The sequence below is a fragment of the Phymastichus coffea genome, unplaced genomic scaffold (genome assembly GCF_024137745.1).
Source record: "Phymastichus coffea isolate CEN01 unplaced genomic scaffold, Cenicafe_Pcof_1.1 PCOF00068, whole genome shotgun sequence".
NCBI lineage: Eukaryota > Metazoa > Arthropoda > Insecta > Hymenoptera > Eulophidae > Phymastichus > Phymastichus coffea.
In genome coordinates, this window is record NW_026706879.1 from 861,886 (window position 1) to 980,813 (window position 118,928).

General features: G+C 35.5%; 1 protein-coding gene across 1 annotated transcript; it reads left to right on the forward strand.

Moving 5' to 3' along the window:
* Positions 1–267: 267 nt before the first annotated feature.
* Positions 268–95,310, forward strand: LOC131667559 (neural cell adhesion molecule 2-like). The gene is made up of 6 exons (XM_058941045.1): positions 268–611; positions 61,105–61,212; positions 71,795–71,958; positions 89,583–89,738; positions 90,326–90,659; positions 92,192–95,310. Exons 2-6 carry the CDS (start codon positions 61,155–61,157, stop codon positions 92,329–92,331), a joined length of 852 nt encoding a protein of 283 aa, XP_058797028.1. The 5' UTR covers positions 268–611; positions 61,105–61,154; the 3' UTR covers positions 92,332–95,310.
* The last annotated feature ends 23,618 nt before the right edge of the window (positions 95,311–118,928 follow it).

Sequence of the window (118,928 nt, forward strand, 5' to 3'; positions counted from 1 at the left end):
GAGGCCAACGTCACCGAAGCAATAGGCAGCGTACAGAGAAAAAAAAGAGCAACCGCCAGAACGACGGCAAAACAAAAAAAAAGGGGCAGAGACAGCAGCGACAGCACCAGCAACAGCAGCAGAGAGTAGCAGAGTAGCAGTAGGCAAGGGCTCGTGTGCTAAAGGGGGGTGTGCGGGAACGCATGCGCTTCATACTCTGGGCAACAGTAAGTTGAGTGAGGCCAGGAGGCTTTAGTTTCTTGGCAGCAGTACGCCGCAGAGCGCGCGCCCATCGATAGCGGTGTGTGTTCAGCGCGACTTTTCGAAAGCAACGCGCGAATCCGTCACGTGAATCTTATGTATGGTGTATCGTCAAGAGGTTCGCAGTCAAGTGACTAGTGCAACAGTCAAGAGTAAAGTGTACTGTGCGAACTCGAGACTTTAGCGAGATCTACACTCGTTATACTTTTGTGAGCGTTCAGCTGTACTTTGCTGATTTTGTCGTTACTTTGCGAATGCTCTTGGGAAGTTCGAGAGCTGAAGGTAAACGGAATCAGCCAGTGGTGCGATGGCAAGTTGGGCGGACTAACTAACGGGTCGACTCGCGGAATGCCGAGGATATGATTGTTCAGGTAAGGGCGCCCGAAGGCTGGCACACATTTCGTCGCCGGATCTCGTACGTGCTAGCTACTTGTATTTTTTTTCTCTGAGAGCGAGGAGCTCCTTCTCTTGCTTTTCAAAGCTTATCTCGCGCGGTTGCGAACGAACAAAGCATAACGTTCTGCAACTAACTTATGTTTGTCCAACATTTTCATTATTCATAAATCGGATAGAGGTGCAGTTTTGAAATTAAATATGTTTTGCATTTTACTGTCGATAACGGCTTTTTCATTTGTTCAGACTAGTGTTCAAATTTCACTGACGATTACCTTGAGTTATGGGGAAAATATTTGGCGTATGTTTTATTCATTTTTGGATAAATCGTCAAAAAGATTCTCATTGATTTGAGTGCACATAAAGAGAAAATGAAATCGTAAATTTTACTTTTTTTCGATCTCAAGTGTTGAAAGTAAATGCTACAGTTGCTGTAAAGAAGAGTCTCGAAATGTAGCTTACACAGCTATAGATTACAAATTTAAATGGTAAAAAAAATATGTGGTGGTAGCCGGAGATTGCCTCTACCTTTTCCGCGCACTTACATGTAAAACGACGACTGTGGGAAAAAAAAGACATATAAAATTTACGTGGGTCGATGAGGAATCTGCATAAGAGATCCGTGCACGAGCTCATGCGAATTTCATTGGCTATGAGTGTTTTTTTTTTATTCCAGTCCGTAAATAAAATAATATAAGCTAGGATTTGCGTACTACTAGCAACTTTTTGATACGCTTCAGAAATGTATAAATTGGATTCTGTTAACAAAATATGTTAGTTAATGTAACTGAAGGAAGTTTATTATTGTCATGAGAATCAATTGCTCTGAAAATACAAAGCACAGTTGACAATCGCAAGTAATTACTCCATAACCTATTTCGAATAATTTACAATTCACACAATAATCATTATTAGAGGGGTTTTCGAAAGGAAAAGCGTCAAGAGCTAGAAGACGAAGAGAGAGACTGACCTGATTTTGAGCAATTACTTCTTTCGCGCGAGAGCGCCACCTTCTTTCTCTCCTCAACCTCTGCCTCCTAAATCTTCAAGCTTTTTATCTTTCCCTTTTCGCCCGAAGGATCCACGTCGAGCTTTAAATTTCACATTTATCTATTGGCATTTTTACGTTTGCTAGAGAGCGTCAGCTATGGCTATAACTGAATGCAGAAGCACTTTTTGCGCTTATTTATTTTTTGTAGGCATTCGATTTTTCGAAAAAGTGATGTGTTGTGTGAGGAATTATATATCTCTTGTATTTTTGCTTCTTATTACATATATATTACATATATATATGTACTGTACGTGTTATTATTAAGCGCTAAAGTTTGACCGACGGTTGTGTGTTTTCATAAACTAACAAAATTCGTTTGTTATAAATGAATTTAATTACTTTTTCATTTAATAAATGCATTTCAATTCAATATTTATTTGCAATATTTCATGTTTACAGTACGATGGTAAATAGAGCATCAAGGCATGCGGGTAGACATTGCAGTAATAATTATTCACAATTTAAATTAAAAATGATTGAATTATATATAATTGGTTGTATATTTATTATAGAATAGATAACTACGTATAAATGTATTATTTTTGAATCTTCATCGGGGACAGGGATTGATAAATTAAGAAAGCACTCCTTTCGAAAATAGCAAGAAAAAAGCCTTTTCTTTTTAACATTGCATGGTGACGGTAACAATGGGCAGTAAAATGTATGTGTATGGCAAAAAAAAAAAAAGAAAAAACCACGAGAGGGAAAAGAGCACGATTCGTTTCCATTTGGCGGGTACAATTTCGAGTGATTGCTCGGTGGTATATAGTTATCGACCTGATGGTGTGTGTGTGTGTGTGTGTGTGTGTGTGTGTGTGTGTGTGTGTGTGTGTGTGGTGTCTGTACGTGTGTGTAATTCTCCTTTTTTTCTGGCGAGGAATGAAACGAAAGCCATCTCCGGAAATTACGCATGTCAGCAGCCGACTTATCTGTATTGTGGCTGTACGCTACGCTAATCACGCACGACCCCCCGTCGTGTCGTGCATAAGAGAGGAAGTTGCCACGTAATTAGAGGTTCCTTACGATCTTTTTATTGCAAAAGGAGAACAAGACAAAAAGCGCGCGGCTAATCTTTAATTTTGCCCTTTTCCTATATACGTAAGCATACCTTCAATTTTCAAACGAATACTTGATTGCCGCTTAACGCTTCGACTTCATCTATTTAAAAAAAGCACACGTATAGCAGCTTTGAATATTTAAATTACTCTGCAATTTTTTCTCATAAAGCTTCTTTTACTACTATAAATGAAACCATCCTCAATTAAACCAGGTGAATCGTTTCAGGGATATGCGCGAATATACATAACGAAAATTCAGGTTGAATACAGAATCACCCACTTTCGAAAATTGGCAAAAAATAATTTTCTACGAAATTGTACTAAATAATAATAGAAATACCTGTAAAATACACATATTTCATATAATATATATTTGTAATGTAAATGTTATATACATTATTTATCAATTATAATTTTTATTGTGACAATCAACTCTCATTTTTTTTTCTTTTCATTTTACAAAAAATAATTTTCGAAAAGACACTTTAAAAACGTTGAGTTTACTTTTTAATGATAAAATTGCGTTTTAATAAAGAATTGGATTCTTTGTTAATCGATAGAATTGTGGGCTTTTAAGAATTGATAAATGTTTTGTATGCAATAGATATAATATGATATACCATATGCATAAAATCAACAAATCTAATCCCCATATAAAGTGTTATAGTTCGATTTGAAATTAAACCTAACATTTATGCTACGTACGTAAAATTGTAATGTAATATAGGTATTATATCTTAAACACTGTTTATCATAGTTTTTTTCACTAACTTAGAATATATAGTGACGTTCGTAAACACACAGACTAATAATAATGATAGTTAAAGGTTTTTTTCAATTCGTACTGATAAACAGTGACAACATTTCTTTTATAATAACTATAATATACTTTACACTTTTTTAAAATAAGTGAAATTACTTTCCGTTGATCAGCCTCAATTTAAAGTCTTGCAAAGTATGTAAATTGATGTTCCGAGTACTGACTCTTAAATTACATCAGGATTAACGAGTATCATAAGAATATAGATTGCATGCGTTATTCAAGTTCAGTATTTTAAAGATACTGTGACAGCTATAGAGCCGTTCGCGAAAATTGTATTGCCTTTGATAGTAATTTTCTTGTGTCGAAAATTTCATTATCATAATTCAACATAATCTCAAAGTTCAAAACTAATCTACGCTCGTAGAAATTGCGCTGCTAATTTTCCCTGTAGTATCCCGTTTCCATATCTTTTAAGAGGATTTACGCATCAGCGAATGTTACCTCTAGCCATAGTTAATTTATTTTAAGGTGGTGTCATTTGTTCGATATGAAATTTTCTCGACCTTCCAACATCATTCTGAACATTCGTTGTAACTCAATGTCTATGAGAACATCGGTACATTACTATACTCATGTTTTAACAAAATTACGGTTTTAGTAGGCGCATTCTCACGATTAATACATAAAACCGATATGATAAACAGTACACAGTCATTTTTTTCAGATTGTAACCACTGATGGAATTGTTGGATAGATATTTGCGTAATCGATCGGCTTGCTAGGGTTATCGAAATTCGTTGAATGGGTGAAACGCGATAAATGTAGCTATGCCATATTTCTCTTGTGTGCGCATTTCGCGGAATAGAGTTGAGACATTTCTAAATGTTTAATGTTTAATTGAATGCGGATGAACAGAGAGATCATCGGCACCGCGTTAAACTGCCATCATTGCATGCCTCGATAACAATCAATCATATCTCTCTCTCTCTCTCTCTCTCTGTCGCACTGGCTCTCACTCAAAAACACCAAATTGGCTAGAATCGAGCAAATGAATATACCCAGCCTGCTTAATTCTAAAGCTGCAATGATTTCTCCTGACTTTAGATTGGAAATTATTGGAGGCTTATCGAATCGACAAATGCTATCGATAATTATTATTATTTGCAATCTAGCTAATGTTGCTGCTGTAGTTACTCTTTTTAGGCTTGTAGATTTTTATTTTCAATATGCCATAGTTACATTTGCTATATATATGAACTATTTATTACGTCACATTAGCATAGCAATGTTGATTCGACGTGGATTGGAAAGTTGCAGGCTTATGACTTTTCATCGACAATAAATCTCAATATTTTTCTTAATAGATTAGTAATGGTAACGATTGAAAGGTGTTTGATGTAGATTAAAAAGTTGCCGGCTTATGAGTTGTTATCGACGATAAATCTTTCCGTATGGCATAAGGCAAGCATGTAAGACCATACCTTTGTATTACTATCACCGAATGACTTCTCGATTTACTAAAAACCAATCGATATAGCAATAATAGTATCATTATGGAGATTGGATCAAACAGAATTATCGACGATTGACTTATTTTAACAATCTGAACGTTCGCTCTACAAAAAGTTTTTAAACTCGCTATATATTAGTAAAGTTTTTTTTTACTTCTCGTAGATTTATTTATTCATTTGCAGTGATCAGTTATTTGAACAAATCAAAACCATCGCTTTAAAAATATGTTAACAGTTCTTTATTTTAAGCTTCAACATTTGCCGTTCGTAAGAGATTTTTTCTGCAAGATTGTTTCTTCAAAATAGGCTGTAGTCGACTGTCAGCAATAAAAATAATAACACACTAAATTATTAAGGATTTAATGTCTGTAGGCTATTTGAAATGGACCTGAATAAGAGACAAGCTATTTAACGTAGAATGAAAATAATAACGGACTTGTATCGTCTGTTCCACTTTGGTCAGGTGTCGCGATCCAGATGGCTATTGTTCGCGATAAGAGTAGTGTGAATAAAAACAATTATTACAAAATTATATCTAATTTATTATTATAACAAAAAATTAGTAGTATTTATTAATTATAAATAAACAAATGAAATCAAATTGTAAAAACAAATAATTTCTTTAGATGATCGGAAATTATAAGTGCGCTTGAATCGAGTTAATAACGAAAGGACAACTTGCCTCGCTGATAGCCAAGAGCTTTCTGCTAATACTTGAATGATGCCTGCTGAACGAGCCGAAAAACCAAAGCATTATTCTCCTCCATTCTCTTTTCTTCCCCTCAAAGGGATCTAGAGGTGGAAGGCGTCAGTTTTCGTTTTCAGCTTATCATTTGGACTATACGCGTAGCTATGCGCACCTTACTGCTCGCTCTATCAATTGATCGTGTGCCTTTGCACGGCTTTTCAAACGTTCAAATAATGGTGTAATGTTACACGCTAAAAATGCTTAAATGAGGATGTGCTTTTGCACGATAAATATTCGAAGGTGGTGTGCCTTTGCACGATAAATGTTCGAGATTGCATATATGCATGGCTCCCATCCGATCTATGGATGTGCATGCGATTCAAGTTGCGAGCTTGAGTGCAGGTGGTAGTAGACTTTTGTATTTTTTTTGTTTAAACATGACATTTGGCAATTGTACGGTTCTTCTTCCGATCAAATTCTACTCTATGTTTGTTATAATTCAGCTCGCGTCGGGCGACATCATTCTGCATAGTTTTAATCGCTTGGTTCGCAATAATTTTCGCCAATAAAATTATGATTGCGCTCACTCGTTCAGCTTATGTCTAGGTGATTAATACTACGAAGGTTACAAGTTATAATCGCAGAGAAAACGTGAAACGGTTTAAAATTAAACAAAACTTAAATAAATGGCCGGCATAAAAAACCTCTCCGTCTGAGAGGAAAAAGCCTGCCATTTTACAAGCCAAACTTAATCTAAAAAAGGCGCAGAGACAATATTAAAAGATGGCATAATCGCGTACATTTCGTTGCAATTTTTTTTTCTTCTCCGAAGAATTTTTCGAATGTCGGCTCGGCGACACTTGATTGTACGGTCGTAGATTCGAGAGCGAAGGCTTTATCGGATTTTGTATGCGTATACAAGTTGTATCGTACATCGGCTATGAATCATGGGACAAAGAGAGAAATTTGAAATAGAAACACACTATGAAAATTAAGACTTTCAGGCACACGTCATCGTCGGCACGAGTTTCGATTTTGACACAAGCATCTTGATTTCTTTGCAAGCAAACCACGGTTAGATTATACTCGGTCGTACGGAACAGCTATAGCGTCATCGATAGAGTCAGTTCGATATTGCTAACGCCAGTGAAAAATCTTGGGAGCTCGTACCATATCTCAAAAGGAAGGCCGTAATCCTCATTGAGGAAAGCATTAACCCATAAGCCTAAGCCTCGCTAAAGCGTGCGGATTTTCCTATGCTGCTACCTCTTTAAACTTAAGCTGGCGCGCGCTTCTTGTCTTCCCCGTGAGAGCCGAGAGGGTATCGAAAACCTTACTAGTGCTATCGACGCATCCAACACCGTCCATCTAATAAAAAAAATTATCGACAAGAGGTCACTGAGAGTAAATTGTAGATCCGGAGATGAGTTGTAGAAAGTATTACAATCAAACTAAAGTTGGAAAGCATATTATTAGATAATTGTAACAGTGAGTTGAAATCGAACCTTGTTATTATATTAAGGTCAAAATTCAAAAGCCGATTTAGTTCTCTTTGTATAACAATATAATCTTCGTTCATTTATTTGGATCAAAGTTTACGCCGTTTGTGCTCCTTGACGGAGAGGAGCTCACTTTTGAATTTCCCTGTTCAACGCCGCATAACCTTGCGATCTATATGAGAAAAATAAACAGTAAAGAGAATTGTTCATCGTCAATTTCTCGTTTCCTAAGCTATATAAAATGCGCTCGCACAATTGTATCTACACGTTCCTGTGAAACGCCATTTGCGCGCGTGTGTGCGTGTTACTCTGTGACCAGTGATGGCTCGACAGGGCTACGCACCACTATCGGCCCACGACTGAGGATATGCATGGTATCCTTTGAAGTGTCTTCGACTCTGCGGCATTACTGTCCAAGCGGTGACGGATCGGCCCATTTGGATCCACAGTAGCAGCGTAGTACAATGATGTAATTGATACTGCGTTTGCTCGCGCATCTTCCTTCTCGCACGTGAATTGCCGGCGGCATTCTGGCAAGCGAGCAAATGTCTCTCTAGAATGCAAAGGCAAAACGAACCTTGAATTATGTGTTTTCCTTAATTTTTTTATTTATCTTTACGTGTTAGCTTATATTTTTATGTATCAAAATGTATTTTCCAGAGATGTATTTAATAATAACTTTTCCGCCACTTCTTGCGACTATAGCTTTTTTATGCTGGCTAGAGATTCATCTTCCCTTCTTTTTTAATTTTGTTAGATTGAAAGGTAATTTATCTTAATCACTGTGTTATTTGTTTGCACAAATCGCATACTCTACCTATCAATTGTAACGAATTCCATTCATGCAACTTTATGTTCTTATCATATCTTGACTATTCAAGATAAACAATGAATACGATAAAAAGGAAAGAAACGTAATTTTATTGAAAAGATTTTATTAAATCTATTTAGAGGTTGACATAAGGCTATAAGTCGATCAGTTGCCAAAGTTCAATCGATCAAAGTTATCTAATTGATGAAATCATCACACTAATATATACTTATGCTTATTTGATCGATATAACAATCAGTCGATATGAAGGTAATAACCGATAACTCATTAATTGACTAGCCCTCGAGCACATCATTAGTTTGAAATACAAGTGCGCAAAGGAAAAATGAGAGAGATCAAGAGAGATGCCGATAGGGGGGTTCATAATTAAGGCAAGAGGAAGCGAAAGAGTCGGGAAGAAATCTTGGATTTGTTCGATTTCCTGTCAATTTGATTCTGTGTGACACGATAAAGCTCGGGTCACAAATGCGGAGGGAGGAAAATGTCGCGACTCGAAAGGCGATGTCACGATATCTTTTCCTTCTTCCTTCAGTCGACAAATAACGGATACGGTATATATATATGCGTATAAGCAATAGACCGAGGCGAAAAAAAGATGAGGAAAGCTTGAGAGCAGCTCTATATGGCGCTTAAAGATTTTCATCGATATGTATTTATGCGAGGTATAAATCACTGCTCCACTTTGACTCTTTTCCTCCTTCACAGTGTCGATCGCAGATTTGCAATTATGATTGATTTAATTCGCGTATCCCCTATTGTGCGGTATCTCATTTCCAATCTGCCTGATATTTTCTTTCATGTGTACGTACACAGCTCTCATTGGGTTCTATGTGATTGCTAATTAATTATAGACAGTTTCTATACCGTATTTTGTTTGAAAATTATTAATTAACTCCATATTGGAACCAGATAAATGAATAAAAATCTTGATCCGTATTGCGTATGACTACACTGGTACGTTGATTATTTACATTGAATCTTGTAAAATCACGTATAATGAACCGTTGTATAACGGTTACATAAGCATCTCAAATAAATGTAAGAGATACTTAAATCTATTCGTGTAGCTTTTTGCAACGAATATTTTCAAAGAAATCAAATAGTTTTGTAATAATCCAATTATCCTTTCGTAAAATGTGTAAATAATCGTTCTAATGAGTTTAATGAGAAATAAAAATCAATCATGATGGTCGGCTAAGGGAATCAGGTTTCTATAAATACACTCTTACATTCAAAAAGGTATGATAATTTGAATTTTCTATTCATAGTATAAATACCAAAACTTAATGGAAAATGCAAAAGTGCTAAAATAATATGAAAATCTTCATTGCGATACGGATATTAAACAGATGAAGTGTCATTGAAGAACTTAATTGGAAGGTTTGGGGATGGACTCGATTTTGCAAGAAATTGGTTGAAAAGTCTAATATATTTATATATTTACTATACGATTTAAAAAGCTCTGAAACACAGTTATATTATTATATTTTTGATAAAAAATATCTCTCCAAATGTTTATAAGCATGATTCCGTGGCCTACTTGTCTGTCACCTTCGCTCAACCGCAAATGAAAAGTCCACAAATTGTCGTATGAATATTTGAGAAATAAATTGTCAAAAATTGATTCGATGAAGTCCTGCTAATTTAAAAAATATTGGTCCTTTGGAATATTAAGCACCTTCTTGGCGATTTATGGTATGAGTTTAAGCGCCAAGGACCGCCATCGTATAACGTAACCTAACTTTGTTGCGAGCGATCCGCAAGGATTAATCGTCCGATGTTTATTTCCCCGTAGACAAAAGTTTCGCTTTCCTCTCGCTCGCTCCCTTCCTATACAACACCACCTTTATTTATTTCTCTATTGGTACTGAGTTTCACGCTCCAGCAAGTGCTTCCCGGCTTGGGGCGCGCGCGCGCGTGATTCTTTTCAATGAAATATTAACTGCTTTGCACTTGGAACTTTCATTTGAGAGGCTGTGGAGTTTTTTCTCTCTCGACTTGTCGAAAGATAAATTAGTTGCGCTCAGTCATTATTATTCTATTTTTATTACCTTAGTTTCTGCAACGTACCTACGTTATGAACATCCAAATCTCTATTTATGGCTCGTGAAAATAATAAGTAACTAACGAACATGTACTAAGTTTTGATGCATTTATAGCATCATGAAAGTTTGACTATTAACTTAAAACGTGACGAAAGGAATAGATAAGGTAGTGAGTGCTATTCGAACGTAAAGTCAAAATATAAAGACAACTACTGTTTCGGTCCAAGAAACCTCGGTTGATTGTATCGTTGAAGGATAAGTCAACAAAAAATAATAAAACGTATGTTATATATATTATATATATTTATATCTGTGAAATGTAATAGCTGTGTGCCTAACTGAGAATTCTATAAAATAAGGAATTAAAAATTAAACCAAAGGAAGAGCATTGCAAAAATATAATCCGAGAATTCATTCGGCATACATAAAGTTATCGTGGGATTAATGATGTACGGATACTAGGATTGGCATACTAAGCAACAATTTTTAGAAGACGCGTAGTAATTATTCTTACTAAGGATATAGTTCAAGGTTCAATTGTTGAACGCTTGAACTCGAAATCAATAATCAAAGAAAACAATGTAAGGGACGTGCTGCGTCGTCACGTAGCAGGGTCTCCCTTAGGACTAACTCCGAGGACCGTGGCTGACTCGCTCTTCCATTTTTGATGAGTCCCACACTCTTTCTCTCTCTTCCACTCTTTCTCACTTTCCACTCGTATTCCAAGCTTTCCATCAGGCATGCAGATAAAACGACACTCTCACACTCTAACCCTCATTATTTTTTGCACTTGCATACACATGTACTCTCTCTCTCTCTCTCTCTCTCACTGGCGTACTATGCACTACTCATTCCCACATTATTAATCCACGCAAGTTGGTGAAAGCTCACGAAGAGAAGTAAAAGAAGGAATTCCGAACGAAATACGCACTGACCCATTTACGATGCTCAAGAAAAAAAAACAACGAGTAGTCTATATATATATACACTCGGCAGTTGCGCGCGCACGCCTAAGCAAAAGAACAAAAGTGCCGCGCACGATATGGAGGAGAAAGAGGAAGAGCGACGCTTTTCACGGGATAATGCAAAGAAAAACGAAAGAAAACAAGCACGAGAAATACCGCTTGCCGAGAACTGCCGTATAGTCCAGCCAATAGAGCAAAAGACGCGTACTTTTCTTAGGACAGCACGAAATATTTACCACGGATATTTGATATTCAATGTAATAATATATTTTCATTCAAAGTCTGAAATCGCTGCAGAACATTATTAACCAGCCGTATAAAAAAAAAAATTTCATTTATTTTCATATTTTTGCGTAATTTTTTTTTGCTAGCAGTTGAATCGAAAAATAGTCTCTTAGTTTTTTGTTTGTCTCAGCAAGACCTACAAAAATATATGTAACGCGCTAATACATGTTAATTAGATAAATACTTATTGACACAAAAATTTTTTTTACTTAGTTTGTTTACTAATTACCGTTAAATATTTAATTATAGAGATTTGCCATGTCTCTCAATGTATTCCTTATAGTCAAGAGTTTCAATTAAACAAAAAAACATCAAAATTCGTTAATTAATAAAAAAGTTACAAGTTGTTAAAGTTTTCGGCCTGTTGTTAATTAATAAATGTAGAGAAAAATTTTTTTAACGATCCGAAGTAGAATGCCAATTTTTTTTTGGCTGTTCAATGTCTAGTCTTTGTTTCAATTATATGTACATTAAATTCACGATCGAACGTAAACGGAATCGATGATTTTTTCAATCATTTAGCGCCGCGGAGTACTAAGGGAAGTCGAACGTCACTATAGTTTGAGTCGCTTAAAGATTCGTCAAGTGCCTTCAAAACGCATAACGTGAGTTTAACATTATTTTTCTCCCGATCTAAATAAGATAATTGATTCATTTTTTTTCTTTTGATACTATTCATCAAGACAGCGAACAATTTCATGATATGGGCTAAAACTAATGCCAAATATAACTCGTATTTTCGTTTATTCAATTTGAGCATGTTATATGAATATATACAGACCATATGTACAGATAGGACGTATGTACAGATAGACGATGTTAAGTTAAATGTTATTCTTGACAAGCGTCACGAAACGAAAATTTAGCAAAGGAGAGTGATTAATTAATTTAAGTTACAAATAGCGTCATATAACTAATCGAATTTGTATTCATTATCGAAGTTAATTAAGACCACATTTTCTAATTAAAACATTCCTATAAGTAACGTGCAGTAGCACCTGTTTAAATTGCTTGAAATGTTGTCATCCTTTTGTCTTTTAAATATTAAAAAATGTATCTACAATTGTCTGAGTCGTGTCTTAAAAAGCTTTAACTATAAGCATAGTTACACGGCGATCGCAGTTCCTTTGTTTAGCTCTCAGCATTTTCGTCGCTTTTCTTTTTTACATATGTCCTTCAGATTTGATTTCTACTTTATTGGAAAGGCAGTTTAGGAGTCATAAACTTACCTTTGTCTAATCAATGCGACATCGGAACGCTGCTGCACGGCGCAATTTTAATGAAGTTATACCTAACACTTCAGAATGATTATTATCTGGTTAAACGCATTTTTCAGATTCGGGGTGTGTTCGTAAAGACTCTTACTAAGAATTTCTACACCATACTACATATAGCGTAATAATTTCTTTATTTAAATTGATAATATTTAATTATGCATTCTACGACTAATTTAAAAAGCTAAGTGTTAAAGATGCGAAATAGACCAACGATCGAAGGGAAAATACGAGCATCTGCCCGATAAAAAATGGAAATTCCCGAACAAACCAGACGTGTGTGATCTCGGATTTCAGAAAATCTCAAATAGAGACAATTACCAGTGGCGTAGCTCATAATTGTTTGCAATATAACGAAGCGAGACGGTCGCACGTGCGACCTAGATGCAGAGAGGTGTCGCATGTTAGCATTTCACGCGCCTACCTGCGATGATTTATGGCATCTAATTTTTATTTTATGCCCAGCGTGGGCGTTCAACGTTGAACCTGCGAGTTTATATGACGCAACGTAAAAAAGAAAATATGAATCATAAAATATATTGCCAGCGTTCGATGGTACCCAGATGTAATGGGCGAATGTGTGAATAAGTCGCATTGTTTAATAAATTGTAAATGTGAGAGTGGTAACAAATGACTGTCATTGCTGCTCTTTAACCGCGAGTAGAAGTCATGATCTGGTCGCTCACGTTTGTGCATTAATGTGTTGGTGGTCTCTCACCCAGGCACTTCAGAGAGCGCTGCCCCGCTGTCAGAAATTGCAGTCGACCCCATGATGGAGAAGCTCGCGCCTCTGCTATGCGGGTCATAGCAGGCACGGCAATACCGCTAGGATAAGCTGGGGCTGATTGGTAAAAGGGTAGCCAGGGTTAAGAGAAAGAGAGGCGGAAAGTTCGAGTAAAGCCTGACCAACGACTCTCCCGGCAGAAGAAGGGAGAAAAAGTAGGGAGATGAGCATCAGGTCAAAGATGCAACGGCTGTAGTGACTGACTTTGCGAGTGCTCTGACAGGCAGATTTGACTGGTAACGACGACTTTGTCGTAGTTTGTACCGTAAACTTCTTCTGCGTAATTGTAAATTGTCATCCAACAACAATAAAACTTTTCATATTTATCCCTCAATACCACTTTCTTTCGTTGAATAAAATCGTCATCCAAACAAGATAAAAATTTGCAGAGTATTGAAAATGTAGGTACGTGATGATTAAAAATCAAATAACTATGTATATGTAGCGACTGTATTAGGAGCACGTATGTCTACGACGATAATGATGAAAGATTATGTAAGAATAATGGTGTTGATCTCTGCCTCTGGCTCTTTCGCCACTACAATGAGCTCAACCCATTTCGTTGACGTGAAAGACCGCGTATGCGTGTTGTTGCCATAATAACCACCTTGCAGCTTCGTGAGGCACATGAAAGCTGTTAGACCGCACGAGGAAGCACATGCTTTCCGTGCTTTGCAGTCTCAGTCGTCGTTTCTTACGAGGAGGATTATATTGACAAGCTATATAGCCCTAGACCGGTAGGTTGACGCGCGAACAGTGTAGACAGAGAGGGTAAGGGACAGAGATCGAAAGTATAGGCAATTATGTTGCACGCGCCACCAAAAACAGGGTGCTGTCCGTAGCACAGATGAGCTTAATGTGCGTTCGTACTCCGTAGACAATTGTCGTTTTTCAAATCTAATTTTTCTTTTTACAGCGTATGTCACTTGTTTACTTTGAGTTCTGCTGAAAATTCCACGATTTTAATACGAAAATTTTAAATCATAAAATACGCCACAGTATTACTTAAAAGAAATTTCTTGACAAAGGATCGTTTTTGACTAATAAAGTATCCCATTGATATATATATAAAAACTTTCCCAAACATAATACGCCTATTTTTATTTTGCTGTTGTCGTTTTAGTTGGGATAGTTAAAGTTTAATCGAAATATATTAGGTATCATTCGCAATTTAATTCCTATAAATCGAAACAATTCCGAGGAATTGATCAGCCAGAAATAGTGGTTTTAATTGTTTCTCAATGTGCACTTGACTCAGTTTTTCTCAAAGATAAAATAGATTTACTGAATAATATGAAATTAAGCATTTTGACAAAACTCTTTATAGTCCACTCTTTCTACTAGTGCTATTAGTTTTTGTTTTACCAACAGAGTTTTTGTGTACCAAGTAAAATTAGTGCTAGTTAAAGCGGGCATAAGCACTTTACATTACGATTCTCAAAAGTTTAGAGTTATTGCAAGCAATTTCCTTGAAAATCTGTTCAACAGTTATTTCCATTATAACACTATGAGAGAAAAAAATATTCATCCAGTTAAATACAATTGATTCCTTTGTTTTTGAGCACATTAAATATAAAAGATCAATCTAAGCAGGAAATGCCAAATTTTAAATATTCCGTATATTTTTATCGACTTGTTGTATATATCTTTTTTTCTAATATTGAGTAACTGTTGAGAGATTCAGAAAATAAGTAGAAACAAATTTTCCAGATAATGACAATGAAGTTTGAGTGTACAAGCCTTGAACGCGATACATCTGTGTAATATGTGGGAATGATAAAGGGAGCAAAGTGTGCTGCTATCTAAATGAAAGCCTTTGAAATTTGAGACCGACAAACAGGACTTATTTACATTTAGTCCAAAGATAAACGGGTTTGGCGGTGCATCTCGATACGGGTAGTGGTCAGCCAGGCAGGTCGTAGAGCCTATCGATGAGAATGTATATGCGGCAAAGCAGGCAAGCCTGTCTAGATAAATTGCGAAATTGCCGAGGGTATAGGAAGTGAAGATTCCGGGTGGCGCACGGATAAATCCAACAGATACAGTCAGCTTTCGTATCCGCAGGCTCTTATGATTGTATGTGTGTGTGTCTGTGTGTTTTACCGGCTGAAAAGTTGACTTTTTGGCGCTCTTGTAAATGGCCCGTTAAATGATGTAAACAGAGGGCTGGCGCATTGAAATTTAAGCTCAAATGTACTCTCTCTGCAGTCGTGTTTGCCCCTCGTTTACAATTCGTTAAGTAGCTCTTTGCATGCGTATTTGGTAGCCTCCTCTTCCTCTCTTTTTTTTCTTTCTTGTTCACTCTGCTACATTCATAACGAATGAATGCGCAAAATTATCAAACAGGTTCAATAACAAAATTGTACTCATTATGCTTGACATCTTTTTATCTACGGAACACACTGTAGTAAGTTTTGGATTGCATGAAAGGAGTTTCAAAATAATCCTGCAATGCGTTTAACTGAAATAAACTGCATTATTAAAGTAGTTTTTAACCACTCAACAACATCATTAAAAGCAGTCACATACATGCACTCCTGTGCGTTTTGCTAACGTTGGCAATATTATATACTCGATTAAAGTTGCATTATATATACAAGCGTTCCGTTATACGCTTTTAATTATAGAGATGTAATTATATGTATCCATATTGAAGAGACTGCCACTACACCATATCACGGCAAATCAATTACAAAATTGATAATCACTTTGAAATTTAATCACCAATGGCAATATCATAAACGTTGTTCAAAGAGCAGATATTAAATAAATTTCAATCTCATTAACAACTGAAAAATCTGCAATGCTTCGTGGACTTTATCAATAAATTTCCGTATAATAATTGACGATTATTTTGTAGACAAGTAGAAATGGAAACATCAGGTTGTAAATTACCCTTCTCTAATCGAATAATCATAGAATGAACGGTTTATTGATCAATAACATTTATTTTAATGGGGATACGATAATAACGTGCACTTATGGTTTTAACAACGGGGTGCTTTATTTTCACCCTTTAAGATATTTTAGAATATACCGTAAGTACAATTTAATGAAGTACTGCCATAAGTACAATTCAATGGAGATAAAATTTGTGTTATCGTTTTGCATATAATGATGTCGTGTGGACGATTATACTCGCGTTATTCTCGTGTCCGATTCAGAGCTGCTCAGTTACTCGACTCGTTTAATGTTAGCAAATAGCATTGCGTTAAGATTATAATTATGACGCTGGATGGCTTTTTCTCTTCACGATCCCCTGACGGGACGACGAAAGGCTCGAAGCTGTAGGATTTCTGCTGGTTTCGAATCATCGTAGTCATCGTAAATAAGCGTAGTCAAGAGTACGATCCAAAATGCAGCAGCGAGGCTCAAATCACTTTCTCGAACTAATATAGAAATGTACCATAATTAGTAAAGTAAATGCAGTGCCGCAAAGATAATTAATTGACGTTGCTTTGATCACGCGAGCGCTGCAACGCGCAAATTTCCCACACGGAACTTGCAATGAGAGGCCAAAAATCGAATACAAAGATATATGACAGGGGCGGTATCTGTACGCGTTGATCGCACGAGAGAAAGAGAGAGAGAGAGTGAGTGTGAGTAGGGAGGGGCGGAGGAAAGCTAGAGGAAGGAAGAGAACGAGTAAGTAGCATCCGGAGGCCGGAGCTCTGGTCGGCGCGTTACCCATTAACGGAGGCTGGTCTATGTATACACACATATATATTGGCACACACATACACTCACATACGCACAATATACATATACACCTTTGGCTGACCTCTGCTCCGCGTGCGGAAAACGTATTACTGCAATTTCGTATGCAAAAGTTATTACCTGAAATTGTCTGAAAATTGCGAGAGCTGTGGTTATACCCCTCCTCTCTCTCTCTCTCTCTCTCTCTCTCTCTCTCTCTCTCTCTCTCTCTCTCTCTCTTTCACTTACTGACTTGCATGTGTTGTATGATGTGCGTATATGAAAGTGGCTTCCGTTCCTTTCTCTTCTTTTAGCTTGACAACTAGTGAATCTCCCGCGCAGAGACGCGGAAAGCTTTCGCCTTTGACGCACGCTAAGTAACCAAGTTTCTTCGTTATGCTTTATATAAATGAAAAAACTCGTCTACTTATAATTGAGAGCGCGTCTGACAGTCACTTTTCCTTACTCCTATCTTTCTCTGCTTCTTATTTATTTTTTTTTTAATCAGATACGACAGCGAGGAGGCGACTTGTATTCTTTAAAAATAATAGCTTCCCTCTTTTTTAATCTCAAGCTTGTGATATTCATTCGGCTTTTTCTTATATGTTATTCAATTTTTTGAATTGTACAGTGAGCTAGTTGTATCTGCTTCGAGGTAGCGTGCAAAGAAGAGTCGTCACTTTGAATAAGGGGTAGACTGACAAATGTTTGCATTGATCAACTCGAGTAGCATTTTAATTGAAGCAGGCGCAGCTTTCAAGCAAAACGAAGTTACTGAAAAGTTTGACGAATCGAATGTTGCCCGTCGAGGCCGGTTCTTTTTCTTTTTACCCAGCTTAATGTGTATTGTGGTGGTTGCGGTGTCATAGAGCCACTCCAGTCGAGTGATCGCCGCGGGTGGCACACTATGGCCGCTTTGCGGTGGTTTCGCGATTTGTCGAAAAGCCAAAGCTATAGCCCCGGGAGCTCTAGTTCGAGCGCGTAGTTGCTTTTAAAATAATCGGACTGTTTCCGATATGCTGATTATTTGAACTCATTTGAAAGTGTCACAGTGATCAAAATTTGAATGTCAGTGTTAGTTGCTTTATTTACTTACCTTGTTATCGAACGTGTCATTATCAAGAGTTCGCAATACATAATTGTAATGAAAAGGTATATTACTCATATTTTGCAATGCTGGAAATTAAAATGAAAATAAATCAGTGTGACATTTTTAATCTTTTCGTTGTCTTAAAATATTGATTTAATTCAAGATAAGTGCTTATAAATAATCATTTTCTACCTCATGCTTCTCCAAGTTCGGAACAGATTTACCTTCAAGTTTTTTTAAATGCCCAAGCTCAATGTGTGCTGAATATTTGCATCGGCTATATAACGTGATAATAATACTGAATAATAATCAATTTAGTAAATTATTTCTTACTTGCTAAAATTTATCATTCCCTTTAAGTCGCATTTCAACAAAGTTTTATAGACACAAGTACTGTTGTAGCAACAAGCCAATCAAATTTCGAAATCTTCAACCTCAGCTGATGAATTATAATTAACAGTGACTTCACTTTTAAAAATTCTCTTTTTAAAATAATATAATATAAATATAAAAATAATAAATGATAATATAGGAGGATAAGCACCTATGGATTATCAGGATAAGGACAAGGTGGTTCACAATGTGACGTAACTCTCTCCTTTGCTCGTCTTAGAATAGATGAATAAACATTCATTTTGCTTTCTATGAGATCGATAAAGGTATATAAGAGGATGTTTGAGTGTAGTGAACGTTGGATTGAATTTTCCATGCGTACTGTAGCTTTTCCACTTGAATATTGAATATAACTAAAAATAATCTTCGACGAATAGCATTTATTTTTCAAAATAGCGTGCTGATACAAACATTTTATCATTTTAATTTTCATTTATTTTATTTTTAATGTTTTTCGCAAACTTGTTAATTCTTTACAGATAATTCCACTCTATCGACTGCTTTCAAGACGTAACAAAATATATCGATAAATCTAAACCACGCCAGCAGTTTTATTGCATCTAAATGCAAACTGATAGGAATGACAAAATGATAACTTCTACCCATTTTAAAATGTTAAAACAGATTAAGAGATTGCAGATAAAAGCATTTTTAAATATGAAAAATAAGCTTCGAATGGTTTGTCTAGAGGCTTTTAGTTTGAAAAGCGCGATTGGAATCGACAGTAAAAAATATATTAATAGTACTTATCGTGAATTCGTTCAATGCTAACTGACACCTCGTATAATTCACTGCCTGTGCTTCTAGTGTGTGTGTGTGTGTGTGTGTGTGTGTGTGTGTGTGTGTGTGTGTGTAAGCGCGTATGTGTGTGTATGTATATATATATATATATATATATATATATATATATATATATATATATATAAACGCGACACACGCGTTATAAATCTCTAAAGTTCCGTATAAATCCGCGGGAAAAAAGCGCCGTCTAGGCGGCACGTTATTCATTTTCAGCCAGGAAATTTAACTATCGATTTCTCATTCCTCGTCGTGGGGCTTTGTATTTTGGGACGGCGGCTGCGTGGATGAAAAAGAAAAAAGTCGGTCCGCGTGGGACGCGTCAATGCGACAGATGGCGTGACGAATATCGCCTTCGAGTTGCAATTAAGTCACCCCTCCCTTGGCAGCACCGCAATCATATACGCGACGCCCTTTCTCTCTCGCTACGCGTCGACTCTCGGTTCCGTACGTGTGTAATTTCTGCGTGCTGAGAGTAAGTAGCTCCCTACGTGGAATGAGTTTTCTCTCCAAATATTAATAATGCATGGAAATGTGGATTACACTTGATCGACATTTCATTGAGAATAACAGTTTAACGTATATCATTTTCTTTTCGAGCAAATAACACAGGAGAAGCTATATATAAATATTTGTTTTTTCTTTTTCGAGTTAATGAACTAGTACTAGAAGACAATTCGCTCAAAATATGGAGACAACAAATTACGCTTTATCTAAATGATGTTGCGCCAAAACAGTCTGACGATGCGTTTCTGAAATATAATACCTGAGGCTTTCTTGAAATAAAAATAATTCGAAAACAAGTGACACTGGAGAAACTCTTCATATCCTTTTCTCCTTTCGGCTCTATCTATGTTTAGATATACATTTTCCATTTGCGCGCGGCCACATCAAGCTATCCCTCGGTGGCGATCGGAGGATCAATGACCTGCGATAAATTCGATCGTTTCAATTTGTCGTGTACTACGCCCGCTCGCCCGGTGTAACTGTATGTAAACTAGCTCAAGTGCTACTCGTTCGCGGTACACATTTCATGCATCACTCACGTCCTATAGCCGGTCGCAGGCAATTGGCCTGCGTAATACACACAGCATCGATTGCCCTTTCAACCTACAACGACCGATATTAATTTTTTTACTATGCGCTCGTATAATTAGAGTCTCTCGAAGGAAGCAGCTCGTCACTCGATAACACAATTTCACCGTCCTCTTCGTCATCGTCATAACAATTACGAGGCAACGGCAACCTCCTGTGTTATTAAATATTAGCTCGCGCGCGTTTGCTTGCTAATGTAACGGGGACGGGGGGAGGGGGGTAACTGATTTTTTTATGCTTCCGTTCGCGAGCACGAGAGCATAAAAACTACTACCCACCTCGCACCACTCGAATTTGACTTCGGCGCGCTTAATTGTACGTAATAATTTGTCATTAGGACGCATATTTTGTCGACTAATGGCTGTTCGTCCGAATGAAGGCACGATCAAGGAATGATTTAATCGTGTTTTCATACTGCGACGTTAGCGTTTTTCCTCTAGTCATATTGTCAAATGCTTAGTGGGGCTAACCATGTTTGTACATGTATTCTTTTATCGATATTATTTACCAACGCTATTAATGCCGGTTGCGCAATCAACTAGTACTCCAGTCACATCGAGTTAACAGTTTCATATTACACATTTTTATCAATACAATTGTTCTTTGAATTTTAATGGAGCTACGTGTTTAATAATAATTGCGTGCTGCTAGTGAAAGCGTCAAATCGATTACATGTTTTTGACGGTGACAGTGCAACTAAGTGGATTGTCAGCTAAATAGAGGAATATATCTCTCATAATAAAAATGATAATAATAATCCACTGGGGAGAGAGAGAAGAAGACAAGATAACAGGAAAAAGACCAATTATTAAAGCGTCAGTCTCATTACGAAAAGTTGTGAGACGAGCAACAAGACACGTAGTATCACAATATACGATTACGTAAGCATAGTAAGGCAATAAATTGCACTCAGGGAGAGAAGTGACAGAGGCAGGATTGTAGCATCCGATAGCCAATATAAAGCCAAAGTGACACATGTGCAACAATCTCGGGGTCGCTTTCTCCTCCCCTCACTTTTCCTGCACCACGCATTCACGTCGATGACTCATCTCTTTTCATAATGCATTGCGCTCAAAGCGGCTATCTTCGGATTTCGCGCTGATATTGGCTTGCCATATGCGATGGCATTACGATAAACAGTGTTATATAGGGTGACAGGTCTTTCTTCCCTAGCCTTCATCGTCGTAAGGTTTTAAAATAGTTATTCATCGATTTGTTTGTTGAGCTTACGTAATTTGATCGTTTATATTTGACTTTGATATCTGGAAATTCTATTTCAAGTTGAATAACACAATTTTATTATATGTTACAGGTAAATACGCCATAGTCAAATTCATTGCTACGAATTTCGCGTGAGTACAAAAATTATAAGAGATTCGTTTTGAACTGTTTACAAACTACAAATATTTCTATTACAGAAGTGAATAAACTGAAGTATGTCGAACTTTAAATTCGTAACAACTATTATTCAACGCACGTAGAATGAAGTTAAGGAATAATTAATTACAACTTTAGCGAATAGAAAAGTAATTTTACCAAAAAAATTAGTCTTTTATCAAGAGAGTACACGAGCATTTGATACTCATTTAAGAGTTTTACGCTAGAATGAAATTCCATAATTCCGAAACTAATTCGCTAAGCGTCAGGAGGGAAAGACGTTTAAATTGCATTACTTTCAACTTTTCAAAAGTAATTAAAGCTATTTTCATTAAGTAATGTTTGCATAAGGAGCCAGCAAAAGAGCTTTCTCTTTCTCTCTTTCTCTCGGGATAAATTTACAAGAGAGCCGTAGCATCGTGTTCTCAGAGGAAGTAAGTACAAAATTAAAAATGCACAAACAACGCGGACACGGAGGGCGATGAAGAGACGGATTACGAAAAAGCGAAAGCTCGCTTGGAATGCAAGGCATGCGACGTGGCTACAATTGAATCGAGCGACAAATCGAATGCGCAGCAGCGGTGGCTTGGAGCGAATAAAAGAAGGGCGAGGCAGTTTAATCGGGGGAGAAGTCCAGCTCGAAGAACAAAGCTAGCGGATAAAGTATGCAGGTGGTGGTGGTGGCGGTAGTGGTGGCGGTGGGGTTTTCGTGCTATCTGCGTGTTTGGGGTGAGGTAGAAGACGCCCGAGATAATCCCAAGGCCCGAGGCGAGCATCTGGCCACCTCATGAAATATTCCCCGGTGAAAAGCAAGCTGTACATTTGCGCGCGCGTGCTCGTGTGTCTACGCGCGCGCGCGGTTAGTCGCGTGCATCAAATAGGAATCGGCTAAACTGATTACACGCTGATTGGCTTCCCCGTCGTCTCTTTCTCCCCATTTCATTAGATCCGCCAATGTCTGCGTCTTTTTTTCTCTTTCTCTCTCTCTCTCTCTCTCTCTCTCTCTCTCCCTCCTGCTGTTCGAATTTGCTTGTTCTCCCCACATGCGCCTCTTCGTTAACTCGATCGCTATTCTGTCTGCGGTTTGCAAAGCTTTTCATTGACAAGCCGCTGAAACAACAGTGCTTTTTTGTGAGAACCAGTCATTTGAAAACTGTCTTTCAAATATAACACGAGCTTGAAAACCGCGTTAAACTGTTAGCATCTGCGAATTTATTGATGAATCATCGGGTTTACGGCTGATATACACTGATTTCTGTATAATTGGCAAATGCAATTGCCGTTGAGCGATGTAATCGGATGGATCCAGTTTAGAACGCTAAAAAAAAAGTTTCTTTGCCGTGCGGCCTGCAAAATTTCTCGATTAACTGACGAACTAGGGCAGGGCAAAAGGAAAAAATTAATAAAATCCTTTCGGCATGGCGGCTCGCGCTAAACGAGAAAACTTTGCGCTGCAAAATACGTGAATTTTAATTTTTCGCACATTCCCTTTTGTTCGCTTGTGGCGCTTGCGTGCCTCTGTATTCTCGCTTGGCCAAGTGCGACAGATGTGCCAACTAATTTCCTTTTTCTCCTTCTTGCAGGCCCACCATGAACGAAAGCTTTAAAGCGAGAACGGTATGCGCTTAATGGCTGTCTCCGGGGAGCGTGGCGAATTCCGTGAGGGCAAGTCCAACCCCGCCATCCTACTCCCAATCTCGTACTACAACTGCGCACCCGCAACGCCCCACCGAATCGTTTTTCTCCCCCACTCTATCTCCTTATTTTATTCTTTTTTTTCGAGTATTGTAAGAAAGAAGCCCGAAGGTGTAAATGCCGGGAATCAATGCCAACCCTCCCCGACGCAATCTGTTCTGTCTTTTCTCTCTCTCTCTCTCTCTCTCTCTCTTTTTTCGCCTCATCAAACATGTATAAAATGCTTTGCCACAGATTGTTGAGTTTCAAGATTATAGAGTGATGTTACAATATGTATGAAGTGCGAGGTATTGGTAGCTAACATACCACATGGAACATGTAATATCGACTCTAGGTAGTTATTTTTATATATCCGAACTCGAACAGTCTTTATATGATTATTTTTCTTGCTCTAATTGAAACAAATTTACACGGTTTTTGGTATGATATGGTAGAAAAATTTGTAAATAAACGCACGAATGCAAAAATAAGACTGGCAGACGAACTCGATTACTGTAATCATTAAATAAACCAATTTAATAAACTTGACAGCATTTAAAACAAAAACAATAAGCGTTGGAACGAGAGAAATTTGAGCTATGGTTAGGTAAACATTCAATTTAATTAATTCTTTTCTATATATACCTAAAGATTTTTACTAGCTTAAGTCAAGGTGTTTGGTAAATTGATTCCAATTTACACTGATTTTATCATATATATTCATTTTATTCATAAATGAAATACACTAATCAATTCATGACTGATTTACGCACAAAATACAGAAAATAAAATAATTATATTATAGTGCTCGCATCAATTATTAAAGAGAAATATCGAGTTGTATACATGCTGCAAAGATTGATTTATCAGATGCAACGTTGGAAATAATAATCTGTCGATTACGCAGCGGACAAACAAGTGCGTTCGCAGAACCAAGGGCAATGCATCAGCTTTAGGCTATTAGTGCGAATTGGTAAATTAGCTCAAATAGAATCATGCCAGGGATGAAGAGTGGTGGGTGTTAATATATAATCTGCCCAAGAGAATGCGTATGAAAAAAGCGATAGAAGAAGTACGACAGTATAATGAGCGCACAGGAGCTATAAACGGTGCGTGGGGTTACAATGTCGAGCGGACGGATGAAAAAAATGGAAAACACGTGTCGCTGGCAGCAGAATGCGCTGATATACGTTGTCGCTGAAAAATAATCAGCAGCACTTTGTACTGGCACCTCCCGTCCTCCTACAACCTCCTATAACTCATTCATCAAACAGCTATTCGAGAACATAATGGTGCTATAAAGGGTCCTTCCATATATATTTTTTTGCGGTTTCAAATTCGTGAGCAATTTTGACAACTATTAAACACTCATATATACACTTTCTTTCGTATCCCCTCTCTCTTTTACTCGCTCACTCGCGGTCGTGTAGGGGCAATAAAACGACCAGATTAATTGCTTCATCTGGCAGGTATTAAAGCAAATCTATTATCACGATACGACGGCAATTATTAGTTTTTTCGTTCGTGCAACTGCACATTCAATTTGTTTGATAAATATAGGAAATTTTATCTTATATTGATTTAAGACAGTTGCTATTGATACAGGGTAGCACGTTGATCTTGATTTACGATAATTCACGTGATACAGGGTTGCTAAATGATTTAATTGACGTGTAGATTTTTATTTCACCTATTTAATTTAGATAGTCAAATATAATGATCCCGCTCTAACGTTTTGTGGAATTTAATTTCTTAACAACTCTAATTTTGAAATTTATAGTTTTCTGAGTAAAGTTGATTGTTCATTCACTCGCAACCTAACATATACTACTTTTACTCAAGAAACTATCCTATATCCGTATAATTTCTGTGAATGAATTTTACGTTCATTACCATTTCAATCTAATAACATATAAATAATTTATACTTTAATTTCTCATGATTACATCATTACATTTATAGTAATCTTAATTTATTAAAATCTTTATATTAATTACAAAAGTTGATGTTGAAAAGAAACTGTTGATTTTTGTAAGAGCTACGAGATTATTTATTCATTAGAATGTCAAATATCGAACCTTAGCTATATTTATAATTAGTTATTAACCAAAACTATTCGAGCACGTAAAAGCAATGTTGAAAAAAGATAAAAAAAACCTCAAATGAGAGGCTATTAGGCTGAAAAAGGGAAAAATCACACGCTCGTTCAAACAACGTATAGCCTCGTAAAATTATCTTTGTCGCTCTCTGTATCTTAGGAATCGTATCAAATTGTTCACGCGCGCGTGTACGCTAGCCCCGTATAATCTAATTAAATCTCTGATAGCAGGCTTAATGGCTAAGCTTTTTCTCCCAAGTCACTGATCTCAAGCATTCTCGATTCTACCAATTAACCCGTGCAAAAAAATAAATCAGTGCTGGCTCGTTCTTCGGTGAATCGGCGACGAAAAATCGCAAGTCGAGCGAGGGCAAGTGTGTATTACGAACGATACGTTTTGGCCTTGTCGCCTGAGAGGGGAAAAAGGGGTCTGCCTTTTTGGATGTTGAAAAGAGGGCGTTCGACGTGAAATTGCCCCGTACAAGGGTGCCGTTCTTTTTCCGCTCTCTTTCTGTTCGCCTCTCCCTTTTTTCGCGTTGGGGGCTCTCGACGACGCCTTGTTTTATTAAACGATATAATCTATGTTCTTAGGACGTGCGCGCGCGCGTGTTCTCCCACGGTTTTAGCTCACTCGCTCTTTTTTTCGGTTTAATTCTGATGTCAAGTCGACGATAAGCTACGCCGCCTGGTAAAAGCCGATTTTTTTTTGCTCCGCGTTAACCTTTTTTTTCTACCTGATTAGCCTGTTTACAAAACGAGCTTGTCGCTATAAAACACGAGATAAGAAATACTTGTAGTGTGACTTTTGCTTATATATGGATTATCCCGGAAGAGCTTGAATTAAATTTTAATTAAAAACCCGAAAGTCGTATTACAAGTCGTGAAACACTTTTAAGGGATATTGATGTAGCACCGTAAGACGCTGGCTGTGTCGGTCGTAATGATTGGAAAAACTTGTAAGAGAGCAGTTTCGAACTATTTGCGTTAGGTTTACCAAAGTAAACTTTTTAGAGACAAATACTTGCTTGCACACTTTCAAACTTATTCCACGTAGTTCAAAGATATCTTGCGCACGATAACTTTGTATAGCGCTGCAGAGCGATGTTCCGAATTTTGTAAAGATTTGCTTTCTCACTATTATTATTCCTCTTACTATTAACTTCTATATCCTGTTCAAACATTTCTGAAGCGCAAAGCTTTCTATTCTTCAAACGATGAACTTTGCTCTAAAGCCATAAATATCTATAAGAAGTTTATGAATCACGGCCGTTAAAGCAAAATCTGTAGAAGCGAAAACTTTTTAAGTTTTGGTTATAACCGAAATAAGTCTACATTTTCAAGGGATATTACAGTTTAAATTGTTTGTAAAAATTAGGTGCACATATGCGTATGAAATATTACTTAAATGTACGTTATAGTTCAATTTTCAATTCATACGGTACTCATATTTCTGCATAGCAGACATTGAGATGGGTGTCTACTAAATTTTCCAATTTTTTGTCTACCATGTGCTTTAAGATATAGAATTTCAAGTTCCTTATGTAAGGTTTTTAAATTATCATCAATTAGTTTACTTCAAAGGAAGAATATTTAGAGTTTTATTTGACTCTATAAGCATAATAATATTTTAATTTCTAAAGACTTCCGGTGATTATGTTTTTTAATGAAGAATTCTACGATCATACTAAAATCACCATAATAGCTATTCGAGGCGTCGTTCCCTTCGATTAAACAAAGCTTACGAATGTTACTTGAATTTTTATATAAGACCTATACTTCAAACGAAATTCAACATAAAATGTTATGAAATAGTGTGATTTTTCACTTATTATTTTTCAGATTACATTTAAATTTCATGGTTCATTTTAATTAGAGAATTTGATAAGGCTTGATTTATCAAAAGAAATAAACCCGGAATAACATTATTTATGTGAAATTCGTATGTGCGTGGAACTCCAAAATTAGGCTTGAAAACAGATTTATGTATTTATAAAATGAGTCTTTATGAATTAAAAGTTCATCAAGATCTTAAAATGTAACTTACACATGGAATTTATATATGAACATTTTCAAAATTCCAAGTCCAATATTGTTATATAAGTAATAGTTATATATAGAATAGATATGTTAAAGGATTAGGGTACAGAGCTGTAGCTTGCCACCCAGATTTACATTACGATATGTAGATGCTACACAGGGCTGCGCGCCTCAACTCATCTCAATCTGCTTGACTCGTTCTAAATGTTGGCACACCCTTCGGAAGTATTTGGACGTATCTATACAGAGAATATCGGCGGTGTCGGCGGTCGACCGCTCGGGTCCTCTTCCATTAAGAGGGAACAGAAAAGAGGAACCGACAAAATGTTTCCTCGGTAGGACCAATGCGCGACCAGCAGCACGTATAGAAGCGCGTCTCGAGGAGAAAGCGCTTGATGGATGAGGTGCTTTGGTCGGGCCGGATCAACGAAAAAACAAGCTCTTCATAAAGCGAAAATAGGAGGAAGGAAATAAGAAAAAAGGGGGCAGGAGGGGCGAAGAGGACAAAAAGAAATAACGGCCACACGTGCGCTCGCACGGCAGCGCCAACGCATCTGGTCTAAATCATCCTCGCGCATCAATTGACAAGTTTACTTGGGGTGGGGGAAAGTTGCTTCCTCCTCTCGCAAATTGCTTTTTACACGCAGCCTCTCTTTCACCTCCCTTTCACAGGGATAGTTTACTAATGTGCTTACCTTGGCGAGTCCATTATCGGGAAATGTGCTTTGAATGCGAATGAAGCGACCACTCGACTCGCGTGCACGCTACTATTTTTAGGCTCTGTTCGCCGGCCGTGCAGAACCCCCGTCTATCGGCCAGGGCCGCTGTTTCTTTTTTTATCCTCCTTAATGGTAGCCAAACAAATTTCACACTCTTAAGTCTTGCTCTTCCGTATTGACGGACAATGTAGTTTTTACCACGATGCCGTTCGTCTGCCGTTAATAAGCGATCGCGCGTTGTTTGTCGAAAGACCCCTTCCCCCATAACAGCGTAAAACAAGTAACTCATTTATCAAGTTGTGTATGTGTAGCTGCGGGTAAACACCTGCCTGAATGATTATGATTGATTCTCTTTTTTCACCGCCTCATGAGACTATCATGAAGCTTTCAATTACCTTTCAATATATACCAAAGCAAATTTTTTACCTCGAAAAATTACGTAGATACGAGATGGATTTTAATAACGTTTATTGGCTGATATATCTTTCGATGGTTTTTCGGATAAGGCTGTGTGTATGTTACGCATATGCACCGATTAATCAAAACTAAAACCAACGAGGTGACGTATTGTCAAATAAACTTTATTTACAATAGAAGCTTTTTCAATATTACGTTTTTGTTGAAAAAACCTGTCTACGCCGTGTTTTTGTAGCATGTCGATTTTGAATAAGTTTTATCACGCATATCACAATCATTTCATTTGTTGATAACTGATTTTGAAAGCCGAAAATTTTTCAGGGACTAGAAATTGTTAAAATTACGGATTTTTTTAATATTAATACTTTACCATTCATTTCCAATTTTTCTGGTCAATCTATGCGAATACCAGGTAATGGAAAGGGATTGATTAAAAATTTGTTAAAATTAATCAACATAATAGAATAGCATTGTTAACACTTATTGATATTTTAGATGGTACTTAGATCTTGATGCTCCTGTATAATTTTAATTATTTATCAATAATGTCATTGTTTATTTTAAATTCAAACAATAATTATAATAGTAGTCAATATAATGTGCAGTTGTTCCATAGGTTTCTAAATAACCACACGTTTAAAGTTATCAAAACATACTAAATTATTTGAAATAAAAGGAAAAAGACCCTAAGTGGTACGAAAAGTCGGCATAAAAATCCAATTAGAAGCACAGAGAAAACTTTAAAGTTTATTTTACTACAAGAAAAAGAATAACAAATGATGATATTAAGGTTAATGGGAAATACAAATATATTGTAAAAATGACTGATGGTTACAGATGAGTAACATTGCGACCAGTGACAGAGAGCAGATTCTTCACTAAACAAGCCGTCGCAAAGTCGTTCGCTTATTTCATTTCTTCGTCCTCTACGTGAAAACTAATCACAAAATGTTGAAATCATAAGCGTAATAAACTAAATATACCTGGAATAAAATGCTAGTTATGCAAAAGAATGTTAAATTACAAGCTGGAATTATGCTGTATAATCTAAAATGAATCTAATCAGTGCAGCATAGGCAGTCCAGAACTTTCTTTCCGGTTATTACGCAGCGACGAAAAAAGCCAGGTCATGGAAGTAGATATGCCATGCAATATGTTGATGTCTCGTCAACGTAAACAGTTCTTATCCTAAATGTCAATAAAAAACTACCAAAGTATAGCTGTCGTAGATAGGATATTCAGAAAGATTCAATCGTATATTTACCTTATCTGGTATTTCATGATAAATTATGGATAAAATCTAGAAAGAAAGGAATGGATTAAAAATGCATTATTCTCAGAAAATTTCAATATGAAAATATGGAATAGAAATAGAAGAAAATGTGGGATTCGGATAATAAATCAAACGAGTTTTCATACAGAATAAAGACAATTTACTGTTGAAAGTATCGTTTAATTCCCAAAGCATTGAATTTTTATGGCTCAGTTTTATAGCCGAATATGAGATGAAAATAAAACAAGTGTTTCTGTCAAAGCCACTAAGAAAAAGAATTTTTTTGAAAATAAAATTCAATCGCTAACATAGAAAGGTTTTATTTACCACCAGATCAAAGAGAATCTATTACAAAAGCTTTCAAAAACAAAGTATGGATTCCACGCATCGAGAGATAGAAATATAGATCACAATTTTGAAGCTTTAATGCTTTACCTGTAACAAAAAACTGCCTTTATTCTGTTCTTATTGCTTGTACTACAATGATAATATTTAACGAGATTCACTTACATATCGCTCAGGTTACATGAGATTCTTTTGAATAAATACGATAAAAAATATACCTTACATTTTTATACGCTTTTCAAGTTTTTTTTTTCAACTATCCATGAATTAATTTTTCTTGCAAGTAAACTATATAAATTTTTACTAACATGTTTGACATGAATTTTACATCATTTTAACTGTCATGACTCTTTCGGAATTCGCAGATGTTAATATATAGCTTATTTAAATGATTTATGATATAAAGAGTCATAATGCATTGCTTTAAAAAAATGTCTGCATGTATACTGAACAGATGTAATATTTCATAACTCGAGTTCTATACATTGGAAATTGTCTTGTAATAACTCATGTTATTTGTTTTCTGAATGAAGGATAGTTAAAAAGATTTATACGCCTCTAATGATCTTCTGAAATTTTGAGTTTATATAATTGTATCAATTGTTGATAGTTAGTTTTTATAATTTTTTTTATATTAAGTACGATAACCTTATAATTTTTTTATATAATTATGTACTTTTTCAATTCTCCTTTGATCTGAGAAAATAAGCTCTTGAAAGGAACATTACAGAAACGGTAATTTTAATGATGAATTGCAATTGTTATTAGAATTACTTATTTTAGTTACTTACATATTATTTAATTTGAACTTTGACTACATAATGATTAACCTTCCAATATTGCCGGGAATCATCTAGTTTATAAAAAAATTAGCCTGAAATGAATCTGAAAATTTTCAATTAAAAATTGATTAATTTTGTATATAATAAATCACCGTGTATGAATAAAATCACCCAGTAAAAACAAAAACACTTATCTTAAATCAATTAATATTTCAGAGGAAGCTATTTGTTAATAAGTTGGTAGCTTTTTTCTACATGACGATGAAAAAGTTTGTATTTTTTCAGTAGAATCATGTAAAGTGTCTGCAATGTATACACTGTTGAAGAAAATGGTCTTGTATATAAGATCAAAAGAGTAAAGCGAAGTGTCTAGAGGTGGCTCTTACAAAAAATTAAGTGAGGAGATGAAAAAAAATATGAAAAGGGAAGAAGTAACGAAAATAAAGTGCCGACTGCTTTTTCCATTTACTTGGTAGTTTTATGATATTTTGTGTGAGGTTGTACTGCCCTAATTATTCAGAATAAATTATAAAATGAAATAAGTACTCATAATGAATTAAAAAATCGTAGAAATTAAATAGCATTTCATACGGACAAATAGGATGATAAATGAATAATATACTGTAACGATCACCAACTCCCGTATAAGAAATAACACGAAATAATTATAAAAAAAGGATGTAACTTTATTTACTACATAACCCTAGCGAAACGATTTAAGGCTACCCGACAACTAACTAACTTTACAACAACAACAACTGCTTGGCAACCTTCTGATCTTCTTTTCTTGACGTTTGACGGTCCGACATATAACAATACTTTATTGACAAAAAGCAAATTTGTATTTGGTAAAAATGAAATTTTAGGTAATGGTTATTCGCGAGATTAAAGAGTCGCTTTTTTCACGGACTTTAATTCCCATAAAAGCATATAAGTGGATGTAATACCGATGGAAACAATGATATAAAATACATGAAATGGACGCGGAGAGAAGCACATGGAAACGCAAAATCAGTGTGTCATAAAAACCAAACCCACGGATAAATATTAACAAATAGACGAAATAAAACTCTCTGACTGGCGCATTTTGGCCAACGGCGGCAATATAAAAAGATAAGCGCTAAAAGCCACTTGTACACCGAAATCCCAAAGCCGCTGACCGAACGAGTGTTATTAATCAAGAGCTCGAGCCATAAAAGTAATACGTTTGGGTCAAATCGACCGACTGCGCGTGATAATTGTTGCGCTGCGGGGGCCAATCGGATTATATAGCAAGCATTTCTTTCCAAGTGCGTATATACTCGTATATGCATAGGCTATACTTCGATTGGACAAATCCTCGCAAGCTGTTGTCGCAGGCATGACGCCTCTAAAATTGATCATTCATAATTGGGATTCACTGTCATTGTCACAAATGTATATCCAAGTAGGCGATTGCCGCAAATTTAACAACGGAATTCTCTCTTTTATTGTTTCTATCCCTTGCAGCTGTTATACCTTATAATTTGTATATAATTCCATTGGAATGACAAAAACTTATTTTTCTAGAGACCGAGTGCATATATGACTATTAAAAGTTTCTTCTTATTGTTTGCGATCCAAAAAATCCGTAGGATAACTGTTTATCCAACTTTATAAGCGGATCCTCGGATTCAACGAAAATTTTTCTGCACGTTTGCACCTGCTGTTGTGAGGAAGTTCTTTTCCCTGTTGCGACAGTTTTCCAATTTTGTTTAGCTCACGTTCGCTTATTGCATTGTCTTCCCATATGCCATAACAAGAATCATCTCAGCGATTACTTTTGAAAAGGACAATACTTTATATTTGCCAATGGATTTATTTTGCTTAATCTAGATATACGTGCGTAAGCGGATTATTTGCATTTCATACAACATAAGTGCTATAACGGTTTGATTTTTTAAGAAAATTTCATATTAATAATGCATTTTTTGTGTATAAATATAATGTGTAAAAAACATAATTGTTTTCATAAAGTTTCTATTTTGTTTGTGCTTTCTAAGAATAGACTTTATAGTTTTTAGTTAGTTACAAAAATTAATAATTGTTGATAAAATAATAATGAAATGATAAAATAATAATGTGGCTTTCTTTTTTTTAATCAATTAGTTTTAAAAGATAAAAATATATAGATTTACCAATTAATTTTGACGTCGAAAAAGTGAAAATCAAATTCCATGTAATTTTGCTATTCTAATTTTATATTTTTTTTATAGATAAGTTGAACGACGGCATAATTAAGCAGATAGAGCAAGTAAATTGTTTAATAAAACGTGAAATCGCTTCATTACTAATTACAACTTTCAAATGTTCACAGAATATTCTCAGATCTGATTAGAACTTTTATTAAAAAAATTTTTTGTATCTATCCGAAAGCGTAATAAAATGTAATTGACAGCGATAACAACTGCTATGATAATTGAAGTGGTACGAGATTGGAATCTCAGGTGGCCTCGACGATATGAAATGTACATCGCGGTATATAAGAGCACAACGTAGACGCTTGGGCTTTGCAAAAGCTTCCAATTAATGAGAAACACAAATAGACGGGATGACTATTATTTTAACAATGTGCGAGCAAGCTCCTCTTTGGATTTGCCGCGTAGTAATTGTCAGTCGCCGCCGCCGTCGAGTTATTGAATCAAAGAGTTGCTGTCCGCGCGGGATCACATTGTTTTTCCTGGAGAAATGATAGCAAATTGATTATGAAGAAAGTTGAATAAAAAGTTATTTTGTCCGATTGCATCGGAGTTTCATAAAAATTCAAAATTAATATCGAGTAGTTTTTCGACAAACTACAACTGCACGCTTGCAGTTGTGATTTATACCAGCGAGTCAATACTGTACATTTTTTTATCAGTGCGCAAACGCGTATCGAAATATCGTATCGCGTATCGAAGTATACTAGAAGACAGTATGATCGAGTTGTTTAATTATGAAAATCTAATTGGCCAGAGTAAAACATTACTTGGCGCACAAAAAAGCAAACGAGCGAATCCCAGTCGGAAATTAATTAAACAGCCAGAGCGATGAATACAGAAGGGAGGATAGGGTAGGATTCTAAACATTACGAGTAGGTCCAGTGGGAACTGCAATGACAATCATCGCTGGATAGGTAGTAGTAGGGGAGGTCAGCTACAGCAGCAGCGTCGAGAAATCCGATAGGTCCATCGAGGTTGTTCCGTTAATTGAACGGTTAACGCGCGATAATACTGCAGAGCGCTCGGCAGAGAGAGGGCGAAGCTACACGAGTGGGCTTTACCCCCATGGATGACCCGAGAGCTTGCCTCGAACAAATGGAATTCCAGAATTGAGGTCGATCTCATATCGACCAATAGTTTCTCTCTCCCTTTAAACCTATACTCCTCCTACTATTCTCTATGTACGTCATCTTTGTGTCTCAGATCGTTTGCACATTGTTGTATGTAGAATTTGTCAGGTATGTATAACCTGACCGAAAGAGCAAGGTCATACGTAAGCCTCTCTCTCAACCACTCTAGGTGCGTAAGTCGCGTTGATCAGAAATTGGGATTAGACTAATCCTATTTGCTCTCTCGCGAAGCGTTCAAGCTCCTCTTTCGCCTCGATTGCGGCTCCTGCGGACAGAAAAAAAGATGTATTTCAACTCTGGAACATTCGATGATATGTGCTTTCGTCGTGAAAGTATCAGTGGGTATTTTAAAAGCCAGTTGGGAGACCTTGGCTAGGCCAGAGTAAAATTAGCAGCTAAGTTTCAAATAGATTACTTTTAATACTGCATATGTATTCAAGCATGCAACAACGTACTTATTACATAATTACATCTTTCACTAATTTTACTGTATTTTCTCCGTATATATATATATATATATATATATATATATATATATATATATATGTATACACAGTAAATACTGATTTCCCTGCTTACCCAAGTTTTATTCCATTATATTATAGTTAGAGCTTTTAATGCCATATCTCATTCACATTCCGTCATAAAAACGTAAATAATTAGCTTCTTATTTGCTATGCCATGAAACTCAAAGTTAAGAGCATTAAAAAGTTGGTTAAAGCGTATACTGGAAAAATTTGAAGAGCTTGCGAATTCGAAGTCAGTGACTTCAAAAATATCAAGCAGCTGCAGTTAGAAAATGCATGAAATGCGGCTAGTTTGTGGCAGGTCACGAAGAAAACGATAAATACATTTTCGTAGCCAAGAAACATTCAATTAGGAAACTTGGAACTTGTGTATCGCGCGGGTAATTGTCGCGTGCACGAGCATGCCTACTTGAAAAGTAATAAAGGGGGAGGTTGTTTACTAAACGCCGAATGATGTGGGATTTATAGAGCATAAATCCTCAAAACTCGTAACTCGGTCGACATAAAGCAGTTGGCACGTACGAAGTCTCTTTTTTTTCTTGCTCTTATCAGAGTTGTCCCAAGGAAATAAAATTACTTTCATTATAGAGCGAATCCGACGAGCGGATTAGTCTCGAGGGTGATCAAGTTCAGGTGCTTTGATGGGCAAGCCGCTTAATTGGTAGTCGCGTAAGCGCTCATTAAAACTGACATCGTGTCCTGGAAAGAAGAAAGTTGACGACGGCAGAGGGGCAGCGAAAAAAGCTGCTCCCGACGAGAGAGCAAACTTGTCGAAATGAGACATAGTAAAGAAACGACGAGCGAGTAGACGAGTCGCAAAATCTGAGTAGAGCGAGCGTTAATTCGGCACAGTAGCGGTACGGCGGCAGGCACTTGATTAAACGGACGTACTCGCGACCCGACACGCTGCTGAAATTTAATCATGCCGCTAAAACTGCTCAAAGCCTATAAATAAGTCCGTGTCTCTTTTGGCTGCGCTTGGCTGACTCAATTTGCCGAGGATTCTCGTTAGTACTATCCGCGAGGGGCCAGTTTTCTCTCTATCTCTCTCTCTTTTTGCACTCTCTAACTAATGGGCTCAGATTTGCCGTCAGGTGCAATGAGCCAATCGATTATACGAGAATTCTTGTACGCGCAGCAGGGAGCAGCTGCGCCGGACGCTGCCAAGACGTTGTCGACTTTGTCAAAGGGAATTCAAGAGAACCAAGGAGCGAACAATGGACCCAGATCTCTACCTCCTTTATACTAGTTACGTATGCTAGCTCGCGCCCTCGAGATATTACAAGTGTGTTTCGTTGGATTCATTCAGACTGGCCCGCAAGCATTGATTAATCATTCAAGTCGCACACGACGTTCGTAGACTTACACTAAAGGTGCGCCCATTGTTCGAGGCAACACGCATACAAGCTTCTGTGCTTACTTTAAAATTGTCAAATAACGACACTTTATGTATTAGTAGACAAACTGCTTGGATACACCATACTTTGTTAATTTTTCTCTTAAGCTATTCACGTTTAAGTACTAATTTTTGGATTTCATTGAATTTTAAGGTATTGAAAACTTTATTAAAGTGTATATATTTTCCTCTGGGGAAAATTGCAGATTGAATATTATGTAACATTAGTTCAGCTTGATTGTAATTATGATTTATTTTCGTCAAAGATAATACTTGGAATGAGTTTGTGGTAGTTGCGATCGTGAATTATTATACTGACATATCTCGACGAAATCGTTTCAAGAATTCTTTTTTTTAATCTTTATTTTATACGTACATGTACATACCGACATGACAAGAAGAATATCAAGACGATGTTGTCTGTTGCTCATGAAGAATATAAAAAAAAACCGAAAGTTTTTCTCTTCAATCCCAAGCCCACTGTTTATAGGGTAAGTATAAGTAGGACATCAGAGACAAACAGCTTCAATCGGGAAGCGTTCAAGTATAAAATGTATATATATGCATATTTGAGAGAATACACCATTATATTAATAATAGAAACGTTTTAAACTTTTATTAATGTAACATTAAGAAGGCTATGTACTTTTCGAATCAATTTAACAATTAACGATTCGTTTCACTTCGAGATTACGCTTGTGTCGCGGAAGGAAGTCTGAAGGTAGCGTTGCATTTGAAACACGCGAGAAACTCGCAAATTTTCATAAATTCTGAGTCATGACTTAAGCAAACACTTTGCATGTTCGTTCGTTAAATTGTCTTTCCTTCCTTTTTCCCTTCAAGACAGAGCTTTATCACAGGCTTTCTCGCGAGTCTTGTCAAGTGGCGTGGCGACATTTCCTGCCAAAGGACTTGAAAATCCTATTTTCCTCCTAAGTAGTGGCTAACGTTTTGCTTTTAAGAAATCGAGGGTAAGAGAAAAGTAGATTGCTCCAAATGGACATAGTGCAAAGAAAGTACGCACAAGGAATAGAATTAATGGCGGAGTGCTTTGAACGTTACCGTAAGAAATGCAATAATTCACACGAAGTTTGTATGTTACAAGGTTAATGCACCGGTATGAATTATTCATATCTCTGTATCAGTTTCTATTTGATCGCCAGTGTTGTAAATGAGTATTGATTTTACACAAACACTCATTACACATCACAGTGATAAGAATTGAATTTCGTCAGGCAGCCGCATGTGATCAAGTAAATATTTTTATTTAGTGTAGTAAATTAATTTACCTTGTCATTGTAATAAATTAGTAACGGTAAATATATTATCCTTAAGCATGCAAATTTATTTAGTAATAACTTCCTAGCATGAATATATAATATATTTCACTATGCACTTTTACATTAAAAATTCACCTATCCTCACTACTTATTATAAATGTCGTTTGTCAAACAATATTTTCAATAATTGTAATACTTAAATTCATTAGAAAATATCACGTGAGATAAATTTTTAAGCGTAATCAAATTCTGTGTTAACCTTTTTCATTTCCCGATATAAACTTCGGAAAAATTACATCTATTCCAATCTTGACCTCGACGGTAAGAAAAAAAGAAACACCGGGACGTTTTTGTTACGCATATATGATCGAATCGAAAGTCAATTGATACGTGTGGTGAGATTAAAAGCAACGAAAGATTAGACGATGCACGGGCATGTCATTTAAACGAACTCACGAGCGACTGCTTAGTCGATCGATTTAATTAAATGCTGGGCTACGTGGCGATGATGCTGACGGAAGCACAGGGACATGCGTTCGCGTAATCCGCTTTGCTATTTCGTCGCTGCGAGCGACGAGATTAATAAGCACTGTCTCGCGCCAATGAAAAATCACCTAGTCCATCGGTTTTACTCCCTCGATGGAAAATTACCTTTTGACAGTGAAATATTAATTTAAACACCCTCTTGCGACCGCTATCCAATCAGATTGAATTTCACTTTGAATACTCGCTAACGGAAAGCATTCGAGAAATTAACATTTCTGTTCTTTTGCATATACAGAACTGATACTTTTAATTAAATTGCATTATTTATATCCGTTTATTGTTTTTCTAAATTGCCTTCAACTCTTTAAAACTGATCTACAGTTGCAAAGTGTTGTATATTTAACTATTATTGTTTCAGTTTTGTTCATGTTGCTTACTTCAGGCTGATTATTATTATTATTATTATTATTATTATTATTATTATTATTATTCTGTTTAATAACTCAACGCCTGTTTATTTTATAAGTAAGAAGAATTCTAATGGTTTGAATTAATTTATTTTAATAAACAGTAGTATCAAATGCATATTTAATACAAAATAATATGTAAAAAATTAATAAATATTTAAAAAATTCATAACTATTGATATTCCAACAAAACTGATGAATCTATCTCAATATTCTACTTTCGTCATTAGAAATCGTGTAGATCGTTTTTATTCTTCCGATGGCGGCGTAATTCGATCAATTCATGTTAGAATAGTGCAGTAATTCTTATCTCTACTTTATGAACTTTTCATGCTTTAAAATTTAGTCTAGTTTATTTGATTTGTCATTTCTTTTATTTACATACTTATTGCTTATTGCAATGAAGTATAAAGATTTTTATATATTTCTAACTCCCGGTTCAGAAAGAAATCTAAAAATCTTGTAAAATATGTTAAAAAGATAAAGAAAAATTTTTTATAAAATTATTCTTTTTCTTTTCCTGAAGTAGTACGAGCAAATACTATTACAAACCCCAAAAGACTAAAGACGCACGAAGATTGGTCGTTACATCAGTAGTAAATGTTTCTTTTTCAAAATATCAATTGGAATTCAGGTACGTACTTTGTGCAGTGACAGAAACAAAAAAGTTCACTATCTCTTCTGTACGTTTTTCCGTTGTTCATTTGAAGCGTGTGCGTGTGCATCAGGCACTAGCGACCGCATTTCAGACACGTGGAAACAGTCGAGTACGCGCGGCTTCGGAAGCATGACAAGTGCGCGCACGTATTTCAGTCGTGCAAAAAACCGTCGAATAATTGAGGGAAGTGTCGCGTACGCACCAACAGTTTCGCTATAAATGTCCCCGGATGAAAGAGAGAGAGAGAGAGAGAGAGAGCGCGAGAGAGTGAAAGAGAGAGAGAGAGAGAGAGAGAGAGAGAGAGACAGACAGACAGACAGACAGAGGGAGAAAGAATGAACGATGCAAATGACGCTGTTACAGGAATATTTGTTGCTCTGCGGCTAATTGATACGATACCTGACTAGAATTACTGATTTTTAACGAATGTATCAACTTTCTCTCTCTCTCGATCTTTTTCAAACAGTCCAACAATTTATTGGCAAATCACTCGTCCGTCTGACGACTTAATTCAACTTTTATCTGATTGGGTACAAACGATTGATCAGTTATACGCTTCATTCAATCAATTTTTTCAATGTTATATTTTTACTATTTATATCAAGTTTTGAGTACTGTTGACTTGAATTAAAATCCGAAGACGGAAATTTCCCATTGCGTGAGTAGGATTTTAGTAAACTGTAAAACAATTACCTCAATTTCTCATAATGAACGTAATTTGTATGATTTAAAAAAATGTAAGATATGATAAACATATTTTATAAAACTTAATATACCAATGGAAAAATTAGATCAACGAAACAGCCGAATTCAGCAAAGTAGGATACAAGTAATCCCTTTAAAACACAATTGGTGATTTAGTAAAGTGATTCCAGGAAGATTTGGTATTGGTAACAGTAGAGCTTTCGTCGTACGTTGGATAATAATACATAAATTCTGCAGGGAGAAGTAAACGAGATGATCCGCATGGGTAGCAATACAAATTCTTTTTGTACAACAAGAAGAGAGAGAGCCACATTCACAGACGCATATACGTGTATACGTCATTATATATCGTTTTTCGTGCTCGTCGACGTGGCCAGTTTATTACTCTTTAATTCAACGGGAAATGAATGTCACGTACGTGTCGCGGGAATTGCGCTGCGGTGGATTTTTATCAAGGCGCCGCGATCAGGCCCTCGTTTCCTCAGTTTTTCTCTCTCAAGGGACTTCAAGTTGGACATTAGAGACCATATAGCCATAGCGAGCTAAATTATACTTCTTTTTTCTCCGTGGACGAAGCTTCTACCACACAGCCGAGCTCGATTATATTTTTCGCTGCAGGATCGACCGACGCCACCGCTGCCAATACCTTTTCGCTCGCTTTTTTTTCTTCTTCTTCACCTCGGCTCTTCGTCTCTCGTACTTGCCTCTTTCAGCGCGCGCGCTCTCATTTTTTTCAAGCTTGGCACTTCTTTTTATCGTCGCCTCTATTATTCGCCTTTCATTTTTCTTATCTTGGACGCGAACCCGCACTTCCGAGGGAAATAACGAGCTGTCAATTCTGCTCTTTCTACACCTCGTAACTGCTACTAAATACCTTCGCGTTTCTCGACGCACATAGCCTTTCAATCTGGCATGTATGCACAATTTTTACAGCGACGCTATTAAATTTTGATGGGATCCACCTGAAAAAAAAAATTATGTCACACTTTAATCATTAATAATGCGTAATTGTCATTTGTCTACGAATATCACTTGAACGATGAGCTCTTAGACGATATATCTAGTGATAAGGATTAAATTAAAGCTTCAAAGTCAATTAATCGATGCGATTAGCTAGTCTGATTCGATTTCTTGAATAACTGAATACTTTTCAACTGTGACTACATAGTAGAAAATCACACTATCAACGTTGTATTTTCTAGTTTGCTTGGGTAGCATCACTGCATTTTTCATTAATAAAGGATATTGACAGTTGAAAACGACAGTCGGAGAGGCGTCAGTGATGGGGTGCAATTGAAATGGAGAAATATTTGAAAAGCGAGATGTTGGTGGGGCAGAGCTTATAAGAAATAGATTCCCGCGAGCGAGCGCATTACACGCGTGAGCTCATAGCTCAAAGCGGCGACGACGACGCGGCGACGAAGTATGCCGCAGCCATAGAGCCGAGAGAAACCCGAGAGCGTGTAGCGTCGCACACACAAAGCGTCCTTGGTCCGCGTATATAGACGCTTATCGGTGCTGCGCTGCTGTAGTCAACGGAGCCTTTATAAATAGGCCCTCCGGAGAAGCTGCGTTTCACTCACGACGATTAATAACGGCGCGGCGCTCCTATTGTGTGTGTGTGTCTACGTGTACGTGTACATTGCACAACTAACGTGCGCCCCGTTGCGAGAAGCCAATAAAACACATTCCCGATGCGAACACGCTCGACATGTTCTTGACTCGCGAATTGGTCGTGCCCCTATCACGATCAAGTTGGCCCGGTTAAACTGTGATAATGATTTATGCGTATAACGCTCTCTCGAATTACGAATAAATAGTTGCTGCGGAGATATATCCACCCAATCCACACTTTCATCAGTCTGTGGTAACTGCCAGCTGAACGTACCACGGATGAACGAATATAAGTCACTATAAATGTATAATTCTAAATTTGGTTTCAATGAAACCAACCAGAATGATCGATTAGAGATTTGGGTTTTGGGAATCATGCCATGTTTCAATTTGAACGCATTAATTAGATTGAGTTGTATAATCTAATTTAACATTATATAGATACATGTATTTGAATTCCATTTGCAAGATACCTTTTTAGAAAGGTGAAATTTCATGTGAGTACAAAACTTAGAGATAATTTCCTAGGTAGATGTATGCAAACGCACAAAAACTTTAATTTTGATTATTACCATGAAGCGACAATTTTGAATTATTTGTAATTTTATAACGTCCAAACGAACATATGCAAATTCTTATATCACAAATAACTGCCTCAAAACTGAATCAAATTATTTAAACATTTTTTTCAGATGCAAGATGGTCGTTAAGACATTCAATTTGACTGGTAGAAGCAACGATATTGATATATAACAGCGAGAAAATAAATTTATGATTTTCGCCAGAGGCTGGAATCGATATCTTACTACATATATACATATAGAAAGTCGCGCGTTGCCCCTGTTTCATGGCTACATCGAATATACTCACTATGCGACTTGCTATTGCCACTTTTGAAACTGTTGAAAAGCAATTTTTCCCAGAAATTGTTTTTTAATCGTTACTCACGTGGTTCTGAATTATGAATTGCATCGAATAACTGAATATATAAAATTTAAAAGTTTTTTTACAAAATGAATAAACGTGTTAGGAATCGAAAATTGACAGGAAAATTCATTCGCTATCTACAATGATCACATGTAATCACACGAACGTGTATACGCGATAGCTGTCTATCGAACTCATCAGCATCCTGGGACGAGCCGACACTGTGATATATGCAGAAAAATTGTGTAAATTGTCTCATATTCAATTATTCTCACGCTATTTACTATTTAATCGACCCATCTATCTTGACTGCATAAAACCTTTGTTGTTTTTCGATTTTTTACCTTGTGCATTTCATTTGAATTAAACTCACGTTTTTGCTTCAGCCCTTTTTACGATTTTTTGTTTTTTGGTCGCGCCTCTCTATAATTAAAGGCCTTGTCGGGGCCTTTCGAATCTTTGAATTTGAAGGCGTGGTCATCGTCAACACGTCTGTTTTATTGATTTCGAAGTCAACAACGTTCCATGTATTGAAACGTTATGATTTCTATGAACATTCCAGTACTTTCGCTCCATCAAATTTTGTTATATACATTTCTATTCTATAATAATGATAATAAGCGCTAAGTATATTACCATTTTGGCTATTAATTAATTTTTCCATGCAGTTGTAGATCATTGATATATGACTTGAAAATTTTCATTATAATTTAAAAGTGAACTTTTCAAGTAAAGTCAAATCAATGAGTTAAAAATAAAGAGAGAAAAAGAGCGAGGCAAATTTTGAGAAGCAAAGCGACGACGACGACGGAAATGGGGAGGAGAGGGAGAAAGCAAAAAATAACTAGCGCAAACGTGAATAGCGCGTATGTAAGCTGCGGCGACCAAGTAAATTGCCAACCCGTACGACCCACTTTTGTGAAAACCGTAGGCTGAACGATCTAACGAATCAGGTTTCGCGTAGCTTTGACTGTATATATATATATATATATATATATATATATATATATTCATTTTGTTCTTTGCGTTGCCACGCCACTTTCCTATTTATTTACCCTCGCGAGCGCTCGTTGCAAATTGGCATGTACTCGTTATTACCAATTTACATTTCAAACTTGACCTGAGTTGAACGGAATTAAGCTATGTGCTTTCTCCTCTCTCTCTCTCTTTCTCTCCCTCGCTTGCTCGTTGCCTTCTACCTCGTTAATGAGCGCGACTAGTTGATATATGCGTTTGCCGTGGGCGAGAGAATGAAAATATATAAAATACTGAATCGATTGAGAGATACGAGAGAAAGAAAATCACACCCTCATTAAGGGAGTACGGTGAGTATACGAACCTAGTTAATCGAGATGATGCTTTCATCAAAATAAAGACTCGCGTAGTGATCGTCATAAGTTTGCCATTTATTCCCGTATTTAACCTCCAAATTTTGAAACATTCGTAATCTTGATTATTTATTTCCTATTTTCACAATCTCTGAATGATATTTTAATTCGTGGACGGCCATGGAATCATTTTCAACTTCAAATTTTTTCGGAATGGTTTTAATATTTCAATGCGCTTTTATACACAATAAAACGCGCTTCTTCCTATGTGATGATGTCACTTTTAACTTCACCACAGCTTGTGAGTGCTTTAATACACTTATCTTTCACGTTTTGAACAATTTGAATTTTTATTTCTGTTAGCCACCATAGTCCTTTAATGACGAACATTTAGCATAATTAAGAGCAATTTCAATTCATGAATAAAGTACGCATATTCGCCTCGTTAATCATATATATTATTCACACGAAAAATGAGCACTTGTGCAATAATTTCCTTACAATAAACAGATATTTCTGAATATGTACTGAACTTTTCAAGCAACAATATCAAGTTATTATTTTTCTTGAGCACTTTTTTTATAAATACACATATACATTTTCTCGATTTACTCAGCAAAAACAATTTTCATTGTGTCATATTGAGGTTCTATGAACCTATTTTACAACGTTATTCATTAGTTTTAATTGGTAGCTAAATGGAATTACTTTGGATTTTTTTGTCTGATAAGAAATAATGCAATTTAGTTGATATATTCATATATTATTTATAGTGATGTAGGTGCTTGTTGTTGAATAAACTATTGATATTACTATTTGTTGATAGCTTTAATTGTCATCATCGAAAAAAAAATTCAGTGGATGACGCTGGTGTTTGAATTAGAATGGATTAGAGCAAAAATTATATTGTCTGTAATTTTTTTTTTAAATATTACGAAGAGCTTTATAATTTGAAGATAAATATTTTTTCAATATTTTAAACTCATCTAATAACCAGTTAAAATATAATTATTAATGCTATCATTTAATTATTATTTAAATCATGAAAACAAGTTAGTGAGTGCCATTACTAGAAACTGGTGGATATCGTTGAAGGTTTTTTACGTACTGTTTGAGAGGTTATATAGAATATTGAGGAAAATTCAAAATTAAATAGGCAAGAAAAAAATAACGTCCAATTCGTGCTCATTAATAAATGATATTTATTTTGAAATCATTTCAACAGTATAAGACAAATAGAGATTTGATTGATGATGCGATGTTCGAACGCGTGTTTATCTTTAAATTCTTTTGAAAACTAAATGTTTGCGATGCATAAGTAGCCATTTTATGTATTTAATAATAATTGTATTACATAGGTTTGTGTAAAGCGTACAGTTGTGTTACAATCGTTTAATCACGTTGTATATATATACCTAAATGAATAGATATTTATCAAAACTTAGATATCTGAAATTCTTGTTAAAAACGCGATCGAACAGCGCGCGCCGTAATACGTCCAACGGTTGAGAAAGAGAGAGAGAGGAGAGAGAGAGAGAGAGAGTGGACGTCTGTGAAACACGTGCGGAGGACCGGCTTACCGCGGAATAAGGCAGACGCTGAGAGTCTGACGAATAGACCTCGACCCGATCGATAGAAATCCGCAACGTGGTCGTCATGCCTGCACCGCCCTGCGCCTTTTTAGCGTCTGCTGATGTTATCACGACTGGTCTTGGGTTAATTAAGTTTTTAATTAACATGTGCTACCTTTTTTGGGGAAATTCTGTCTCGCGTGGAAACTAGCCTAAGGAACGAAGTAAAGTGTAAGAGTACGTGTGAGAGTGAATGCGAGTGTAGTTTTTGTAAGGCAAAATGTTTGTTTGGGCGGCTATCCGTAAGTTATTGGACGATAATTGCATTCCGTCCGGGCTTAATGCCCCTTCCGCACCTCTTGATTTATCTTCCCGCTCCGCTCTATAACATGCACAAGCGCAAAAGCGTTGTCGTGTCCATGATAGCCGCGTATCGGTTTCAAGAAACGATTCTCGAAGACCATTGATCTTTCAGGAATTTAGTTCCTTAGAATTGTTGGTCACCTATTACCAAAAGGGGAAGCTGAAACGTTGACCCGTGGTCCGTCAGGTTGAGCGGTTGGAAATCGGTCAAGAGGGGGGAGAGCCGAGTGAGGCAAGAGTTGGAGGAGCGTCGGCGGATGTGGATCCGAAGGCCCAGTGAGGGTGGCCCCTCGCGCAGGTTTTCGGGTGCTGCGGAAAACAGAGAAGGGAGAACGTGCTGGCACTGGCGTCGTCGCTGGTCATTGCACGTTACACTGTTTATCTCGACCAAACAGGTATTTGCGCGCGAACCTATTAGCGCCGAATTAAATCTTTTCTGTACGGAGTTTAAGCCTATAAACATTTATGCAATAAAATTTGGTTTATTGTAAGTGATAACCTTTATTTCTGCTACCTATGTTTCTATCAGTTCTGTTAGAGATTACCAAGCATTAGTCAATGATTGATTAGTTCATTTAGTTGAGGAGTCGACCGTTTATTTGGGTTTTATTATAACGAACAGATTAATTATCAGTTACACTCAAAGGTATTCCGAAGTTGAAGAAGAAATTATTAATATGCAATTACGTAAGCAATAATATTAACGCTGAGAGATTGTTGAAAGCAAACATTTAGTTTCTTGTAGTTGGCGCTATTCGCGATAATTTTATGCAAAGTATCCGAAATTTACAGCAAAGGAAAAGCCCAGCCATTAGTAGGGAGTTCTTAAAACAAGATTTACATACCCCGGTGGCGGCCCGAGTGTTATTAATAATTTGTAAACGCTCTTACTATCAACTGTTCGTTTGAATTTCATGAGCTTAAATTTTGTTAATTGAGGTTTCCATTAGTTCTCAAACGTTTATGGTTAGCACGGCGAATGAAAACTGCGGGCCAAAGCCATTAGAGAAATTTAACAAATTGATATGAAGAAAAACCAGAAGTTAAAAAGCTTGGCTCGCGCGCGTAATGTTTAAAAACCGTCAAGCGCAGAGCTCGGGAAAGCTTCGCTTGACAAAATTTAAGTGAGCAATGCGCGAGCAAACGAGCAGCTGGTGTTGAAAAAAGAAAAGAAATAACGCGGAAATTTTGCAGAGTTCGTTCTGTAAAAGAGTATAAAACAGATAGAACGAAAGAAATGCGATAAAAGCATCTTTGAAAATTCATTATACCTAGGCGAGCGAAAGTGCAGCTATGCCGTGCATGGGCAATAATAAGTTTGACGGTGCCATAAACATTCTTCGCTTTCACCAGATGAATTTTAATAGTAGTGCGATCTGCCGCAAAGGGACCAGTCATCATTGACTCATCAAGCGTCACTAGCTATACCACCCAAACGCACAGGCGCATTTTAGAATATGTAATAGCCTCACATTCTCTTTCCTAGCTTAACAGCTCTGCGACCGCAGGTTCGGGCTATTGAAACGTACGCTCTCCATTGTCGAGTTATCCATCACGACTATTCTTTTACTCCGTTTTGATTTGTTCGAGCGAACTTCTCTCTCTCTCTTTCTCCCACCCATTTTTAGATTTTTTAGATAAAGGCTTAAAAGTTTAAGGAATATATCTCGGTTTTGTAAAAATAATAATTGCTATGAAAATCAATAGTTAAAAAATTGAAACTTAAAAATATCATGAATGATACTCCAAACGATATAATTAAATCTTTCGTTTTTCAAGAATTTAATTTCACGCAGGATAGGACTAATATTAACTTTTGCAGTTATAGAATGTAAATACGTATTTTTGTTATTGTCTGATTAAACTAGATTTGTACTACTTTCGAATAAAGATTTTTGTAAACCATTGTGATACAGTTGGGGGTTCTGATTTTTAAATATTTTAAAGTTTATATATTATGTGATACGACTTTCAATTAATATTAAATAGTTAGCTGTTCAATGCATAAACTCAGGAGAAATTCGTTGCTCCACATATAGCGTTGAAAAAACTTCACAACTAAAAGAAAGTTTGAGAAAAGATCGCATGACCATGATAATATATAGATGAGATAAGATTCAAACATATTTCCTACATTTCCTTGTGTGGACACGCAATCCTTGGTTTTCTAATCATAGCTGCGCAATTTCTTGTAAACACACACAAACTTGTGCTGTTTGCTCTTTCCCTAGTTCTATACAAGTTTTCCTTATGCATATACATAGAGTGGCTCAGTTATAGTAGGTGAAATTCCACGTTGAATGTCAAATCTACGAGCTGGCATATACACGCACATATACATATATGTAAAGCCGAGCCAAAGCGCCGCTGGCACAAAGTTTTTCCTAACCGAGCTCACAAATAGAAGAAAAGAAAAGAAAAAACGAAGGGGATATAAGCGCTGGCATGGCTGAACGTGCGTGCAACGACGACGACACCGCTGGCAAAAAGTATTTATGCTTTTTCTTCGCTCGTTACGGAGTCGTATACGGGTTTGACACTATGCCAACGGCTTATGCCGCTTGCACGCGCGCGTCCGCCCCTATAAACTTAACTTAGTTAGGCGGCGCTTCATTGTCTGACAAAAACGTTGCGACGATGGACAGGCTGTTTAGAGAAGAGATAGTTGGTCGCCGTTAGCAAAACCCTTATCGCCGAAGAAATTATTACCCGTCAACAGCATCCTTTTTATATATACACTTTCTGCATCTCGAATCAGAATTATTTCGTATTTGTCATGTATCAACATTTTTCTTTATATATTTTTCTTCATATAGTGTTTAGTAACGAAAATCTTTTCTATAGAAACGATTAACTTTTCTCCTATATAAATGGGGCACTCTCTATTGTTGAATATTGATTCGATGACTGATATATAAAATATCTCGACGTAAAAATGCCAGAAAGTATTGGAATTCTTCAGCTCAAATAAACTACGTACGATCAATAAAGAGAGTAGCAGTTACAGTTTTCGAGTGAATATAATAATAGATGAATGCTGAAATAAGAAAATGGAATTATGAAATGTCCGACTGTGTAAATGAAGACGTGCATACATGTCAGGTTATAAATTTAGAAACACAGTTTTGCTTCAAGACACACCATTAAAATACAGATTTATTCAAATGATTAAATAGCACACATACACTCATTCATCAACACGGAGATAAATTTACATTCTTACGTGTGACCTCATTACCTATATAATTTTCAATCTTCCAGAGTGAAAATCAAGTGCAACATTTACGGCGTCTAACGATAACATAGGGCTTGCTTACTCAATAGATGGCGTTGCCAATCGATAGCTGTATCGCTCGGCCTCATTTACGTGAAGAAACCTGCGTACCCGTGATGAGCTGATTCCCCTGCTGACTCGGTGAAAGCTCCAAGAAGCAGCGTGACGGTGATGCTTCAGGTGGGGTCGTCGGAACGTCGTCCGCGATGTGGCTTTGGCACCTTGTTAGGCGTTGCGCAGTGGGCGGCGGCGACTGCCGAGTGAAAGAGGCCGACAATCTCCATCAGAGCTGTAGAGCGGCGAGCTGCCGATGATGTGGATGGAATAATTGATTCTTGATCGTGAGATATTAATGCTTGCTCGCGTAATAACATTAGTTTGGAATGTACGGTATTGTAGTTAATTACTGAATAATTCACGCTCTAAAGAATGGCAGTGCGCGCACCGAGAGCCCAGCGGTAAATATGTGCAATGAACTATGGGCAAGTGTGGTTTTAGTAGTAAATCAAACGAGGCGAAATTTGACGGTCTACTTTATGAGAGAAGGTATACATTCGCAGAGCAATAAAATGCCACCGCGAAACCGTCTGCTGAAGATTAATTGCATCAAATGTAGTTGCGAGGTAGCGGCCAATGGTCTCTGCTCTCGATAAAACAATAATAATAGCGAAGGCCGCACACGAGCGACAAAAAAGGAGAGAAAGAAAGCGACAAAAAAGAAGCGAAACAGCGCATTAACAGTATTCCGCGTTTCAGCACCAGGTACCAAGATTAATCATCGTGTTAATATAGGGTTATATGCACAGCACGTACTGCTGCGAACCGTGCTTTTATTTCATTCAGTGTGCAGCACAAGAGTTTGCCGTTTTCCGCTGATGTTAATGGGTGCGACTCGTCAACGGAGAGCTCGATTTTTTTTTTCGCGGCACCTTCAATTTTCTATTTTTTTCGTCGCCTCGCGAAATGCGCGTGCGATTGTACCTTTTAAACACCTCGCTCTCTCGCGCATTGCTACCACCACCTCGTGAATATAATGCGAGATCACTTAAATGCCCCGGAGATTTTTCTTTTCCGTTTTTTTTGATTTCACGGTTGTTGAGTTTTTAACGAATTGTCGGGAGCAGTTCTTATGAATTTACTTGCAAATGGCCAAATGCATTTGTTCCCCTTGCTAACATTTTGTCATTTCACATGCTGAAGTGGTGGAAACAAGTTTTACCTTTTTAAATGTCTACTTTCATAACTAACAGATCGTTGAATTTGTTAATTTTCAAGTATATTTTAGTAAATTTCTTTAATTGCTTGCTGAGCCTTAATGAACCGCCGACAATGATTCTTTTGAATTTAATCTTAAATGATCAAATGCATTTATTGCTTGTGCTAGACTTTTGTAATTTCAAATATTAAAATAGTATCAACAAAGATTTTTAAAATGCCTGTTTTTTTTTATTCAGAGATTCTTGAAGTATTTGTTATTATTTATTATTGTTACTTCAAGATCTTAATTTATTTTGAATGCTGGTTATATGTTTTAATTAATTTTTTTAATTACTAGTTGACTTAAAAAAGTAGCCAGAAATGTGTCTTACGAATTTATGTTGAAATGACGGAATGTAGTTGTTCCTAGTGTTAGCAGTTTTTAGTTTCAAACGTTAAAATGATAGAAAAATTGTGTCTTTTTTAATTCACCTTTCGTCATTAAAATATTATTGAAATTTATTCCTAAATAACATTTAATTATTTTTATAATGGTTTGCTTACTTTTTTTTTAACAATGTACAACATACTTTTTGAACTTTATTGCAATTTTTCATAGAGCATAAATAGTTATAAATATATTTCTTTCTTCGTAATTGTCAATAAATCAATTGTGAATAAATCATAAAAATATCTGATAATTATGATACCTTTTAAATTTTCGCTTAATTGTGAGAAAAAACATGAGAATCTTGAGGATTATCTGTTATCGAGAGGTTGCGCTTTTTGTCCGAAGAAAATGAGGTCAATTCCTAGATTATAAGATATCTACAATTCGAGGAAAGCTACTGTGTAGTACAAAGAGAAAAAGGGGCGCAGAGGAAGAAAAAGATATAGAAAGAAAACAGAAGAAAAAAGTGATCTTTCTCGTCGGTTAATTCTTTCATCCGCGAGTAGCGTGCCCAAGGAAATCGGAGCGTGTTTCCGTGGCATTAGGCTCTTTTCGAAAAGGGAAGTTTACTTCTTCCTTTAATTCCCTAGCAATCTCCAAGTAATGATTCCAAACGAAAACAATCCGGCACACGCTAGGCACACACAAGCGCGAGTGCACGCAAATCTGTCCCTTGATAAAGCTCACTGACATGACGGAAGCTCGTAACCTCGGTTCTCCATTAATATTGGAAAATTTAGATGTCGGATTTGAATCTTTATCGTGCTACTCGCTCTCATTTTACCAAGGTTTTTTGTCCTGATGAGCACTAATTATTCAAAATTACACTGAAAAGGTTATAGTCCCGTGAAACTTCTGCAATTTTTATAAAAAGAAAATAAATTGCTATTATAACCATACGAAAATAAAATCCCTTATTTGTTGAATTTATATACCATTTACTAGATTTTTGTTATAAAAAGAATTGATTTAACTTAAAGTAATCATAAAACGTGAAATTTTAATATTTAGTTAGTTAGAGGCTTGAAAGAAAATGGAAGGTCGTTTCATTAATGGAAGGTAATGGGATATCTTAAGGTTTTAACAGGCCAAAGCAATGTTTAAAGTAACAAACTTACACATACATGAAACATCATTACGGAGTACGCTTTAATAATAAAATATACAGAATTCATAAAGTAACTTTAAAAGCGTGCGCTTTTACGTGTTTATTCAGGTACGTACAGCATAACGTGCCTAACGTAGCTTTCATAATTATGTTCAAAAAGGTCATTTTTTTCCATAAATAAATCTCTTCTACAAGGATAAAGTCACTATGTAAGTATCTCATTTACGTTGCAGGTAACAGCATATGTGATGACTTGTGCAAGTAACTGTATAATCTTATATCTGAACTTCACCAAAGCTCAGAGAAAACTACGCGAACGTAAGTAGTATAAGTAACTTACAAGTCAGCCATTGAAGTAAGAAAACGAGAGTTAAAAGGAATTTGATCGTCAATTAAAGAATTGAATAGAAGAATTCAGACATATGAGGACGTTTCATACGTCATGAAGATAATCGTGACATCTGTGACAAGTGAGCTTTCCGGGTGATACGTTGCAAGACCCCTGCGTGCGTGTGTCTCTGAGATACATATCGCGAGAGTGAGAGACGGTCATCGATAGTCGCTCAATCTTGAAAGCGGCAGATAGCTACGCTACCGGTGGACTATATGTAGTGCAGTGAAAAGGGATTTGGCTCCGAGACTCGGACGCGGAGTTAATTCGACGCGCTGTATAAACAGGCGCGAGCATGCATAATGCATGAGAGACGCTCGGCGATCTGTCATTTTGATAGGGCCATGGCATACGGCTTGGCCGAATCTCCCTCCTACTCTTATCAGATACGTTTGTCGGTTAGGTTCTCGTCTTCATTCTCGACGCGTCTCTTTGTTTAATCGCCCGATCGGCCGAGGCAATTCAAGAGAAAAGACCCATTGAAATTCGCCGTCTACATTTGCGAGGCCCCGACTGTGCCATGTATAAATGCTAAGCTTTCGCTCCCTGTGCGCCTGTGTCCTTTTCTAAATCGATGAAAGAGATAGAGAGAGGGAGAGGGAGAGACAGAGCTCCTTTTTTGGCCTCCGCTTCCATTTCCTTGCCAAAGGGACGTAAATTCGTTTTTCTTTTCTTCTCTACTCAGAAGATCTCTTTCCCAACTGCTTTCTTCTCATTTTCTTTTTCATTGTTGAGAGCTTCGACTTTTCTATTTTTACGTGTAAAGGGGACTTGCACTGACGAAATACATATTAGTTATATGGAATTAAAAATCGAATTGATTGTTACTCATTGCAAGACGTTTTATAAAATGCACAATATAAAACTATTGGCAAGAATAAACTCTGCATGCATATTTCAAAAGTAAAATCACAATCTAAAAATAATGGAAACGTTGTACGAATTGAAAAGCTGTTATATTTTATGATCAATGGCCAGTCGAATAGCAAAGTTTTAAAAATGTTTTTTACTAAAATGCATGACCTGTTTCTAATGCTCACGGGCTATTTGATTCGATCAAAGTTACTGTGTTTAAACTTTGGTTTCATACATATTGGCTTTTCGATTGATTGAGCACGCGTATTTCTCAGAATCGGAATTTTCAAAAAAAAAAGTTCCAAAAAAGTATTTTTTTCTAATATTATTGCATTTTTCCTTTTTATTTTTAGGAGTGAAAAACGATACAAATATTTCACGATAAAAATTAAAAGCAAAGAAATCCAAACAAATGTCAGTGTACGCGTGATATTTGATTTGCCGTCTAGTCATGCTGTAAAAGCACAACCACGGATAATTCAAAAGCCTCGATGCTGTCATGTTTGATTATTTACAAAGTACATACATATACACACGGTATGAATGGTCGGTGTGCCTTGCAAACACCTCTTAATACTTGAAATTCTCAACATGTGAAATCACAAGTTTGCATAATTTCGTTTCTCGTGATTTCAGCCAACGATTGCGGATTAGTTTTCGCATTCTGTTACTGTGGTCAGTTGCTGCTACTTGTGTTTCCTTCTCGCTTTTGACGTTCAATCAAAAAATTGAACTTGTTTTGAAATTTCATGAATTAGTCAAACAATTATACACTGTAGTTTTACTCAGACAATTATAAGGCTCCCCAACGATATCTATAGCATGCCAAAAGTGGGGGACATTTGTTACGGCTTCCCGCCAACAGTTTATCTAAGCGATGTGAGCAGCCGTTTTTACAAAAAAAAATTAAGAAGCTTATCACCTTGTCCAGCTATCGCGTTGATGTCTAAATGAACGCAAACCAAAATGACAGCTGGAAAGGATGCTTGGCATTTTATAAACATATAATTTTATGAAGTGACTATTAAAACTGTAAAATACATTTTCGGACTCAAGAAAAAGACTGACAACATATGACTGGCCTATTTCTGTAGATATATGCTCATTCATTATTTCAGCTGAAAATGATTATTTATTTATTATCAACTCGTGATTTGTTACTGATTTTAGCGTCAATCGTTTAATTTACAAAAGAGCTTTTAAGATTTCTAATAGAATTGTTCCGCAAACAAAACGAAATTGAAACATGACGAAAAAGATAGCGGCAATTTATTTCGATATTCGATAAATCCCATTAGCAGCTTAGCTTATTTGATCCTGCTGAAATCTAGAACAAAAACGATGAACCATATCGCGTTTCAGTAGTAGACGAAACTCTGGCTGTTACAAGCAAGCAGCATAATCTTCGTGGCAAGACAAAGCCTCGACAGAACGATTGGAAAGCCGGGGGAAAGAGCCACGCGAATGAAAGAGACGGATCGCGAAGCATCGGCGCGAGATTAAAAGCGTACAAGTGCGACGGTCCGGAAAAATTGCGATGCCTTTTCACTGCTCGCCATGAGCCTGTCTCTCTTCTAATTCGGTATGTAGCTTCTGTACGCGTCGACGAAACCGCACAAAAATCCACACGGCTTCTTTCGCCTTATACTTTCCTTCGTTTTTTTTTTGGCCGGAAGATGATACACACGTATACACGCACGGAAGAAAGCTGCACAGAAGAGAAGATTAAGGTAATCCGGCCTAACTGATGATGGTCTTTGCTAAGGTTTCAATAGATTAATTATTAGAACGATCGATTGATCATACGAGCTGTGGCTTATGCATTTTGAACAAGTCGCTCTTAGTTTTGTAACTTCTGGATTAAGTTTGCGTTCCAGTATCAACTTATAGCCCGTAAGGCTGACAAGGTATTTTTTAATTTCGATGCAGTTTCGAAGCGTATTACAAAGATAAAATAAGTGCTTGTATCATATATCATTTTTCTAATATCTTGATATCAAAGTAAAACAGTGTAACAACATTGCTTATCTTGATTTCGCATGCCTGTAAATGTTATGAGCGAATTCAAAATTGATACGAGGACATCCTATCAGATATATCCATTCTAAATAAGTCAAATTGTTTTGCGAGTTTCTTGAAAAAAGCACAATATACGGAAGTCCTTTCTCGTTAAGAGCATAAAACCGAAAAATATTCAAAGTAAATTATTTACCGAAGACAATATATCAAGAGCTAATCCTGAAAAATAGGGCAAACTGGAGTTTGAATCACCTCCTAATTGCACAATTGCTCACCTTTATAACGCTATAATTACGTAGAAATTGCAGAAAAACAAGTTTAATAGCTCTACACAATCGTCGGTATTAAATATCCAAGCAGTAGCATTGGTCGGATTGGCCTGGAAACTCAAGTGAGAGCGTGCGCGAGGCTATGGGATTACCAAATTTAACCTCAAAATGGGAGCGCAACTATAAAGCTCGTAGTGCCCGTGCGCGCAACTCTCGCCTGCATTATCGAATAATACATTGTGCGCAAGGGGTATAGTCACTTGACGAGGGTGCAGCTCGCTCGCTCCCTCGCTGTTGCAGATCAGAAACAATTAAAGCGGTTTACCCTTTTGCACGTCGTCGCTACGTGAAGTCATTACCGATGAGCATTCGTTCTAATTCCGTTGTTCCACGCTGCTCCAACATAACGCACATACGCACCCACACGCACCCACACACGCACAGGTATACCTTCTCGTTCTTTCCCTCGCTCATCCTTCCGCCTCCCGCTGCTGCTGCAAACTCAGCACTGATGTTTCCAGCACATCTGCATCTAAATAGTTCAGCCTCATCACTGTTCTTGTTTACCATCCTGACGCACTTCATGTCTCACGCCTGCCCTGTTACCTCGGATATTTCCTGTATCTTCATAACATTACTGAGCAATATCGTTTGCATGACTTTCGGCGTGCATTTAGATATTATGCGTCTACTACTCTATTTGCTGTGCTAAATTTGAAAATTAGCTTTCCTCGGGGACCTGCTGACTGAGATTTTGTATTAATGTTTATTTGCATGTTATTTTTTTATTTTGAAAATACGTATTTTATTATAACGAAGTTGTTATTCAAACTAAAGGTATATAGGTGTCTAAAGTACATTATATTACAACTGCACCTCTTTCAGAATATTTCTGTACGTATACATTTATTAATAGTAAATTATACATCAGTCTAAAATACCCCAAGCAAGTTTAACAAAAGATAGCTTATTATTCAGCTGTTACTCCTAGCCAATCCAATGGTTCCATTTTCAAAATTTGTAAAATCTCTGAAATAAAGCAAAAAATTATTAATCTTTTTCTTTGAAACTTCCTTTCAGGGCATGTTGAACGCTTTGCAATTAATAATTGTTGCAAATATTTTTTTATATAAAATGAAAAACTTGTTAAGTAAGAAATAATTATAACAATTATTTAATATACCCGCTAGTTAATTTTATTGTGAAACAACTTATTATTATATTTTTCCAAAATTTGGGAAAGTGCACGAATGCTGTGATCCGAATAATTCGAGATAACGGATTAAACTTCACTCTAATGCTTTTTCAGGAATTCGTGAAAATACATATTTTTCATCTTCACTTGCAAAAATTATACATTTTTTATCTTCACCTAACAGTTATGTAGATGTACGAGTTGGAAAAAAAGTGTAAATCAAGATTTTTCGACCAGCGAAAGCGATGCCGTATTCTGATAAAACGTCCCCATGGCAAACCACGGGCTGAGAATCGATCTATTATCGTAATACTCCTCTTCTTTTCTCTGTCCCACATGCAAAAATGAATAGGTAGAGCTGGGCGTGATCATCATAAGATGCGACTTTGTTCGACCGTGAGGGAATAATTTTGGAAGAGAACAGCACGCGTGTGTTCCTCGATTCGTTTTTTTAACGAAAAAGGTAAGAGGGAGAGAGATCGAGTAAACGAGTTAGGCTATAGGGAAGCTCTGGGAAAATGGAGTCGACCGCTCGTAAAAGTAGATGCACCGAACTGGGCTCGGACTCATTCTGGAATGCAGATAAGGTACGCCTAGGACAAAGTTAAATTGGCGAGATGCAACCTGGTAGTGGGGATAAACTAGCATTATAAAATAGTGTATAACGCAAACAATGTCCCGTGAAAATGGAAATATTATCTCTCTCTCTCTCTCTCTCTCTCTCTCTCTCTCTCTCTCTTTCCTTTACAAATACCTATGTAAATATCAGGTATACTTATTTTCACGATTCAAGTTCTTTTAAAGCAAGGTGTTTTGTAGCCTTCATTTTTTATTGCCTCCAATTTTCTCCGTCGGATGTCGTTAACATTTTTTACGACAATGCATGATGCCTGCTCTCTTATTCTTTCTTCGTACATTGCAAGTGCCTTAGCAGCAAGTAAAATATATGTCTGATAGCTTTAATTTCGAATTTTTAATTCTTTTTTTATGATATTTCAAATATTCGATTACAAAAAATTACACGTTCACTCTAATCAATACTCTAAAAACGTTTCACCAATATCGTTGACCATCAACAATTAATGTAATAATATTATAACCTTCCAGAAGTTTCATATTAATAACGGATATTCTAAGTATTACGACTCATAATAAACGTTTATAAAGCATTCAGATTCTTGATTGAGCTTATTAATGTTGCATAAAGCATTTAGATTCTCAATTAAACTTGTCGATCATGTTAATTTAACATAAAATTCAATATATTATTAACAATCTTGCAAAAAAATTTTATCCCTATAATTAATGAATCTTTGAATACGTAAAAATAAAATTTTTTTTTCATTTTTGTACAACTGAAGAAGCATACACGTGTTATGTCAAATATTATAAAAATAACAGCCGTTTAGAGAAATCATTAATAATTCAATATTGCATAAAATTTTCAGTTAAAATAGTGATAATCTTGTAGCATATTTGATCAACTAATTTTGTTTTTTTAATGGAAGTCGGTTATAAAATTTTGTCTTATATAATTTCTTTTATGAAAACCAAAAACTGTATTCTAAGATATATGGAAATAATTTTGAAGGAAAAATATTTAAACGGAGACATTGTGAAGTTTTATTATTTGCAATTAATTTGGAAGATATATTCGGAAGAAACATATTCATTTGCGTAATTTTTTTTTAATTAAAAGCAACGCTCGAAAGTTCAATATTCGTATTTTAATCTCGGATTTAGGTATCAAATATAGAATGTAATAGAAATGTAATGTAGAGAATAAGAACACTTGTAAAATTCATTACAGATGTATACATTAGGCGGTATACTTGTCATATAAAAATAAACCCGAAGAAGAAGTCATTGAGATGTGACAATTAATTTAATACTGGTTGATATTGTTAATTAAGCTGCGAGTTGTCTTGGGTATAAAAAAAAGTTGTCAATTCGAGACGGAGACATAACCTGAGAATCGAGAATCAATTAGTGTATCGACCGCGAGTGGAATTACGTCGTTATGCGCTGATTGGCTGCGGCAGAAATTCGTATTTGCCGAGCGAGTATGTGGCTGTGTGCATGTGTGCGAGTGAGAGGGGGAGAAAGAGAGGGAATTTCGAACAAGCTCTTTCGTCGCCTCCGTATAATGAAGCCATTGGAACGCTCGTGTGTAACGCGCGATAGTTCCCTTGGGCTCACCCACACATTTAAGTGCGCCTGTCGTATTCCAAGAAGCATAGCTAGACGAGGAAACGAACTTATCACGAGCACACATGAATTTCATTTTCTCACTCCCTCTCGAATTGGCTATAAGGATTTGTAATTTTCAGTAACTCGTATCATTTCACACAAATCATCCTTAAACCTTTAGTCTAATGTTCATTAGTTTGTTCAATTCATTGAGGGTTATATATATAGATATAGTGATAAACCGACGGCTATATTGGTTCAATACTCGCGCCAGAAAATGCTGATTCATCGATACTCGGACGCAGCTGATTTTTTGCTTCCTTTCTCACAAGGAAGATTTTGCTCTCGCAGGTGATATTGAAAGTTCTTTGGATGACTCAGTTTTTCATTAGTATCTCTGCATTGAATATCTTTCGGAATTATGTTCTCCGGTGGAACTTGCGCATTCATCGATTTTTTACATTTTGGAGTAATTCGTCGTCAGCAACTTTTTTTTCATTTTTCATACTCAACTTGAACTTTATAATGCTTGAGCTATATAGGACATCGTCCGATGATTAACATTAGAGGAGCATAAAAAAATTATTCATTAGCACGAGACATAATTATTGGATACGCATACATCTTTTCGGTAACTTTTTCCTTCATACTGATATTCACTATTTCCTTTGCATTTGTTTTTAATAACGTATAGCTATATAAATTCACAAATTTTAAGTCAAATGACTGACCATTTAATTGATACTGTATACATGACTGCGCAATAATTTGGTCAAAGATAATTGAATTTCAACTCATTTTAACATTAGATCACGGGTTTCAGTGATAATTTCTGCTAATCAATTGATGAAAATGAATTTTCCATTAATTCACAAAACTGATTATTACGGTTCTTATACATGAATACTCTGATACTAGTACATCTACAAAAGAGATAATATAATGAAGTTGAATATTGACAGAGCATAAGTTAACGAAAACTCGCCGATTTGATTGTTTGTATTAAAGCCAGGTTCATCTGTCGAGTTATGGCTCAAGCGCATGCAAAATAAAACTTGACCTCGTTACGGGGGTGGAGGCCACACGCAGTATTTATGTCGGTGGCCATTTTTCGAGAGGAGGGATACGGTATGCATTTATCTCATGGTTTCCACTCCACTTCACTATGCGACCTCTGACCCTTTTGCCGCGGCCACCGAGGCGGCTCTTTTTCATTCCATTTCCGCAAATCCCTTTTGCTCGCTTGTGCCATTTTTTCATACTTTCCTCTTCTCCTTGGCCTGCGCCTCGTAATCTCTGTATTTTTCTTTTACTCCCCCTAACAACCGCTTGCCTACCTCTCTTCTTCATTCCCAAAGCTCTGTGTTATATGTCTCTTTTCCTGTTTTATCTACATTTTTCATTTTTTAATTTAGGAGTTTCCAAAAAAAATTCTTTTTAATTTTTCGAAAAGCACTAGTTTTCACTTGTTCGAGTTAGAAAGTATGATTAACATAACAACAGAGAGACAGACGGATTGTTTTAGTCACATGTATATCCAAGAAATGCACAATAGGGAAACCATTAAATTTTACATGATAAGTAACACAAAAAAATATACTGAATGTAAAGGTCGTTTGTGTCAAATTTTAAAATACAATTTTTGATTATCAGCACATAAGTATTCATTTATATGAGTTTATGAGATTTCTTCATTTGCTTATATTTGTCACTCCTTTCAACTCGTTCTCCTTTCATTCATACCATCTGCTAGTTTTCATTTCAAACACAAAAATGTCAACTCTAAACTACAATTTCATCTTTTGAATTTAGTTACATATACAGTATTTATTGATGATTTGATTTTTATATTTTTATAGAATATTCCAATAACTAATTTTACCCTTATAGGTTTTTTGAGCTAGAGATTTGTGCAGGCTTTGCAAAATTTACCTCAAACTGCAAATGTTCTGTCATATCATGATAAAAAGCTTTTATGTCGTACACCCTTCGGAAAGTGATGAGGGAGACTGATCTTCATATCTCTTATAATTATAGAATCTAAAGCTAATGAGTACAGATACCTTATAAATTTTTGCAAATTTTAAATTATATATTAAAATAACTATATATTGAGAATGATTTCTTGAGCGAGTGCCTGAATTTTTCTATATATTTGTACATTCTATATATTAACATGAATTGTTAAAAGAATAACATTCAACTGTTAAAAACCGTTATAAAGCACTATAAAGTAATGTTGTCGAAATGCTTTTCTATTACAGACAGTTATAAATAGTATTCTTTTATGTGCTTGTTTCAGATTTATGAAGGAAGGTGACAAGCTGAGTCCTCAGCTTCGCAATCATCACCATGCATATTATCTTGCTTTTAGCAACTCTATTCTTAGAGGTGCAGCTCTACTTTCCAGGTAATAAAGCTCCATCATTTTAATGAGTGTACTTTTTCTCCATTTCACATACTTGAATAAACAATAACTAATGCAATTAAGAATTTTTCATGAATTGCGTGGTTATTAAAACCTATAAAAGCAAAAACTTAATTTTAACCGGAATTCGTTAGATTATCTTGAATATTGCAATATTATGTTTAAAAAATAATTAGTACGCGAAAATTTATTCAGCGTTAGACCAAGATAAATATTTTCAATATCTAACTAACGAATATTTGCAAAATGTCAAGCTATAAAGCGATAGCTATGTACAATGCCCGGAAAAAAAAGATTGTATTAAATGCAAATTTATCGGGAAAGCGCAGGTTCGGCTCGGACTAGTTTTCAATAAAGCTTGAAAGTTTTGAGCTGGAGCAAAAAGGAGAAGGGAAGCGCCGTGCGAGACTGGAGATGGCCGATCTGCAATTGAAAGGAAGAGCGCGAACGATAATTAAATCCTTTTTAGCAAGTATAAAACCGCACTTAAACGCGGGACAAGTTTTCTCACCTCCGGACAGTTGAACGGATTCGCTCGCCGTGTTTCAGCAAATCAAATAAATTACTGGGAGTTTCTCCCTTTTGTATCGCGCGCGCGCCGAGCAATCGGGAGCAAGCGGAGCGCGCGCGGATACTCGGCTACAAGATTTATTTTATGGACGTATAGCGCTCCGAGCCACGAAGAATGGAGGCGGGCTCGCTAACACGCGCTGCACCTTCCTCTTGTGCCGATTGCGTCGATGTATACCGACAGGAAGGAAAAGTCTTACGGGTAATCCTCGTGTCTCTTGTTACTTATACTGCAACGTACAAATTGTATTTTTTTCGGACACTAATACAGAACACTGGGCAATTGAGTTTTATTTTGTCATGGCCAGATTTTCAATAGATAATATAATCTGTTTTTCATTATTTGATATTTTTTTATTTAAAAAAAGCACGTAGAAAAGTTTCATTAAATTGTTGATTTGATTTTTTTTGCTGATCGAGCTATATAAATGCCTTTAAAGAATCGTCAATAGAATAGAAAAGTGCATAAAGAGGATATACTAGAGTAAATTTAAAACTTATGAATTTCCTGATCAAATTCAGTTATATATTCGGTATGTAGTCTATTTAAAATTATATTACAAAGCAAATATCAAAAATGCAAAAAGATTAATTTATTTTCCAAATTGTTGAATAAATTAGGTATCCAGATCGATATTTAAAACGCATTAATTGTAAGTAGATTTAAAAGAGGCAATTCTATTTAGAGTTGATATCTATGTACACAGTATGTGAACGTCATACGATAAATTAATTGAAAGTGCAACTGTAAGAGATGTGTAACAAAGTTGACTGACCAACGCTCGTTTTGCGAGTGGTATATACGTGTCACGAGTTGCCAACTGCTTAGTCAAGAGAGAAATTACGTTAACGTAAACTGTTAAAATTTATAAAAAAACTTATATCTATGTAAAGTGGACAGAGTTGTCAACGAATAAAAGAATGTCAGAATAGAAATACTGTTTTTATTTTTCTTTTTGTTTACTTAATCAAATTTATTTTAGAAATGCATAGTATTGCAAATAAACATAGATGCAATTTATATGTAACCAATAGATATTTAATGAAATGTATAAATTATCTAAATAATTATCACTTTATATATAGTTTATTATTATTCTATACAGCAGAATGAAGAATAATAGAAGAATAAACTATAAACATATGTATGGAAGTCTACTAACAATGATTAAAGAGTAACTTTTAGTAGAGAGAGAGAGAGAGAGAGAGAGAGAAATGTTACCACGCAAGAAAAAGTTTTCCTAACAAGAAACTCGCTGATCCAACTAATGAATTTTGGCCAACTTGTTTGACTTTCACGTTCCGGTAGAGAGAGAGAGAGAGAGAGAGAGAGAGAGAGAGAGAGAGAGAGAGAGAGAGAGGAAGAGTGAACAGACTATGAAAGGCGAAGTATGTTGCCGTGTGCAAGTTTTCTCGCCAGAAAACACTTGATTCGGCTTGGATCCGATGTCTGACAAGTAATTTCCGGTTATCGTGAGGGTTATCGCTTGCTCGCTCGCGCGCGAGAGAGTCCGAGTAACTTTCGTCTCGTTAGCCGTCTCTGGAAGTCTGCCCATTACAATGAGGCTTAATTGTTAGTCTCGAGACTTGCTAGCTTCCTGAGGCGATTTCTGGCTTGCTTTTCTACTACTTCCATCCGTCTTTCTGGATTATTTTATTATTGCCGTGCGATCTGACGATATACATTCTTTTATTAACCCTCGTGTTATTTAATGAAGATTGACTTTTTCCTTTAAAAAAGTTATAAGAAACGCTAATCCGCTTTTGTAGCTGTTATCATGCACTCATATCTAATGACTTTTCAACATCGAAGATATTCAATTTCAATAGAAAGAAGTCAATTATCAGCTGAACTAATAAACTCTATTTATATTTATCAGGAATTTCATTCAAAAAAATTTTGAAAGTCGAAAAATCCTATTATTTTTGAATTTATGATTTGCTTTACATAAATTAAAGTTCTCTACACGAATATCCTGGTCTCGAAAAATCTCTTTCTCTCTCAGCCAACTTTAGCGAATTTAACACTCGCAATTTCCAAGTGACACACATTATCACGGCATAATATTTGCGAAAGTCATTTAACTTGTAAAGGAGCATTTGAATCTCATTACCTTAACACATGTGCGCATATAATTCGCTGCTCCGAGTTGGAGTCACGAGTTGGCGCAATTAAGAAAACCTAAAACTCCATTCTAATTGTACAATTGAGTAGAAAAACATGTTTAATAAGTTTCAGTTTCGCGTGTGCAAATTCTCACGAAACTCGAGCTTGCGCTCGCAACACTTTTCGTGGTAGATTATTCTGGTCGGAAACATTAGTGAGAAAGTTAAGAAGCAGCGCAGGGGTATTCGGTGTCGGAGTAGAGAGGAAAGCCTCGAAGGCAAAGCCGTTAGAGCAAGTTTTTCCATGGGAGCCGGCCCCGTAAAACGAAAATAATACCAAAAGGAATTATGGCATTGTAGATTTTTGTACTAGTTAAGGGTTCTATTTATTGCTTGTCCTGATATCGGTGTCTGCTAATAGACGTTAGCACTTTTTGTTTATTCTGAAAAATTCGTTAGATTCATTACTGCATAATTTGAAGTCTTTTTTAATCAAAATCTAATTTCAAACTTTTTTCGTTATACTTATTTAAACATTAGTTTTTTTAATTTAATAATAGAATTTTTGTTGTTGGCTGATCGATGTAATAGTAAGTAACTGATCAATCAACGCTAAATTCTATATTTTCTGAAACTCCAATATTTTGAAGAACAAATTATTCACATTGAGGTTTAAGGTCGCACGGTTATTAAGATTATTATAGTTTTCTTTTTTGTAACCATAATTTTATTGATTAGTTATGTACGGACAAAGCCAAATAATAAGAATAAAAAATCTCACTAAATTTGCAAAGAATAATGCAGTAACTAATTGGTTTTTATTTTAAGACTGTTGATCAAAGTAGTGATTAAATAAGAGAACATCAAAAGTCCAAAGAAAAACTATCGATTAAAGTAGTGATTAAATAAGAGAAAATCAAAAGTTATAAGAAGAACAGTGAAGTATTATCAAGTTATGTAAAGATTGATGCAGTTATTGATTTACCTTTATCTATTGTATTATCTAAATTAAAATTCCAATATTGAGAGAGTCAACTCTTTTCGTAGAATCAAATGAAATCAACACCAAAAACTCTGTATATTATTCTTGTACTAATACATTCAACGGAGGTTGGCTTTCCATATTGGAATTTTAATTTATATCATAAATGTTGTTTCTTGTCAATTAAGGTTAAATGTCGATTAGTTAATCAAGTTATAGTAGATTGATATACAAATAAAGGCGAAGATGGAATATTCCGACTCCAATCTGGCTGATAAAGCACAACACAGATTGAGGATAATTTTTCTGTTTAATTCATCCTAACTTTAAAAAAATGTATGAATCATTAATATCTAGCATCGAAATCAGTTGATCCGAAGAAAGGGCTGACAAATGTCAATTTGAATAAACTTTTTAATATAAAATTTGATGTCTAATTGAAATATGCGACGGGTACGTTATTTAAAGAAAATAAGAGCATATATTTTGGAATTATACAAATTAGTTATTACAAATCGATTACATGATTCCTATATGTGAAATTGAAATCTACATTAATTAGTATTTTGTCATTTTTGTCGCAAAAAAGAAAGAAAAGGAGGAGGGGGAAGAAGCGATGGAGAGAGAGAGAGAGAGAGAGAGAGAGTGAGAAAGAGTAGAAGAAAGTACAGGAAAAAATATTTGTTATTTCTGTACGTTTTATTGAAAGAAATGCACTGACAGTAAAAACTTATTAGAATGTTGATTCAATTGAATTTCAAATATTTCCACAACTATTATGAATTAAAATACGCACAAATTTTAATATATTGTTGATAATACTCGAACACTGAGGTCATAAAATAATAGTATTTAATCAGGCTTGATACATTTTATCAATTATAGGTCTACTGAAAAATTCGGATAATTTTTCGATATATCTTGGAATTATTAAAGTTCATTGATTTTCGCCCAATGATACATGCAAATTGAATTTATATTTACCATTGAGTATCAGTCATGTTTTTTTAAATTGCATAATTTATCAACGTGTCTGTAGTAATACATTCTCATCGGTTTTTATCATTGACATGTAAAAGGTTTGAACAAAATAATAAATGCCGGATAAAGAAGGAAAACTCAACAACGCAATAATAATGCGATAGTGATAAAAACTGCAGGATAAAGCTCAGAAAATCCAAACTCAAGTATACCAGTGAATATGGAATGTGAGCTTATATTATTACATATACTGATGATCTCAAACACATTTAGAAGAAATTACAGTAGTCAAGTCGATGGATAATTAATATTCGGTTAAATAATGCCATCCTCAACATGAATTTGAAACATTTTGAGAAAGTTCAATTTTTATTTTTATTGCTGCGAAGAACTGTAATTATCTTCTATTTGTATGAGTAAATTACTAAATTAATATTTTCTGACATACGCGTGCACGCACAATAAAACGAATGTGATGCACAATAAAGTTCCTAGAGTATTAAGGAAGGCATAATTGTTGGTACTTAACGTGACCGCATTGTGACAATTTGAATTCTAGGCGTCTTCTCTCGAAGACGAGCGTACAATTTCCTCCGGTAAATTTCAATCAGCGCGATAGCGGAGATACAGATTACGCGTAAGGCACACGCTGAATCACAGAACCCGTCTACGCCGCCGCCGCCGTCGTCTAGAAACGGTAATCCAATTTCCGGTGCAATTGCACATACAACTCTCTAATTTTGTTTGCGCTCAGGTGTAAAATATGCGGTTCACGCACAAGCGAAGGGAATTCAATAAAGCCTCGGCAGAGAGGGAGAGACCTGCAAATCCGCAAAACCGATCTACTTGCTGAGCGGACTGACAAGTGAACATAGCGTATTATAGAGATGTATGCATGATGCCCATATAGCCTTTACGTGCATGCATATATGCATATCTCATGTCTCGCTCCTACCAAGAGAGAGGAGAGATCCGCACCGGAATTCATCGCCTTCCTAGCACCCTATATATACATGTATCTTGCGGAATTGACGCCCAAAGCGTTCTTCCTTTGAAATGGAAGGACTTGTAAAGTTTTCGCCACATATACTTTAATGCTTAGGCTTCGGTTTGGTACTCTCAATCGCTATATACACATAACAACTATGAAAAGTTTTTCGTGTTCTACATTACAAATTTTTTTGTGTTATGCAATTTTCTTGTTTGACTTTATATTGTCTAAATAGGAATTTTAATTCACGTCCCTATTTTTATAAACATTCATAGTATACTTAAATAGTACAATTGAAAAACTAAACTTGTAAAATGAAAAATTCCTTCTAGGTATTAAATTATTTTTTTGCTAGATATCGACCGAAAGTGCTTTTAAATGTTAGAAAAATTGGTAGAAACTATTTTTTTTTGGTTCTAAATTACTGATTACTAAGTAAAAAACCACTGAAATTTAAGTTGAATTTTGTAGCTTATATCTTGAGTAAGTTTCCATTTAAAGAAGTTATATTTTATATATATATATATATATATATATATATATATATATATATATATATATATATATATATATCTTTTAAATATATATATTTAAAAGTTTTAATTTTTAAAACCTTGCGTAACTAACTTATAGGCCACGTAATATCGATTGAAAATCATCATAAAAAGCAGATTGAAAAAATGACTACAATAACTTTATAGGCATTTATTAACTGTTAATGAATATCAAAATTCATCGCTTTTTTGTTAAAGTCTCAATGAATCATTGGAGGTAATTCGTGACATATTAGTTTGCTGAAAATCGTGGAATCTTAATATAACGCATATGAACATGTATTGAATGTTAATCAAAACGTGGAACTTCGAGTGAATTTTTGGTTATGATGCTACTATGGTCACAGAATATTCTGTTTGAAGTATATCATCTATATTTACGAAATTTGCATATGTTATCGTACGTTCTAAACAAATCTTCAAAAAATATTCATTACTTATAGATATTATATCCAAATTTGAACATCTAAAAATTAAAGCGATAATTATCTTGAAAATATTCTAGAGCTAAAGTGCATTAGACAAGAATAAAATGTCACAACTCTAATTACATAAATACCTTTTGAAAAGGTTTTTTATGCAGGTAAAAAAACGTATATTTCACCGGTATGAAGTGTTCGTTATATTTAAAGCGTTACCTATCAATACATATTCATCCGTAAAGATGGAAGTAATTAAATTCATTTTTCTTTATTTTGTAACATTTAGATTTAAGCAGATGTAAACTTATCATACATAATTTTATCTTCCATCTTTACTTTATCTTTACTGCCATCAGTGTAGATTTGAATACTTTTTTACATTAGTAATTTAAACCAAATTTTATTGGATTATTTGATTTTGTCACTTCAAGCTCGATACTTATTATAAATAATATACTTGTAGTGAGTGTTTCACAGGTATGTGAGTGAATGAAATACGCAATTTGACTTTTTGAAAGGAGGAAAATTATTTTTAAGTATATTTATACACGTTTCAAATAGTCTTTTTTGCTTTCTTTTATATTTATAGAGTACTTCGATAATACAAATTGACATTTTAATATATTAAAAGACTTTCATTAATAGTAACTTTTCCTAGGTATGTTTGAGAAAGAGAGGACACTCTTTCTTTATTAGTTGAAAACTTTGACTCAGCTATAAGAATATTGATAGGAGTAGATTTCCTATATCCTAATGCTAATATTATCGCTGTGTATTATATTTGCTCAAGTTGTTTAACTAATTTCTTTGTTGTGGGCAAGTAGATACAGGAATGACCATAGAGTAATCTGTGATTGCTCTGACGTAACTTTTGTGTAAAGTGATTACAGTAATGGAATCCGCGCTCCACCAAATTCCTCGAAGATATTTGATAATTGAGGGCTCGATCGCATCCACTTATCACTTTATTAATTTGTGGTTTAAATCTCAGTTTATGGTCAAAGATTACACCTATAAATCGGACCGTCTTATTAGATTTAATGGTACAGTCTGTTTAATTTCTATTTTACTTTAATTTAGTTAAGACTGTCATAGTTAAAGAAAACCAAAAATATTCTTTTTGGGAACCAAACTAACATTTATTATAGCAATTTCAAGGCGTTCAAAGTTTTAAAAAGTTGCAACCTTATCCAGCCGCGAAATAAAGAGTTTAACTATCAGGTAAAGACGCTTGCGGCGGACGATTTTCACTTAAGCTGAAATCGCGTGAGACGATAGCTGGAGCGCCCGAACTATTCGAGAGGACTTTGCCGAGTCGCCTAGACTACCAGAGAGAGTTCGACGCGGCCGAGAATAGGAGAATACAGTTATATATATTTTTTTGTCAGCCAAGCAGACAAACTTTAATGAAAAAAAGATTCTTAAATTAACAGCGTTGGAAAAGTTTGAGAATCAAAAAAACCCGGCTTACTTATATAGTTCCAGCCGTTCAAACTCGAAAAAAAAAAAAACTAACGGACAATTTCTTTTGTTTATTCAGTGGGGCACGGTAACTTTCATACTATTTTCCTCTTTTTTTTACAGGCAAGCGACGTTCGTTTCAAATGAGAACAAAAAAAAATGTAGATTTCAGTAAATTACTATTTGACGTTCGTAACGAAAAGTGTATTGATTGAACTGTAAAAGGGGTTGAAAGAGGCCTCACGTATGCTGTTAGTTAATAGCAAGTGGCAAGCAAGCGAGTGAGCGACAAGAGAGAGAGAGAGAGAGAGAGAGAGAGAGAGAGAGAGAGAGAGAGAGTGATGCGGAGAATTAGTTGGCAGTACAAATAGACACAAGCAGGCATGAATCAAGCATACACAGCAGTTAAAATAGGAAACTAGACGTAGAGAGATTAACAGAGAGAAATGGGTGGGAAGTATGTGTAGCAGTCTCAAATTGGCTAAACGTTGCCCAGGCATACCTTTGTAGCCGCACGTGGCCGAGAGCAAGAGATAGAGCGAGATAGAGAGAGAGAGAGAGAGAGAGAGAGAGAGAGAGAGAGAGAGAGAGAGAGAGAGAGAGAGAGTGAGGGAGAGAAGGGAAGAAAGAGGGGAGGTAGAAGCTCCAGAAAGCCCCTATGTGCGCAACTATTGCGCCATTAGAGGCGCGCAAGTGCCACGGTCGAAGTTAATGACAATTTTCACCTCTCTAGTTGCTCGGCGCGGGCGCGCGACCTTTCTGTAATTAATGCAGCCGCCATTCCGACGATAATGCGTATAAGCGCACGCGGCCACCAGCCCCTCTAAGTGGTTAAGTGAATAACTTCGTCAGAGGGCTGTGTGTGCTTCTCCTACCCTCTCTATCTCTTATTTCTACTCCCTTTCCTAATCTCTCTCTCTCTCTCTCTCGCTCTCTCTTTGTCTATCTGCGTACACGTACGCTCATCTGCCGAACTTCTTCATACCTTGATGCTGCTGCCGCTAAAATCGCGATGTTCGTTGTACTCTACTACGAAACCAATATAAACCTGCTGCTTTGTTACTTCTTTTTTTCCGTTTCGAAAGGTTAGAGTCGTTTTGTTTCTCGAGCAAACACAATTATCCGGTCCGTGTGCGAGAGAGAGAGAGAGAGAGAGAGAGAGAGAGAGAGAGAGAGAAAGAGCTTGCGCGAAAAGAATAGTAGTGTAGTACGTGCGGTGCTTGGGCGTGTCCGACTGAGGAGTGTGATTCCAGAGAGGAAATTGAATGTTTTTACTTGAAATTATCCGAGCACACGCTGAAATGGTATTATACTCTGGCGGGAACAAATAAAAAATGATATAGGTATATGTGTACATGTAAGTACATATGATAGCCTTCGAATCTACAATTTAAATTCGTGCTATCACTTTCTGCGAATGTTTTCATATCTTTCCTTTGATATTTTAGTACCTACTCGAGTTGAGGACCAAACGGAATAATCTTATGTCTGACGATACGTCTTGCAATCGATTTTGTACTCAATTGTGAAAATATTTTACATGAAATCAGACCATGAAATATTATTAGAAAATAATAATTATTAATTATTATCGTGAAATTCCGTAGTGATATTAACGAAAATTGATATTAAAACGTTCGATGAAAGCGTAACATTACAGAATTTTCTAGCAATATTCTATATTTCATTTTTAACAAAATTAAACTCGGATTCATCTGCTCCACAAGTATAAATATAATTAAGAATAATATGAATTTCTTATCAAATTAATTCTGTTGTTTAATAGCGCACATTATGTGACAATATAATAATGGCTTCGAATCAAACAACTTTATGACTTGGTAACAAAACAATGGAATATCGGTTTTTATCAAATAGAAAAATAGCTCACTTAGATAAGAGACAAAGTAATAAAAGCGAAGCAACTCGAAAAATTCACAAGCCGTTAAGAGGACACTATAAAAAATTATCACTTTGAGCAGAATAACTTGCAGACTTTTTGGCGTAGTTCTGCAGTAATCAAAGGAATGCTGCAGTTGATTCGCTCGCCATCCTACAGCGAAATCAGTAAAGAATATTATTGGAAAATACCAATACCAAAAAAAAGCACGATAACACTGCATTTCTTACTCTACTACCGTAGAACTCAGGAATGCGGAAATGGCAAGCAATATTTATGTGGATCTGTGGGTTGCACTACCTTTCTTTCTTTCTCACAGTTGTTTTGTCGCTCGTTGTATGTCCGCGCCTAACAAAAATACAATGTTAAAAAAACATACTTCTGTCGTGATATGACTCTTTTTTTTAAAGCATGGAAAATACACCTTGTTTATACGGCTTCTGTTAGTCGTCTCTTTTGTGAAATGTTTCTTTTCACCTACAAAAGATCAAATAAGTCACCAAAGCGAGAAAAATATCAACTTTTATATATTATCATCTTAACGGATATGCAAAAAAAAAAAAAAAATACAAAAAGAAATCTATTGTTATTTTTCAGAAGCACAAGCAAAACAAGATACAAACGCAAACAACGTTATGTCAGTCGAAGAAAAAGGATACCGATTGGAGCAAGAAATTCCAGGAATGGTCAAAGACGTTTTAGCACAAAAAGGGGGCACTGCGACACTTCCCTGCAAAGTACGAAATACCGGAGCAGGAATTGTAAGTTTTGAATTGATCTGGGATTTTTATGACTTCTTTTATAGCAGTATATATATTTCACCATTTTGTATTCACGTTCACATACTATTTGCGAATTCCCAAATTCATATTACATATTTGGAATATGAGAGAAATATCGAGGAATATGGTTGAAGCATAATTAATTGTAGATTCAATCAGTATCAATGGCTTGTACCACCACCCGACTGCGTCAAATTCTCATTATAAATTAATTCATACAACTGAAGTTAATGAACGTGATATGCAAAAAATTGCAAAAAATTTATTCATACTGAATTATCTAGATTAAAATAAGTAATTTTGATTATTTAAAATATTTAATATTTAGAAGTTCGTTCATTAATTAGCTAACCTATTCCAATCAATGTATTTCTATTATTGCAGTATGTGAATTTTCATCGTTGTCTGACCAGATATTGACTCAAACTATTTAATGTTTTGTTGGTCGAAGTTTTAATTGATAATTCAATAATGATGCAATTTTTATTCATTACTCTAAAGTAAAAAAATCTTTGTAAAACAAAAAGTTTTTTCGGTAGTTTACTAAAATCGCACACGTCGAGGTAGCCAGGATTAAACTTGTTAGCGTGCTCGACGGCCTCTTGAAAGAAAAAACAACATGTTCGCTCGGCACGTGCGGCGAGGCAGTTGAAAAAAAAGACGCGACGGACGGAAGAACACGAGGTACGGAATTATTTTTGAGCCCTTCACAATCTGTGGATCGCGCGTTCTCGACGTGAGAAATTCCACTTTTATCTCTTGTCATCCTCTGGTGCTTGGCTTCGCACACTCGGATTTGCCGACAACCAAGTGAATGCGTCGCATTGCTAGGATTTACGTCAAGTTTGAGAAAATTTTTTTATTTTTACCGTTTAACCAGCTGCAATGACCCTTTCACTCGCTGATGATTCAGGTTACCAAACTAATAGATATCTTCTACTATTATTATGCAACTTTTGAGAATAATTAGTGCGATAAGAGATTTTTTATATACATTAAACTTCAAAACTTTCTTCATTACTAAAAAATAATTTATGTTTATCATGAAAATGTCAGTGAGCTATCTGATAGTGAAATCATGTTTGTTTCGAATAATTTAAATTATTGGGTTGATCTAAATTTTATGAATGTAGATGCAATTAGCATTATTGATAATTTGTCTAAAATCAACCACATCAGTTGGTAAATCACGAATAATAAACAAATTAATAAGAGCGAAGATCATTTAGTATACCCACGTAACGATAAGAAAACATTTTTAGTCGCGAATTCGTTCCAATTGATTGCGTCCCTGCGATAAAAATAAAAATATACTAATAAAAACAAACGTGAGACTTATTTTTCGGTATTGATAGTCATAGACGAGTTGTCTTTTACTTTCTAGAGCGTCAAAATATTTGGTTTCGTTGCGAAGAGAAGCCATTGTAATAATACCATCCAAAATAATAAACACTCAAATCGAAACCACACAAACCTCTGCCCTACGCAACGTTATGCACACAACTATTATGTTGCTTATCATATCATTTAATCAACACCTAATTATTTTTTGCTGATCCTTGTAGCACTTCTCTGAAAGCATTTACTGTTTATACGCCGCATAAAATAACACATAAAGTGCACTCCATGAATTTCCAAAAGCATAAATCACCTAGCAACCCAAGTAGAAAAAACGAAGATAAGAGGCTAAAACGCACCTACACACACACAGGGGAAGAACTCACGAATCGGGCAAGTATGCCAGCCGAATTCGTGTAGTTTCTCAGCCGCAAGATTGAATTAGTTGGAAAGATTGCAAAGCGAGAACGCGTAAACAAATCGAGATACACTAAGTTGGGCTTGAACTTAACCTCATTCACGGCAAACTTCTACAGTATAGCAAGGTAGCGCAAAGCTGGGCTGGGCTAGCCTGCAACAAGGTTAAGATCGATGATGAAGCGGTACTCTGGCGACTCTAATTGCGGCAACGACAGACGTGACCAGCTGCCGCCAATCGAAGCTCCAACGATCTCTTCAGGTGCTGATATAGACGTTTGCGGATTGAGTTTCCAAGTAATGCCATAGCTTGTAATTGCGACTCTGTTTCTCTACCCCCCCCCCTCCCCTCCCTAACTAATTTTTATTCCGTTACTTTAAACGATGCTTCCTCATCGAGTTAATTTACGCGAATGAAGATATGTATATCTTGGCTGTGATGTCTTTGAGATTAGCAAGCAAGGTATTCACAATAAAAATAAACACAGGCAGGCAGATGGCTTGCTGTACTTGGAATAATAATATAAGAAACAAATTGTGACACAGGATATCCTCATTAGTAACGGTGAAGTGTGTCTAGTACGTTTATAACTTGAAATGGCGTAGGTAAACCAAGATTTTTCCTTTCTTCTTCAGAATTTCTTCCTTATCTTGTTTTTACCTCTTTTTTTATTGTCTCTTAATCTTCCATCCAATTTTTGTTCGCAAAACGTTTCTGTCGCCCTTGAGATCTCCTTTTAACTTGTTTCTCTCCCTCTTAAAGTCCTTTACTTTCCTACCCCCCGCCTTTCATTTCTCAGCGGTTTTATCCGAGTGTACGAGCGTCTAGTATCTGGAAATCTCCTATCCCCGCGAGTGGTAGAAAGCTGGCACAGCCATCCAATTTTCATTTCCGGCCGATTCGCACGCATTCGCACGTGATTCTCATTTAATTTCCGTTTCCTCTTCTGCCTCCTCCGCTGCCTACTGTGGGCGCAGCAGCAGCCTCTCTGTCACTGAATCGTAACCTTCTTTATTTATCCCCAACCTCGTCTTCATGCGCAACACTTTTGTGTTATTTTTCACGTTCTTTATCTACTTTTACATTATTTTTTTCCTCCGTGCCACCTTGTTATTCCTTACTCTCAACCTTCCGTTTACCATTCTTAGACTACGTCGCCTTCGTTTCAACTCGATCTTGCGCTGTCATTAATTTTCTTTACAACCTCATTTTCTGCTTATTTTATTCTTGCTTGGTTGTCCCTCTCTCTCTCTCTCTCACTTTTTCTCTCTCGCGTGATTCTCACTTCAGTTACTGTCTACCTTACCTATTTTTATCTTTATCTCCCTCGAAGAGCAAAAAAAGAAAGCTATTTAGAGGAAAAGTGGGAGGGAGGGAGGAAGGGAGAGAGAGAGGGAGAGAGAGAGGGAGAGAGTGAGTTGAGATTATTTTTCTCTCTTTTCAAAGGCGAATGTGTAAGTTTTTGTGAGATAAAGTATATTCAATCGTTGAACTACGACGGAAAGTAGGTCAATTCACGCTTGACTGTTCAAATTTCACACACAAGAAGTCACATTACTTTCATGAGCTGGGAGAGTCTAAATGACAATAAGTGATTGCTGGTTTAACTGTAAATTACAAGCACTTATGTATCATAATCGTAAAATTTGTACGCATTAAGCAGACAAAGTGAAATAAAATCATAGATAAATAAACAAGAGCAGGCGTAAAAAACAGAAGAGGTGAATAAATATTTGACAAATGAAAAGCGCACTGTTCGCCAATAGATTAAATATTATAAATTGTTATCCGTCAGGAGCCAATTGGCCAACTGCGTATTAGTAAAAAAGTTACAAGTACTCGCGAGAGAAAGGGGGAAGCGAAATGGAGTTTATCGAGTTTACATCTACACCGGGGAGTAAGCTAGAAAATTACAGCACATAGTATACCCGTACGGACCATCAATAACGCAAATACCCATCGAAAACTCAGCGAGCAACAACAATTGAGCTTTCGCGCTTCGGCGAAAATCGCGCCTCATCAACTATCAATGAATACGCCAGGGCTTAATTGGCGCACTGGACGCATGTATTATGGAGCCGTCCAGGGATTCCCGCACTCTCGATTAGCAAGCCTGTTTTTGGGAAATCTCGATGTCTGTACGTGCGTGTGATTATACCGCGTGCACGCGCTTTTTGCAGGTCTGCGTGCGGGGAAATTGGTTCGCGACTGAAAATTGAAACGCGTCAGCGTTGTTGCGAGTCCGCGAACACGCAGTTGCATAATTCGACCTATGCCTTTTCATCGCATTGTTTTGCTGTATCTTTGCCATCGACCGCGCGCCGCGTCAAGCGCGTAGTCAACCAACGACTAGGTCGAGTCACGTGCTAGCATGGAGAATTCATTGGAAGTGACACGCGTGTGACGAGCCGTGAAATAACACGCCGTGTGCTGATGAAAGTCATTGGCATTACGCTATGTTCTGTTATCAGCGTCATAGAATTTATCTATAAATTCACGTCAAATATATAGAAAATAAGTGCAGATTGACTAAAACTCTTCGCCAAAGCTCAACCTATAAATTAAGAATCGTCAAGCTGAAACAAAAGACGACGCCGACATTATTCGACTAATAGTTTTTGCTTCGGAGTAGTATGGTATTATAAATTCATTTGCGGATAAGTGATAATAAATATTCAATTTTATTGACCTATTAAATTATGGTTACTAAGTTTCAACGCTCACGCTTCTCAATTCTGAGAAGCCTTTCCACTATCCTATTTTTTCCTATCTTGAAAAATGATGAGTTATCGATATCCAGCGTTGTGATTGGTTGATGCTAAAAAAGACCGTTAAATCTTGAATTGTCGTTTACTTTGAAATATTTTTATTATATATTTATAAGTGTGAGATTGTTTTTGGCAGTAAATTCAATTTATAAATAATTAACATGAATAATAGTCTACAAGAATGAAAATGTATCGCTTCGAAATCATAAGACATTATGTTTTGAAATTATCATTATAAATCATTAATTTTATAACCATCTGTGATACTGAAATGAATTTTGTCGTTGATAATTTGATAAAGAGAGACAGAAAATAAATAGAATAAAATAGAGGAGAACATATTTTTATCTTTTGTACATTATAAATTGAAAAGTATGCGAGCAACGGAAACAAATTATCAGATCGTTAACCACGTTAAATTTAAAGAATATCTATGGGTATTTTCATAGAGGCAACAAAAAGCTCATAATGTTAATCGTATTACTCATACTAATATACGATTGGAGCCATAATCACTACTATTGAGTATGTAAACTTTAGTGTTGTATAATAGCTTTATCGATTGTAGGTTGAATTAGTCTTTTGGATAATTATCTATCTTGAAATGAGTAACACTTTATCGATTTTTGTGAAAAAATAAGGTAAAGTTCTATTTTTATTAATTAATGATTATTGATGTATATAGTCTATTTTTATTTCTAAGTCGGCATGTCAAAGGTTTAAATAACGTAATAAATAACAGAAAAACGTAAAAGAACATGAGCGCAAAGCCCGCCAAATAGATTAGTACTACTAAATAGAACAATTTCGGAGCGAACAAAAGATGTCGACAAAATGTACAGTGATACAAAATGTAACCTCATATATGACTTTCGGAAATGAATTTGCATTGGGAATTGGTGCAGTTTAGTATAGAGCTTTCTCTTATTCGCGCTCCACAGCTATTATAATCCATGCAACCTATTCATGTAAAATTGACGCGAACATCGTAATCCCGATTGGTATTTTAGGAAACTCGCGGGAGAATAGTTTTCATGATTCGGATAGCCGAATTTTCATGATAGGTGAGCCGAGTTTAGCTGAAAAAGGATATAATTCGATTTGAGAATAAAGCGTCTAGCGCGTGCTAGTAAACATACGCAGACATGAAAAGAGATGCAGAATATACTGTTGATCAAATTGAGAAGTGGACGTGGTAGCTAGCTGCGAAGCCCGCGCTTGAAAATTTATGCTGATTGGCCGACAAAAGGTGAAGGCTAGCTTCGACGAGATTCTTCGCGCGTGCAGTCCTTCCTCCCCTCTCACTCTCTCTCTCTCTCTCTCTCTCTCTCTCTCTCTCTCTCTCTCTCTCTCTCTCTCTCGCTGGCTTCGGCTGATGGAATCTGAAATTTTATTTGGCGCGCACAATCGAGCTGCTAGCTTCTTCTTTTGCGCGCACGTGGTCTCCAATTGATTCACATTTCAAAACCTACGCGGCCGCTGCCGTTGTGCGGCCCTCGTATATTTTCCGGGAGCGCGGCAGCAGGCTTCGCGTGAAAATCGACGAACGACCGCGGAATATTTCTGAATATTTTATGCGTATCCGCGACACCGCAGAGAACGTTATACCACCACCGCCACCTCTCGATCGATGAGTGCAACTCTCGCGTGAAATTCGGTCTCCTCCCCCTCCATCCTCTCACGGTTGCGCTGCTTTTTGCGATCGAGCCTAGTTGTTATGCGTTCGGCAATTTTAATGCTCGATTGGGAACAAACGTTAATTCGTCGAGCTGGCTTGCTCGCGTTTTATCGCCCCTTTTTTTTCCTTTTTCGTAGCGTGGCATTAAAAAAATAGCCCGTGCGCGGGCTAAGTGCTTGAGTGAACTTTTCCGTATTTGCGCGTGTGCTCGAATATTAATATTTTCCAATTGCAAATACACTCACTTTCTCTCTAGCTGGTCATGTTTTTATAAATTTTTTTCCCTAACATTTCTGCGGTTCGTATAAAATATGTTCTTTTTTGTTGGTAAGAATAACACTCAACTATTTGTTTTTTGCTCGTGTGTAAAATTGTTGTCCGGCTGCTTAATGTAATCCGTATGATAAACTCCCAAGCAAAAGAGGAAGAAGATAAATCCTGTTATTTACGCAAGGAAAGGCGAATGAAAATTTCTCATTTTGCACTTCTCTCAACTAGTAGTCAGGGGTATGGTGAATACTCGCTTGCTTGCTTGCTGGCGTTTGCGAATCCCATCACTCTCGCCTCGACTTTCGTAATCTACTTACCTCGAAAGAATATTTTATAGACTTTTGCTCCACATCTCATCCTAATTTTTCGTACGCCAAGTCAGGCCGCTAAAAATCTTGCTGTATGTCCTTCGACTTCGAAGTGAGAGGGAAAGGGGGGAGAGAGAGGATTCGCTGGAGGCATTTCTAACGAGGCCACTCATATTGAGAACTTTTCTAGGGAGTATAGGTATTATTAGGCCACTTTTTCGCACGCGACACTTTTTTACTGAAATTGGAAAGCTCGAGCGCCCCTGCTGCTGCTCCTTGCTTGTTACCTTACTTCTTCCGCTTCTTTTTCTCATCGTTGTTTCCGCAGCAACCTTTCTTTTCCTTTCTTGCCGCCGCTACCTCGTTGTTATTCACTTTTGCACTCCGGAGACTCACGTTCCTTCTACCCCATTCACGGTATCGTTGTTTCGAACTCCTTTCTTCTTGAAATTTTATTTGACCTTGTTGTGCCTTGCCCTATCCACGGAAATAAGTTATCAGCTTAGAGACTCTCCAGCATCATGCTACTTGATGCCATTGTGCACATTCATGCTTTGAGTTTGTGTCTGTTACCTTTCTTTCTTTTCTAGCATTAACGATGAAACACTTGCAAAGTGCTGCACTCTGGGGGAAAAATAACGTCGGATACATTCTTGATCTCTCTCATTAGAATTTTTCCGGGCTTTCTCGTTGTAGAATTTTCTATGTAGATTTTAACTCATCGCATTCTTTTTCTGAATAGTAAGTTTTATAAAATGTCTTTTGTACAGTCGGTGCTAATAATAGAAACTATCTTTAACTGACCCTTCAGTAAATAAGAGATTTTTCTAACAAGCACCTTAATTTCAAATTATTTACGAAAAACGTACTCCCTTCACAAATACTTTCGTTGAATAATCCAGTAGCTCCAGAAAAGTTGATTAAAAAAGATTGAAGAAAAAGTTTTGCAAATTGCGGTCAATACTGTAGGTACTAACTAACTAATGTGAGCCCGTGGAAAAAAGTTGAGCGTATATAAAAAAAAATGAAACGCGAACAAGAAGAATAGTAGACACGCGGGTACTACTCCGCGCAGAGACTGTAGCTGCGAAATTTTCAACGTACACCGCGACTTCGCGCGCAGCCGGAGCTTTACAACTTTTGTGCCGGGCGCGCGAGCAACAACAAGGTGCGCGATATAAGTTTATCCGAAGCGAAGGTACTTACTTGAAAATCCCTGTGTACGTCAAGGAGCACATACCACGCGCCGCTCCGCGTAGAGACGAAGGGAGGGGGGAAGAGGACGCACATGAATAAAAGATGACTTCGTCCGAGTTGACTTCGCTCTCTACGTTCGTACGTGTCTGCGAAACGAGGAGACGAGGACAGAAAGAGGGGTAAGAGAGAGACAGAGAGAGAGAGAGGAGAGAGAGAGAGAGAGACTTCAGAGCAAAGGATGAGGGCAGCTCTCGTAGCATAACCAAAACCCAACGCTTGTTCCGATTTTTCGTGCTCTGTCGTACCATTCTTTTCGCGTCTTGTTTTTTCCTTCTCCCCCGACCCTCATTTTTTTCTTTTCGCTTGTGGAATGCTTTGTGAAAGGGAGAAATGTTTCCTTCAACCACGAGATTCTCTGTTAGAAATTCACGAATAGGCATTGAAATGGCAACTGAAATTTACAGTCTGAAAGAATTTGGCGTTTTTTAAATTATAATTTTATGACTAACATTTCTGTTTCAAATCACTTTTGATAAATTTATCGTTAAATATTACGTGATTGAGAGCCTATATCTTTACTTTTAGATATGGTTCCCTTGGTACATACGCCCTTTTGTTTACTTGCGTACTTTGGTATTCCACGTAACTGCTCCACCACAGTGTCTCCGAAAGTTTAAAGTCTTAAGACTTTTGTTCTATTTTGCATTGGTATTCAGTTTCTCAAGATATTGCTTCTTTCTCAGCAATGCTTTAAGAAATTTTTGCTTTCTCGCATACTAACCTACTTTCACTTTCTTTTTCAATTACATCACAATTTTCTATTGAACAGAAATTTACTTAGCTTTTCATCTTAAAATAGTATTTATGAATTTGCATGAAGTCTGGTTTACAAATTTTACTTGAAAATTTTACTTTGGTTTCAAGTCAAAGATCTATTTACAAGTGAAATTCTCTCACCAAGGTTTTAAATTTTTACTTGATTCCAAGCCTTATTGTCTAGTAAAATATATGGGTTAAGATTTTAAAATATTAGTGAATTATTCATTGGCAATTTTCATTCAAACATAATATTCTCACTCGACTTGACAAGTAATATACAGACATATAAAATAAATATATTCAAAATTCGTTCAAATAATTATTGTTGACTCATTATACAGATTAAAAAATTCCAAATAAAACTAAGATTTGTTAAAACTTTCAAAAGTAATAGGTGAAGTGAACTTCTAAACTTTTCAGATGAAAAATATAGAGGCTAAGAAAAAAAAAGCAGTTATACTTTACTTCTTCACTATAAAATGTAAGGATAAAAATATCACAGGCCGACAAATTTCTGAACTAAGTATGAGATCTTGCATATCCAAAGGATTTTTATGCGATGAATCCAAATCCAGCATCAGAATCAACCTAAAACGTCAGGTTTTCGAGATATTCTAATCTATAAGTGCGAAAAATATGAATTTTAGCTATATTTGTGATTATCTACTACCACCAATAATTTTTTTGTTGAACGGATAACACCGTTTTAAAGCAGAACTGTCATCATACAAAATCCTCCCTCCAAATCTTGTACATGTTTTTTTTCATTGAGATATCAAAGATGGGAATTGAAGTATTTTGGAAATTTCACTAGTACCTCGAAAATTCGGTAAATGAAGTTATGAACCGATATAGTATATTTATGTTCTATGAGACGTAGAATCTATATTGAATGTTAAAACTACTTCAGAACCTCAAAGTTTCTAATCTCAAAGTGTAAAAAAGCACTATTTACTTCTTGGCCTGAAAAAAAGATACAAAGAGGAAAATATCTATATATGAAGGTTATCGTATTTCCTCAAATGTCGGATTACATCTTCTTTGAGCGTATAACGTCAAACCCCTAAATACCAATGTCCTTAACACTTGAACCCTGTAACCTACGAATCTATATCCTTAAACCCCTAAATCCCACTTTCCTTAACCCATGAATCCTATAACCTTAGATTAGATGATCCGAAATTTCAGGGAATATGATATACCTTGAGATATAAAGATATTTTCCTCTTCATATTTTCTTTTCAAGTCTAACAAGTAAATAGTGCTTTTTTACATTTTGAGGTTAGAAACTTTGAGGTTCTGAAGTAGTTTTAACATTCAATACAGATTCTATGTCTCATAGAACATATCTTAATTTGCCGGGTTTTCCTGGTACTAGTGAAATTTCAAAAATACTTAAATTTCAATCGTTGATATCTCAGTGAAACAAAAGATGTATAAGATTTGGAGGGAGGATTTTGTATGATGACAGTTCTACTTTAAAACAGCGCTATCCGTTTAAAAAAAATTAATTGTTATAGTAAATAGCCAGGACTATAGCTAAAAATCGTGTTTTTCGCCCTTATAGGTACGGATATCTCGAAACCTTGACGTGTAGGGTTAATTCTGATGCTGGATTTGGATTCAGCGCATCAAAATCCTTCGCGTACGTAAGATCTTGTTCCCGGTTCAGGACATTTTTGTTTTTTTCATCTGTGTATTTAAAAAAATAAAAGAATTAATTACTTTATTAATGTAAACATACATACATACATACGCACCTACATACTTACACGGTATGCGTATAGCCCAAACTTAAATGAGAGAATATTATTTATTTAAAACGAATTCGTGTGCTTAAATTTCTCAAAATTCTTTTTCAGTTGCATAATCAATGCTGTTTCATATTTGATTATTTATGGTTTCGTTTTTGTCATAATCAAATGTCTATAGTCATAAGCAAACAATATTAGACGATGCGAAAACGTTTAGTCAACTCGCTCTCAGTTATACATACAATAAACAATCGAACAATTTTAAGCGTCGATATGAATATATGTATTTCATCTTTGGCATGGATAAAAATAGATTTAAATACTATTTTAGTGTAGGGAATCTTTTTAAAAAATTATAAACGACTTTAATTGGCAGATAACTTAGTCTTTGCATAAAATTAGCTTTGGAATCGCATAAATATAAACACTGATAAATCAGCGTGTTATAATCATTTTTTTAAATTTCGAGTTATGTATGAAAATTCTTCCAAGCTAATTATTCGAGTAAAAATTTGAAAACGTACGCGGAAATATCCACTTAAAAATAATATTTCTTAATTAAGAAACATTGTTTAGCATAGAAAAATGACTGGTGAATAACAATGTAAGAAACATTTCTGAATTTCAAGTTAAAATTGGAAACAAAACATTCCTTTCGTAGTATTTTGAAACAAAAGTATCTAATAAGTTAATTTTATCAATATGAATGTTGAGTTCGAATTTCACTGCTAAATTGCGATATTTTCTATAGCTTCCAAATGAAATATCCTATAATAGGAAAATCGATTCTAACAGTTAACCAAATCAAATTATTAAAAGCTGGTTAGATCTGCCTATTAAAACTATAATTTAATATGATTTGAATAAAGAACACAATCAAATATTACTAAATTCTCACATCAAGGTTAAAATTGCATTGTCAGTTGTCAATAAAGTGAAAAAAGTATATAACAAAGAAAATGTAGACATTACAAGGCTCGATCAATCTTCCACTTTTAAAAGTTTCATATTAGAGTGGAATAGTTCTTTTTTTTTTTTTGAAAAAAAGTAGATCCGGAGACTTGGTAGGTACCAACGTCATCTCCATCTTTGCAGTCGATAACTCAATGTCCGTACAGGCGAGAACGATTATGCTTTGATTGGTTTTGTTACGAGTGAATGGCTAACTGCTAACACCGGAGACAGTAGATAAAGAGTATCAAAGAGTGCAGTCTCCTTTTTTTTGTTCATCCCTTGTGCAGCTCTGCTGCTTTGTTTCCCATTTTTTTGCCTATCTGGTTTTGCTCGAAGTCATATACTTGAAAAATGTCTCTGGAATAAAAATATCTATCATGGACTGTGCATTCATGGATTATATACATAATTGTACTTAAAAGAAATATAAGTAACTTGGACCCTTGTGTGAGGATTTTCATGTACTTTTGTTGTCAATCTTCATTATATGGTATATCGATCTTGTGACTCAAATAATTACACAGTCGAAATTACGGTCAAGCTAACACATGAATTTTTTCGATTAATAGTACTCTCCACACGATAGTATCTTTTTTATCAATCAATCGCATTTATTTATTTGTTCATCAAACAATAATTTTTCTAAAAATTTCACGATAGATCTGTCAGTAGTTACAGCACACGATGTGGCATCGTTAAAGATTTCATTTAGCTGTCCCCATATTTGCATTCGCGTACAACGCCCTTCTGCACTGCATAATCACGGATTAAGCGAGACAATTGAATTAGACCCCTCAGCAGACGGAGAAAGAAAGAGAAGCAGTAGTATAGTAGTGGTGTAAGAGAGCCATACGACGCAACGGTATGAAAAGCACATGTCGTCAAATGAAGTCGGATAAAAAGAAACATCAGAGTAGCTAGAGATCGAGGGAGAACGGGAAGGAAGCGCAAGAAGTAACACACTCTCGTGAGACGGTGAGAGTGCTCGCAGCGATATCTGTTAAGATTTTGAAGTGATAGCACACCAAACCTACGTGATCCCGCTGGCAATTCTCATTTTGAAGATTAAGAAGGAGAACGAGCTGACTCTCTCTTCTCTCTCTCTCTCTCTCTCGCTCTCTCTTTCGCTCTCTTTCTCTCTCTCTCTTCGCTGCGCTGGTGGAATGCACGTTTCTCAATTAAGCTCTGTACGAGAGAGAGATAGAGAAACTCGTCCTACACGTGTGCTGAGCTCGTTATCTAACCACGAAACTCAATATGATTAGAAACTAGCTTGGATCGAATTTCGGAAAAAGCAAACGAGTGAATTCATATCTCTCTCTCTCTCTCTCTCTCTCTCTCTCTCTCTCTCTCTCTCTCTCTCGCCAATATTTCAGGATAATAGCACTCGAGTCTATGTGACTATTGTATGATATTAAATCGAAGTGGGAAAACTCATTATCAACGTGAACGAGCTGTGCATCGAATATCAATTATAACTGCGCTAAATTCTCATTTGTATTTACTTATTTTTGAAAATCTATTTTGCAAGGGGTTGAAGAAATTAATGTACTGCAAGAACTTGAGGGTTTTTTAGTTGGAAAACAGCCTTGGCAAATGTACAATCCGTACTCTCTCACTCACAAAGCCGAAGTTGTCGGCAAGCCCGGTACTTCCGCCTTGCAAACTCACGTAATTTTGAAAGCGTAGTATACACCACCCTAAAATTTTCCCGAGTCCAAACGCTTGAGGCACATCGCAAATCAAACGAGGACGTAAGCCAAGCTGCCTTGTATATATACCACTGACTTGTATATCCCATTCAAATACACACTGCAAGGTACGAACAATGTTTGTCCAAATTGTGTCGATATTTGTAAACTTTTGTGTGTCACTCTCTCTTTCCCTCCTAGGCACCGAGAAACTTTTCTGATTCCTGCTTCACATAGCGATAATTACAGCAGTGAATAGTAACTCTTAAATTGTGAGAATCAAGCTTAAAATATCCTACGTTAAGGAGTTCGAATTAAATCGTTTAATTTTTTCCAGCAAATTTTCATTGTCCAATAATAAATACGGCACTGTTTTTAATTAACATTTATAAAATGCAGACTGCAAGTGACTGTAGAATAATTCTTGTAAGATGGAAGTCTAAAAAAAAATATCCGATGTCGAGTCTGAGGGATGGTGATGAGAGATACTACTGCGCGTTTGTTGCAATCAAGCGTTTAAACAAAGTAATCATTTCTTTTGCTCGCGGCAATTTAATTAGCTGCCCACGTGAAGAACAAAAAGTAGTAGCAGCCGCGAGCAACCGACCGTGTGATTACAGCACGAAAACAATATAACCTCGGCTAATATCTTAGACTCTACAGTGGATGCGCGCAATTGCAAGGGTGCTAGATTGTGTAGCGTTATTTATTTGTTTTCTTCTCTTTATATAAACGTTCCTCACCTTTATACCAAAGATAGACCAATTTAGTTTATCTACAACGTTCTATAGTTTAGTAGTAGCTTCACTCAGCTTTTGGAACCCAAGAAGCATTTCTCATCTGTGACCAGTAACTTTCTGTTGATTAAGGTAAGCTACATTGTAGGTGCGCTTGGCCTACTCTCTCGCTCTCTCTCTCGGTTTGGAAGCGTGATAACTTTCGCCTCGACGGAAATTCCCAGACTTAGGCTTAAGTACACATACGTGTCTTGTTATATTGGATTCGACGTATATTAGATTAATTTATTTTTTCCCTTTGTCTCAACATGCTTTAAGGATTCTCATAATTCTGCCGGTTGAATGAAAAGATCATGTAGCAACGATTAACTTTTGCAATGTGATTACATTTTATCTATGCTGTATTATATTAACGTGTTGATGTTTTGACGTTTAATATTTGATGGATCGTATTTTTCGTATAACTTGAACGGATATTAATCATCAAAGGTCATTTGGATAAAAACGTGATGAATCAATTTAGTTGATTATATATATATACATCGGTATATGGTAAGCACTAGAACGATTACGATTATTTGACATATTTTGTTAGATTAAAATAAACTTCGAATAACGGCTTGAAACACGAACGTAAGCATATGTATTTCTCCATTTGTCTCAGCGTCTCCTTTTGCACATTCCAGACCGTTCTTTACGTATATCTCGTCTTTCTCTCGTTATCCTTCCTCCAGGAGCTTTGGATTGCAGACAATTATTCGACTTACGACTCCCTAGAAGAGAAAATTAGTTACTCTAGCGCTATATAATCAGGTTATGTTAGCACAAATAATCATACTCCCTCATGACAACTTTGTTTATTAGACAAACATTAGATGAAAATGTTTCAGCAATATATAGTAGGTAAAATTTACACCGGTATAGAATTATAATTGCTTTTAACTTTTCACAAAGAGTAATGCTTCACTGGACGATATAACGTTATAATAACATTTTAACTGGTTCAAAATCAAACTTGAAATATGATGATCAGGTACATCATTTTTAAACGGAATAAAGAGACTCGATATTGAGTCAATTGAAAATTATGTATCTAGTAATGAGCAATCGATACTTATTTGCGTTAAGTAATTGTTTGACGTTAAAACAAAATAGAAGTGGTAAATAAAGAGATCAATATCGAGCAAGGTTCGTCTAATGTACTTTATGTGAGGCGCAAGCTCACCTCTATTTTCTCTTGCTTTATCGTGTATGTCGCATCACGCGCGTATACGATATTATCGATTCAACTCCGCCACATCGTGGTTATATACGCTTAAGCTGACAGAGCGATAAAACAATATTCGTTCCGCGTTTAATGAAAAAGGTGGTAACTTCTTTTCTTATTTCTACTTTTTTTTTATTGAAAACAGCAACGACGATTACTATCACATCAGGCATATGATATTTTGTCAGCAGCATAAACGACATTAAATCTGGTGTTTTTTTCCTCCATAATCTAAATGTTTGGGTAAAACTTCAATGATGAAATAATGTAATAGTGATTTCATTAGTTAAGATGGATAAAGTTCTCTTAAATAATAGATGCAATTATTGTTTGTGCTAATTGTGCCAGATCGCATATGTAGATGTATGCGCGAAATGAGAAATTTTTACGAATGTGCGCCCACAAACATATTCAATATTGAATACTTTTAGCGCAAGTTTGCTATATGCATCCAGTATCACGAATCCATCGCCAACTATCAACGTCCTAGTTCAAAATAACCAAACATTAATCTGTCTCCTACGTAAATGAGAGACGGTTGAGACGATTAGTGAACATGAACATAGAATAATGTCATAATGTATTAACTAATTGATTCCTTGCGTGAGTGCAAATACTTTGTGAGCACTCGATAAATTTTTAATTAGTGAACTTTCATACGCTTAGCATGTGTGATTATTTTCTCTTCGATGGATACTTTAAAATCATCACCTTTCCCTACCAACAAAATAGCGCAACACACAATTGGTCCTTCGAGTTGAATGAAAAGAAATTCTTCGAGAGTGTGGAGAAAGACATACTATTTTGAAATCCGTAAAATGTAAAATTTTGTGCAGAGTGGAGTGAGAAAAGCAAGTCGAGTCGGTTTAAAGAAAAGAAGATTTACATTATTCTACGATACCAACCACAGCCTACAGGCTTTTCCATCATCAACGAAAGTGTCAGAAAAGGATTAAAGAACTTTTTTCAGAACCAGGAGGAGACTCAGCAGGTGTGTTCAATTGTTGAAGCGAGTTCCAGCTAAAGCCGAGAGGATCCAGTAGTGATCCTCATATTTAAGAAGTCGAAACACTTGTCGAAAAACTTCACAAAGCCATTCTGCATGGAGGCTTTGTATTGATTCAGGCATAGCTCTCTTGACTGTATTGGTTGATGCAAGTAAGAAACATGATGAGAGGAGCTATTAGGAAACGTGTGATAACGTTCAACATAGTGCAATCATCTTGGAAAAAAAAATGAGATCATTACCTTCCGTACAAACAAAATGGACAGGACTTTTCACTTACTCCTGCGTGGATTTATGTGGGACCTTTTTCATCAAAGTTTCTCCAGAGTAAAGATCATATAAAAGATATGTGGCATAACTGTTCGTGTGCCTCGTCGTACGACGGAGCATATGAAGTGTGCACATCGCGACGTCGTGTTTGGTAGTCTTCCACAGGTTTTGCAGTAATGTGGGTTCTGTAAATAAATTTACTCCTGATTTTTCCAGCAACATTTCTTCATCAGTTTCGTTGACCTTATCAAGCTGATCACTTAATAATAAAAGTAGGTTCTATAACTTTAAGCTTTTGAAATATAATGGCTGAATGACTAATTGACTGTACTGTGCGTTAGAAATAATGTGAATAAATAAGAGAATAATGCTTATATATTAAGTTTTTTTTTAAATATGAGGTTGAGACTACGCCGCTACTTGTCAATCGCGTCGTACCAAGCGTTATATTTGGGCTGATTGTTTCGGATCGCATATGTAAATATAAGCGAAAATTGAGGGGCTTATATGAATGTATGCGCGCAGGCTTGGATTACTCAGCAAAATTGAGCATTTTCGGCAAAAGTTTGCTGTACGCATTCAGGATCATCAACCCATTGTCTGTGTCCCAGTTAAAAATAAACGAACGTTAATATTTCTCCTATGTAATTAAGTATTCAATACATTTTGAATTAGTAAACTTTCATATGCTTAGCTTGTATGGTTATTTTCTTTTCGATTAACACTTCACAGTCATCACTTTTCTCTATTAACAGAACAGTGCAATAAACACGTACTGTTTTCATAATATGATTATGATGTAATTGAAATGAAGGCAATATTGCAGTTTCAAACGTTCTATAAGTAAATTTAGGAACTTAAGTGTATTGCTAAAAATTCATTTACAAATTGCTTTGATAAAGAATTCAGAGCAGAGTGAAAATACTTAACCTGAATACAGAATTTATGTTTAATTTTGTATTTTTAAATCCGCTTAAATTGAAATCTGATATCATGATTGTTCGAAATTGGATTTATATCAATGTTTGCAACTGCAGTTTGAGCTTCAAATTCAGTCCGCATAAAGAGAGAACATTATGTGGTACAAGAAGAAAGTATGTAACTAAAAGTCTTATATATTTGTTGCAGGTCACATGGGTCCGACGTAAAGACAGGCAATTGCTAACTGTCGGCCAGGACACTCACTCAGTTGACAAAAGATTTATGGTGAAGCACGTGAACTCCGAGTGGTCGCTGTTGATACAAAAAGTCACCCACGAAGATGCTGGTCTCTACGAATGTCAGGTGGGTTTCTTTTTAGTTCAGCAATCTCGGAATGAAGATTCTTTATTTTGTACTTTTTTCCTTATTCGTTTTATAAACTTTGTGGCGAGTAATTAAAACTGAAATTATTTACGCGAAATATGAATTTACGCGATGTATTTTTAGTAATTATAATAATGAAAGTACGAAACGATCTAATATCCTTTGACTGTACACGTCATCTTCACTTTGATGGTTAAAAACACACATTAGATGTGATTTTACTTTGCGCTGATAAATGATAATCAACTAATAACGATATTCCAACGTTGTTACAAAGTTAATAATAATAGATACATAGAAATAGTCGTGCATTCGACTGTTTTGCGCATTGTCTACGATATTCCAAAACAATGCGATACAATTTAAAATTGAATGTCAATCAAATTTTAATTATATGCCACAAATAACTGTTTCCTACTTGCTACAATGAGAAATTACATTCATTCTTTATGAATAATTGTTGTATGTTACATGTATGGTCAATAAATATGTATGAAATATAGTTAATTGAAATACGTTGTGAAGCATCAAAGTCAGTTATATATTTTATGATGTTTACGTTGCAGGTGGCTTCATTGCCAGTACAACAATACTTTGTAAGACTAAGTATAACGGAGGCATATTCGGTGATTCCTGGTGCTCCAGATTTGCACGTAAAGCAAGGTTCGAATCTACGTCTCGAGTGCCAGTTGATGTCTGCAACCGAGGCACCGCTATACGTATTTTGGTATAGAAACGCGCGGATGATTAATTACGATTCCGAGCCTGGCGTACGGGTCGACTTGACGAAAACCGGCTCGGTACTCGAGGTCGAGAAGACTCAACTAACTCATGGCGGTAACTATACTTGCGCGCCAAGTAATGCCAAAGAGGCCTACGTTATGGTACATGTTATCGAAGGTAAGTTACATTGATTACTTACTTATCGATTTTTTACATTATGTAATTTGGTTATATATTATTTCTGAGGAAGTATATAATTATCTAATAATGAATATAATAACATTTATCTGAAGTTAATTATTTGAAATTAGAGTTTATCACAATTACAGTAGTATAAGTAAAAATTAAATAAAATAAAGCTCATTAAAAGTTAAAAATATTTTGATGATAACGTAATTGATTTTATTTAACTTTTTAAAGAGTTTTGATTTCAATAAAATCTCCGGGTAGTTAACGATTCCTTGCAAAGGTCATCAATTGTAGTTAGCTTCAATTATATTATTTAATTGATTATTCGCTCAAATGAGTCATTCGACATCAGTTTAGCAATATTGTTATTCCCTATTTCGATTACAGCTAAGGATATATGTATATATTTATAGCTCTTTTATGAAATACATATTCATAATGAGTGAAGGTAAACAAATAAAATGTTGTCACTTGTATATCCTTTTGAGCAAATTTAATTAAAAAATAAAAAGAAATGAAGTAACCAACGTTTCGGTAACGTTTTGGAATTACGTTATCAAGGCTATTAAAATGATGAATATTATATAATTTTAATAATATGGCAACTAGTAAAGACGTATATTTTCTGATATATTTTTTTTGATTCGATAATATATACGACTTCTATTCTCTGACGGGAATTTCCTTTTTCATTCTCAACTGGCGGTTTCATGGTATCATATCGATTTCCCACGAGAAACCAGAAGAAGAAATCAATAAAAACTTTCCATAATAGTTACAAAGACGTGCGCGTGTATCAGATGATTTTATTCGTTTTATTCATTAATTTCTCATCGTAATGCGGGACTTTCTTCTTTCAGATGTCTGATAGATGCAGAATTAAACGTGCATGATATATATTCTAAACTCACTTACTCATCTTATATAAGTGAATGAATAGGAAATTCGATGCTATGTAGTGAAAACATCGCAGTAATATATTTCTGTTACAATCATTTATTTTTATATTATTAGTTCAAAAATTCGTTCTCTGTAAAATATTTAATTAATGATGAATATATTTTCAAAAGTTAAAAATTTGACGCAACACGTTTATGAGTGATTTTTTTTCATTTGAATGAAATTCAATGGAGAAAAAATAATGAATAAATCGAAAATTTTACAACGTCAAATGGACAATAACAAAAGAAATGTACTTCATAAAAATTTTTATTGATGAAAGTCCGTCAATGTTTAGTACTCTTGGATCCGCTATGTCTGTTACTCAGTTGGAAACTCAATAAGTCGTGAAAATGTCATTCTCGGGTAGTATAAAGTAACGTATATATCTAGACACTATGCTATATAGCTAAGAAATGCAAGGTAGAGAAAAAGAAAGAGAGAGAGAGAGACAGAGAGAGGGAGAAAGTCAGAGGCGGTCTGGAAGTAAAACAGTGAGATAGATGTAGGGGGAAGACGAGATATTAGTACACACGTACGCGCGCGTAGGGTTGAACTGAGTTTGTAATTTGGTTTTGCAGAGGAGGAGAAGCCCGCGGCGATGCACGGCGGTGACCGGCGCAACTTGAGTCCGGCAATTTTGGCGAGCAACTTTCTCGTCTCGTTGCTGGCGGCCGTCAGCTGGAGGATACCCAGTTTCACGAGCCTCTACCCCACGTGAGCTGCCCGCCAATCGGCTCCTCGACTCGTCGTTGTCGCCTAATAACCGCAATTACGCCAAGAGACACCCAGAGAAGGAGATGCAGGAGAAACCGCTTACCTATCTGAAGGAACTCTGTGCGTACATGCGTGTGTGACTGTGAGTGGGTGTCGAACATGCCTAAGTGTATTTCTGTGTGTTATACTGCCAGAATGAGGAATTGATGATTATCCAGGGCTTGTATGCGGTTTGCATATCATCCCAAGACCGAGTCGGCGGCCTCTCCCCGTTTCTTATTTAGCATATTTTCGGATGCTACGTGTGATCATAAACTATTTATGCCTGTGTATATCCAATCCGATATACACACATATTCTAAAAATACGTATAATATTATTGATGAATATTATTAATAAGTTTTTTTCTATTGTCAGTGTGTGTGTCGTTTTAGTATTATTTTACGCGTTTCCTATTAATCTTTCGTATGAAACTTATCATTTTGTCTGTACAAATGGAAAGGCTTATTGAAGCGCATGTATAGATATATAGTTAGGATAAATTTCTTCAATATTTGGTGTTGTTATGTTAATATCATGCTGTGTTTCGTCAAAATATTATATAACTCTAGCATTTGTTACATTATCGCAAGTAATTCTACTCCAACGCGAAACACGATATTTTTTATGTATTGTACATACGATGATTATTTTAAAAAACACGGTAACTGTGAATATAATATACGTACATTTTTTAAATTACTTGGATGAAGTTGTGGTCGTACGTTATAATGATTAAGAATCTAATCTAATTGCATTATAATCCTTTCAGAATGTAGCGAGCAATCAAGAAAATTTAATTAAATACAATTAACACAAAGACACAGGCAAGAGCACGAAGTATAAGCTATCTACATTTAAGATTGTGCAACTATGAATGTTAAATTTTGTATGCACTTAAGACAGCCAATATAAGTCATAGTATTGATAAATATTTTTGGCGTTCAAACATGAAATAGATATCATTTTAAAGTCTAATAATACATTTCCCATGAACTAAATTGAAATCAATGCCCGTGCAACAGCGATTCCGCGTCACTTTTTATGTATAAACAATATTCATGCATCATACGTAAATACATGGAAGAATTCCGATGAAAGTGTATAAACAGCCTATCTATTTAACTGGGACGTGTAAAAAGAAGTATAACAAATCTTGAAAATACAATTACTCGCAATTTTAATAATTTGAAAATAGGAAATCGGTTTGCAACTCTCACGTGTTCAGGAGACAATTATTATCGATTCGAGTTGCATTTTAATGAATTCGGATATTAGTGCCAAATCAAGTATACTACTCGCTTTGAATATCCATCATTGACGCAATAAAAATCGACACAAGTGACAAATCTCTTGAACAAAATCTAATTTCAAACGATATCATTCGATGACTGAAATTTCGCGCTCGTACAGTATCACTCTTAGTTGTGAAATTACCTATCAAAATTGCATCACTCTATAAGAATTTTTCTATATCAGATGAATTATGTAGTTTCAAATCACAAAATCACGAAACAAACACGCGCATAATTATCCACTGTAACCATAAACAAGTCATTTCGCGCTGGCGTCTCGTCTTCGGCACAGAATCAGATCTTGTGGTTCAATTAGTTACTGCTTGGCCGAGCGACAACTCAATACTGCGAATGTGGTACAATTAGTTACATGTTAAACTGTATAAATTGGAGAAGTCGAGCGTGTAACCTAGTGGTTCCAATTTTTATACGCACGAAAGTATCGCTACAACAAAGTAATCGAAATCATTGAATATTGAACAATGTTTATTTAACATTCAAGTTTATCTAAATTGAAAAGAACATCATCGAAGAAAAATAGCCTCGGGCACTTTGTGAGAAAAAATTCACAGTCAATTGATTTTGCCAGCATGGCTTGGTAAATTAAATTGCTTTCCTATTTTCCATGGCACTTTCACGCACGACTTTTCCAATTTAGATCAGTTGAAAGCTGAATCAGCCAATACAAACGCAAAGAAAGATAAAAAGACGCTATAAATCTGTGCGCGTGAGTAAAGCCCAGAGGCAATGGAAGAGTAAAGCTAAGACAGAGAAAAAGAAGCGTAGAGCTTATCGAGGCGCGCAGTCGCGAGCGCGAATTGACATATAATCGATGTTGAATTCACTTCGACACACAGTTAAAAAATGATGTTGTAGGAAAAAATGTACCTATCCTCAGCATTTCATATTGTTTCTCTTGTAAATACAATTTTTCCAGGCGGGACAGATACAATTTTAAACTGAATGTTGATAGTTAAGACGATCCGTTGTCTCGTTATTTCGCAAAAGTGAGAAGTACTTTTTATGAAGACTATTGTTCGGAAACTTGGACTTATTTCTTTTCTTAAACAATATGCTTGTTCGGCGTCAGTTTACGAAACGAATCCAAATATTTTTGGTGCAATAGTTTAACTTTATGCAGACATCTCTAAAGGCAAGTTATGTTATTATATTCCATTTCGGAAACTCGATTTCGATAGCGATAAAGGTATTGAAGCTTTATTTCATATGCTATTTGAAAGCTATATATATATATTTTTACTTTAACGCATTATATAATTTACAAAAGTATAAAACAAAGTCAAGCTCGTATCGTGAAATTAAAGGAGCTACATGGATTAGCAAAATTGAAAAATATCGGGTATATTTAAGTCATTGCAGATACGTTCGACTTGTATAATATTAATTATTTTCACAACATTACTTTCATTATACATCGTAAATTGTTTTTACTGTCTTATAAGATTATTATCGGTTTTACTTCTATGTAGCGTTTACGAAAAAAAAGATTAATATTGTGAATTATGATTAAAATGTGAAGATTGATGCTACGAATATACGTATCTAAGTGAATTTGTCATCGTCGAAAGACTTATTAATTGATTACAGGAAGTTAAAAGAAGAATATTCAATAAATGGTAAGAATATTAAAAGGATGTACTATTGTCTTTTCATTATTAGACATAATACTTTAAATATTTTGGTTAATTAGTCTACTGAAATTTTTTATTAACAACGATCATTTATTGTTAATGTTCCTGCGAAAAATAAATTTATTTTTGTCCAGAAATGGATATTTAATAACTTAAGCAATGCAAAATTAATCTCTAGTAAATAATGCAACGTTCAAGGGAAGTTTTTAAATTTTTTCCTGCAGCGTTTTATAATTTTGAAAACTTCACAACGTGAGACAAGCAAGTAAGTTTATTATTTTTATTCAATAGTTAGGAGCTAGAACGAAATTAATGATAAAATTTTAATAAAGCATTTGCTTGATATTTACTGCAGATTATTTGTAGATATTTGCTGCTTTCTTTCATACGTTTTTTTTTATTACTTTTCCAATAGCAAGCCATGTATTGCAACTGCCATTACCCACACGTTGTCACGTGAACAAATGGAATAATCGCAACACTAGGCGGTCATACCAATGAGCCTGGCTATATGCAGATCAAAGAATTTGCAAACCAATTTCTTTCAAATTAGTTTGTGCACTCGTGTGTATCTCGACAAAGAGAAAGAGAGAGAGAGAGAGAGAGAGAGAGTGTGTGTGTGTGTGTGAGAGAGAGGGAGAGAAAGAGAGAGAGAGAGAGAGAGAGAGAGAGAGAGAGAGAGAGATAAAAAGAAAAATAAATTTTTGACGATTGCTAAAAAAGTTGGTTGTCGTGCAGCAATTAACGGCCTTGCGAAGCATTCATCGCCCCGCGGTACCTCGTCCCGAGTAGGTACGATATCTTGGCGACTGTTTTTTTTATCTTCATTCAAGTTCTACTTGTTCTATATTTTACATCCAAAGCTTTTAGCCAATTGCGCAAAAGTTTGGTGATTTAGCAAGCGCAGCGAAACACCTCTGTATATCAAGAGTAGTCTTTTCTCGAATTGAAACACGATGGAAATGAAGCAAACGACATATCGTATGTCCTCTCATCTTATATCGATAGTCAAAGGCTACAACGACGCTGGCAACTTTCAAATTTTTCAATTTAGTTTTTTTATTTCATGTAATTTTTGCAACATATAGATTGAAATTTGCAGTTTACATCATTGGCAAAGGAAGCTGCATTATTTTGATAATATTTTCAATATACCATTAAGTTAATAAAATATAACGTTAATAAAGCATTATCGATAACATTCATTGACAAATAACTTTAATCAAATGATTTCATGCACATTTGCACAATATTGTTATACTATTGTAAAGTTATACTACATAAAGTTTTAGAGTATCCTATTATAATATAATATCTTCTTATATCCTCTTATAAGAAAAAGAACTTGATAAAGTGAAGACAGTTTATTCGTAATCTGATTCGCTGAAAAATAGGCATGTGATCAGATGTTATATGATAATAGATGTTATACACGCGTATGAAAGATTGCTATACTTGTATATTTTCGGAAACGATAAAATGTACTTCATTGACAAAATTTTCAAATCATATACGTATCACCATAACTGCTACCAATAAATAATATTGACATAAAATAATATTTAATTCATATTGAATTTTCGAATTTTCTATATCGCTAATAAAAATTTAGATTTGTTTTCGCTTATTAAAATGAATGCAAAAAAAAGAGGAGCGCGCAAAGCACGCTAAACATCATTACTTTTTTCCTCTTAAAATATTATAAATTTGCGTCTTATTCGAAATTTAAGAATTAGCACGGCTATGTAGAATGAAGTACAGTCTTCTATATGTATGAAAAATAAATACAAAAGTATCCCTATCATATACATTAACTTAGCGATGTCAGTCAAAAAAAAATTAATAAATTAGTGTTTAATTTTATAACATCCTCATATGCCTTTTAAATTACATGTTTAAAAGTTATATTTTGAAAAAATGTAACAAACGTAACTATCAACAAGAGATGATGTATTTAAATAATCATGTAATCAATATAATAGTCCATATTGAAAATCCAGTCATCGTGTTACGAACTTATTCATCCAGTTTAATATCTTTAAGATGCCATTACTTTAAAAATTATTTTGGAGAAGCCTCTAGGAGACTGGTTTTTAAAATTGAGTCAGAAGTTTACAAATCAAAACTTACGAAATACTGGTTACATACACGGTAGAGTCAAGTCCGTTAGTAGTGGTGATTTGTTTTACCAATGTCATTCCAGTTCTAGTGAGCGAAAAGTTTTCATGTTGGTACGCTTATTTTGTTTCATTTTTTCTGTACTTCGTGAAAAAAAAATGTCGTAAAATATTTAGAGAACGTTCCTATTTTTGTATCATAAAAATATTTACAGTTTCATATTACCGTACGTCCTAAAATTGTAATATTCATAGGAGGAACATATTAAACATTCTTTTGTTAGGTATATTGCTAATCTTGAGAAAGTACTTCTAATAAGTTAGTTATTTTAAGCTCGCAACTTATTAGTTTTTGTTGTCAGTTTCAAATTTTTATGACTTTTCAACGTAGAGCAAGCGTAAAATATAAGATACTTTATAATCTTCATCACGTTTCTTATCTTTCCTGATAAAAAGTTTATTTTCCTCCGTATAATATTTCATGACCATTAAAATATATGAAACTGTTCTATATTTATTAAAAATGCAAAAACGTTTGGCAAATAAGATCGCATTTTTTCATTAATCTATCAAACATATAAAGCATTTGTTCATAACTGTTTTTTAAAGATTGAATATTACGATTTATTTATGCTGCGATGTTAACATTGTTTTTTTTTTAAATACTATATAACAGTAAAAATATAACTAAAACTTACATGGATTACTTGTATGAATTTTTAACTTAACGAAATCTTGTAACTTTTTAAATCCTACACCATTTATACTTCAGTCGTATTTTTATTTTCTGTACTGAATAATGAAATATCTCATTCACTAGTGACTTAATCGGGTCAATTTTTTTAAATTACGTTGGATGGCATAAATAAGATTAATTACCGAATAAATTTGTTAGTAAAAGTATTTGCTTTTATCGCAAATTGCGATTGGACTATCATGAACTAGAGACTCGTTATAAAAAATCAATATCGAAGATAAGTTGGAGAAAAATTGATAACACTGCGGTGTCTTATATTTCAGATTCTCGTTACTGTCTTGTTGCATTCTTGCTTTCTAAGTGATGCATTCTCGAGCTAATACCGTTTGGATACTTGAGTGTGAGAATTCCCGGTATTTGCTCATAAATCTCACTAAAGTGCTGTTGACCATGTTTGCGCGTAGTCAACTACACAATCTTAAGGCACAGAGTACTAACGGCGTAAGCTGGATTTTGAATATTTGGTTTGGTGTATTGCGATTGCCTATTAATCATGATCACGCGACAACTTTCATATGTAATGTTATACTTAGAAAATGTAAAATTTGTAAGTAGATTGAGACATTATGCAAGAATATCTGATTTCATTTACTTACCAATAGTATTGTAAAATACAGTTTTATGTTGCTGTTTACGTGAACGCAGCAGTTATTTTACTTGGCAGTGTTTTCTTTCTTCTATACTTTCTCAACAACGAATGAAATGGAAATAGTAGCCAATCTCAACGGATGGAAAATCTATTAGCTTGACACCTTATATCACGCAAGCTCAAATATCAAGAAGACGAAAGCAACGAAGGGAATTGGAACCGCAAGCGGAGCTAGTCATGCGTCTGTTGAAAAGCAACCGTATGTTGGGATGTCCTGTGAGCTTGTTGGTATAACTCTAGGGCAGGAGAAGTTTTTGCTGAGCTTTCCCTTTTTTCCGTAGCTTACAGAACGATCTTACCATGCTTTTACCTTCTCGTATGAAGCGCGAGGGGCTAGTTTTATGTTAGCGTAACACTGTCCGTTAGGTGTTTTACGAGCCTTGTGAGAATTTCCCATGTTGAAAGCTCACCTGGCCGAGTTACTGCCCCCGAAAGGCTTTTACCATTTTCATTTGTAGCAGGGATCCAATTTTTTAGAGAGATTGCCAGTTGACACACGTATCGGAAGGCTGATGAGTTATAGACTGATTTAACGATTTGCTCGTAAAACTGAAGCAAGCAATGAATGAACGAGGAGTCAAGTATAAAAGGAGGTGCTTTTGTAATGTCTAACTTTATTATCTGGGTAAATTACGCAGCGTGTCGGATTGGTCACGTTTCCTTCTTTTTTACACAATTGGAAGACACTTTGATGGCTCATAAAGTAAATTGTCCTAATGCTCTAACTGTCTTTCAAATAGAAAGTACGCTGTTAATTATTTGCTTGTGGGAGAACTTGATCGTCCGACAAATTGAATGTTTATGTACCTAATTTTTTAAATCCAGTCTTTCTATTTTTATTGACTTATAAAAAAAGACAATTTACACTTTTCAAAATCCCTTGGCTGGATATTTATTTTTTATTTTTGACATTCAACAGAAACACCACCTATGTCTTTTTCTGTCGTGGTACCTATATTGTCGCAAATGTATCGATGATTTTTCAAGTTGAATTAGTAAAATATGAATATTTGTGCCACAGTGGCATTATAATTTTATAATTGTACGCCTAATGTATTTTCCTTTGTTTTATTCGTTAAAAATATATGTAGTACAGTCATTTATTTCAATTTCGATGAAAAACAAAAATTGTGAGTTATACGAGACGGAATAAGTGAAATGAAGATTAAAAGCAGAAATTACTCTGAAGAAAATAAAATAAAAGAAAATAATGCTCGAGTTTCGGTAACGAAAAAGGCAAAACAAACTGTGGGTAAGTCCTTTTTATCAGAGAAGGCTCTCGCGCGACGCTCATATAGCTGTCTCTTGGATTCTTGGCTTAATCTCGAAATACTGCCTTTTTGAATTTCCCTACGTTACACTGAGTTGTTAAAAATAAGTGCAGTAATAAAGATTAAGTTTTAATTGCAAATAGAGAAGTGATTTGATGTTAAATAGTACAGATAGATCAAGTAAATTAAATTTGATATTCCAGTTTTTAACGTTCAAATTAAAAACGAATGCACGAATTTTGGTTACATTAAAATGTCTAATTCAGGTTAACTTTCTTAATCAGAACTCCATTCGCAAAAATGATTACCGATCAAAAATAGAACTAAAAATATTTGTTAGATGACGTAATGAAATAGAGTTGTAATTGGCATAACGCAAGAAAGCGAAAATGTGAAAGTCCACGTAAAAATGGAACTAAAGGTGCCACGCCCATGACTATTTAGAGACATATAACTCACAAGAAAGGAAAATTTAGTACGCGCTCTTTCTTTCAAGAAGCGGGATCGTCGCGGAACGCGAACTATGAGGCAAGTAGCAGATTCTTCTACGGCTACGTGATTTTCATTTATCAATACCTATCAGGCGACATTTGTCTAGGATAAAGTGCATACATTTTGGAACAGTTACTGAAATATACGTATAAATAGTTAGTATATTATTAAGCTAATTGTATAATTGATTACAAAGAAATTTCACAATGTACGTTAAAATGCAATGACATAAAACGGTTAAAAAGTGTTTAACAAAATAATATGCTCATTTGTAACAGAGATTAATTTGTTACTCTTAATGAAAAAGATTGGTCAGAGCTGTTCTTGTTATCAAAAAGTCAGCAAAGTAAGCTCAAAGAGTGTAGATAATCGAAGGGACAGAAAGAAGAGAGAGAGAGAGAGAGAGAGATAGGACGCGCGAGTCGCTGAAGAAAAGAAAAATAACCGGAGACAGGAGCCAGAGTAAAAACGTAAGTTTCTAGCTCAAGCGTGAAACGAGAGCTCGACATGGTCCACGAAGCGCAGTAGCTTTGGATTACCACAAACGAGGGCACTTAACGCCAGCAATTACGGCGTTGCGACGTGCTTTACCGAATGTGAACCTTTTCAAAAGAGGACAGCTCTGGGCTCAGCTGTATATACTATAGCAAACGGGAAGAGATGCGCTTGCTAGCTCCCTCGTACGCACAGTCAACGCCGCGAGATTCGCGTTTTAGCTAGGAACTAAAGCTCCGAAGAGAAGTCTAGTAGGCTAAACCACTCGGTCACGTAACTACCCTCGAACTAACTGGTTGCTAGTAAACTTAGCATATTATTTCATGTGCCGCCATGTACACGTGTGGACACAGAGGCACATTACATCGTTGCAAAATAAATAAATAAATAAATAAAATTAATTGCCAATTAGTCTGAACCATGTAATCGCTTAATGTTAGCCACATCTTAAATAATAATTTTATTTTACATTTCTCGATAAATTTGTACACCATTTGGAGTATAGATTTTCCTAGGAAACATTTGATGTTAAATGGGGGGAAGATAGTTTTGCTTTGGCTAATGATCGAAGTAAGGACTTTCTCTGTTCATCATACAATGAGCATTACCATATAACGTGGTTTAAGTCTTGCACACCCCATTTGCAATCACATATATACTCCTCTACAATGTTAGTTTTTAGGAGTGATTCTTTCAGGATATTTTACGTTCATTAGATAATTAATCATTTTGTTTACTTATTTAAAAAGCTAAATACCACATTGCAAGTCGAGAGACATCTTACTTGTTACGTTTCATTGAAATTAAATATTTTCTTAGGTTCTGAAAGTTCGCTTGTGGTTATTACTGGTCTTGATATATTGTTATATAGATTTTTTCAATCACTACATTCATCATATAATCTTCTCTATATATGTAATTTTTATGAAGAAACTTAAAACAATGGATCTAATAGATAGAAAATGTAAATAAAAGCTATATACCATCGTTTGATTTTTGGTTTATTATTTTTATTATAACATTAACGTCAACCGAAACAGTATGTATATATTTTATGCGGGATTCGTTTGTAGCTTACAGTATCAATTGATATATCTTGAGTGCACTCATGAAAAGTTAATCATACCAATTTTCAGAAGTTTCCTATGGTATAGTTTTTTCGTATCATTTCTCAACAACGTATGGTATATTTCAATCTTTAGTGCAGCGGGACAGCTTATTTGAAAATTGGAATTCAAAGCTCGCATTCGTCACCGTGATGTTAATATTCGAAATATTTTCATGACCCATTTTGAAAGTTGCCTTTTTCCCATACGATCGAGCGGCAAGGTAAAATAGAAAAAAGGTACCATAGCACATCTAACGAAAATAATACGCGTGCTCAGCATTTTTCAGCAAAGCTATTGGAATGGCTCACGTATACGTGTACATATCTCTCAGGGGTATTATACGACAAGCCTTATAAGAAGCAGGAGTGGAATGCAAGAAGTGTATTGAAGATAAACCAAGCTCGACGAAGCACGCGCTACCTGTAAAAAATGAGAGATGTTTTATCCACTTTTCTTTTCCCCGCCGGTAACTCGCGCATCATCACCGACAGAGAGAAGAAGAAGAAGAAGAAGAAGAAAGAGACAGAGAGATAAAAGTGGGATATAAAGCACACTTGTAAAAGGTTCCATACAGCTTCACCGATGAAAACAAAATGAAAAATTTTACGGATCAGAAGGTAGAGAACCTACTGCGAATGTGCGAAGCGCGCTCTGCCTGAAAAATAAGACGGAGTGTAGATTGTGAAAAAAGAGGCACCATATCAGTTCGCATACGTTATTAATGAAGCCGAGGTACATACGCACACATGCAAACCTCGATTTTCTCCAGTTGAAGATTTATGATGGATAGGCAACAGCGGCAGGTAGGCAGAAACGGGCAGGCAAGTTTGCGCGATGTTATCGAGGGAGGAAAAGTACACTCAAGCCGAGTTTCTATCTCATTCTTTATATCTCCATTGACTCTCAAAAATAGTTCCCCTTCCAGCGCTATATAAAAGTCTCTTTTTCCATTCACTAAATGAAAAATTGATAAGTATCATTGAAAATCTACAAAGCAAAATTGCATTGTCGTTATTGTTAGAATAAGGTTAAATAAAATGCAATTTTAGTTAATTATTTGTCAATGTTCATAATAGCTTACAATATTTTTATCTATATATAATTATATTATATATAGAATTATATTTAATAGACTTTTATTTAACTTCAGACATTGCAGCACATTAAATATTTTATTTGCACTGCAAATATGACTTATCTAGCTTATGATAACTAATTTAAAAAATACCAGTGTAAAATCAAAATTATAAAAATCTCGTATATATTTTTTCATTTATATGATCAAGTTACCGATTGTAGTAAATTTCTTTTTAAAGAGGTTAGAGGATCTCTTGGCTTAACGTTAAATAAGGTTTGGATTTCGTTATTGTCTATACCATTCAAAGACAGTGATACTGACACACGCAGAACTTGTAACAGCGATAATCGAAGTACTGTATAATAGAAATGAGTACCTTAAATTAAATAATGAAGCAGTTTCTGTAAGTAATTGTTGCTGTATTTGCGAGTGTCCCTTTATTTACTCGAACTCAATACTTTCCAAACAAACAGAGTACAACCTGTAGTGAATATGTGTGTATATATCGTGAATGCGCAACGTTGCGGAAAACCTTACATTTCCACGATCTCTCTCCTTCTCTCTCTTTCTCTCTTTCTATTATAGTCGCGCGACTTTGTACGCCAGCAGTGTAGCTTTTGTAACGAAGCAGCCCGGCCCGCGCGATCGTGGCTTTAGCTTTCAGAAGTCTCCACGTAAGCGGCACCTTTAACCTCCCCTACCCCCTGCAATGCAGCACCAGCAATTCTCATTTGTATTGAAATATTGCGTGAACTCGGTAGGTTAAGCAAATGAATTTAACTTAGTGTTACTCCTACAGTCCATTGTTTTTCGTTAAGTTTAATTATTTGCGCGCGAATACTGTAATTAAATGCGTTCGTGCTTGCTGAGAAAAGCCACGCTTAATTGATGTATAGTGGCAATTCAGATGAAAATACTCATTTAATTTGTTCTTGATCAGTAACACTGGAATAATTGAGTCTACTTTAGTCATCTAAAATAGAATGCATATTTTTGAATTAATGAAAGACTGCAGAGCGAGAATAACATTTAAAATATTTACGGAGGTCTCATACATGAGTATCAATCTATGTATTAATATAATGAATAGATTAATTAATCACTTGACTTTAAATGTCTATTTACGACCACAGTTTCGCTTATAAAATACCAAATGACTCAAATTCCGAGGAATGTATTTTTGATATTATCACTCTCGGCGAACTTGCCATTAAAATGAGAAGGAAAAATCAGCGAAGAGCTAAAAAAATGAAAAGGAGAGAGAGAGAGAGAGAGAGAGAGAGAGTGAGAGAGTGGTCGAGGATAGTCTGATTTTAATGGTGGGGTTTGAAAGTTGGGATTCGTCGTCTGGCTTTCACTGAAAGAAGTATCGTGAGAAATCAAATTGGCCGGAAGTGGTAGATGGCGGTAGCGTCTGGACTGAGGGTTTTGCGCTCTTTCTACTACTACTACTATTACTACTACTACTACTACTTCTACTACTGGTGCTGCTGCTTGACGTATTCTGGCTGGATGCCAATGTTTGTTGACTGGAAATTTAGCGACCGACGATTGTTTTGGCCACGTGCCATTATATGTCGCTCTTTCTTTTCTCTGCGTTATCATCGCCCCGGTCGAGTCGCAAAAAACTTAAGAGAGTGAAGAAACCATTCGTATTCGAGTGCACGAGATTTCGCATCCGGTTTTTAAGCTAGAGTCGAAAGTCGCACTTGATCAAACTTTACACTCGTCACGTTCAACTTTATGGAAAGTACCTTTCATTCGATATATCATTTGTCATTTTATGAAAATTTACTAGAATATTATTTTAGTTTACAGAAATTCAATTCTCAATGTTTATATCGAAATAAATATCGATCTGAATATGTTATCGTATCTGTATAAATGAAGAGTTTTACAAGTTAATCTAGTTACTGACGATCTGAAAAGAAGTTTATTGTAAATGATGCTAATGATTTAGATTTTACTTAACTAGTACGAGAAAGTAGATTATTGTCTCGCGTGAATTTGCGCCAGAGCGAAGCGAGGGTGGGAAGGTACACACCGTGCGGAACGTTGTACTTTCCGCACATTATATGTTGAAACGTATTCCATTGGCAATTGAATGATACTATTTTTATAACATTATACAGATGAAAGACTTTCGTATCATTCTTCATTCATTGCCACTGATAAAAGAATGACTCAGATATGATATATCTGATATAACTGAGATGATCTGATATATGATCAGCACATGACTCAGATTCGAAATAGTTACAGTCAGTCGTAAAAGGGTAACCGCACGTCGTAGAAATACTAGCTAGCTTTGACCGTGGAGAAACACACGCATACTCTCTGGCAAAGTTTATGGACTTTTCTCTTACTGAGTTGGAAGGGGCATCTTTCTCTCGATCTCCCTGCACCCTCTGTTCTTTTTGAGTATGCAAATAAATAACTTTTATTACACTTGAATCATCGAGCTGCAGCGTCCATATTTCATTATTTCTATATTTAGAGTGGAATTTATGCACTGGCAACCTGTCGCAAAGAAAACCCTTACGAGAATTAATTTTCTCAAGAGTCAGATAAAGGTTAAAAAATAAAATTCATTACGTGCCATGTGTGTCAGCATCCGCAACCACCGCCTCACTACTGGCAACGAGTAGCTCGCAACTTTGCATAATTTTCCACGTGGGTTAAGAGATGTATTTACTGACACACGCACGCGCAATTATGCTGCGCGCCAAATGAATCGTTTTATTCGGATTAGGTGATATATGACTTTTGGAATTGTTGAAATAAGAGGTCACTCATTTTTTTTCAAGGCATACCAAGGACTATTTAGACAACTCATTGTCAGAGTAGAAACAAAATAATTATCTATTACGTTTGACAAGACCATTTGATTAATCATTGACTTTGATGGTACTGTTTAGAAGCTTTTAGGAGTCTCAATGTCAAGAACGTCGATCAATTGATACTTGCTAATGATTAGAAATGATTAGAAATCAATTATCCACGTGATATATTTTTATGAATTATAAGTTGCGCATACAAAAGACCCTGTCAATCGATTGTTCTAAAATGGCACATTTCGTTTACTATTAACGAGATCAAAAAATCAAGACCGAATTCTATTATAGGCATTCTTTTACGTACAGGTCGATGAATCTTTCTGGATTTCATCCGTCTATTGCTTTCAAGTAGCGTGAATCTCTCACAAACGCACGAACGATGTATCAAAACTCTTAGCAACCGAATGAACTGCATTCGGCAGCAGTGGCATACACAGGTCAGTGGATTTGCGAGAACGGGGAAAAAATATCTCTTATTCAAGTAAATTAGTTCTCTTGCTGGTATATATAGTATATGTACAGGCAGCATTGAAAAAGAGAATAATAAACCGGTGAAGCGCCAACAAAAAAAGCAGAACGCAACAAATTCCTTTCATCGCCGCCTCTTTCATTCGCGGCGTCTATCTGTGCTAAAAATTCCCGCGTACGCGCTTATTTTTTTCGTGCCTCATCCCTTTTCTCTCCTGTTTTTCTCGCAAGCGATAGGACCGCATAGTAGTACTGGCGGCAGTAACCGAGCGGTTCACTCAGAATCTCTCTCTCTCTCTCTTTCCCTTCTGTATATAAATTGCGTATGCGGACGAGTGGGTGGCAGCAGCTCGGGCCGGCGCTCACAGAGGATATATACCAAGTGACAACGGGGAATTGCGACGTAAATATTAAAGATGGTGGGTGAAGTACTTTTTGTCAAGATTAGAGAGCTGCAGCCACCCGTACGTGTCGTGAAAAGCAGAGAGTTACGTTGCTGCTGCTGCTGTTACTGGAAAGGGAGGGGGCAGCGTATAGATATAGCACAGCCCACATATAATACATATACCTCGACACTCGCGCTACGCGCACCAGCCATGTCACGTCTCATAGTCGCTTTTATGCTTTCTTTTTTTAACTTACCGCTCGTTCAAGCTTTCATTGATAAGAGAAAGCCAACCCGTATGTGACCTTAAAATCAACGACGTAATCAGCATCTACAGACTTTCATAATATTTTCTTTTTACTATTATTAATGTATTGTTTATTGTTTTAAAGACTGTTTGAGTTGTATAATAAGTACGTATTTGTTGCAGTGATTCAACTTTTCGCAATTATTCACGTATAAATTGTTTCCGAAAGTTATACAACTAATTAATCTGAATTTATTTATAAAATTGTTATTGTAAATATTTCAATATAATTGATCATATAATTAAATGTACGTTTCACGATTTAAAATATGTTACGTGGACTTCAAACGTCATAAGATAAGATGACCGATTCGGCTTTACTAATAGTAAAACGAACAGCGTTTAATAGTAAAGAATTAATTTGAAAACCGTTTGTAGGCACCTGCAGCCTACTCGGTTTTACTGTTTACGCAAGATGTGTATCTGTGTATGCGCGCGTAATTTGTCACCCCGGCAAACTTCATACAATAATCTCTAATAGATATACACGTCCAAAAATAACAGTTGATCAGCTTCTCGTTACAATCAGACCTATTTGTAAGTTATTCAATATTATCGACACATGGTCGGTCGTGTCGTGACTATACGGTTGATAGCATTAATTAACTATTCACAAGTATCATATGTACGAGACCCGACGTATATATACAGCAAATTACTAAGATAAAAGTCTCCTGAAGAAAATCGCAAGCGGATGATATAAATGATCTTATAACTTGAATAACTTCATGATTCATTTTTACGCAATACTATTATCTTTATTTCAAATCATTTACGTAGAGCAAAGGTAATTTAAGAAATATATATTTAGTTTAAAATTATATATTTTTATGCAATTCACCGTAATATTTGACTAAAACAAATATGTATACTTCCGCAATGAAATTTCCAAAAAAATTTCACTAGTTAACTTTAATATTTAACTTTCAAAGCTATATCTTCGATTTTTCGTGAACGCCTTAGCCATATTGTAACAAATTTTTCTTGCTACTAAACTAAGTTATAACTTTGATTTGAAAACTTTGGAGCTGAATTTTTTTAATAATCGTTGGTACCTACTACAAAAAGGCCGTGCACTAAAACAATATTTGACACAAACGCTTGAAAATAAAATGCTCATACTTTACTTTTACAAGATTAATTGAAACTAATATTTGCACAAATGTTGATGCAACTACAAGAATAATTATATTGACTTATAAAAATTATTTTAACTTTGGTAAAATATTAAATACAAGAACTGAATAAATCAAAAGTATCGTAATTATTTAAGGGATGGCGAACGAGGGGGATATTGCTCAATGAAAATAACCGGACTGCGAATGTGAAAAACAAATTGTGCAATTTGTCGAAGTGAAATCGTTCGAAAAATTTGCCAGGCCCGGCTAAAATTCATTGTACCAGGCTCCAGCAGCGCGCACGAATCCCGACGGAAAGTCGATATGTAGTTGAGTCAGAGAGAGCATCGCCCAGCGAGAGAGAGAGAGAGAGAGAGAAAGCCAGGAAAAAGCAATCACTTTTATTGGTTTACGGCGTGGTGCTGTGTATATATAGTTAGATAAAAAAAAAGTTATATAAACACGTCTTGCCGAAGCGTTTTCTCGCTCTCTTAAGGAAAGGGCCCCGTTGAAGCCACAAAACCAATAGCGCGAATTATTATAATCACGGGGTTGCTTGCGAATATTATAGTTTGAACCCCATTTATGTATTTCTCACTGGGAATCCGGAACCCTACCAAAATATAAATAGCTGTTAAGAATCTCGAGAGATATTTAACCGAATTGGAATTTGCGTATTACGTTTCGTGCGGCAGTGTGAGTCCGATGAAATGTAACTTGTCCTTTCGAGATATTAGCGAGGGGAAGCAAAGCTATTGTGACTCTACAACGTCGCGCGGCTGCTCTCGAACGCCGTTCTCTTAGATTTCCATAAACGAGAAGGAGAAGAGGAGAAGAGAGGAGAGAGAGGGGAGCGTAGTTGTTTAGTCGCGAGAGATGCAAATGGCTATACGTAAATGTAAATGTGCATACGGGTAAAACCATCCATCCATACACGCACACACACACACACACATATTTCCTTGCAAATGTATATGAGCGTATGTATAAATAGACGCGTATGTGATATGCGAATGCGTCTGGACGTAAATCACAATCAAGTTTTCTCGTCAACTTTGCAATTACAGCTTCTGCACTGGCATTTGATCGTTAGATACTGAAACGTACGTTATACAGGTCATAAGCCTAGTTCTATTTTCTATTTATCTTTCGAGTTGAGGCGTGTTTGTACCACTTGATCGATACTTTTGATAAACATACACCAACCGCTATTCTTCGCTCGTTAAGACGTTTAAAACAACGAACAAAAGATCGTGCTCGACCGTGTTAACGACTGTCATTATTTTCGCAAAGCTGCTGCACCGAAAATAAATGAAATTTCTCCCGAGGATATTTGATTACAATGAAAACTTGTCAACGAAATTATGTCGACAATGAAGCATTGCTACGCAACGTTACTTACATCACTCTTTGAAATTTGATATTTACCTTTAAGAATGAAGCTTTACATTTATCCTTATGTATTTTTTGTGATTACACAAAGTATTTTATGCAGATCGTTTAAAAATTATATTCTTTGTATATAATGTATAATTCTTAGAAGAGGAAATTTACGTTCTTCAAATTAGTAATGACGAATAAAACGTTTGTACATATAGATTGAGCTTTAAGTTGTACGTTGTGATAAAAAAGTCATGGTGCATTGCAAAAACCCTTCATGAGAATATAATGACATGTCACTTGCGGCCGCTCAGAATGCACGAAAATTCGTGGTTTTGCAGTGAATGTGGAAGCTTCACCCATGGTCGTAATACAAATTTCAGATATATTGGTCAGAAATCAATGGAAGCATCAATAATACCTACGGTTTCATTCCTAACATAAAATGATTCGAAATTTAACTTTATGAAATAGATTAGTTGTTGTAACAGGTAGTAGGTTTGACAGTAAATATGTTTGACAGTATTCTTATTCATGAAATATGCATTCTGAGGGATAAATAACTCGAAAAATTGTTTATATATAACCATAAAGAAAATATTATTTTTTTATAAACATATTTTTTTACAAGATGAAATTCTTTCAAATAAGATTAGCCCTTAAAATGAGAGATTCTTAGTCCACAGCTCATGAACTTCATAATTTTTCACTTATTTGTTAGTATAAAAAGATAAAAGTGGTTATAATTATAAGTAAGTTTTATTGGAAAAAGATTGTAATACACATCGAAAAAAATATCAGAGATTGATTTTCGGTATATTTCTAGAAATTTTATATACAGCAATAAAAATAAAGCTTGAACGTGTCTTCAGCTAATGTTGAAACCCAACCCCCTGGGCACGGATGATACTAGCGTGACTCCAAAGAGTTATCAACGACTATTACGGATTCGATTTGTAAGTGCTTTTAAAATTTAAGAAATGAAAATAGACTTATTATAAGTAGACGTCTGAAGATCAATATTGCAAAAGAAGGGATAAAGTTGTTTGAGACCCTGAGCTTCATTGTTTGCTCATTGGTTAAGATTCTCTTGTATTGTAATATAATAATTATAATACAATACTTGACGAATCGGCCTTGAATAAGAAAATACATAGACTCGAAAATAGACATTTTGAATAACGACAAAATCTGCTTTTAAAATGCATGACGTAATATGGTACCGTAAAGCCCTTGAATACTTTAAAATGCCGATTGCAGCTAGCGCGCGCAGCAACTTTTTGTACACGTTATACGCGTGTATGCGCGCGGCACGAACTGCACGATATAAATAAACCGTAGGGAGAATCTGTCTAGCGGATTACGAGATTTTTCGTGAAAGTGCTTGCGAGGCAGTTTTTACTATGAAAACACAGTCGTTCCATGAATCGTACATAACAAAACCCAGCGAAACAATGATACGCGGTGTAGTTGAGAAAGAAAATAACAGCCAGCAGAAGAAAAAATGCTGTCGACAGCGTCCAACGTTAAAGCCTCTTAAGCGGGAGCCAAAGAAACTAGCGGAGGCGTGCGGACAATAAACAATGCGGGACGAATGTTAAGCAAAGAAGAGAAGACAGTTACAAAAGAGTGTAACGTAAAGCGTGAGAAGTAAATAGAGGAAGAACCGAGACGACATCTTTTAGTAATTATCCTTAGTCCGAACATTAGTCTTTGTCGTCCGACCCGCAGATCGTAGAGTCGAGGCGAGGACAAGAGAGAATAGAAGGCCAAGAGGAAAGGAAAAAGGCAACGCAGCTAAGAGAACGGCTAGCGGCAGAAAAACTAGCCGCAGACGAGAGGGAAAATACCGAAAGATATCTCGCCAGAAGTTAACTAAATGAATTCAGAATGCTTCCTTTTTTAAAGACTATTTTCAAAGTTTTTTCATACTTTATTCATTACGCAAGTGTACCCGTAGTATTCATTAAACAATTTTGTTGCATAATGTAGTGTTACTATGATTGAAAAAGAAAAGATTAAGGTAATAAACATTTTTGATGTATCGTCCAATCCAAAAATGATTGATTTGCTATTCTTCGATTGATCATTTAAAAACGACTTTTTCTAGTGGGTTTTGAACGATTCATTATATTGTCGATTGTTGAGTTAGCTGATACCATCCTGATCTGTAGAAGTTACACAGAGTATATCTATAGAAATAATACTACTGATTGATATGACTATTTACATTATAAATTATTTAAAATTGGTTTGCAGAAGCTTCTTAGTAAAAATTTACCATGCTATACTTGATTAGATAAATTTGTGGTAAATTTGTAAAAACAAATTTTCACGGCTACTTGACAATATAGAAATTAAAAATTACCCTACCACTAAATCTATGATAATAATTTTGTAGGAGTCGCTTTATCGTAGTTAAAAATAAATGTTGCCATTAAGGATCATATTAATCAAACATCAAATTAGTTGCATGAGAATTCATATTCTGAAAAATTCACTAATTAATTTGATTTACTAAGAGAATTCATAATCAAGGAAATATAGTATAGGTCTGAAATTAATTAATTTCCACAAAATGATTAAAATTTATTAATGGCAAAAAATAATCTATCGAGTTTTTTGGTTGAAACGTCAACAGAGTTAAAAAATAAAAATAAAAGTTGAATAAATTATTTACAAATAATCATTTATTCAGATGGTAAAATAAAGGATTAAATGCTGGTAACGTAGGCTAGTGTACGCGGATACGGAAGAGAGAGAGAGAGAGAAAGGGTGGGAGTGAGAGTACAACAAAGCCGCGAGGCGTGCGTCATTGTAGCGCATCCCGCAGTACCGCAACGTACTCGCGCGACGCATTTCGCGCTGGCAAATTATTCCGCTTGAACTGTGCAACCGTGTGCTGGTATAAAATTAATTGATAAAACGATTCTGGCCCTTTGAAAGAAAATGTATGAAATAAATAATCGATATCATTGGCAAAATAATATTTTTTACATTAACTTCCATTATGGACTGGTAATGTTTGATTGTAAATAACTCCATTTTATTTTATAGAACTTCGCAATTAGTATGCAAGTGAAACTATGACTTGTAATTGAGACTAAAATTATTTTTTTTCTTTTTATTTTGTTTAACGTTGCTCTATTTATGCTCCATCAGTGCTAATCAATTACGGAGGCTTGCAATGTGTTTGAGAACAAAGCACACGAAAAGAATGGAATTATGATATTTTTATAACCATTTGTTAGAAAAAAATTACAATTCTGAATTGTAGTATTAATGTATTGATTTTAAAGTAATCTAAATACAATATATTTGTGTGTACATTTTTTATTAAACGATATAGTATATTATATTTCCTAGAATATTGCACTTGTAGCATATTTAAATAATTGATAAAAATTATAGTTACTAGTGATGGAAATATTGTCACCAGCTATAAACTATGTTTCAAATTGGATGTGTTTTTTTTCGTTGATGTCAATTGAAATAAAAATATCTGCATTGAAATATATAGTGTTAGTACTTCTAACTTCTGTGGTGATTAAGATCTAGCCGATTTTCATAATTCACCTAATAAACAAATAAACAGTAATATTACGAAATGTTTCGAAATACATGCTTAAATTCACCGCTTAAGAGGCTTTTGCAAAAGTAATTAGTATAATTAACGGCGACCTAGTTTCCCTACTTATTCAGTATACATCGTGAAATTCCTAATATCTTCATTGGTATTTAATTAGTTGAACGAGTAAGATTTGCTAACTATATTTGTGACTTTTACGTGTAAACGAAATTTTAAATCACTTTAGTCGTTGAGATATATGTATTGTATTTATCCACGACGTGAAAGTCTTCAAGATTTCTTCATCATTCTCTGAGACTAGAAAACTGAAATTGAGAGTACCAGGCTTAAATAAACGTTTGAGTAAAAATACGAACCTACCTACTAACAGATCACACGATCTTGCGATCGGTTAAACACCACGCAGCAAAAGGAGTCCGATGGAAAATTGCATAGCTTACGTCGCTTGTCTCACAAGCGTGCTCAGAGGAATAATATTCGACTATTAAAATTGAAAGAGATAGAGTAAAATAGATCTTGCTATGGCTTTTTCAATTCATGAGATTACATCCGTCTACATTATATTTAGATTTCTTTCCAACAGTGAAGAAAATTTATTTGAAAATAATACGATTTTTATGCTTCTGGATATTTGAATGATAATTCGATTACAACAGATTAACAACACATCGGAAAGTATTAGGTGCATTAACTTATTAATATAAATACCTCTTATTTCATAATCAAAGAAAATAATATTCTTTTATACTTCCTATTCTTTTTAAATTTCTCTGTTTTAATTTTAATTTTTTTTATGGAAACTGAACACAATGGAATAATGAAAAAGTTTTATTAAGCACTCTTTCGCTAACTTTAATTTTGCTAACGAATTTATTGGATTTATTTGATTCCTCATACTATAAGAAATGTTTGTTTTTTTATAACTTTTTACTTTTACATGCTTAAGAATGTATACTTTGAAATTATAGATTTTTAAAACTAAAAAGTTGATAAAAAAGTTGAAAAATTTTTCATTAACTGAACATTTTCACAGAGTTAAAATGTTATTCAAAAATCGTATCAAGTAATTAGTAAATCATAAATAAAACTCATCATTTTTAATTTAGTATCTCGTATTATTACAGAGAAGTGTTTTATTTCATGACATCTGATAAAGAGATAAAATTGCTGTTATATTATTTCAAGAAACATCAAATTGTAAATTACGATCATATGTCGTCAACTTCTTTTCAACAATAATTTATTGTTTCTTGATACTTCGCAGCATGATTACAAAATTGATAAAAAAAAAGTTATTGAAGAACCACTTCGTTAAAAGTATTATTGGCAAATAAACTGTACAGATATTTTTCATACCTTCATCTTTTCGTATATTTGTAACCTAACTTCCGTCCGAACTTACGCCAATTTTAATCTTGTACGCACACACATGTACTGATACATCGCAACAAGCATTACTAAAGTTTGTTATTGTGTGTAACCTTGCACGTATATTTTAAAAGAGTAAAAAGCGATTTTCCAATTTTCGCCTGGTTATGACGTACAGATGCGCGCACGTGACGCGCGAGAATCTGAAATGCCGGGTACTACTGCCCTGCTGCTGGCGCATGGTATGCGAATGCATAGTACGTGACACCGCGTTGCGCGACGCAGGTATAGCACGCAACCGCTACATCTGCAGAATGGATAACGCCAATGATGCCATGCCTATCAACGGCAAACTTACGAGATGCTTCGTCTATAAACACTTTTCATTTGCTACTTGGGGCTCGCGGATTTCTCATTTAAATTCATTGTTTTCTGAATCATTACTATTTCTTTGCTGGGTTGTCGACGTATGACGATGCATCAAATCGCTTGTTCTTCCATGAATTCGTTCTCTACATGAACGAAAGAAGAGCGAGAAAAAAAGGAGCTAATGCGAAGTACTCATTAATCTTTTTGATACTTCTTTTTTCCTGTGTATCATTTAATCACGTAAAGTAGGGCAAATTGAGGTAAAAATACAAAAAAGTAACGACCACGCGCGAACCCTACAGAAGAAGAATAAAAAGTAAAGTTTCCAGTTTCAACACTCCTTGTACTGATCATCTTATTTCGTCTAATTTTTTTATTCTGCTTTTTTCCAACTTTTAAGCAACACTTTCCATCGTTATGTCAGTGCATTGTTACTCCAATAAAGTTTATTCTACTAATTACCAAGATTATTAGTCGATGCTATTGCTCTTATTTGAGTAGATTTCTTGTTTCGCTATAAATTTCTTTATTGCCGATTGGCAAATAGTGATTGAGCTTATTATGAATTGTTTAATCTCAACATATTTCTAAAATCAGATCAGAAGAAATCAAAACAAATATTTCGTAATTATTAATTAAGTTTCTAGCTAAGAAGATAACAAAAGTTTCAAAGTCATCGGTAATCGCGAACGCACTATAGTTTTCTACGTCTCTTTTTTTCTCTTTTCCCCGATGACCGACAAGGTAAGTCAGACTATCACACTGTCCCTGGAATTCGTGCAATCCCAGTTCAGAGCATTACAATTCGCTCGGTTGAGCGCTGACGCTTCAGTCTTCTGGGTCAATACCTCTGCTCGGTTTAATTTCACCTCGTCCAAGAAGTCTACTATAATTCTTTTTCTTTTTACTTTTTTTTGTCTATTCTCTTTTGTCGCCTCCGCTATCTAAGCCTACAAGTACCTTCGTCTATTACATGAACGGAAAAAATCATGTCCCGTCATTTCTAGTGTTTTTTTTCTCAATGCGATGAAAACTTTTAAGCTAGGGTTGCCAAGATGAATTCATTTTTCCGGATGATATCACTTGAAAAGTCACGAAGTTGTTTGAAATTGTTCGAGTTTCTCATTACGTTCACTACCGACCATTTTAAATCTCAAGGGTTTGACGTGACAATTACATAATGGTTCAATCCTGCGGGTATATTTTGAAAAGATGAAGCACTTTGAAAAATGATTTTTTTATCTATCAGACGTAATTGGAAAAATATGGGCAAATACTGATATATCTGTTCTAAGTGTTCTATTATTTTAGTAATTTAAAAAAAATTCTAATTACTGTTGAAAACTTTTGGTTCTGTAAAATGAAACATCTAATTGAATGAAGATCTATTTTCAGATGTATCACGAATTAGTATTAATTAAATTATTAAAAGTATTTATTAAATATATTCTTTACTTAATAAACTGTTTGTTTTGATAAAAAATTTGCAGAGTTCACATTTATTATAATAAATTTTTACTTTCAATTAAAAAAAAAAGTCTAATATGAGTAATTACTATCTAAATTAATTATATAGAATGAACTGGTATAGGAGAACATTTAATTCACAAAAATATAATATTTTATTTGAGGTTTATATCTGATTTAATAATATATTTCTCTGCACTGGAATATTTAAAAGTACCATCTTCAGCAACTAAAGACACTCATGCATATTAAAACATTAATCTATAATTTCGATCGCCGTAGTTCGCAGCTGAATCAATGTTTACCGGTGTCCTGGTTGATGTTCAATATTAGTTAATAGGTTTTGCAGATTTAAGAGGATGAGATCAGAAATACCATACGTTTACGTTGAGCTATATACATGCATAATGTAGAAGCTTTGATAGCCATGCGTATATGTGTGCGCCAATCCTCCAAGAACATCGCCCAGATCCCATCGTAAACTCACACGCGGTCGAGGCCTGAGAAAATTATGATACCGGAAGCACTTAGACGATGATTAGAGAATTTAGCTATTATTTCATCCGCTGCTTCTAGATCAAGAACTTTCTGCAATACAGATGCCGTTAGCAAGCTAAAATCTCATGCAGGTCAGCACATATATCTCATGTTACTTTACTTTAAATATCAAATTTATCTCTCGGTAACTTCTAGAGTGATGCACACTACACACGAACAAGGTATAATATTATTATTTGTAGTAATATTACAAAATGAAAAGTAATATATTGGTAGAGCGAATGAAAAGAAATTACATTATTGTTTAATTTTTCTTGTGCGTAGAGATAAAGAAAAGGAAAAATAAAATAAAATATAGATACTGCTAGACTAAACAAATACCCCCATACACTCTTTAAGCAAGATAACTTCAGCTATCTGGCGCAGGGATTACCGACCTGATTGAGCGTCAGAGCTCGTCTGACTTTAGTCTGGGCGTGTTCACGAAGAGAGACGCCGGCCGGCCATTGCCGAAATTTTTCTCTCTCTTGTGGCTTGTCTCGCCGCTCGCGGTCCAGAGGCTCGGGGAGCGGCTTTTCGTGTCCTACTACTCATTTTCGCGTGGTCTGCCACCTCGCTTCTCTTGTGAGTCTCGCGACTCGGTTTCGAGCTCACTGCCTGCTTTATTCGCTAGTGGGGAATAAGAATCTTCGTCCCTTCCTCCATTTATTTTGTTTTCCAAATTAAGGAACCCGTGTGTTCCGGGTTGCTCTTAATTAAGAGCTTCCGCACGAGTCTGAGAGCCACGATAGCGACCTTGCCATGCACTTTTGCGTAGTCGTTTCGATTATGGGTAATGCAAAAAAGGAGTCCTGTGAATCCCCGCGAGGCATCTTTACCCAATACGTGCTTTACCTCGATCATCTTCGGCACCAACAATCGTCGCTTGCCACATTTCTCCTCTTACAAACTTATCTCTACGCCGTGTTCTTCTATACTCGCACCCTGCCTCAATTCGCCGCACGCTATTCACATGATTTATGGCTGGACTGCAGCTACGGATCGCTTACACATTTATTTTGTGCTTTACGTGCACATTGTCTAGTTTATTATCTATATCATAAACATTTACTGTTAACTTTTTGAAGAATGTCATTTTTCAATTTATCTATAATTTATCGTTTTTCCATGGATTTATCCAAAGGAAAAAAGCATACATTTTATATCAAGTTTTTCGCTACTATTGATATACGTACGTGTACGTACTTGTGGGTACGTATATGCATGTGTGTTAAAAAAATAATCTTTTTACATAAAATAACAACTAATTCATCGGATAACTTATATCTCTATTTTTCAAATATATAGTAAACGAAGCTCACTACACAAAAATTGTAACCATTTACGATTTTTTTATTTCGTGTACATAAGCAATATGTTGAAGCTTGTATCGATTAATTCCTACAAATTTTCAATGATCATATTTATAATGACTTTAATGAGTTTATTTACAGACTATTGCTATAATTTAAATGAATGAAATTTATCTTTATAATTGTAGGTTCACATAATAATAATATAATGAACTCTTTAACAATTTTTGACACCGAAGCTAGGTATTGAAGGAAAAAAGTTGGCGCAGCAGTAACTTGGCGCATCGGATTTCACCTGAAGACAACAAAGCAGATTAATTTCAGAGCAGGGTTCACTTCGTAATTTCACCTATGCACACGGGGGTTAATTTTGTGAGCTAAGTATCAAGAATCCTGTCCGTACTAGTTCTAGCGCGTTCGCGCTCGCGCTGAAAGCGCCAACACCACTTGCTCTGTTAATCTCTCTTCCTTTCCCCTTCATTCACTTGGTCCATCTTTTATCTCCTTAC

Excerpts from the sequence above, each read along its gene's own strand:
- LOC131667559 (XM_058941045.1), top strand. The coding sequence starts at position 61,155 with ATGCATATTATCTTGCTTTTAGCAACTCTATTCTTAGAGGTGCAGCTC. Across the intron at positions 71,959-89,582 it reads GAAATACCGGAGCAGGAATT|GTCACATGGGTCCGACGTAA; the intron begins GTAAGTTTTGAA and ends TATTTGTTGCAG. Across the intron at positions 89,739-90,325 it reads CTGGTCTCTACGAATGTCAG|GTGGCTTCATTGCCAGTACA; the intron begins GTGGGTTTCTTT and ends TTTACGTTGCAG.